Below are 144179 nucleotides of genomic sequence, written 5' to 3'. Positions count from 1 at the left end.
TTCCATTAAACAAAAACAAAGGAAGGACAGGGAATGAATGAGGCTCTGATTTGGTTTCATGTGATAAGTCACATGAGATATTTTGTAAAATATTTAAGTTGCAGAGAAGTCATGGAAAGAAGCTCAGCATCACATGATTAGCTGCTTCCAAGTCCCAACCTATTACAAAACAAAGAACAAGTCGGTTAAATCTCTGAAAGAGAACATGTTATTGTAGAATTTCCTGCTTACTATCAGTTAACTAACTTATGAGATCGAGTTTTGGTCAAAGTTTGATTTCATGAGTGGAATATGTCCTCGAGTTGTAACGAGCTTTCCGGATTGAAATTACACTTGAGTTCATAGAAAGAGATGGAATTTTACTTCACTTCAGTTTCAGGTAGCCTAGTTTAGTCTCGGATTAAAAACAATATATAATTAGCTTCTTTGCTAAAAAAGAGATGGTAAATTATATTTTGCAACCCTCAAAGTATAGGGTGTTTTCATGATCTTAATTTCTAATGAGTCAATTGCACGATCAACTTGACTAGTGATGTGGTCGGACACCTTTTTGTTGACGCATCAATTATGAGGCCTACTTTTCTATTGAAATGAATAAGTCAGTGATGCGGTCAATATTTCTTCCACATTTCACTTTTCTGGTGTGAGATTTCAAATAGTTTTGATTTAAGCCACATTTTTTTTAATGGTCATGACATTAAAGTTTTGACTATTTAGTCTCTTATAAAAATGAAAACATATCCGGCACTTCTAATATGATTATTTTCTCATGTCTGTTCTATAGAAATGTGAAACAAAAAAAGAACCAGGTCAGGAAACTTGGAGTCGCTTTTGTCCACTTCTTCAATGTACCTATCAAAAGAATGGAAGGCATGTTTGACGCATTTAGACCTTTTTTTTTTTTACTTTGTCAAGGGAAACCCAAATGCTTCATAGGCTCAAGATAAACCCATTTGACGCATGTAAAATGCTCTAATTGTGCATTGCAGCACAGTGCCTGACCACTTTGACAACTTCGGGGTTCGAACCTAGGTTGGGGAGCACACCCAACTAGACAAGAACCACTAGGCCACTTGCAGTGGTTTGCATTTAGACCTCTTTTGGTTTGTCGAAAAGAAAAACCCATGGGATGAGAAATTAAATTTCCCATGAACTTTCTATTTAAGTGTTTGGTAATATAAGGAAAGTTATCAAGAAAATTGTTGAAAATTTGTAATTAATGCAATAAGATAATGAAATGTGAGTAATAAATGTAAGAAAAGAAAAGTGAAAATGAATCTCTTGGGGTATGGAAGAAACCACTTTTCGCCTTATTTCTTCTCTATTCAGACAAATATTTCGCATCCCTATCCCCCCATTTCGTGAAGCAAACGAGTCCAAAAATGTTACTTTTTTCACATTGAGGGTTTGAGCATGAAATTGAGATCTTTTGAGTAACGAGGTGCAAGGTGTAATGTGAAGGAATCATGAAGGGTGCAAATGTAATTAGGCCAAAAAAGTTACCATCCATTTCTAACTAAAGTAATTTGATTAAGTAATCACTAGTCAGTAATCTATATATATCACACACTTGTTAACCAAACTAACCAAAGCATGCACTGTGAGTCTGCAACTTTCATCGATTCTCCTAAACTCCTAAATCTAACACTAATTTGGGAGGAGAAGAAAGAAAATTGTATTTACAGAGGAACCCTGTTGGAAATAGTATTGATTTGTTTTAGGAAATTGCCAGTTTCCAATTTTAGCCATTGATGGTGAAATGAGAGTTCCTAACATTTCAGTCATTTTGTAAATAATTGATGTTGCTTCAATTGTACTTTTATCTTCAAGATTATGAAATGAATCTGTCTGGTAAAAAAGTAGAGCATTTTCGGGATAATTGATGTTTTCTTTGATGTCTCTGTTTTTCAATTTAGTACTGTTATTTGCTTCAAGGCGCTCCATTGTGAAAACACGAGTTTCTTGTTTTGTTGGATGCATATATGAACTGTTATTTGCTTCAAGGCACTCCCGAACAATTCTTGGATCCACCCCGGGTGAACCTGCTTGTTCACCCCTCTCCCAACCTACCAATCAGAAATAGCCATATATATTTTGAGTAAAGAAATAAAACTCTAGCTTAACTATTTATAAAAGAAATAATAAAAAATAAAAACAGAATTCCAACTCAATTAAGGAACGGACGTTAGCTAACGCCGTTCCCAAATCCATATCGTGCTCTTGGCCAGGACGAAGAACAGAGGAAGTTTTGAAACCTAGCGACCAAAAGTCAATCCATACTGCCTGAAGCTGCAACTATGGATACCATCTCTGATAAGGATTGAGGTAATTTTCATTTGGGGTTTCTGTTTCTTTTCTTTAGCCTTTGGATACCATCTTTGACAAGAACGAAGAACAGATTGCACTAATTGGACTAAGGTAATTTTTATTTGGGGTTTCTGTTTCTTTTCTTTAGCCTTTGAATTTGGTTTACGTTTTATATGTTTAATCAGTTTTGATTTTTCTTGTTCTTATGTTCGGTCGATCATCTCCTTCTTCTTTTTTGTTGGTCAGTCGATTATCATATATCGTATTCTATTAGCTTGATCAATTATGACTCTTCTTGTTCTAATGTTCGACAATTCCATCTCAGTTTATTATACATATAGTACATGATAGTTTACTCTAGAACCTATTAGCTTCGACAGCTGACAATTTCATCTTCTTCTTTTTTATTTTTTTGGTCAGTTGTTTGTATGATCAATTTCATCTTCTTTTTTATTTTTTTGGTCTGTTGTTTGTATGATCATATGTTCCAATGTTTAGATTACTATCTATTAGCTTGATTAGTTATGATTTTTGTGTTTCTTTTAAATGATCTTTTAATTTTGATGCTCTCTAGAGTTGGAAACTTGGAATTTAAATGCTCTCAGTAAAGAAAGAAGTTTGATCATGATTTTATTAACCATGACTGCTGGAGCAATGAGTCGCTTTGCATACACAAAACCCAAAAACTAAGCAACAATTGTTTGTTCATTAGCATATTATCAGTACTTTTAAATCGGGTTTGAAATATGGCAACTGCTGTATGCTTTGGGAAAGCTTAGAGCATAGAAAGCTGCATGGACATTAGCCAAAGAAACTGGGTTAAAGCTTACTAGAATCTGCCCAGGTCTCATTACTAGCCTTGAATTTTGCTCTAGAAACCCAACAGCAACAATAGCATATCTTAAAGGTAATCATTATTCTGAGCCCTTATATCGGCCATTTTTTCACTGATGGATGACAGTAGACTACAATTTTTTCATTATTCACCAACACCCTTTTGTTTTCATAGACTTGAACCAAATTCGAATCACTTTCTTGTGAATGTATTATTATGCAGGAGCCCAAGAGATGTACCAAAGTGGCGTGCTAGCAACCATGGATGTGATGAGACTGGCAGAAGCACGTGTGTGCAAATTGTCGAATAAGAAGCTTACGATTTATTAAGTTTTAAAATTTTGTTCGGGTTTAGTAAGATTGAGTTTATAAGCACACTGGAAGGTTTTGGAAGCATTAGAAATAAATTTCAGTATGTCTGCTTGGATACACCATTGTTTGTTCTGCAGATGCACTGATCTTCTGGTTAGCATCATCAAATGAAATTGTAAGGAAATCAACCATAGCTAAGAGTATATTTGCAAGCTAATCAGTAGTAAACAATGATGACCGATATGCTTAAGGAAGAAAATTATGGAAAAGCTAGATATCTGGAAAAGCTAGATATCTGGAAAAGCTTCTGAACATTTAGGCCAAGATAATTCTTTGAAGCTTAAATAAGCCATCAATATTATCATTTCATATCCAATGAAAGAGTGTCATGGTCTGAAACTTCTTATCAAACTACAAAACTGTAAACTGTCCCAGTGTCTATGCAATATAAATGGCACTAACACAATTCAACAAATAAAAAAAGTAATTTTCTGCATATCTTCAACTTCCCAGCTGCTTTTTGCCTTCTTCATTACTTTCTGAAGAATTAGCATGATTCATTGAAATTTCCTACAAAATATAGTTCAAAATATCTAAGTGATTGAAATAGATTAAAAATAATTAATACTAACTAAATTAGGCAATTTACCTGGAGCATTTGAGTGAAAGAAAAGCCATCTTGCAAAGTTACACTTGTACCATAAATTGATACTTGGGTACCAGCGCTAAGATTGGATTCCTATGAAAAAATATATCATAAAATATTATTCCATTAGTATATCCCACTTTAACAAGATGGGAAAAAAAATGAAATCCAAAAAGAGCGAACTGCCAATATTAGTTGTGATTAGAAATAATTTCTTACTTGAGTTGCAAAATCAAGCATTGGAACTTCATATTCATTGACTTCTTGTTGCTCGCAATTGTCACTAAGAGGAATAGAATCTTGTATTATCCCAATAATAATGAGTTACAATTGATTGAATCTGAAAACTGAAAAAAAAAAAAAAAACAAAACAAAACAAAAACAAAAACAAAAGAAAAAGAAACAAATCTAGTTAATAGATAAATTTGCTTAGTTTGTTTGTCAAATTGTTAAATAAATACCTGGAAGGATAGTTGTTTCTTTGCGGCTTTACTTGCTACAGATGTTGACGATTTAAATGTGGCTTTACAATTTTTCCCTTCAAGAACACCTTTAAATCTACTATGACGACCGCGTGGTCGTCCAACAGTAGCTTTTCTTTTAACTCCACGTGCATTTGATACTTCACCTTCCAAAGCTCCAACATCTGAAGTTTGAATCACCCATGCATCTTCTTTCAAAAGTTTCTTCTTCTTTTCTTCCAAATTTTTAAGCAACTCGATGGCATATTCATCTGCATACGTTGTTAATTCCTCATGTTCTGCGGCAAAGGATGCAATCTCACGATGATTACGACACAAATGGCTGTACCACTTTCCAATCGACTGCTTGAGATTTTCATTAGTCTTTGGTCCATGATAACAAGTGATGCTTCTTGCCTTAGCTTCTTTACTCCATCGATTTAATATGCAAGTAGGAGGGATTCTTCTCACGTTCTTCCTATCCAACACTTTTAATGCATGACGGCATAAAATCCCAACAAAATTAAACTTCATGCAACTACAAGTTATTGTTTGCTCTGAAGCATCAAATTTTACCAAATGCTCTCGAGCAACACCACGATAAGATACTTTGTATTCATATTTCATCTCAGACTTGCTAACTTTATTAGCAACATAATCACCAATACTTGTGTATTGTTGCTGGAAGAGTCTAAAAGCTTATGGGGTATACACCTCCTCTGCATGTTGCAACATCTCTACGTTAGCAGATAACACAGGAGAGGTTTGCATCATCTTGAAGTCAGCAATTAATTCTTCATATCGTCGATCAGCCAAAACTCTCTCATAGTGTTCAAAGAAGCACAACAGGTCATAACTAGGCTTCAAGTATTTTTTCAAAATATTATTCATACTTTCACTACGTTGTGTACTCATCATATCTGCAGTAAAAGTATGCCGTCCATATACCAATGCCCATTTTTTTCTCAAATCAAACAAATTCTTTAACCATTTATCCTCCTTCAAATTGTGTTTCTCGAGCATATTACTCCATGCCAATAACCAATTATCTTCATCCTCATAGTCATATATACACTTTCCAAAATCATGAGCAAACTGTTCTGATCCGTGAAACACACGACTTAACCTCTTTGCAGCATTTTGGTAAATATGCCAAACACAGTCTATGATAAGTTACAGGAAATACTTCTGCTATTGCACTAGCCATTGCTGCAGATTGGTCTGTAAGTATGGTTTTTGGTTGCTTTCCAGACATCGCTCCAAGAAAAGTCTCAAAAAGCCACTTAAAGGACTCAATGGTTTCATCATATAATAAAGCTGCACCAAATACCACTGTTTGCTTATGATGATTGACCCCAACAAATGGAGCAAATGGTCTACCATATTCATTAGTCTGATAAGTTGTGTCAAAACAAACGACGTCCCCAAAAAGACCATAATCACTTACTGAACGCTCATCTGCCCAAAAAATATTTGTGATCATATCATCCTCATCAAGTTGCATTGAATAAAAAGAAGATGAATTATCCTCTTTCTTTTTTTTGGAAGTATTGCAATATAGCTCCAGCATCTCCTTTTTCCATCTTCACCCTTCGCTTTCGATGTATGTAATTCCGATAGTCCTTTTCCATAAAACCAAGATTCACTCGTCCCCCAACTTCTCTACTCATTAATTCAACTGTTGCTTTTGCTGAAATTCCTGACATCTCAGCATCATCAGCATGTTCTTTTTTAGCTTTAGAGAAACTTCGATTAATCTTTAACATATGCTTCATAGGTGTTTTAATCAACTCATGATTGTGATTTGTCTCAAACGACACAATCTTGAATTTTCCGTTGCTTTGACGATAGCAACTCATATAGGCTTTACAACCGACCCTTGTAACTGGTAATGAATAAGATGTTTCCCTCTTTGTTCTGGTCTTTCGGTAACCTTCTTTTGAGCAACAATAAAGCAACCTTACAACCAAACCCTTGTTGTTTCTCTTCTTTCGTTGTTTTCTCACATTGAAACCAGATTTTCCTCCATATTTAGCATAAGCTTTATACGCGCTCTCATCAGAACTAAACTCCATTCAGATATATAGTTCTTCTTTCTTCTCTTTGTCTTCATTTGAACTTAAAGAAGAATCATTACATTGAAAAGTCTCCTCAGTTTGCACAAAAACTTCATCCTCACTTACTAAATCATCTTCTTCCTCACTTACTAAATCATCTTGTTCCTCACCTTGCAAATCAATTCCATTCTCACACAGCAAACTAAACTCGTCATAACCTTGCAAACCGAATTCATCCTCATCTGGAAAAGCAACTTCTCTACCACTTAACAGCTCATTATTTATACATACTATATTCTTTGTAACCTATTAATACATATTAATTCTTAATTTTTATTTCTTACCTACAACTATTAACAAACTGAACTAAATTTTATTTGTTACCTACATATTAAACTGAACTGCTGCCTTCACTTAAATTTTGACCACGATATCAACTATTAACTAAGAAGAAAAATTGATCAAGCTATATTCCAATTGACCAGGAAAAATAAGTTACTGCAACAGAGACTTGAATTAAGTAATTTTTTTTTAAGAGAAGAAGGCAGCAGTTCGGGCAAGTAATAAACAAGTGAAGTATATATTTACAGAAGAAAGATTGGTGAGTAGTCATGTATCCATAGTGCAAACAAGATTGGTCTTGAATGCTGCAGTGACAATCAAGCAACTACCAGAAGTGAAATTTATATCTAAGAAATAAGAGGCAGAGCATGAAGCCAGCCTAGCATAAGGTTTGTTATTTCATCTACAATCTACGATCTAGTTTCAACAACCTGAGGAAGTGTATGTTTTGTTTGATTGGTCTAGAAATAAAGTTCATTTGATGGTCAAGCATGAGCAGAAAACCGGACAAATAGTGATTTAAATACTTCAGAATCAGTAGATGATATGTGGAACATTGATTAATTCTTTAATGATTCGAATCACCCCATGACTAGTAAAACATGTAGTTCTATTTGTTTTCAATTTGGATTACTGGTCACAACTGTCTACTCATTTGGGGCTAATTTGATTGGTCCATATAAAATGTGTACGTCTTTTATTTCTTCTATTAATGAAAACATTGTGTTCTGGACTAATTAATGTGTCTTAAGATTGGTGAGTAGTCATGTATTCAAGACCAATCTTGTTTGCTTATATCAATTGCTTCAAAATATCTTACAGAAGAAAGAAAGAGATTCATGGTTAAGTCCCAATTATATATATTTAGTAAAAATCAGGTAACAGAGACCTAAGCAAAAGTGGTTCCAAATTTTCACAATAGGAATGAGATTCCAGAAATCATGATCACACTTCTTTCTTACTTTACTGAGAGCATTTAAATTCCAAGCTTCCAACTCTAGACAACATCAAAATCAAAATATTGTTTAAAAGAAACACAAGAATCATAACTGATCAATGATATAAATTACTATACAAGTATAACCAAAGAGTTAAAGCTATAGCATTGTTCTGCCACTACGTTGTGTACTCAATGGTTTCAATCATATAGTTGTATATGTATAATCAATATAACCATATTCAATTGACTAATAAAAAAACAAAAAACAAAAAAAGAAGAAGGAGATGACTTAATCGAAACCATGTGCTGATATAAACAAAATATGAAAGCTTGATCATGAATTCCTTCAACCGTATGACTTGATCGAAACCATAGATATGCTGATATAAATATTACCTCCTGTCCGAGCGCAATCAGTTCTTCATCCTTGTCAGAGATGGTATCCATAGTTGCAGCTTCAGGCAGTATGGATTGACTTTTGGTCGCTAGCTAGGTTTCAAAACTTCCTCGGTTCTTCGTCCTGGCCCAGAGCACGATATGGATTTGGGAACGGCGTAAGCTAACATCCGTTTCTTAATTGAGTTGGAATTCTGTTTTTATTTTTTATTATTTCTTTTATAAATAGTTAAGCTAGAGTTTTATTTCTTTACTCAAAATATATGTGGCTATTTCTGATTGGTAGGTTGGGAGAGGGGTGAACAAGCAGGTTCACCCGGGGGTGGATCCAAGAATTGTTCTCCCTTTATATGTTTTGATGGTAGGGAGATTCATTAACCGAACCCATTGAAGATTTCAAGAGATCTAGGGGTGGCAGATTTAGAAATGAGAATATACTATATTTAGCTTTAAGTTTGTTATGGTAAACACTAAACAGTAATGATGTTTGTAGACTAAGTTTCCTAAGGATTGTTCAACTCATGAGTAATCTCGTGTACTAGATGTTCCTATGTGTGGTTAGCAATTCTAACACTTTAGTAACATATCACACGAGTCTTCAAATGGAACAACAAACAGGAGCATTGAACCCAGGACACATAATTGATTAAAAGCCTTGTACATATTTTAAGTGGACTAAATCTTTCCTGATATGCTATATGCATCTCTAATTGGGAAGCCTTTACTTGATGTAGAATTAAACAAAACTGTGTCAGATGGAAGAATTGATTGAGTCCGGGTCACAGACTTCTACTTTGTAGTAGTTTCCCTCCTCCTCTAGGGTGTGATTGACTTCTGCCTGCATTTGCGAGTCTTTGTGATAGTCGACTTCTGTTAATATCTCAATTATGATTCAGTATAACATGTAACTGCTTTAGATCTTTAAATGCTACCCCAGTAGTAACTGCATTTGAGCAATGCACACATAGGTAATCAAAAAGGGGAAAATAAAATAGGGGTCGTGACCACTTACCCAATTTTAGCCCAAAATTGCCCACTTACTCCACCAAGAGTTTTTTGACCTCATTTACTCAATCTAACCTATAGTGACAGTTTTGCCCCCTATTAAACTCTATCCTCTCAGACTCTCTCTCACACACTCTCTCTCTCTGCCGCGCCCCACCTCCGGCTTCGCTCTCTCTCTCTCTCTCTCTCTCTCTCTCTCTCTCTCTCTCTCTCTCTCTCTCTCTCTCTCTCTCTCTCTCTCTCTCTCTCTCTCTCTCTGTGCCATGGTTGCTCTGGCAGCTTCGGGCCACCACCTCCATCAAGTCTCCACCACCATCAGAGAAGATAGGAGCACTGCATTCGGATTCGACCTCAACCTCCGAGCGCCGCCGTCACCCGAACCATACTCTCTCTCCCCCAGAATCTCTCTCTCTCTGCCATGGCTGCTCCGGCGCTCCACCTTCGGATTCGGGCCAACAACTCAATCGATCCGGCGGATTCTAGGCCATCTAGTCTTTGTTTCTCTATCCGGATCTTGGCCGGGTCTTAACTGGGGAACCCACGGGGACGAAGACGTACAATGGTTGAGGTTGAGGTCGGTGGTCCGGTTCCATCAACCTTGTTTCGCCAACTCTTCCCATCTCGACGAAGACGATGACGATCCGACCAATCCTGCACCGGCCTCACACTCGGTGGGTGCCCAGAGCAATTTCTGGGGGGGGGGGGCAGTAATATAGTTACTGGGGGGCAATAATATGATTACTGGGGAGCAATAATATGATCAATTGTGCCTGTAGTGTATTCATTTTGGTTTTGGGAGTTTATACAATTCACTGGAGGGCAATAATATAGTTACTGGGGGCAATAATATGATTACTGGGGGGCAGTAATATGATTACTGGGGGCAATAATAGCCGGATTCCGGATTCCGGTCATCGGTCGCCGGATTTCGGTTACCGGTTCCCGGAATCAGGTCAACAGTCGCCGAAATCCGGTCACCGGTCGCCGGAATTTGTCACCGGTCGCCGGAGACCGCACCGGCCACTGGTCACCGGAGCACAGCAAGGTGGAGGATGACTTCTCTCTCTAAGTGAGAAAGAAGGAGAGGGCAAAAAAGTCTCAAAAAAAAAAAATTAATTGGGTAAAGGGGAAATAATCCCTTAGAGTGTTTTGGGTAAATGGGGTTAAAAAACAGTTGGTGGAGCAAGTGGGCAATTTTTAGCCTAAAATCGGGTAAATGATCATTTCCCCAATAAAATAAAATAAAGGCCCCATGTTACAGTCAGATTTGCTATCTTCCTCATAGGAATATGTAGTTTTCAACTATGATGCACTGACACGGGTACGGGGTACGGGGTGCGATACGATACGATACGTGGATACGTTTTTTTTTCAAAAAAACAGGATACGATACGTTTTGGACACATTTATAAAATAATATGTAAAATATATATATATATATATATATATATATATATAGTGTTAATAAATATATTTGATGAATATTGCATATAAAATGATGGAATTGCAATGAAACAAGCAATTGAAAGACATAATATTCAAACAATCAAACAAAACATAAGTCAAAGGATCAAATTACTTAACAAATAGTTCAAGCAACATAAATTAAAACTAAGTTCAAGCACAAACAAGCTTCCAAAACTTGCACAACATAAATAGATGGTTGCTGCCAAGACTTAATTAAACATTCATGTAACTGATTCCAAAACGTAATTCATACTCCAAAACATTCATGTAACAGACTTAATTAAACATTCATATAATTGATTCCAAAACATTCATGTAACAGACTTAATTAAACGATAATTCATACTCCAAAACGTAATTGATTCCAAACCTACTGGCCTACTCACTGTAATTGATATAAGATGATCCAAAAATCTGAACATACCTTTAATAATAGCCCACAGAAGTGACAGAACAACCTTCAACTCTTCAAGCTTCAAGCCTTCAAGCCTTCAAGCCTTCAACCCACACTCCCACAGAGCTTCAACCTTCAAGGCTTTCAATTCAGAACATACCCATCAAGCAACAAACAGAGATGCGAAGATTGTCTTCAGAGAACTCGACCTTCAAGGCCTCAACCTTCAAGCCTTCAACCCACAGATGTTAAAGCTTCAAGCTTTCGAACTGAACATACCCACTAGCTTCAAGCTTTCGATCTGAACATACCCACTAGCTGCGAAGTGCGAACTCGGGAAGAAGCCGACTGCGAACAGAAAGTCAGAAAGGGACGCCGCGAAGAAGCGAAGAGATATCTGATGCGAAGAGAGATATCTGATCGAAGCCGAGTGCGTGTGTATTAGGTTGAAAGTGAAAGGAAATTATCCAAAATACCCCCAAAACGTATCCAATTTTTGTCAAACCGTATCCAAGACGTATCAAAAAGGTCAACTGGTGCTACATAGTCAATGATACGTTTTGAAGGTCCTAGATACGTACCCAGTGCGTATCGTACCCGTATCCATATCCGATACGGATACGATACACCATAGTCAGATTTTTGAAGTATCCATGCTTCATAGGTTTTCAAGTATTGAATATGCTCATAGCATTTTTTCCAGAAACCTCCCTCTGCAAACTTCAGTCACAACTCTAAATTCTTGCATCTTGTCCTCACAGAAGTTTACTAAATAAGGATGAGAATTTGAATAGCCAATCTAGTTTCTATCAACCTGTGACCAGACCCAGGGCTGCTCATCTTCGTTCACGACAAAGCTTGCAAAATAATCACTTTCTATTTGAAGAAGAGTATACACATGTTTAATGGTCCAGCTATTCAACATAAAATTGTGCTGGTCAAGCTTCAATGGTGAATCAATTTCATGATGAAATGGAACAGAAAATCAGTACATAGATTAGGCCTTCAAACTTTGTTAACAAGGAGAGACACAATAAATACAAATCTTTTACTTCACCCGTTCACTGTCACTTTAGGAATTTGCATTTTCCCACATTAATTTTGTTATTGTCATTATATTAAATAACTCTTATGCATTGTTCAAAAACAAAAAAACTCTTATGCAAGCTGCATAACGCCTGAAAAGCTTAGTTCACTTGGTAAAGATTTCCTTAGAGTTTGTAAAGGTATGATTTTAACTTTATGTTCATTTAGGCCTCATAACGGAATAGTGAGGAGAAGCAGATGAAAGGAAATAACTTCTTACGTACTGGTTCTCCTGGGTAACTAATTTCTTGTCCTTTCTCATCCCTTTCCATCTGCTGAGATTTTGTAATTGCCAATTAGTTATATAGTTTGGGGAAATGGATACCATTTCTCATCTGCCATTTGAGGTGTCCAGTGAATCCATCAACAACTATGATTTTCTTTGCTTGATTCATACATCTACATGACTTTATGCATTTGTTTTTAATGAGAATGAAGAAGCTCTGAATCGGTTTATTTGGATACTCATAAGTTGACATTGTAAGTAAAGTTTTCATATGCTTATTGCTATTGGATTACAGGATCTTGAACATGAGGTCTTGTAAATTCAACTAACTGACTTTTCTGCAGGACTTGAGAAAGTGCAACTGCTGCAATTACTGCTGATATTGTTGCTTCTTGTACATCTTCTCAACAAGGTAAACTAATACGTTTGTTTAAATTAGAATCCTTCTAAAGAAAGAGTTTGGAAGGTATGCTTTCTTCTTTTATGTAAAACTACAATCATACAATGTCATGTGGATTTAAAGAAAGGTGATGGCCACAATGGTCATCAATTCCTATGATTGGTTTAACAGGTAAAATGTTCTGGTGCTCTTATATGGCTCAATTTATATTTTGATGATTATTTGTTGAAACATTTGAAAAATCCAGTACTAAAGGCATACACTTCAACCAAAAAACTGAAAGAAAATGAAAAATAGAGAGTCACACTGTTGAATAGTTGAGTACATCACATATAAAGAGTCATCTGATGCTAATCCATGGGTAAGGCCTATGGCTATTGCTCAACTACATATTTAGAAAAGTTCAAACGAGCATAACCAATGCTGTCAAACTAACCGATTAAAAAATATTGTAATCTGCATGTTGGTTGCTTTCAGACAAATTCGGTAATGATAATTTTCTCCCAAAATCACTGAAGGTAGATTGGCGAAAAACTTAACAAAAGTAATAGAGTACGAAAGGAATGCTTCTGGCTAGCCACTAATTAAGACATGCCATTTGGGAAGTGGGAAGTTTTCTTTCTATATCTTGCAAAGATGAATGATGTCAGGGTTTTTGCTTTGGTATAAGGAGAAAAAGTATGGTTTCATTGACCCTCTAGCATGGACTTTGAATATTAATTTAAGAAAATATAAGCATTACTAATTGTCTGGCCTTTATTTTGTGTGAGTAATCTTTACTTTTTGGCGCTAATGACCAATTTATGCATGATGCATCTAAATTGGTTGATTTTAAAGTATAACTATCTTAAACTCCTGGATGATTTTTCCTTTGTTTTCTGCAGACATTTGTACAGAAAAAGTTTGTTCAGGGTATCATTATTAAATAAGTTACCTAATAATATATTCAATGATGTTCACCTAGTCATTAACTGACCAATAGCTCAACCACCGTCGGATGTAAATTTCCACCGTTAGATTTACATCCAACAATGGTTGAGCATAATTTCCTTGGTCACTAACTGACCAGGTGAACACAATTGATAATCTATTATATAGAAATTGCCCTTGCAACTATATCTGCTTGGATACCCTATGCTTAAATGGAAATGCAGTTATGAAAATTTAGTGATAGATAATTCTTACTTTTGACAGATGAAAGGCACCATATGTACCTACTGAGGTAATTTTATGTCAAACCCTCCACCTTATGTAAATAATTATTTCAAAATAAATCTAAAACCAATCCCCACCCCTCTGTGTTGCTCTGTGTCCATGGTATAAACTTTTTTTTCGTAACCTTTAGTTTGTTTTCTTATTTTTATTTTTTTCAAAATCTGTGGGAATTGTTGCATCCTTTAGTGTGATTTTCGATGCTTTTCAGATTGAAACTATAACTCAAATCAAATCAAGAGGTGTAACCACATACTAAGCCTGTAGGGGTTTTTAAGGGAAAAATACATTTGCCTATGAGGTGTTGGAGTGGTAAAATTGCAATGTTTGGCCACTAAATACACTACATGTTCGCTTTTGTTTGATGATTATCATTCTTCTTCTTAAGAAACCCAAGAGTAAAGATTTTCATTCTGTAAAATTCATCTTCAATCTCCTAACAAAACCCCCATCTTCAATTTTCTGTCATAATCTTCTTTATTTTTCATCTGTTCTTGGTACTTTTTGAGACCAAAAATGAGAATCAGAAAGCATTGGAAGCCTCCCTCTCCTCCGCCTAGCTCAATGGGTTCATCAAATAATCTCCTGCCACATGAAGAAGTGCCAGAGGTTTCATCAGCAGTTGTTCATACATGCGCTACCTGGAGTACCATTTTTTGGGCGTGCCAATTATCAGATGCACCAGATGAACAGTCTGATAACAGAGGAACTTTAAGGTAATTATTACTGTAATCCCAAGTCTTCTTAACATTATCTATTTATATTATTTGAGGAGGGCCCTATCCTCATCATTTGTAGGGCTCAACCTTGATAGAGAGATGTAGTATCATCATTGTCATTGTGTCCATCTGATTTATTTAAGCAGTCATCTCTTCTTAGCCTTTGCATACATAAAGTAAATAAGTTTCCCCATTTTGCATGTAACATGCACGTAAAATAAAATTATCCGCATATTGCACGAGCATGGGGTACCTTATTCTGGATGACGTCAAGATTAAAATTGGTGCTTGTAAATTCAAATCGGCATCAATTAAATGACTGGTGACATGTGAAGTTTATTTCATGCTTGTTAAATCAATTGCCTTGTTGATGCTCGTACAGGAGAAGAAAAAAAATAAGAGTAGCTGAATTTGCCCAACGGATTATGGCTTCATTATCTCGTAATCAAGGTAACAGAAAGTTAATTAATTTTCTATCAGGCACTCAACTACGAATATACTTCTGAAGCCTTTATGATAGATATTGTTGAACAAATTTCTCAAACTGGAAAAATTATTTTAGATAGTGACTTTGCTAGTAAATACTGCTCTCTGGTAATAGGAACCATATGCCTCACATGTTTTAAAATCATTTTCCACTCGGAAGCACTCCGCCCTCTCCCCCGGGTCTTGCGTTTTTGTGTAATTTCTTTTTGATCTTGATATAAAAAATAAAAAAAAAACCAAGCAAAGCATTTGTCATTTATTGGTTTCCTATTCTTAGTTTCCATTTTGTATTGAAGGTTTATATATTACCATGAAAAAACAGATGAAACGCCTGCACTGACGCAAAGGAAGGTGTGCAACTTCTTTATCAAAAAGAGTTGCAGGATGGAAAGACCTAAATGCACCAGTAATCGGATAACACAGGTTGAGGGACAGGCAAGAGGTCTGCATCCCTCGGGTACGGTGTTCACTCAGGGCGTGCAGAACAAAGAAAAGCTATCTAGTTTCAAATTTGAAGGAGAACCTGCACAGAAGAAATCGAAGGTGTGCAACTCTAGCAACAACAAAGAAATGCCATTTACTTCCGAATTTGATGTGGAAGACAATGAGGAAAGGAAGAAGAGAAGGAGAAAGTCTTACTAAGCCAACTATATGGTAATAACTAAGAGCATACAGCAACTTTAAGCAACTTCATTTGGACTGAAACAAAGGTTGCTTCTCTAACTTTTATGTGTTTCTGATTCATAGTGCAATTTAGAGGTGGCAAACGGGCCGGCCCGGCCCGTTTTTAGCGGGCCTAGTCGTGCTTCGTGCCGTGCTTGGGCCGGCCTATTTATTATCGTGCCGGGCTCGTGCCGGCCCATTTACTTAAACATTAAGCCCGGTCCGGCCCATGGCCCGAGCCCATATCGTACCGGGCCGTGCTCGTGCCGGATCAATAAACGGGCCGTGCTCGTGCCTACCCACTATAAAGCACGATTTTAAAATCTTAATTTGAATAAATAAAAATTAATTTTATTTAACTATTTAGAAAATTAAAATAAATTAAGTTCTACAATATTTTTCTTAATCTTAGCTTTTTAAGATTTGTTTTCTAATATTTTTTTTATATTCCACTACAAGAAAGAAAGAAAGAAAAAAATAACTCAAAATATATTGCTTGTAGTATATTATTGTGAGATTAATCTTTATTAATATAATGATAAAGATTTAGTATCATATTATTCTTTTCTTCATTCTATAGTTGTATAATTATGAGATTAGAAAAAATACTTTATGTCAAAACAAGGATATAATGTTTTATTTCACTATTTTGACAATATAAAGAAATAGCATTAGTGGAATTGTCATGAGATTTTAAATAAAGAGGTCTAATATTAAAATCTTATCATTGTGGTTTTTAAATATTTTTAAAAACAAAATGAAATTTTGTGTTTGTAACGGGCCGGCCCACAATATATCGGGCTCGGGCCGTGCCGGGCCCATTACAGGCTCAGGCCGGACCGGGCCAATGGACCAATATTCCTAGGCCCAACCCGGCCCGTTTTTCTAATGTGCTCGGGTTGTGCCGGGCCACTAACGGGCCGTGGCGGGCCTCTTTTAAACGTGCCGGGCCCGTGCCGTGCTCGTGCTTAGCGGCCCGTTTGCCACCTCTAGTGCAGTTGTTCTGTCTTGAGATAATGAGGAATTCTGGGTTGTGTATTATAAAGTTTCATAAATCTAGTGGCAGGATATCTACTAGTTATATGATACAAAGAGAATGGTATCATTTTATGAACAGCGGCTTGGTATTAATGGATATTTCTATTTTGGGTAATTATCATGCATGCTCGGTACATTTCTGATTTTATCACTGTTAAAGTAACAGACGGAGACAGGTGATAATTGTTAGAACAGAAGGTTTGATGTCTCCAAAAGGGAGAGTTCTGGAATATGCAGGCTGTAACTTACAGCCATCGTGAAGGGCGACGTGGCGCAAGGAGAACCACTGAATGAGTCAAAGTGTGGCTGAAGGTCATTTCGCAGTTAACGGCGCCGTTAGGGTAAAACACGTTTTACAGCCTCCTCACTGGCGCATCAGCAACCACAACATTATCCCATATCCTTTCCCCTCCAATTCTCCAAACCCCCACTTTACTCATACCCAAAGTCACTTTTGTTCTTGCTCTCCTCTCACCACTCAGACTTCACAACCAAACCATTCGTTTTCTGCTCTTTAACCAAAATCCAATCTTTGAACACAAACCGATTCGTGGGTTTTCCGGAAAAGCAATTGGGTTTTTGTTTGAAAGGAAGTTGAGGATCGTTGAAAGGAAGTTAAGGGTTTTGTGAATGCAAAAGAGGATGGCATTGATGAAGCTGAGAAGCCATGCATGCTGAACCCATTGGAACCGTTAAAAGCCTTCCAAAAACCGAGAGCACAGCTGCCAAAGCCCAATTCTCTCTCTCCTCTCTGTGTGTTTTGCTTCCTTTCTCCAAAGGTCTTCGCTTTCTTATGGTTTTGGGATTTTGCTGCGCTCCCAATTTCTCAAGGTATTGAATCAGTCTTTTGCTTTGGGTTTACGTCGATTCCGTGGAGTTTTTGTATCTGGGTATTGCATATTGTAATCTGTTATGGGGGTTCTGAGTGCGTTATTGGTTCTGGGTTTGAATGATGGAGTCGCATTTTTGCTTTTGTTGATCTGTGTGAGTTCTGTATTGGTATGCATTTTGTTTTTGGGGTCTGCGTTTGATTTCTTAAATGATCTTTGGGTTTGATTTCTACTGCTTCGGAATTCTGCTTACTCTTGGGCTTTGATTCCAATAAGAGTTTGCTTTGGTTTGTTTTGAATTCGCATTGTTCAATGTTTTGGGTTAAAATTCGTTTTCTATTTGGTCAGATTGGTTTTTGGAAATGTTGAGTTTCTGGGTTTTGGAATGTGGCTGGATTAGTAAATTGAGCTGTGAAAGATTTGTCTTTTACTGGTGGTGTTTTTACATTTATGCTTGGTTAGGTGAAAAATGTGAGAACGTGGATGAGTTACTGTAAAGTTTGTGGGTTTTAGGTAGTGCTAGTGTTTGGCTTAGTTAATTGAATTGGGTGATAGTTGCTTTGGGCCAGATTATTGGCTTAGTTCATGGCTTTGTTTGTATCTGGATTACTGCACTGTGAAATCCTGTTGCCTGTGAAGCTTCTTCTGTTTTGTTTTGTCTCACTCTTGCATATTTTCTTTCTATTAAGTTTGAAGGATCAATGCTGGACCCATTCCTGTGCTCTGTTACTTGTTATTGATGTCAAGTTGAATCTGTCTGGAGTGGTGGTCATTTGAGATGCTTATCTTGCTGTCCGGAATTCTACAAAATCCGGCTCTTGAAACTTCAGTTCTGTTTGTATGGTAAGTATTGTCTTTCTAAATTTTGGTTCTTCAGTACAGAACACAGAGAATGTGCTTGTATAGCTACATGTGCTGCGATGTTTCTTGCATTCACAGAGAAAACTATAGTAACCACAACCCTCTTTGCTTGTCGAAATGTATTTGGTTATGTTTTTAGCAATGAGCAAGAAGTTGTCGATGTCAGGCACATAAGGTGAGGGCTAGGATACCATTGAACTGTGAAACTAAATACTCTTCTTCTTCTTCTTTTTTCCTGATGTCAGGCACATAAGGCGAGGGCTAGGATATATGAGGGAAGCTCTCTCGAAGCTAATGGATTGCTGAACTAAGCAGAGATTAACAAGTAGTAGTGAAGGAGTTGCTGTATGCCTTTGTGCATTGCTTTTGGCAACTAAAGCATATCATAAAGCTCATAAGAGCCCGTTTGAATGTGAATGACATATTAGTCATCAACGTAGCGTGCTGAGAGTATTGCTGCACAAAATGTTGATCAAAATGTACACAGCTACTCTGACAAGTTTCTAGGCAAGAAAGAGCTCATCTCCTTGTAAAGCAGCAATTTTATCCTAATAAAATGTTAGAATTTTGTTCAAGAGGAGTTTTCAAGTTGGAACTATTTTGCTTGAAGAATATCCAATGGCTGCACCAGAGGTAGTTTGATTAGGAGTCACTTTGATCTGTGCCAAGGCTTTCTTGCTTTTTGTATTGATGTTGTTAGTTCTGCACATTTGTTTTTAATTGTTTGGTTTAAGATATGTACAATTTAAGTTCAATAAGATTCAAGGAGAGTACCAAATAGAACATTGCAGTGGGTAGAACTTTTAATTTGCTTCACATGTGAATGGTTATTCGGGTATTTTGTTAAAAGGCAGTTTTGTTTTCTCCCTCTATATTATATATTTGAAGGGGCAATTTGTTGGCATATGTTTTCAGAACAAATCAAGTGGTAGATTTCGAGAGTAGTAGTAGTGAGCAGTTTGTAAAGATGATGTCGTTTAGGGTTTAGAGTAATTAGTATCTGGGATTTGTAGTCATTGCATGCAGGGGGAATTATCAGGATCTTAAAAGGAAATTATTTGAGTAACCCAACATGAAGGATTACAATAGCTGAAGTCATGGCCTATATGTTGCCAATCATTCTGGAATAAATATGATTTATCATCTTTCTTTACAACTTTGATTCTGGTTGTTCATGATATATGGATAGGAATGTTTTCAACTTTGGTTGAATATATGGAGTGCAGATGTTGATAGAAATAATAGTAGGTTAATAAAGTGGTATCACTTCCACAAGCGGTCAATATTGATTTCACTATCACTTCCACATATCATGCTCTTCAGTTGCACGATATCTGCATCATCCAAGCAACCAGCTAGTTCTACTTCACAAGTCTCATCCCTTACATTCATTACCCGCTTAAAATCTTCATGCTGATCATCAAGTGCCTCCCATGAATCTTCATGCCTACATCAAAATTGTCGACCAACATTTGGCAAAGGTGGAGGTTCAATTTGCTGCACCAGAAAAATATTACCAAATCCCATATCGCTGATTGCTAAAACCTTTTCATTTGACAGCTTTCCAACAGTCCATTTGAACTCTTTTGCCCGGCCGGCCATTGAAATGATAATGGGAACTTCACCAGAACTGTTATGAAGCTTCCATTCTTCCCTTCTTCTTGGCAATCACCTCTTATGGTAATTTCAGTGTCACCGGTCTTTTCCTGAAACATAATTGTAATTGTCATTGTCAACTTCCCACTTTGTCAGCCTTATTCTATTATCATTCCATGAATTGTTTTTAATGATATTAAAAAAATGACTTGAACGCTGTACCTCATTAACTGCCGCTGTAACTCAGATTCTTATTTCCCCGCTCCTGCATTCCTTCACTTGTGCATAATTGTACTAAAAATTTTTTTTAGGGCTTCAGCCAAAGAGACACATGAATACGTAGCCCATCCCATTTTCGGATCCTAGATCCATTACTAGCGAGTAGCGACGTGCAATTGATATATTGAAACTTCATGTAACATGATATCATTTTAATCATTGGTGCAGTTCATGTCTTAATTTCATGGAAACTTGGGACCCATATATTTCTCCCAAAAAAAAAAAAAATATTTTGCATGATCATATTTCTACTCAAAATTGTGGATATAGCATATGATTTTTTTGACCAAAATCACATATTCTGATGTTCGTACCAAAACTTTTTCACCCTCAAATAATGATTTTTAAACATTTCTCCAATTGATAGAACTCAAAAATCACAACGCAATTTATTTATATGTTTTTCAAAAGTCAATCAAAAAACAATAAAATTCATAAAGAAAGATTTGTTCGAGGTTTCGATGTTCCGTTAATTGAACACATGCATTCTGAAAATCATACTTTACGAATGATGAGGTTATGATATTTGAGAATTTGAAGAAAAAATATTGTTAACAATGTTTAACAGTTTTGGCATGCCAGCATTACATGGATGCCCCCACAGACACCTCCCAACATGTCAAATTAGAGGTGGCAAACGGGCCGCTTTGGCATGAGCACGGAACGAGCCTGGCCAGTTTAATAGCGGCCCAGCATGCTCCAACCACGATTAATGGTGGTTAGGGCCGACACGGCCTATTGTTGTGGGCCAAGCTGAGCCGAGGTATATTGACCCATGGGTCGGTCTGTCCCAATCCTGTTATGTGCTCGGTACGACCTGAACATGACTTATTACGCCCTTGCCCTTTACAAACATGAAATTTATGTTATTCTAAAATATTTTAAAATCTTTCTATAATGAGATTTGAATACAAGAACTTTTGTTTTCAAGTTCACTTATGATGTATCATTAATGTTTTCAAAATATAAAATAAAATATTTCTATCCTTGTTTTAACATAATTCTTTTCCTTTATTTCAAAAAAAAAAAACATAATTCTTTTCCTAAATATTTAAATATATATTTTTAAATGCTATTTAAATCAAAATAACACAACTATATGAACTGAGGAAGAAAAAAAAAATTATACTAAGGGCTCTTGATGCAACACCCAAGCATATAAAAGCAAACTGAATTATGTAAAATATTTAAAAGCAAAAAACCTATGAGATTTTTTCTTTGCTTTTCTACAAGCATATAAACAGCAGTTAGCTAGGAAATTGATCTTAGAAAAATACTCCAAAATTATGAAGAGTATTTCTAAGTTTTGGATAAGTAATTAGATAAAATAAGCTTTCAATTACAAACAAAATAATAAAACACTTACCATAAAAGTTTAAAATCGAGCGTAATTTCAACACGGCCCAAGCATGGCCCATTAAATGGCTAGGCATGAGCATGGCTAGACATGATATGAGCTTAGTAATGGGCTGGGTTGGGCTTAACGTTTGAGTAAATGCGTTAGCTCAAGTACGAGCACAATAATAAAATGGTCGGCCCGAACATGGCACGAAGCGGGAATGGGCCCACAGTTAAAACGGGCCGAGCCGATCGAGCTGGGCAGACCCATTGGACACCTCTATGTCTAGGGGTGGGTTCGGTTTGTTTCGGTTCGGTTTTCACCCTAAACCGAGAATCGAACTGAATTTGAAGCTCTGTTTGGTTCGGTTCGGTTTTCTGCACACGATGAATGGTTCTCTCTTTATGATTAAGAAATTTTTGAAACAAAAGTGAAGGGTAATGATATGAGAGATGTGTGATTGAAGGAAGAAGGTAGAGAAAATGAACCTGATGCAGTCGACATGTTGCGGTAGCGATCCGGCTCCAAGCAAAATGCAGATCCAAAACGGTGGCAGAGGGGACCACCGAGACCTTGGCCTGACGGTTTTGGACGGTGAGGTTAACCCAGTCCTTGGCGATCTCGAATTCTCGATGACGAAGAGAAAACTGAGAGGCCAGGGAAGAAAGAGAGGGCGAGAGGAAGAGAGGCGAAACTCGAAAGAGAAACTGAAATGAGAAAGGGTTGTGGAAGTGGGAACCCCTTTACGGTTTTTGACTTAAAGTCAAAACGCAGTCAAAAAGATGTCGTTTTGACAGGTTTGGTTTTTTTTGGTTCGGTTCGGTTTTTTGACATAGTAAAACCGATAACAGAACCGAACCGAACCAGTTCGGTTCAGTTCAGTTTATTTATTTATTTCGGTGCATTTTTTTTTTTCGCTTGGTATTTTTTGGCTTCGGTTCGGCTTTCAACTTAGTTTTTTTCGGTTTTCGGTTTTGCTAAACCACCCCTATCTATGTCAAACCATGCAAACCTCTATTTCTATTTAAACCGTTATGTTTTTTATTCTCATCATTGATAAAAAATGATATTTAAATTTAGATTAAAGAAGATGTGCAAAACACATTAAAACCTAGAGTCTCTCTCGATCAATTGATCCAGTTTTTTTTTTCCGACTAGATTAATTGATCTGGTTAAGATAATGTATTTTTGCCCATACATTTGCTCCATATACATGTCTTGATTTTATTGAACCGGAATACCATTTGCCAATACCTCACAGATGTTTTGATCCTATTGGTAGTTGGGAACCACAAAATCTCCCTCTCTTCTATTTTCGACAGAATCACAAATATCTGGCGGGTTTTTCTTTTCCATCTGATGGACCAGTGATGTTAGTATCAATTTCCAAATTTCTTGAACCTAGTATTAAGGTTCGGCAGTTGAAGGCTACCGTAACCCTAACTCGAGTCCAGCCCTACCGTAATCATCAAGTTTGCTGCATGAACCAATCCAATTAGATAGGTAATCATTGCAACCCTATCCACAATAAAGAACTGCCATAGTTCCAAGTTTAGTGAGGAAGACAATGAGGAAAGGAAGAAGAGAAGAAGTTTGGTCTTTGTAAGCCAACTATAGATGGTGATCAACAAAAGATTACAGCAACTTTGAGCAACTTCATTTGGACTAAAAGTCTGAGACAAAGGTTGCTTCTCTATTTTTTATGTGTTTCTGTTCCTGTTTCGTAGTAGTGTATTTGTTGTTTTTGATATACTAAGGAATTATGGATTGTGGATTATAAATTGTTTGATAAATTAACCTATGATTCATAGAGAATGGTATCATTCTTTGAACAAGTGCTCTTTTGGTATTAATTGATATTACTGTTTTGGATAATTGTCAAGCTCAATACTTTCTCTGATTTCATCCCTCTTGAGAAATTAGTGGACCAATAATACCAGGATACGGGATATCCGGCTACCACATTGCATTATTGAGGTTGGAAAAATATCCCTTTGTTTGGGAGAGATTTGACTTTTCAACGCGTCCATCTTCCATTCCAACTCTTAATCACTGGTACGTAGTCTTTCTTTTCTAGTTGGTTCCACTATCACTCGGATTTGACAGCACCTCCTTTATTGATTCATATTGAGTACGTATATATTCACACACCTTCGGGCTGCACTGGTCCTCTTCTTTGTTTTCATTAGGGCTGGGAAAAAAACCAATAAACCGAGGAACCGGGCCGAACCGACCCGATTTTAACCGATTCGGTTCGGTTTTGTCTCTTAATTCACTATTTATTTTCGGTTCGGTTCTAATATAGTACATTTCGGTTCGGTTTCGGTTCCTCAATTTTATTTCTTGTTTTAGCCGAACCGAGAGAGTGCAGGATATATTTACACTTTTCTCTACTTTTTATATTATTTTTTCTCTAACAAAATACATACCCTACTGGCCTACTCCCATCTCTCTCTCTCTCTCTCTCTCTCTCTCTCTCTCTCTCTCTCTCTCTCTCTCTCTCTCTCTCTCTCTCTCTCTCTCTCTCTCTCTCTCGGCCCACTACCTCCCTTTCTCTATTCTCTTTTTGACTTTTTCTCTATTCCCTCTCTCTAGTCTCTATTATGTTCCTTACCTATCAGTAGCACGTGATGTTCACTCCAATTCCCTAGGTTTCTCCAATAGAAAATTGCCAAGAAAATAAAAAAGTCTCCTTAATCTACTCCCCACTAATTCTTTTTTTCTTTTTAGTCATACCTACCCCATCTCTTCGCTCTCATAGCCGCAGCCATATTCTTCTTCAGTTCTTCTCCTCCTCTTCTTCTCCTCCTCCAGTTCTGCTGTGTTCTTCAATGGAGAAATTGAGAAAATTGCATAACATAATGTGGCTAGGAAGCTGAGAAACTGGATAGGTTTGTTGCTGTTTTGCTGTGTGTACAAGAACCGGTTACAAGCCGTAACCGAACCGTTCCAAGTCGGTTTGGGCAAAAAACGCAGCAACACCGAACCGGAAAAACATCATCGGGTCCGGCAAAAAAATCGAAAAATAGAACCGATCCCAGCCCTAGTTTTCATAGTTTATGACTCTTTATTTTGCCTCTTGTCTTTCTTTATGAGATTTGTGGTACATATAACTTGACGGTACTTTTTAACATTTTACAACTACTTGAGTCATGGAATCCTGGTTCTACCCACACATTTTGGCTAGGAACTTGCATAGGTGCCTCCTAGGAGGAAATAAAAGAGAAAGGTCCACCTACATAGAATCGTAAGACGGGTCAGGCACGAAAATTTTGAGAATGACATGAAAATAGGTCAATTGAAATATTAACAACACAAGAACATTGGTACATGTACCATTGTTTGTTTTTAAGGTTGTGTCATGTTGAATAACCTTTTCTTCTCTAATTACTTTTGAGTGAAGATGCAACTTTGAATAAAATGCTTCTCGAATTTTTCTTCAAGAGAAGGGGGAAAATTGTATGATGAAATCTATGGAGGTGAGCGTTGTTAAAGTAAAATGGAATTGTAGAGAGAATTGTGTGTTCTATTCATCTCATCATGAGGTTTATATAGGGTTACATCATGTATACAAAAAGTAATACATAATAGCTATACCAATCATTGATACAATCACCAGTCTGTCAATCGCCAATTACAAGTATGTCAATCGCTAATCAATAGTGATCGCATACATCAAGCAATACCTATTGCATGAATAGCCATTATCATTTACAACACTCCCCCTTGGATATTCCATGTTAATAGTGTTGCCTTTGCTATGTGCTTCTAAGTTGCCTCGTCAAAAACATTGCCAAGTAATAAAAACCATGTGGGAAAAAACAACTTTGGTCGAGGAGAAAAAGAGCACAACGTGCGTGAATGTGGAGCAGTCGTATCACAACAGAGATAGGTAAAGCCTTCTTATCAGCATCATAAGTAGATAGTATGTCTACGAGAGGGAAGGCACACATTATGTCGACATCCTTCAACACTCCCCCTTGTGCCGCTCAAACTTGGTGATGACGCTTTGATCGTTGCCTCACTAAAAACCTTGTCAGGTAACAAAAACCCTGTGGGACAAAAATAACCCTGGTCGAATGGCAAAAAGTGCACAACACGTCATTCATTCTTCGAGATCGAACATGTAGACATCATACCTCCCCCTGATGTCAAGGTCTCCCCCTGATTTCTACAATTATGGGAGTTCGGATAACTTTCTTAATCTGATACTCTTCACATGTTTCTCGAAGGTGGATTTAGGTAACGACTTGGTAAACAAGTCCGTTACATTATCCTCTGAACGGATTTGATTCACTTCAATATTTAGAAGTGTTTGTTGTTGCTGATTGTAAAAGAACTTAGGCGATATATGCTTGGTGTTGTCGCCCTTGATGAAACCTAACTTCATTTGCTCAATACAAGCTGCATTATCTTCATAAATGCATGTAGGTTCATCTGTGGTAGACTTCAAACCACAAGTTCCTCGAATGTGTCTAACTACAGACCTTAGCCATATGCATTCTCGCACGGCTTCATGTAGAGCGATAATCTCTGCATGATTTGAGGAAGTAGCAATAAGGGTCTGCTTTGTAGACCTCCAAGATATCGCAGTGTTTCCCATGGTAAAGACATAACCCGTTTGGGAGCGACCTTTGTGAGGGTCAGAGAGATACCCTGCATCAGCAAAACCCATCAAGACATCGTTGTCATTTTGATGGAAGGGAGGAGGATGACGCCAGCTACCCTTGGCGGTGGCAGCTTTACCGATCACGGCGTCTTGGACGGCGCCTTTTGGGCTAATGAGATCCGTTCTCATTCTTCCGTCATCATTTTCTCTCTGTAGGGATAGAACAAGCCCATATCAATCTTACCTTGTAAGTATCGAAAGATTGTCTTTATACTAATCCAATGGCGTTGCGTTGGCGCGGGGCTATATCTAGCCAACAAGTTCATAACAATTGAGGTGTCCGGTCTTGTATTGTGATAAGTACAATAATGCGCATATTGTACTCAAGTAAGCACTTTTGCTATTAACATGTTTTCGTCATCATCCCTGGGACGAAACGGATCCCTCTTAGGGCCAAGACTACGGACGACCATGGGAGTGCATCTTTGACTTTATCAAAATGCCTAAGTATCTATTGACACGGTATACAAGTTCTGAATCTAGACAAAACCGTGTTCTCCCAAGGTCCTTCCTCTCAAACTCGGATTTCAGGTGTTCATCGGTTTCCCTTAACTCTCAAGGGTTCCAATTATGTTTATCAACATAAACCGCGACAATTGCAAATCCGGAACTTGTCATGGAAACGCGTGGGCATAGTTCATCATATCCCTTCCCAATCAAGTAGTCATTTTAGTGAGCATTTCAACCTCGTTGCCAACGCGCTCTGTGGTCTAGAGCCACTTGACTTGGGTAAATGAAGTTCACAAGAACCTTCATTATATTCCGTATCTAGATCCCCATAAAGATACGTAGTGACCACATTCGTAAGCTGCATGTTCAGTTATTTGGAAACTACCAAACTGACAAGGTAGTGGAGTGCAATGACATCCATTACGAGAGAATATATCTTCTCGTAGTCGATTCCAGGGCGTTGTGAGAAACCTTGAGCCATAAGGTGAGATAACCATCTCTTTTTCTCATCATGCTATCTAACAAAGACCTATTAATGTCAATAGGTTTTATGTTAGGAGGTGTTGGCATCTCAGGCCTGAAATCCTTCCTCTTCGTTAGTGAATCTAATTCAACCTGGATCATATCTTTCCATTTAGGCCAATTTTCTCTACTTTGGCATTCTTCAACGGAGCAAGGTTCGATGTCATTGGTCTCAATAATTCCACGTCTTCATGTACACTAGTGTAATTCGTAAAGATCTCTATATTCTCAGGAATTGGTTCTAACATTGAGGCATCCCCCAACGATAATCACAATCCAGAATATTCTCATGAGACGGATTTTGAGTATCAATGATCAATGGATCAAGTTGTGCCAAACTCGCTCTCTTCTTAGGGCGAGAATCCATCAAACCTATGGGTCTCCTACGCTCTCTAGCGGAACCCATGGCCTATGACGCCATTATACCACCTTGTGGCGTCACCATACCACCATCCATGGTAGTGGTGCCGTACCCATCTCCTCTGGGAGGCACCATGTCCTCTTGTGGGGACATCAATCCTTGCAGACATGTTTGCAACAGGTATATGTGATCTCGTCACTTTTAGGGGATCAAGATGAGACATAGTGGGGACAGACCACGAAAATTCCTGTCATTCCTGTTGAACATTGACGTTCTAATCTCCCCCTAACGACGGGAAGACTGTCTCATCAAAGTGACAATTCGCAAATCCAGCGAAAAAGAGATCGTCTGTCAAGGGTTCTACATAGCAGACTTATAGTTGGAGGCCTATGTCCAACACAAATATATATATGCATTCGTTGCAATGACTCATGTTGATGCGCTGTGGCGGCGCAATTGGCACATAAACCGCACACTCAAATATGCATAAGTACGAGATATTAGACTCGAACCCAGTCACTAGCTGTAATGCAAATAAAAGTTGAGTGGCTGCTATGAGTCGTAGACGAATTAGCATAGCTGCATGCGATATTGCATAACCCAAGTGGAAATATTGGTGCGCATTACCAAAGTCCGGGATACCATCGTAGTCTTTTAATGGTGGCTTTTCCGCCAGACCAATTGGGTGTGTACATGGGAATATGATACTTGATATCAATACCCAATGATATGCAATAGTCATCGAAAATTTTCGATGTAAACTCTCTAGCATTATCAAGTCAAATTGACTGAATGTGATGATCTGGGTAGTGAGCCCGTAGCCATATGTTCTGGGCTAGGAGTTCATCATAAGCAGCATTATGAGTGGATGATAGTGCGACACGTGACTAGCATGTCCGCACATTAACCAACACCATAAAACATCTAAACAGTCCGCAAGTTGGTTGAATCGATCCACAAAATCTCCTTGGATTCTATGTAAGAATGGAATTATTTCCTCAATCTCCTTTGCATAGGATGGTCTCAATCCTAACGAACAGGCTTTACAGAAAGAAACATGGGCCTTATAATCAACTAATGAAAGTTTTGGTTAAGCCACAATGTCACAATGGACTTGAGAAGTAGAGAGAGAAGTTGAATTAGGGTTTATGGCGTCAATGCCATGTATTTGCCGCAGGGGGTAGGCAGCGTCGGCCATGTGTGGCCGGTCTTGCACAATCATGGCGCCATGAGGCGCATGTGCAGCTCCTCGATCCAATTCTTGGTTCTTACTTTTCTTCGTTCTGAAAATGGATGTCTGTGTGAAGTCTTTAATACACGGATCATTATGTCATGACCTGGGTATCCCAAATGGTCATGCCAAAGCCTATATGTGTCAGAATCCCATAAATCATCTCTCATGACATGGTTGGATGCAATGACTCGAATAGTGGTTGCATACAACCTACTAGAGCGACACATAAGTTTCTCTAATACTCGTTTATGTCCGTAGTCATTAGAGGTGATGCAAATGAACTCTTGTCCATTCTCACAATGTGTTTCCACATGAAAATCGACACTTTATTAATAGCCAATGATTACATCAAAGTTTCCAAAGTCTAATCCATAATAAAAATCAAACTTAGACAAATCGTAGTTATTCAATCCGTTTGGTAACTCCAATCAAATATGACCATGGAAGTAGAGAGAGAGAGATGTTGGTGGAGCAAGGCTCTCTTAAGTACCACATCTCAATTACTTTCCTAGACATCATACTTCATTGGATGCGCCACTTGAGAAAGAGTTAATACAAAAATTGTCATTTATTGATTAAGGCATAATTGCCATTACATAATTCTTGGAAAAATAAAAGACTATTCGAAATAAAAATCTGCGGCATTTTGTCTTCATCGCCAGATTTAAAGTCTTTTTGAACTCGATGTCTTGATCACCATGATGCGGTTACCTTCTTAGGTACATTGCAAATTCAGGTCCATTGATTAGACGTTCCATATCAGAAATAGACACCATGAAGAGGATTCTCCCTTGATTGAGGCGCATTGGTACAATGTGCATGGTCCCTAGGACCGGAGGCGTTGGAAAATTATGACCATGGCCAACTTCGGCGACTACCTTCATGAGCATTTCGATCATATGGATCATGATGTCTATGGCAACTTTCTCTAGCCATAGGACGATGCTCTGGATAGCTATCTCGAAGCCTATCAATTTCTCTTCTCACAAGCTCGTTGCCTTGCTTTTCAGCAATTTTCCATAGCTTCAATAAGCTGTTGAAAGCTTGTGATCCGTCTTGCATTTATATGAGTCCGAAATAAATCACAGGAACTCATAGCTTCCGAATAAAATTGTATGACTGTATCAAAGTCAGAGAAGCGAAGATTATTCCATTCTGCTTCTAAATTCGGAGGGATGGAGTCACGAACGTTGACATAACGTTCACGAAACGCTTGCCATAGCTTTATAGCGCTATCCTCATTCATGAACTCAAACCTGAGGTCCCTATCCATGTGACGCATCATTAGGGCAAGTACCCTAGAATTGTCGATCTCAGTTTGAGGGTCTGGAGCAGTTCCTTTATGACAAAGCTCTTGGATTGTATGCAATAAGTCACGGGCAATAAGGTGGAGCTCAACATCCTGAGCCCACATTAGGTATCTTTTGCCTGCATAATCCAATGGAACAAAATCGAGTATGTTCGAGTTTGACATCCTGAAAAAGGGTGAAACAAGAACGAATTAGTTTCAGAGCTAAACTTCCACGAAAACTAATAATAATAAGATTTCCGAGCTATGCTACCAAGAAATCGATTTCCAAGAATATTTGGATTAGACCGAAACATTGATGTTTAATATGGTCAAAAATTGATGCTTGCGAACGCTCTTAGTCCGAAGATTATGAACACTCTTAGTTCATTGATTACGAATGCTCTTAGTTCGTTTAGCGTGAATCCCCACAATTCCGCATATTAAATAATCGAACCCATGTTCTTATTATACAAATCCTGCAGCAAATAAAGGAATTTAAAAGACAAGAAAGCAGGAACTTTAATCACAAAAACTTACTTATTGATTCGGGGTTTGAGTCACGTGCGTGTTGATGCAGGCATGATGGAGCGAAGCTAACGAGGAGATGAAGCGAGGCTTGCAGCGGTGGTAACGCTTCAATCCTAAGCTAGGATTGCAGTGGCTGTTCGATCCTGAGGTAGGATTGTAGTGGCTGTTCGATCCTGAGCTAGGATTGCAGTGACTGTTCGATCCTCAGCTAGGATTGCAGTCGATTTGCAATCCTGGTCATGGCACAGGGCTGGAACGCAGGGCTGCAGTGAGTTACGGGGCAGCAGGGGCTGCAGGCCTGCCGGCGCGTTGCTTGGCGGCCTGGCAGGCGCACAGGCGCGCTGCAGGGCAGCAGCGCGCAGGTGTGAGAGCAGGGGCAGGCTGGCGGGCTGGTGTGCCGGTTGCGGTGGGCTGCAGGGCTTGTGGCAGGATTGGTGAGTAGGGTTTTTATGGTTTTTTTCTTTTTTTCGTTTAGGCCAGGGTTAGGGCTCGTGCTGATAACGTGTTAAAGTAAAATGGAATTGTAGAGAGAATTGTGTGTTCTTTTCATCTCACCATGAGGTTTATATAGGGTTACATCATGTATACAAAAGGCAATACATAATAGCTATACCAATCACTCATACAATCACGAGTCTGTCAATCGCCAATTACAAGTATGTCAATCGCTAATCAATAGTGATCGCATACATCAAGCAATACCTATTGCATGAATAGCCATTATCATTTACAACAAGCATTTCATTATCTCTTGAATTTTCGTCAAGGGTACGTGAAGGGACAATGTGTTTGAAGTTTGAAGGCAGCCAAGAACGTGCCTATAGTGACCTCCCCATAGTGACAACTCCAGGTTCTGCTACTCGTTTTTTGTCAAAGTCTCAAAACAAGCCAAGATTAATGCCTAGAATGGGCCACACGCCTCTAATTCCTGAACTTTCAAGGAAGCAAATGGCCGTGGTCCACACTTCATTAAGAAATATAGCTACTTGGATGCGTGGTACATATGTATTTCCAAGTAGTAATTGCTCAACAACATTTTTTTTCTTGGCTCAACCACATTTGTTGCAGCAAATGCAAATGGCTTTTACTGTACGGCTGATTCTGCTTATTTCCTCATTGTTTCTGCTTATTTCCTCATTGTTTCTGTTTAATCATTAGTTCTTGACTAATAGTGGCAAAGTTCATGCAACAGGCGTGAAATTTGTTCCATTTGTTCCATTAATAAAATGGTAAACTTGACCTTGGCCGGTCAGATTACGCCTTTGAGTCGTTCTCGTCAACTCTGATATTCTAAGAATAAAGTTAACCCTTTCCCCATGGTCATGTCTTAGACTCTTAGTCTACTTGAAATCTTAAATTTAACTATATTGCTTTTGAAGAGCTGATTTAGAGTTTCGTTGAAAATCCTCCCATGCCACCTGTTATACAATATTATAAGGTCAGTTTATTCTCTTCTGTCTATACAGTCTCAGAACCTAGTCTATCTGGACTCCTACTTTTCCACCATTCCTTAACCACATTGGTGGTTGCAAGTTGCAACTGCCAATGGCTTTTACTGTACGTTTGTTTTTGCTTTCTTCATTGCTTCTGCTACCAACTTATGTGCTTGCACAAACTAATGGTAGCATAGCTGTGGGTGCTTCTCTCTCCACAGCAGGTAACTCCTCATGGCTTTCTCCCTCGGGTGATTTTGCCTTTGGGTTTCGGCAACTTGAAAACAATGATCTTTTCTTGCTTTCTATATGGTTTGCCAAGATACCAGACAAAACCATAGTTTGGTATGCAAATGGGGATAAGCCTGCACCTAATGGTTCAGTTGTGAATTTGACTGCTAACAGTGGGCTAGTTCTTACAAGTCCTCAGGGTGAGCAGTTATGGAAATCCAATCAAACCATTGCTGGCGTTGTTGCTCACGGGGTTATGATCGATACAGGTAACTTTGTTCTGGAAAACGAGAAGTCCGCAAAATTATGGGAGACGTTCAAGAATCCTACTGATACCATGTTGCCTGGGCAAATACTGGAAAGAGGAGGGAAGCTTTCTTCTCGAAATTCAGAGACCGACTATACGAGAGGTCACTTCCGGCTAGATTTTCAAAATAATGGAAATCTTGTGCTTCGTGGGCAAAGACCTTTTTATTCAACTGCAACTACCAATGGGAGTGTTCCAGGTAGTGCAGGTCTGCAGTTGGTTTTCAATGACTCAGGTAACTTCTATATTCTGCGAGTGAATGGTGGACATTATAATTTCACAGCGGAGGAACATGCAGCAAAGGACTACTATCTCCGGACAACTCTCTGCTTTGATGGGGTTTTGGCTCAATATTTCCTCCCAAAGACTTCTGTTGGCAATATAAGCTGGGTTCCTCTTTGGTCAGAGCCATCAAATATTTGCCAAAAAATCAATGCTGATTCAGGTCCTAGTGTTTGTGGGTACAACAGTATCTGCACTTACAAAGCAGACAAGATGCCCACCTGTGAATGCCCGACCGGATACTATTTACTTGATCCAAATGATCCATACGGGAGCTGCTATCCAACTTTCAAACAAGGCTGTGAAAATGAGCCTAGTTATGCACAAGATCTGTACGATGTTCAGGTGCTAGAAAATACTGATTGGCTTACCTCCAGTTTTATGCAGTTCAATGATACTACTGCTGACACATGCAGTCAATCTTGCTTGCAAGATTGTTCATGTGCTGTTGCTGTTTACAGCAATCAAACCTGTCAGAAAAAGAAGTTTCCACTCTCATATGGGAGAGAAGACAACAACTTGAATGCAACAACCTTCATCAAATTGATGACCGTTAAGAAGAAGAAGAGCGGAACCACTTTGGTACATGGGGGATCAGTTCTTCTGGGCATCTCTGTCGTTGTTATTTTTATGTCAGGTACTGCAGTATGCCTGGGACTTTTCTTCAGTTTCCGGAAGAAACATGCAAGGTTTCCGCAAAATGATTTGGACACAAATTTGCACTCTTTTAGTCACAAAGAGCTTGAAGAAGCAACAAATGGATTCAACGAAGAATTAGGGAGGGGTTCTTTTGGAGTTGTTTACAAAGGGATAATAAAAATTGGTTCGGGTGTCCAAGTGGCAGTGAAGAAGCTCAACTGTTGGATACAAGATGGTGAGAAGGAATTCAAGACAGAACTGAACATAATTGGTCGGACACATCACAAGAATTTGGTTCACCTGGTTGGATATTGTGATGAGGGACAAGAGCGGTTACTAGTATATGAGTTCTTGAGCAATGGCACATTAGCAAACTTTCTTTTTACTGATACAAAACCCAGTTGGAGGCAAAGGATTGATATTGCTTATGGAGTTGCGAAAGGACTTCTGTACTTACATGAAGAGTGCAGAACCCAGATCATCCATTGTGACATTAAGCCTCAGAACATTCTTCTAGATGATTACTACAATGCTCAGATAGCTGACTTTGGATTGGCAAAGCTTTTAATGATGAATCAGAGCCAGACTCAAACTGCCATAAGAGGAACAAAAGGGTATGTTGCACCTGAGTGGTTCCGGAACATGGCAATCAGTACCAAAGTCGATGTGTATAGCTTTGGTGTGGTGCTGCTAGAGGTCATTTGCTGCAGGAGTAGCGTTGATAGGGAAAATGTTTCCGAAGAGAGAGCCATTTTAACAGATTGGGTCTATGACTGCTACCACGATGGAGTCTTGGATGCGATTGTTGACAACGAAATGGAGGCCTTGCATGAGAAAACAAAGCTGGAACGGTTTGTCATGGTTGCTCTTTGGTGTATTCAAGAAGACCCTTCTCTTCGACCCACTATGAGGAAGGTTGTGCAGATGCTTGAAGGAGTAGTGGATGTACATGTTCCACCATGTCCATCACCTTTCAGCAGAGCAGGCTGAAACCGACTTTATTTAGCATTGTGATCACTTCAAGAAGTAACTTTGTAGCTTTCCATTTTTGTTAGTGTCTATGGATAATTGAATATGTATTAGTAATAACTAATAAGTCTGTTAGACGCGCATAATCTTGTTAGAAGCTGTAAGTTTTTTTTTTTTTTGAAAGAAGAAGCTGTAAGTTATGAACTTATGATCTCGTTGGGAATGATCAAAGTCTTTTCGGAACTTAAGTTCCATTATTAGTTGAAACTCTTAGTAATGAACCGTGGGGCTAAATTAATGAACCACATAATATCCCAATGAACCTTGATAGCATATTGGGCTAGCTACACTAGCTTTGGTTCTTCATCCAATCATCCTCTAGTAATCCTCGAGCCTGAGTAGGGTTAATACAAGCCACATGTATGATAACCGTTATGAACATCAGCAATACATTCTTATATCTAATATGATCCATTGTATTCATCGAAGTACATTAAAGTCATCGAAAGTACATTAAAATCAGAGATCACCAAGACTTATTTTACAGCTTCTTGTTTCTACCATTTTTAATAGCTTCGTGTTACTAATGAAAAGTTGATGCTGCAGCGGCAGTTATTGTGTTCAAATTCTAAAGGGCTGTCTCTTATTTGTGTTAATCTGCAAAATGATACAATACGGCAAAAATGGCAGGCTGTTTTGTTACTTGATTATTTCACATGACTAATGGTGTGCAGAAGAAGCTAATTACATAAAAAACAGAGAAATATTCATTCATAATTCCATATTCATCTCAATTCAATAAAAAAACAGAGAAATATTCATTCATAATTCCATATTCATCTCAATTCAATAAACCAGTATCGGTTGCTTTCTTTCAGAACCTTCTTCGATGGCCTTGCTTAGCTCAAGCACTAAGCAACTCCTTTTAGGGGGAAGTGAGTTCTACATCATACATATACATATATCTAAAGCTCCCAGGTTGCCTCCTATAAAGAGGAGGTGCAATTGGCCTTTTGCACCTTATGTAGAACTCATTGTCCCCTACGAGCACCACCACCTTCAATAATATGATTCTGATGAATACCGAGCATTTTCATACCTTTTTCATCTTATGTACAACTCACTGCATGGCTGCACGCTACGACCATCACCACCTTTGACAACTCCTATAACAACCCTCCAAAGACGTGACTCCTCCATTTCTAACATGTTCATTAGTATGCTATGGACCCTGTGATCAAATGCCTAGGCCTCATTCCGTAGTGACTGATGATATTCTTTGACAAGGGACCTAGGTGAGTTTTGACAGGGTGGAGCTGGAAATGGAATAATGGATGCTATACATTGATAACCAAGAAAGATAGTCCAGGTTCATTGCATTGATCAATGCTTCAATTATGAATCAATGGCAGATCCTAAATCAAAGAGTATTGACTATCTTTCTTGGTTATCAATGGCATATACAATAAACTGATAACAATCAGGAAGTCAATACTCTTTGATTTAGGATCTGCCATTGATTCACAGAGTAATTGAAGCATTGATCAATGCAATGAACCTGGACTATCTTTCTTGGTTATCAATGATATCATTTACTTCAAGCTTTTGAACCATGGCTTTTGAACAACAATATTTTATATGCTTTCTGCTTGTCCTACTACAGCTTCCCTTTTTCACCATTGCTCAAAGTTACAAAAACATATCTTTTAGCTCATCCCTTACTGCACAGGAGGACAGTGACCCTCATTGGGCCTCCCCGTCTGGGGAGTTCGCGTTCGGCTTCAGAAAAATTGGCAATGCTGGCTTCTTACTAGCCATCTGGTTTGAAAATATACAAGAAAAGACTATAGTCTGGTCAGCCAATCGCAATAATCCAGTGCAAGAAGGATCGAGCGTTGAATTCTCTGCAGAAGGCAAGCTTACTCTCACTGATATTGGAACAGGCAAACCAACAAACATTGCTGATGGTCAGTCTACATATACTGGAGTCGCCTATGCTGCCATGCTGGACAAGGGAATTTTCGTTCTGGCAACCCGAAATTCAACCTATTTGTGGCAGAGTTTTGATCATCCAACCGATACCATCCTTCCCACACAGACCCTGAATCTAAACAGCAGTCTCTTTGCGCAACTTACAGCAACAAATTACTCAGAAGGAATATTCAAGTTTGTTCTAGATTCTGACGGAAATCTTATGCTTTATACAGTGAATTATCCATTGAAGAGTAATAATTTTATCTACTGGCCAATTCAAACTGGCGGTGGATTTCAGGTCCTCTTCAATCAATCCGGCTCTATTTACCTCACAACACGGAACGGAAGCATACTTGGTTAGGTCTCTGTAGAAAAAGTTCAGACACAAGACAACTACCAGAGAGCAACTCTTGACTATGATGGAGTTTTGAGGCACTATATCCACCAGAAAAGCACTGATTCTTGGTCCACTTTTACCTTCACACCTCCAAATATTTGCACAGCAATTGTGGAATATACAGGTGGTGGTGCATGTGGGTTTAACAGTTTATGTATACATGATGAGGATGCAGCTCATACTAAATGCTTATGCCCTCTGAGTTACATCCCCGTTGACCGAGATGATGAGAGGAAGGGTTGCAAGCAAAACTTTGTTCCCCAAAGTTGTGATAAAGCCTCATCAGAAACAGACCTCTTTGAATTTCAAGAGCTTCCTTTCACTGATTGGCCTGGTGGAGATTATGAGCATTTCCAGCCAGTTAATAAGGAACAGTGCAAGCAAAGTTGCTTAGCCGATTGTTTCTGTGCCATTGCCATTTTCAATGAAGGAAGTGGTGATTGTTGGAAGAAGCGAATACCTCTTTCAAATGGGAAGATCAACGACGATGTTAAGGGGTTAGCTCTGGTGAAAATAAGGAAAGACACTTCTACATCAGCCAAAGAAAAAGGTAGTCTAGTTCGGCTCATCATTGGAGTAGTGATCATCCTAGTATTAAACAACTTGGTTGTTTCTATAATAACCTATCTGTTGTAGGAGAATAGAATTGTGTTTATTATTGATAATAGGAGCCCTTTATATAGGGAGTTCACAGAGTACACAAAAGGTAACAGAATCGGAATACAATTAGTATACCTAGGGTACTTTCCTATTACAACTCTAAACCCTAGTTTGAAGAGGCACACGTTATGTCGATATCCTTCAACACTCCCCCTTGTGCCGCTCAAACTTGGTGATGACGCTTTAATTGTTGCCTCGTTAAAAACCTTGCCAGGTAACAAAAACCCTGTGGGACAAAAATAACCCTGGTCGAAGGACAAAAAGAGCACAACACGTCCTTCACTCTTCGAGATCGAACATGTAGACATCATGCCTCCCCTGATGTCAATATCTCCCCCTGATTGCTACAATCATGGGAGTTCGGATAACTTTCTCAATCCGATGCTCTTCACATGTTTCTCGAAGGTGGATTTTGGTAACGACTTAGTAAATAAGTCCGCTACATTATCCTCTGATCGGATTTGGTTCATTTCAATATTTAGAAATGCTTGTTGTCATTTCGATGGAGGGGAGGAGGAGCACGGAAGGTGGAATTTTGCCTTGTGGAGTCTGATCCTACACTTCCGTTGTCTCTTTTCTCTCTAGGGATAGAACAAGCCCATATCAATCGTACCTCTCAAATATCGAAAGATTGTCTTCATACCATTCTAATGGAGTTGCGTTGGCGCGGGGCTATATCTAGCCAACAAGTTCATAATAATTGAGATGTCCGGTCTTGTATTGTGCTAAGTACAATAATGCGCCTATTGTACATAAGTAAGCACTTTTGCTATTAACACGTCTTCGTCATCATCCCTGGGACGAAATGGATCCCTTTTAGGGCTAAGACTACGGACGACCATGGTGCATCTTTGACCTTATCAAAAATGTCTATTGACACGGTATACAAGTTCTGAATCTAGACAAAATCGTGTTCTCCCAAGGTCCTTCCACTCAAACTCGGATTTCAAGTGTTCAGCGGTTTCCCTTAACTCTCAAGGGTTCCAATTATGTTTATCACCATAAATCGCGACAATTGCAAATCCGGAACTTGTCATGGAAACGCGTGGGCATAGTTCATCATATCCCTTCCCAATCAAGTAGTCATTTTAGTGAGCATTTCAACCTCGTTGCAAATACGCTCTGTGGTCTAGAGCCACTTGACTTGGGTAAATGAAGTCCACAAGAACCTTCATTATGGTCCGTATCTAGACCCCCATAAAGATACGTAGTGACCACATTCGTAAGCTGCATGTTCAGTTATTTGGAAACTACCAAACTGACAAGGTAGTGGAGTGCAATGACATCCATTACGAGAGAATATGTCTTCTCGTAGTCGATTCCAGGGCGTTGTGAGAAACCTTGCGCCATAAGGTGAGATTACCATCTCTTTTTCTCATCACGCTATCTAACGAAGACCTGTTAACGTCAATAGGTTTTATGTTAGGAGGTGTTGGCATCTCAGGCCCGAAATCCTTCCTCTTCGTTAGTGAATCCAATTCAACCTGGATCGCATCTTTCCATTTAGGCCAATTTTCTCTACGTTGGCATTCTTCAACGGAGTAAGGTTCGATGTCATTGGTCTCAATAATTCCACGTCCTCATGTACACTAGTGTAGTTCGTAGAGATCTCTATATTCTTAGGAATTGGTTCTAACATTGAGGCGTCCCCCAACGATGTCTCTTGGACATAACCACAATCCAAAATATTCTCATGAGACGGATTATGAGTATCAATGATCAATTGATCAAGTTGTGCCAAACTCGCTCTCTTCTTAGGGCGAGAATCCATCGAACCTATGGGTCTCCTACTCTCTCTAGCGGAACCCATGGCCTATGACGCCATTATGCCACCTTTGTGGCGTCACCATTCTACCATCCATGGTAGTGGTGCAGTACCCATCTTCTCTGGGTGGCACCATGTCCTCTTGTGGGGACATCAATCCTTGCAGGCATGTTTGCAGCAGGTATATGTGATCTCGTCACTTTTAGGGGATCAAGATGAGACATAGTGGGGACAGACCACGACAATTCCTGTCGTTCCTGTTGAACATTGACGTTCTAATCTCCCCCTAACGACGGGAAGACTGTCTCATCAAAGTGACAATTCGCAAATCCAGCGAAATAGAGATCGCCTGTCAAGGGTTCTACATAGCGGACTTATAGTTGGAGACTCATGTCCAACAAATATATATATGCATTCGTTGCAATGACTCATGTTGATGCGCTGTGGCGACGCAATTGGCACATGAACCGCACACTCAAATATGCATAAATACGAGATATTAAACTCGAACCCAGTCACTAGCTGTAACGCAAATAAAAGTTGAGTGGCTGCTATGAGTCGTAGACGAATTAGCATAGCTGCATGCGTTATTGCATAACCCAAGCGGAAATATTGGTGCGCATTATCAATGTCTGGGCTACCATCGTAGTAGTTTAATGGTGGCTTTTCCGCGAGACCAATTGAGTGTGTACATGGGGATATAATACTTGATATCAATACCCAATGATATGCAATAGTCATCGAAAACTGTCGATGTAAACTCTCTAGCATTATCAAGTCAAATTGACTGAATGAGATGATCTGGGTAGTGAGCCCGTAGCCATATGTTATGTGCTAGGAGTGTAGTATAAGCAGCATTACGAGTGGATAATGGCACAACACGTGACCAGCGTGTTTGCGTATCAACCAACACCATAAAACATCTATATGGTCCGCAAGTTGATTGATCAAATCCATAGAATTCCCTTAGATTCTTTGTGAGAATGGAATTATTTCCTCAATCTCCTTTGCATAGGATGGTCTCAATCCTAAATAACAGGCTTTACAGAACGAAACATGGGCTTTATAATCAACCAATAAAGGTTTTGGTGAAGCCATAGTGTCACAATAGACTTGAGAAGTAGATAGAGGAGTTTATGGCGTCCATGCCATGTATTTTCCACAGGGGGTAGGCGGCACTGGCCATGTATGGCCTATCTTTGCACAATCATGGCGCCATGAGGCGCATGTGCAGCTCCTCGAACCAATTCTTGGTTCTTACTTTTCTTCGTTCTGAAAATGGATGTCCGTGTAAAGTCTTTAGTACACAGATCATCATGTCAAAGCCTATATGTGTCAAAATCCCATAAGTCGTCTCTCATGACATAGTTGGATTCAATAACTCAAATAGTGGTTGCATACAACCCACTAGAGCGACACGTAAGTTTCTCTAATACTCGTTTATGTCCGTAGTCATTAGAGGTGATGCAAAAGAACTCTGTCCATTCTCATAATGTGTTTCCACATGAAAACCATTGGCTCTTATATAATAAAGTTCGAATTAAGGTATGTCCAAGACATTAAGTGAAAGAATTGACACTTTATTAATAGCCAATGATTACATCAAAGTTTCCAAAGTCTAATCCAAAATAAAATCAAAGTAAGACACATTGTAGTCACTCTATCCGTTTGGTAACTCCAATCAAATATGACCAAGAAAGTAGAGAGAGATGTTGGTGGAGCGAGGCTCTCTTAAGTACCAATAATCTCAATGACTTTCCTAGACATCACATTTTATTGGGTCTGCCACATAAGAAAGAGTTAATACAATTGTCATTTATTGACTAAGGCAAATTGCCATTACAAAAGTTCTTGGAAAAATAAAAAGGACTAATCTAATCAAAGTCTGTTGCATCCATGTGCACTTCATCTTCAGCTTTGAAGTCCTCTATGGTGAGATTGACATCTCCACCATCTTCTTCTTCTTCTGCAAGGTACACTTCTTGCTCTCTCAGGTCCCTATATGCCCTGTATCTTTCAGCTAGTTCCTCACTTGCCTTGCATTGCTTGAACCAATGCTCAATTGATCCACATCGATGACACTCATCATTGCGGTTGCCTCCCTTTAATTGAGGTGCACGTTGTGCACGTTGTGGGCGTTCTCTAGGAGGGTTGGTGCCACCACCACGACCAGGGATACCACGACCACCTCTCCCACGTGTGGCATTACCACCACGTGTATCCGCACCAAACTTGCGGTTTCCTTCCTTGTTAGGGCGGTTATATGGACTCATACGTCCCTCATATCCCTTATTAGGGTTCCGCTCCTTGCGCCCTCCTCTGGGTGCATTATAATTCGCCTCATGAACGTTCTTAGTTCCAATGGGCCTTGAATTATAATTCCTCACGAGTATGTTATCATGTTTCTCAGCTACAGATATAATATTGATAAGCTGATGAAACCTCGTGATCCGTCCAGCATTGACTTCAGTACGGTATTGCTTTGATACCACAATGGCTGAAACGGGGAAGGTGGATAGAGTTTTCTCAATTAGCTCTTGCTCTGTGACAGGTTGTCCACAAAACCTCAACATGGACTGTATGCGAAGAGCTTCTGAATTATATTCAGCAACAGACTTGAAGTCAGCAAAGCGCAGATTATTCCATTGAACCTTCAAGTCAGGGAGGAGGGAATCTTGGACATTGCCAAAGCGCTCTTCTAGCGCTACCCATAGCTCTCTTGCATCCTTGATCGACATATACTCTAATCTGAGTGCCTTGTCTATATGGCGTCGCATCAAGATAACTGCTTGAGCATGCTTTGTAGATGTTCGGTTAAACTCAATATCCGGGTTAGGTGCCTGGATCATGGGTAATATTCCCTTTGAAGTGAGATGGTTCTCAACATCGGTTACCCAACTGTGGTAATCCGAGCCTGTTGAGTCAAGCATGGGAAAGTCGAGTCTAGGTTCATTCGACATCCTGAAAATAAGAAGAGAAGATATATCAGTTTCGGAGCTAAACTTCCACGAAAACTAAAATAATAAGATTTCCGAGCTATGCTACCAAGAAATCAATTTCCAAGAATCTCTTTTGGATTAGACCAACAATGATGTTTTAGTATGGTCACAATTTGATGCTTACGGACGCTCTTAGTCCAAGCATTGTGAACGCTCTTAGTTCACACGAACACTCTTAGTTCGTTTAATTATGAACACTCTTAGTTCATACGAACACTCTTAGTTCGTTAAGCGTGAATCCCCACAATTCCGCTTTGTTAAATATCAAACTCATTTGGCAACATATATTCCAATATTTGCATAAAATAAATGGAATTTAAATACAAGAAAGCAGGAACTTTAATTATAAAAACTTACGTGATTATTCTTGGTTTGAAGACACGCGCGTATTGATGCAGGCGTGTAGTTGGAATCTGGTCGGAAATTGGCAGTTGGTGGCTGCCCTTCTCCCTTCTCCTTTTTTTTCTTCTTCCCCTTTTTTTTTCTTCTTTTTTTTTCTTCCTTCTTTTTTTTTTTTCTTCCTTCCTTCTTTTTTCTTTCCGGGCCCAAGCCCGCTCCTCCCCCTTTCCTTTCCCTTTTTTTTTTCTTCTTTTTTTTCTTTGGCCGGGTCCCTCTTTTTTTTGGTTTCTTCGTCTCTTTTCCTCTTCTGGTCTTCCTTTGTTCTTCCTCCTCTGTTCTGTAGATAGAAGGTGCTGGTGCTGGAGTCGACGCTGCAAATTGGAGGTATGGGATGCTGGGCAGCGGCGGGGGCGTGCTGCAGTGGGCTGCAGGCTTGTGTGCAGCGCGGAGGTGCAGGGTGAGCGGCAGGAGACGGTGGCTGGAGCTGCAAGGCGGGTTGGAGGGAGGCGAGGCCGAGTGTGCTCGGGCTGGTGCAGGTGGGTGCAACTGGTTCGGCAGGAGGCTGGGCTGCAGTTCGGAGGCCGGTGAGGCTGAGGTTCGGCCTCTCCCCTTTTTTTTTGTTGTTTTGTTTTGGGTTGGCTTTGTTTTGGGTTGGCGGCAGAGAGAAAAGTTTTTTTCTTTTTCTGAAGCTAGGGTTAGAACTCGTGCTGATAACATGTTGTAGGAGAATAGAATTGTGTTTATTATTGATAATAGGAGCCCTTTATATAGGGAGTTTACAGAGTACACAAAAGGTAACAGAATCGGAATACAATTAGTATACCTAGGGTACTTTCCTATTACAACTCTAAACCCTAGTTTGAAGAGGCACACATTATGTCGATATCCTTCAACACTATCTGGTTACTTCTCATGCAAAAGTGAATCCACTTAATCCTGTGGTTCAAGGCATGAATCTGAAATGTTTCACTTTCATGGAGCTAAAAGAAGCCACCAACGGATTCGAGGAAGAGCTAGGTCGTGGTGCTTTTGCAACTGTTTTCAAAGGAGTTTTAGCATCTGATAACGGGAAGTTCATTGCTGTCAAAAGATTGAACACTGTGGTCAAAGAAAATGATTTGGAATTCAAAGCTGAAGTGAGCGCAATTGGCGGAACAAATCACAGAAATTTAGTCCAACTACTCGGATTTTGTAATGAGGGGCAACACCAGCTTCTTGTGTATGAGTACATGAGCAATGGCTCTCTAGCAACCTTCCTCTCAGTGATGCCAGGATCGCTGGGTTTGCCGGTGACCCGCGATCCCGATCGCCCAACCCGCAACGCGGTACGATCGCGATCCAAATCGGTAACTCCAGCGATCCCATTGTCTCAGCGCATCAATTCTGCTCAATCTGCTGTTCTGGGTTTCACTCACCGAAACGATCCACGAAGCCTAGAGTCCATCGAGGCTTTGGACCGCCGGTTTCAGACCACGGAGGCCATGAGGGCGGCGTACTGCACCGTCGCGACGGAGTGCACGGTCAAGTCTTCAAGAATCAAGACCGGTGATCAAGACTTCGTCAGTTCATCGGTGTTCTTGATCAGACGATCTAGATTCTAGATCTATGAGATCTATGAAAGCATCGAATCCCCAACAGACTTCAGAGATCTATTCACTGAAAAGAATCCCCAACAGATTTCAAAGGAAACCATAGAATTATGGAAGCATCAAATTGTTACCAGACCTTCATCGGTGGTGTTCTTGATCAGAGTGTCAAGCCTCCATTCTGCAATACTGCAGCTCCGATGACGCTGGGATTTTTTTATTTTTTTTTTAGTTTATCCTCTTTTCGTTTTTGTGAAAAAATTTCTTAAGATAATTACTATTCTGAATTTCTGATAAAAAAAAGAAGAATATAATATCTAAAAGATTTTCTATCCTAATTCCTAATTACCTGATTTACCTCTAATATCTAATTTTACTTGTTTACCCTTTCAGATTAATGTAGTTTTCATAGTACATCTATAAGGGTTATTTACATCAAAAACATATGCTATTAGGATTAGGATTAGGAATCCTAATTTCTAATCATTATTTTTCTTTTTTAGATTGAAAAACTCAATTAATTTTCAAGCAGTAATGACAATTTATTTTTATATTATAATTCTTGTTGAGATTTTTATTTATAATATGATTATCTATTTATTAATTATTTTCATAATATATATGTAATTTATTTTTAATTAAAATTTTAATTAATATATCCCCGCGTACCGCGTACCATGGAGACTAGCGTACCGCGTACCCGTACCGCAACGATCCGCGATCCTGGTAACTCTGCTTCCTCTTCGGAGAGTCAAGACCAAACTGGAATACAAGAAAAAAAATTGCCTTAGGAACTGCAGGAGGGCTCTTGTATTTGCATGAGGAGTGCAGCAGCCAAATCATACATTGTGACATTAAGCCTCAAAACATTCTTCTGGACTATTCTTTCACAGCAAGAATAGCCGACTTTGGAGTAGCCAAGCTTTTGAAATCTGACCAAACTCGAACAACTACTAGAATCAGAGGCACAAAAGGTTATGTCGCTCCTGAATGGTTCAAAAGTTTGCCTGTCACAGTGAAGGTTGATGTTTATAGCTACGGCATGGTGTTGTTGGAGATTGTTTGCTGCAGGAAAAACTACGAACCAGAAGCACCAGCTGAAGATCAAATGATATTAGCCGATTGGGCATATGATTGCTATAAGAAAAAGAAAGTGCATCTGCTGTGGCAGAATGTAGGCGATGATCAGGAAATGGATGGCATCGAAAAGTTGGAGAAGTATTTGATGATTGCATTTTGGTGCATTCAAGAGGATCCATCAGCAAGACCTACCATAAAGAAAGTGACACGGATGCTCGAAGGGACTGTTGAAGTCTCAGTGCCTCCAAATCTGTCCTCATTATATGTTCAATACTTCAATATAAGTGATCACATTGATCCATTGATTTCTGGATAGCAGAACATTCAGTGTGTTCAATCATCATAGAGTCAACAACATATACATGGTCGTAAAGATAGTACTGGATGTAACAATTTTGTACCCTATAAACAAAGTTAATATTTGAATGCCTAAAGCAATATACTAGCAGGTATTGGCACCAGGGACGATGACGTTTGCTAGTATACGAATACTTGAGCAATGGCTCATTGGCTAGTTCTCCTTTTGCTGATACAAATCATACAATAACTAGTTGGAAGCAAAGAATTGAAATTGCAAATGGAGTTGCCAAAGGACTTCTATACTTGCACGAAGAATGCTGCACTCAAATCATTGGATGTGACATAAAACCTCAGGACATACTTCTTGAAAATAGAGACCATCCGCCAATGAGTCAGGGTCCAGATCCGCGGAAGCCCAACCACAAAGTTGACAAGCTACCATAAGAAAGCAGAGGCCCAACTTCACAGACCTAGTAAAGTAAACCACTGTCATTAGTTGCCGGTTTGTTTAGAGTTCAGAGTGCAGAGAAACCCAAAGTTACGTTCTTTATTTGACCGGAGAAACCAGAATGGGAAAGAGGACTGTTCTCTTCCATTACTCTTTCGCACCGTTGCAATGGACTCCGGTTATTCTTTATTCTTTATTTCATTGTCTTTATTTATATTCTTGCTATCTTGTATTAACGTACCAAAGAATCAAAGATAACAACTCTAGAGCTTCATGCTTATTGGGTATTTGATTTTCTTGGTATTATTAATGGGTTTTGTGGTGATATTTGAAGAAATGTAAGATAGTTATGAGCTGGGTTGATGTGGGTTTAGGATGAGTTCTGGTTTTGGGTTAGTTTCTATACTGATCAAGTTAGTGTGTTAAAGCTGAAATTATCAGCTTGAATTCCTTGTGTGTAGCTGAGAATGAGAATGAACAAAAGAGATAGAAGATTGTTGATTATCATTATAAAATTGTGGACAAGGGTATGAGAGCTCTTATCATATTATAAGTCTGTTGGAATTTTGGTATTATGAGTCTTATTTTATGTAGTATGAAAGGATCTTCATTAGTCGATTACATATGTCTCGAGACAAATGATAATTAGCTGGTACCTGATCCTTCACAGTAGACACTAGCTATAAATTAGACTTTGTCTTTGATAGGATCTCTTTGGTCATCCCATAATGCAAGTAATTTCCTCCATTTTTAATGAGTTTCTATATCAACTTGACTAATTTTAGAATGGTGATTTCATCTTGCCATCTTCGGGTGTTTTAAATTTCTAGGGTCCCAGTTCATACTGGAAAATTCTCAGTCTTTCTTTGTTGTGTTAGGGTGCATGAAACTACAATCATGCGGTACATACTTGCGTGTTTAAGAAGCCAGGTTCACGCAACAGGCGTGAAACTTGTTCCATTATGAGTCTAGAAGCATTCATAGAATGGTAAACATGACCTTGGCTGGCCAGATTACGCTTTTGAGTCATTCTCGTCAACTCTGATATTCTAAGAGTATATTTAGGCGAGTTTATTCTTTCCCCATGATCATGTCTTCGTCTACTTGAAATCTTAAATATAATTACATCACTTTTGAAGAGTTGATGTAGAGTTTCGTTGCAAATCTTCCACAGGTCACCGGTTGTACAATATTATAAGGTCAGTTTTTCCTCTTCTGTCTATATGGACTCATAACTTGGTCCGTCTGGGCTCCTACTTTTCCACCATTCTTATTTTGTTTCTTGTTTAAATGGGGTAATTGCTTAACCACATTGGTGGTCGCAAATGGCAATGGCTTTTACTGTACGTTTGTTTCTACTTTCTTCATTGCTTCTGCTACCAACTTATGTGCTCGCACAAACTAATGGGAGCATAGCTGTGGGTGCTTCTCTCTCCACAGCAGGAAACTCCTCATGGCTTTCTGCCTTTGGGTTCCAGCAACATGAAAACAATAATCTTTTCTTGCTGTCTATATGGTTCGCCAAGATACCAGACAGAACCATAGTTTGGTATGCAAATGGGGATAAGCCTGCACGGTCTGCACCTAATGGTTTAGTTGTGACTTTGACTGCCAGCAGTGGGCTAGTTCTTACAAGTCGTCAGGGTGAGCAGTTATGGAAATCCAATCAAACCGTTGCTGGCGTTGTTGCTCATGGGGTTATGAATGATACAGGTAACTTTGTTCTGGAAGACAAAAAGTCAGCAAAGTTATGGGAGACGTTCAAGAATCCTACTGATACCATGTTGCCTGGGCAAATAATGGAAAGAGGAGGGAAAATTTCTTCTCGAAATTCAGAGACTGACTATTCGAGAAGATGCTTCCAGCTAGATTTTCATGATGATGGGAATCTTGTGTTTAGTGAGCAAAGACCTTTTTATTCAACCGCGATTACCACAGGAAGTGTTCCAGGTCATGACGGTCTACAGTTGGTTTTCAATGTCTCAGGTAACTTCTATATTCTGCGGGTGAATGGTGGACATTATCCTTTCACAGCAGAGGAACTTGCAGCAAGGGACTACTATCTCCAGTCAACTCTCAGCTTTGATGGCGTTTTGGCTTAATATTTCCTCCCAAAGACTTTCAGTGGCAATATAAGCTGGGTTCCTCTTTGGTCAGCACCACCAAATATTTGCCAAGAAATTAATGCTGATTCAGGTCCTAGTATTTGTGGATACAAAAGTATCTGCACTCTTGCAGCAGACAAGAGGCCCACCTGTTTATGCCCTCCAGGATAGTCTTATCTGACCCATCCAGGAGCTGTTATCCAGATTTCAAACACAGCTCTGTAAAAATGAGCTTAGTTATGCAGAAGATTTGTATGACGTTCAGGTGCTAGCAAACACTGATTGGCTCACCTCCAGCTATATGCAGTTAAATGATTCCACTGCTGACACATGCAGTCAATGTTGCTTGCAAGATGGTTCGTGTGCTGCTGCTATTTACAGCAATCAAACCTGTCAGAAAAAGAAGTTTCCGCTCTCATATGGGAGAGAAGATAACACGTTGAATGCGACAACTTTCATCAAATTGACGACAGTTGAGAAGAAGAAGAACGGGAACACTTCGGTACATGTGGGATCAGTTCTTCTGGGCACCTCTGTCTGTTAGTTTTATGTTAGGTACTGCAGTTCTGGGACTTTTCTTTGGTTTCCGGAAGAAACATGCAAGGTTTCCACAAAATGATTTGGACACAAATTTGTGTTCTTTTAGTCACAAAGAGCTTGAAGAAGCAACAAATGGATTCAACGAAGAATTAGGGAAGGGTTGTTTTGGTATTGTTTACAAAGGGATAATACAAATTGGTTCGGGTGTCCAAGTGGCAGTGAAGAAGCTCAACTGTGTGATACAAGATGGTGAGAGGGAATTCAAGACGGAACTGAACATAATTGGTCGGACACATCACAAGAATTTGGTTCATCTGGTTGGATATTGTGATGAGGGACAACAGCGATCACTAGTATATGAATTCTTGAGCAATGGAACATTAGCAAGCTTCCTTTTTGGTGATGAGAAACCCAGTTGGAGGCAGCGAATGGAAATTGCTTATGGTGTTGCCAAAGGGCTTCTGTATTTGCATGAAGAGTGTACCGCGCAAACCATCCATTGTGATATAAAGCTTCAGAACATCCTTCTTGATGATAATTACAATGCTCAGATCTCTGATTTCGGCTTGGTGAAGCTTTTGATGATGAATCAGAGCCAGACGCATACTGCCATCAGGGGAACAAAAGGGTATGTTTCACCTGAGTGGTTTAGGAACATGGCAATCACTACCAAAGTTGATGTGTATAGCTTTGGAGTTGTGCTGCTAGAGATCATTTGCTGCAGGAGAAGTGTCGCTATGGAAAATAACTGTGAAGAGAAAGCAATTTTGACTGATTGGGTTTATGATTGCTACAGAGAGGGAGTGTTAGAGACTGTTCTAGATCACAAAGTCGACGCCTTGGAAGGTGAAATGAAGCTGGAAGAGGCTGTCATGATTTCTCTTTGGTGTATTCAAGAAGACCCATCTCTTCGACCCAAGATGAGGAAGGTTGTGCAGATGCTTGAAGGATTAGTGGTAGTACATGCTCCACCATGCCCATCCCCATACAACAGAGTGGCGTGAAACTTGTTGGGTTTGTGTCGTCAAAGATTTACAGCCAAGCTTTCATGTTTATTTACTGTGTGTTTAATTTGTAGCTTTGTTCTGTGATCACTTGGAATTTGTTTGTTCTTCATCATAGGAGATCATTATGATTTCATTAGGAATAATAAGGTGTGTTTGTAAAACATATACCTGCAGGTTTTCATTAGAAATTAGCTTCAAGCATGTACCTTCAGTTTCACGTTGAGGTTGCTATTTTGATGTGTGAGCTAGTTCACTGTTTCAATTGTTACATTTTCCTTGTAGTGTGTAAAGTTTTGCTTTCAATGAAAGCACTTGTGGAATGACCGAATCAAGTAACAAAACAGCCGGCCATTTTTGCTGTATTGTATCATTTTGCAGATTAACACAAATAAGAGACAGCCCTTTAAGAATTTGAACACTGTTGAAGGAATATCGATTTAGTGTGCCTTATCAAACTAGGAGTAGCAATAGGAGAGAAGGTTCTAGATTTCCCAATCCTACACGGATTGGTATTCCTTGTAACATTAGAACTAGCACTTTGTAATCCCTATATATAGGGCTCCTATTCTCAATAATAAGAACACATCTCTCTCATCAATCTCTCTCAAATACATTATACTTAAACACGTTATCAGCACGATCGAAAAACTTTCTTCATCAAAGTTGTTCGTCTCTGTCTCTTCCATCTAACCTCCGAATTTCAACCTTATCGGAGTCATATTGAGATCTGTACACCAATCGAGGTACAAGCTGTTCAGAACAGAATCTACTCGGATTGCTTCGCTCCATCACGCCTGCATCGACACGCGCGTGATCCAAATACAAGTAAGTATTCAAAAGCGTAAGTTTTGAAGTTCCTATAATTTCAGAATTTATATTTCTTCTTCTTTTCTCGGGGACTTGAAAACCTCCCTTCTTCTACATCCCACCTTTCTTATAACGTGGGTTCGATTTTTGAGAAAAGCGGAATCGTGGGGATTCACGCAATTAACGAACTAAGAGCGTTCGTAAGACTTCGGACTAAGAGCGTCCGTAAGCATCGATTTAATGAACTAAGAGCGTTCGTAAGCTACGGACTAAGAGCGTTCGTGAGCATAGATTTTGACCATTTAAACATCATTGTTTCGGTCTAATCCAATTATTCTTGGAAATCGATTTCTTGGTAGCATAGCTCGGAAATCTTATTTAGTTTTCGTGGAAGCATTGACTCCGAAACTAACTTGTTTTTGTTTCATCTTTCAGGATGTCAAACACAAACAAACTCGATTTTGTTCCATTGGATTATGCAGGCAAAAGGTACTTAATTTGGGTCACTGATGTCGAGATCCACCTCATTGCCCGTGATTTATTGCATACAATCCAAGAGCTTTGTCTTATAGAAACAGCTCCAGACCCTCAAACTGAGAAAGATAATTCCAAGGCACTTGCCTTTATGAAACGTCACATGGATAGTGACCTCCAGTTTGAGTTCATAAATGAGGATAGCGCCATAAAGCTTTGGCATGCGCTTCGCGAACGATATGGCAATGTTCGTGACTCCATTCTTCCGAATACAGAAGCAGAATGGAACGATCTTCGCTTCTATGAATTTGACACTGTCATGCAATTTTATTCGGAAGCTCTCAACATCAAAGCAATGATGCGTCTCTGTGGAAAAACAATCACAGAAGACCAATTGATTGAGAAAACCCTCAATACCTTCCCCGTCTATGCTATGAGGTCCTCTGACTTATTCCGGACTCATGTAAATGCAAGGCGAATCACAAGTTTTCAACAGCTTATTGAAGCTATGGTCACTACTGAAAGACATGGCAATGAACTTGTGAAAAGAAGATTTGATAGGCTTCAAGATAGCTATCAAGAGCATCGTCCTATGGCTAGAGAAAGTCGCCATCGACGTCATGATCCATACGATCGAAATGCTCAAGAAGGTAATCGCTCAAGGCGACAATCCCACGACCGTAGGAGGCGTGATTTTGAGGGAAATAGGGTTGGAAACCATGGAGCCAACGTTGGCCATGGGCACCACTTTCCAACGCCACCAGTCCTAAGGACTATGCATATTGCGCCAATGCGCCTCAATCAAGGGAGAATCCTCTTTATGGTGTCTATTTCTGATATGGAACGTCTGATCAATGGACCTGAATTTGCAATGTACCTACGAAGGTAGTCGCATCATGGTGATCAAGACTTCGAGTTCACAAAGACTTTAAATCTGGCGATGAAGACAAAATACCGCAGATTTTTATTTATAGTCTTTTATTTTTCCAAGAATTATGTCATGGCAATTATGCCTTATATCAATAAAATGACTTATTGTATTAACTCTTTCCCTCTAAGCGTACTCAAGAGTACTTGTGATGTCTAGGCAAGGTTTGATCTGAGAGAACGGTTTTAAAAGTGAGCAACGCTCCACCAAAATCTCGCCTTACCTTACCTGGTCACAACTAAATTGAAATTGCCGAACGGATAGAGTGACTACGATTTGTCTACGATTTGATTTTTATATTGGATTAGATTATGGTCACGAAACTTTGGTGTCATCATTGGATATTATTAATAAAGTATCGATTTATTTTATCTCATGTCGTAGACATGTTTTTCGAACTTTATTATTTCAAAGATATAAGAGCCAATGGTTTTCATGTGGAAATACATTGTGAGAATGGACAAGAGTTCCTTTGCATCACCTCTAATGACTACGGACATAAACGAGTATTAGAGAAACTTATGTGTCGCTCTAGTGGGTTGTATGCAACCACTATTCGAGTAATTGAATCCAACCATGTCATGAGAGATGATTTATGGGATTCCGACACGTATAGGCTTTGGCACGACCGTTTGGGACACCCAGGTCGTGACATGATGATCCGTATATTAAAGACTTCACACGGACATCCTTTTTTCAGAACGAAAGGAAGTAAAACTCGAAATTTGGATCAAGGAGGAGCACCTGCGCCTCACGGCGCCTTCCCCCCTCAAGTCCGGCCATCCCCGGTCGGCGCCGCCATCCCCCTGCGGCCCAAGGGTGGCTTTGACGCCACCCCTGCTTCCTTGACTCCCATTTTTACTTCTAAGGTCCATTGTGACTTCATGGCTCAACCAAAATCCTCATTGGTTGTTTCCAAAGCCCATCATTCGTTCTGCAAAGCCTGCTCTTTAGCAAAGTTAGGATCGAGACCATCCTATGCAAAGGACACCAAAGAAAATATACCATTCTTGCAAAGAATCCAAGGTGATATTTGTGGACCCATTCAACCACCATGCGGACCATTTAGATATTTTATGGTGTTGGTTGATGCATCGACACGCTGGTCACATGTCATGCTATTGTCCACAAGGAACGCTGCATTTGCTAAACTCCTAGCACAAATAATTAAGTTACGGGCTCACCACCCTGATCATCCCATTAAGTCTATAAGATTAGACAATGCTGGGGAGTTTACATCAAAGACTTTTGATGATTATTGCATGTCCATTGGGATTGATGTTGAACATCCTGTTCCTCATGTTCATACCCAAAATGGTCTCGCAGAAGCCACCATTAAACGACTACAAATGGTTGCTCGAGCATTGGTGATGCGCACCAATCTCCCTATTTCTGCTTAGGGCTATGCAATATTGCATGCAGCTGTGCTTATTCGTCTGAGGCCCACTGCCACTCAACCCTTCTCTGCGTCCCAGATGGTTACTGGGTATGAGCCTGATGTCTCACACTTACGCATATTTGGGTGTGCAGTCTATGTGCCTATTGCGCCGCCACAGCGCACCAAAATGGGTCCTCAAAGACGATTAGGCCTTTATGTTGGATATGATTCTCCAACGATTATCCGCTACATAGAACCCTTGACAGGCGATCTCTTTACTGCTAGATTTGCGGATTGTCACTTCGATGAGACAGTCTTCCCGTCGTTAGGGGGAGATAAGAACATCAATGTTCAACAGGAACGACAGGAATTGTCGTGGTCTGTCCCCACTCTGTCTCATCTTGATCCCCGAACCGCACAGTCAGAAATTGAAGTGCGAAGAATTCTCGATCTTCAGAACGTAGCAGATTCGATGCCTGATGCGTTTTCTGATATCGCTAAAGTGACGAGATCACACATACCTGCTGCAAACGTGCCTGCAAGGATTGATGTCCCTAAAAGTAGAGGACATGACGCCAACTCAAGAATGCATGAGCATGGCGCCAACGTCCCATCTCTCAATGATGGTGACGTTGTGGCTAGGCCCACGGCTCCCGCCAAGAAGCGCGGGAGGCCCATAGGTTCGATGGATTCTCGCCCAAGAAAGAAAGCGAGTTCGGCACAAAATAATCCATTAATCATTGATGTAAATAATCCATCTCATGAGAATATTCCGGATTATGGTTATGTCCAAGAGACATCATTGGGGGACGCTCCAATGTCAGAACCAACTCCAGAGAATAGAGAGATCTCCATAAATTACACTAGTGTACATGAGATGATGGATAGAAATTCTATGGCGATTGATGATGCATTTGCATATCATATTGCAAAAGGAATTATAGAATATGATGATATCGAACCTCGCTCTGTTGAAGAATGTCAACAAAGAGCGGATTGGCCTAAATGGAAAGATGCAATCCAGGTTGAATTGGATTCACTAACAAAGAGACAGGTATTTGGGCCTGTAACGCAGACACCCCCAAGTGTAAAGCCTGTTGGCCATAAATGGGTCTTTGTTAGAAAGCGTAATGAGAAAAATGAGGTTGTTAGATACAAAGCCCGCCTTGTGGCGCAAGGTTTCTCACAACGCCCTGGAATTGACTACGAGGAGACATATTCTCCCGTAATGGACGTCATAACGTTCCGCTACCTTGTCAGTTTGGTAGTTTCCGAAAAACTTGACATGCAGCTTATGGATGTGGTTACAGCATATCTCTATGGGGATCTAGATTCAGAGATATATATGAAGGTTCCAGATGGACTTCAATTACCCAAATCAAGTGGCTCTAAACCACGGAGCGCGTTTTCAATAAGATTAAAACGCTCACTATATGGATTAAAACAATCCGGACGGATGGTATAACCGTCTAAGTGACTACTTGATTGGGAAGGGATATATTAACAATGAAATATGCCCATGCGTGTTCATTAAAAGAACAAGTTCCGGATTTGCAATCGTAGCAGTTTATGTCGATGACATGAACCTAATTGGAACTCTAGATGAGTTGAAGGTAACTGCTAAATACTTGAAATCCGAATTTGAGATGAAAGATCTTGGGAAAACACGGTTTTGTCTCGGTTGAGAACTCGAGCACCGTAGTGATGGAATCTTGATCCATCAGTCTGCATATACTCAGAAAATCCTAAGGCGCTTTAATGAAGATAAAGCAAAGCCTACGAGTACTCCCATGATCGGCCGTAGTCTTGAGCCCGGAAAAGATCCGTTTCGTCCAAGGGATGAGGACGAAGAACCATTAGAGGCCGAGGTGCCCTATTTGAGTGCAATAGGCGCATTATTGTACTTAGCTCAATGCACAAGACCGGATATCTCATTCGCAGTGAACTTGTTAGCTCGACATAGCTCTGCGCCAACACGCCGCCATTGGATTGGTATAAAGACAATCTTTCGATACCTAAGAGGTACGATTGATATGGGCCTATTCTATCCCTACAGAGAGAAAAGGAATGACGGAAAATTGGGATTGGACCCCAAGAGGCAAAACGCCCCCGTCCATGGAATGGCCGCCGGCCATGTTGCCGCCGCCGGCGCCGCCACCGCTCATGGTGGCCGGCATTCTCCTATCTCCCTCCATCAAAACGACAATGATGTCTTGATGGGTTTTGCTGATGCAGGGTACCTCTCTGACCCTCACAAAGGTCGCTCCCAAACTAGTTATGTCTTTACCATGGGAAGCACTGCGATATCTTGGAGGTCTACAAAACAGACCCTTGTTGCTACTTCCTCAAATCATGCAGAGATTATTGCTCTACATGAAGCTGTACGTGAATGTATATGGCTAAGGTCCGTAATTCGACACATTCAAGGAAGTTGTGGTTTGAAGTCTACCACAAATGAACCTACATGCATTTATGAGGATAATGCAGCTTGTATTGAACAAATGAAGTTAGGTTTCATCAAGGGCGACAACACCAAGCATATATCGCCTAAGTTCTTTTATAATCAGCAACAACAATCACTCCTAAAGTTTGAAGTGAATCAAATCCGATCAGAGGATAATGTAGCGGACTTATTCACTAAGTCGTTACCTAAATCCACCTTCGAGAAACATGTGAAGAGCATCGGATTGAGAAAGTTATCCGAACTCCCACGATTATAGCAATCAGGGGGAGATATCGACATCAGGGGGAGTTATGATGTCTACATGTTCGATCTCGAAGAGTGAAGGACGTGTTGTGCTCTTTTTGTCCTTCGACCAGGGTTATTTTTATCCCACAGGGTTTTTGTTACCTGGCAAGGTTTTTAACGAGGCAACGGATGAAGCGTCACCACCAAGTTTGAAGCGGCACAAGGGGGAGTGTTGAAGGAATATCGATTTAGTGTGCCTTATCAAACTAGGAGTAGCAATAGGAGAGAAGGTTCTAGATTTCCCAATCCTACACGGATTGGTATTCCTTGTAACATTAGAACTAGCACTTTGTAATCCCTATATATAGGGCTCCTATTCTCAATAATAAGAACACATCTCTCTCATCAATCTCTCTCAAATACATTATACTTAAACAAACACAATAACTGCCGCTGCAGCATCAACTTTTCATTAGTAACACGAAGATATTAAAAATTGTAGAAACAAGAAGCTTTAAAATAAGTCATAGTGATCTCTGATTTTAATGCACTTTCGATGACTTTAATGTACATCGATGAATTCAATGGATCATAGTAGGCATAAGAATGTATTGTGGATGTTCATAACTTCATATCATTTACTTCAAGCTTTTGAACCATGGCTTTTGAACAGCAATATTCTATATGCTTTCTGCTTGTCCTTCTACCGCTTCCCTTTTTCACCATTGCTCAAAGTTACAAAAACATATCTCTTAGCTCATCCATTACTGCACAGGAGGACAGTGACCCTCACTGGGCCTCCCCGTCTGGGGAGTTCGCGTTCGGCTTCAGAAAAATTGGCAATGCCGGCTTCTTACTAGCCATCTGGTTTGAAAATATACAAGAAAAGACTATAGTCTGGTCAGCCAATCGCAATAATCCAGTGCAACAAGGATCGAGCGTTGAATTCTCTGCAGAAGGCGAGCTTAGTCTCACTGATATTGGAACAGGCAAACGAACAAACATTGCTGATGGTCAGTCTAGGGATACTGGAGTTGCCTATGCTGCCATGCTGGACACTGGAAATTTCGTTCTGGCAACCCGAAATTCAACCTATTTGTGGCAGAGTTTTGATCATCCAACTGATACCATCCTTCCCACACAGACCCTGAATCTAAACAGCAGTCTCTTTGCCCAACTTACAGCAACAAATTACTCCGAAGGAAGATTCAAGTTTGTTCTAGATTCCGGTGGAAATCTTACGCTTTATACAATGAATTATGCATTCAAGAGTACTAACTTTCCTTACTTGAAAGTTCAAACTGGCAGTGGCTTTCAGGTCATCTTCAACCAATCTGGATCTATATACCTCATAGCACAGAACGGAAGCATGCTTGGTGATCCGGTCTTAGAAGATCTAGTTTCCACTCAAGACGTCTACCAGAGAGCAACTCTTGACTATGATGGAGTTTTGAGGCACTATAAGCACCCGAAGAACACCGACTCTGCTTGGTCCTCTTATAGCTACATACCTCCAAATATATGCACAGCAATTCAGGAATATACAGGGGGTGGTGCATGTGGGTTTAACAGCTTATGTAAACAGGAGGATTCAGCTCATACTAATTGCTCATGTCCTCCGAGTTACATCCACGTTGACCAAGATGATGAGAGGAAAGGGTGCAAGCAAAACTTTGTTCCCCAAAGTTGTGATAAAGCCTCATCAGAAACAGACCTCTTTGAATTAAAAGAGCTAAAATTAACCGATTGGCCTGGTGGAGATTATGAGTATTTCCAGAACGTTAGTAAGGAACAGTGCAAGCAAAGCTGCTTAGCCGATTGTTTCTGTGCCATTGCCTATTTCAATGAAATAAATAGTGCTTGTTGGAAGAAGGGAATCCCTCTTGTGAACGGGAGGATCGACGAAGATGTTAAAGGGTTAGCTCAGGTGAAAATAAGGAAAGGACAGGCAAAAGAAAAAGGTAGTCTAACTCTGCTCATCATTGGAGGAGTGATCATTATAATATCAACCAGCTTGGTTGTCTTTATAATAACCCATCTGGTTAGTTCTCATGCAAAGGTCAGTCGACTTAATCCTGGGGTTCAAGGCATGAATCTGAAATGTTTCACTTTCATGGAGCTAAAAGAAGCCACCAACGGATTCAAGGAGGAGCTAGGTCGTGGTGCTTTTGCAACAGTTTTCAAAGGAGTTTTAGCATCTGATACTGGGAAGTACATTGCTGTCAAAAGATTGAACGCTGTGGTCAAAGAACATGATTTGGAATTCAAAGCTGAAGTGAGCGCAATTGGCGGAACAAATCACAGAAATTTAGTCCAACTACTCGGATTTTGTAATGAGGGGCAACACCAGCTTCTTGTGTATGAGTACATGAGCAATGGCTCTCTAGCAACCTTCCTCTTCGGAGAGCCAAGACCAAACTGGAATACAAGAAAAAAAATTGCCTTAGGAACCGCAAGAGGGCTCTTGTATTTGCATGAGGAGTGCAGCAACCAAATCATACATTGTGACATTAAGCCTCAAAACATTCTTCTAGACGATTCTTTCACAGCAAGAATAGCAGACTTTGGGGTATGCAAGCTTCTGAAATCTGACCAAACTCGAACAGCTACTAGAATCAGAGGCACAAAAGGTTATGTTGCTCCTGAATGGTTCAAAAGTATGCCTGTCACAGTGAAGGTTGATGTTTACAGCTATGGCATGGTGTTGTTGGAGATTGTTTGCTGCAGGAAAAACTACGAACCAGAAGCACCAGCTGAAGATGAAATTATATTAGCCGATTGGGCATACGATTGCTATAAGCAAAAGAAACTGCATCTGTTGTGGCAGAATGTAGGCGACGATCAGGAAATGGATGGCATCGAAAAGTTGGAAAAGTATTTGATGATTGCATTTTGGTGCATTCAAGAGGATCCATCAGTAAGACCTACCATAAAGAAAGTGACACAGATGCTCGAAGGGACTGTTGAGGTCACAGTGCCTCCAAATCTGTCCTCATTATATGTTCAATATAAGTGATCACATTTATCCATTGATTTCTGGATTGCAGAACTTTCTGTGTGTTCAATCATCAAAGAGTCAACAATTTTGTGCATTGAAAGAAAAGCTAAGTTCATTGTACAGACTAAGCTTGTGAAAATTGTAGCAGCAAAATAAGTAGATATGTTGAACAACCACTGGGCAAATAATTAAATATACCAGCAATTATACTTGACTATAATCTCTAAATCATTAATTCCATTCATTCCGCGGATCTGTAAGGAAATTACGGTCATTTTGATGCTAAAAAAAAAAGCTCTTATGAACACGGTCAGGGATCCTCTCGAATGCACCAAAATGCTACTGATGGACCATAAAATGATCAAGGAGTTACTTCAAAGAAAGTGACCATAAAGAAAGTTACCTGCCATAAGACCTCTTGAATGCATCAACGAGTTACTTTTACGCCACAAAAGTAACCCAACTACCATAAAATGAACCATACTACAGGGGCTGGATGACAGGACCCACCCCGAATTCCACCCTGGAATCCGAAGTGGTCCTGCGGGACCCACCTTTAAAGGAGATTTACCAAAAATTTCGGCGTAACCTCCCACAAAAATGGATAACCCAAAATCCTGCAGAAAACAAAATTCACTTCTAGTAATCCAGCCACAACTCCTGGAGTCACCCTGCTCCCAAATTCTACCAATCCCATCTCAAAAGCTAACAGCATCAAACATAATCTCCAAAAGGTATAAGTTACTACAATCACCAAAGTTAGGTCATAGACCTCCAATATAATTCGTACAAGTTTGGGTCACATATCCCTTAGTAATCAGAGCATTCTAGGAATATAAGTTTAACACAGAGTACAGTAGGCTAAATAAATAACCTACAAAATATGATGACGGAAGCGGATGCGGTCACTATGGCTCACTTCAGGACGCCGAGCAGCAACACTAAAAACTGGGCATTTGAAACCGAAGGGCCCAGGGGAAAAGTATTGAAAACACGTTAGCGTGAGTGGACAAAAATAAACAATTTAAAACCAAATGTATTTTATACTTTCCCACATTTATTTCTTTACAAATCCCGATGCATGCAAGGATTAACGAAAGTAAAACAAAAGGAGTTCCACTCATGAAAGCCGACTAGCCCCGCTAGTCATAATCGAATAAAAGAAAAGGTGGAAACTCCGATACTCAACGAAAAAGAACCAGCCCCGCTGGCTAAAATAAATCGGACTAGCCCCTCTAGTCGAAAATAATATAAAGAGTAGGGGAAGACGATAGCCATACAAGTGAGCCTCCCAGGCTTGGGTGATAGCCTCCCAGGCTAAAATACTCCCATAACTCCCGTAATATACCCTTACGCCACTAAGTGTAGCGATAGGATACCGGGCTACAGAATTACTGTCACATAGACAGTAACCTGCGCCACAAAGGCGGAGGGCTACGGTGATCCCATCACCGCGCCACAAAGGCGGAAAATCAATGCTAGCAATGATAAGTCACCCAAGTATGGCAACAGAAAATCCGAAAACCGTATAAATCCATAAAACTTCCCCAATTCTCGTAAATGAATTCCCAATGACGTGTCCCACACGCCAAGATAATCTCATCTTCAAAATAAAAGGAATATAAATAAATATAAAGATTAATTTCCTTGAATCTCATAAAAATCTCAATTTACTGAATATAAATAAAATATAAATAGTATAAATCCGGGAATCCCGTCGGAGATAAATAAATAAAGGAAAATAAGCATAATCCAATGACGTGACCCCGCACGCCATAAAACCTTCAAATAAATCAATTAACCAAAACTGTTTCCGAAAATAACCATATGCTCGAAAAAGTAAATTGATAAATAAATTATAACTTCGGAACCGATTAAATAAATGCATGCATCATTCTTTTGCAAATAAAAGTCCACTCACAATATATGCTCAATCCTGACGTCGCTCGGTATTTTCCTCGTATGGAGACTCCTCTCGTCCTGTACGAATAACAATCATAAATATATAATTCACAGGACGGAACTTTAACTTTACGATACTTATAATTGGAAATTCAAAACATCCCTCTTCCTAAAATCCGACTCCTCAACACTCTACAACATCCACCCTTAACACTCCATCAATATTCATTCATCGATAAATAAATTCTAGATTGAATTCGAAAGAATTCCGGCGATCAAAACCACGTAATCATTAATTAATCAATTTAAACTCAATTCCTAATTCCTCCGATTTCCACCAAACTTCAAGTATTACATTCTACAATCATTATGGGGTATGTGGGATTAAAACGACAATTAAAACACAGCTCTACGCGCCACCACGCGCTACCTACAGTGGCCCACGCGCCGGCGGCGACCTTCTCCGATGACCACCAAATTCCGGCAACAACATCATTTCAACAGACCCAATCAACTTCTCAACTACAACATTGATCAATTTTACCTCTAAGTGGCCGAATCGAACCGGTGAAAATTTTCCAGAAAAGCTCAAGAACCCTAGAATCGGGTTCGATCGATTCCACCTCTACACAGCAAATTGAGAAGCAAGACCTTAGGCAAAATGATCTCCTGCAAAAACCGAACCTTCGATGTGAATATGGTGGCCGGAGGTGGCCGGAATGGCCGGAAATCGGCAAAATCCCCAAAACTGCAACCTTACCTTCCCGGCGTGAAATCGAGCTTTTCCGGCCAAAACTCCCCAAACCCAGGTCACTGGTATCACAAGCGGGTTGAGGCGCCCCTGTGGTGACCGGTTGCACGCCGGATGGTGGCCGGAATCGCCGGAATTGATGGAAGAGGGAGAAGGGCCGAACCGGAGGAAGAGAGATCGGGGGAGAGGAGAGAGAAAGAGTTGGGGTGGTTTCCGGAAATGGAAACCCACCCGGGTAACTTTCCACTTATATCAAAAAGTTACCATGAACAGTAACTTTACAATTTCGGCCATAACTCTCGCATACGAAGTCCGAATTTTACGAACCACATATGCTCGCGCTCGGTTTAACGTCCCCTACAACTTTCGTGAAGAACATTTTCTCAAATTTTGACCCGAATAAAAAGTCAATTTTTAGGGCCACTAAATCATTCATAACGGTTAAAAAGAAAGTATCCAACAATTATATCCCAAATAAAGAGTAAATCGAAATTTCTAGGTTCGGGATGTAACACTGGATGCAACACAACTCGGGGATCTAAAATCTAAGCAGAGTCATAAGCAAATCTAGGGCAAGGGAGCACCTAATGGATTCCAAACAAAAAGTTACAACCACCCCAACCTGAAAATCTTTGGAGTGCTGAGCCACCTTGACTTCTAGTTCAGTAATGTTCTTGTAGAAGAACACTACCGTATTGGAACACCTATCATTTTCTTTTTCCCCCCGAAAGAGAACATTACAGGAACAACTATCATTTCACACAAAAAAAATCACCTTGACTTTTAGTCCAGTAATGTTCTTGTACGCATTCTGGGATAAAAGAAAAAAAAAAAAAGCATCTCCTCCCCTACCAGCAGGTTCAGATTTAGAAGGGCTTTTGTAGTTACTCCATAAAACTAAACCTCAATAAACAAAGTCGTAAAGATAGTCCTGAATGTAACAATTTTGTGCACTGTAAACAAAGTTTCTCCCACTGCAGTATATTTCTAGTAAACATAAAAGTCTAGCAATCTAAAATATGTACATATTGAGTAAATATCAACTCGTCACAGAGTTGTGAACTCATTTTGTCTAGTTTTGTAGGAAGAATTTGTAACTAATTAGGGCATTTGTAAGTAAAAATTTCTCCACAGAGTTGTCTTAATTTATTTGCTTTAATAAAGAAATAAAGTTACATTAAATCCACTCCTAAACTCTCAAATTAAAAGTGCCGCCCGCATCAGACCATAATAATCAAGCTAACACGTTAGTCCAACCTCGTACCTTTCCCCGACTGAAATGGCACCTGACCTGGCCCCACACTTTGGCTCACACTATTCAGTTGACTTTGGGTCACAGTGTAAATTTGAAAATCATAGGGGAGTAAATCATCAAAATCAAAAATAACTTGACCAAATTTATAAAAATCAGAAAAGGGCTCAATAGAAATTTTACTACTGTCAATTTTTTTTTTTGAAAGGGATTTTACTACTGTCATTAGTCTGCTGAAGTTTTGTTAAATTTGTTCAGAGAAACCAGAAGGCCAGTTTTCTTGTTTGTTGTCTTCAAATCAAGAAACCAGAAAGGACTCTCCTTTCCATCACCACCCTACGTCACCATTGCAATGGACTCCGGTGAGCTACCAATTTTTACTGCTATTGTGAGTGTTAAAGTATTCCTTACTGTTTTGACTTCACCTGTTCTTGACTGTCAACTTCAGTTTCTTGCTTTTGATTTGAATCCGATAGGGTTAAATAACTTGGGAAATAATAGAAAGGTAAAAACTTTGGAGCTTTTTGTTTATTGGGTACTGAATTTTGCTTGCTGTGAGTGGTTTATTTTGTTGGAATTAACAGAATGTTCAATTTGAGTAATTTTATTCTGAAATAAGAGGAATTGATGGGGTTATTTGTGCCTTGGACTCTGTTTCTGGAGTTGGGAGTGAGAAAATGTGAAGGTGAAACGCTTGTTATAACCTTTGAATTTTGTGAAACTTCTCACCTAAAAAGAGTGCATACCCTCTAATGTTTCCCAGCAAGTATTCCATCCTCAAATGCGGAATCAACCAACCCACCAGTAATTTCTCCATTTGCAGGTCCAGGCCCCCCGAGATGCTTCTCAGTCAATTAGTTATGAAATACCATTAACTTTAGTGTGTTATCCATACTTCCATACAACTCAACAGTTATTGGGTTGGTACCTTTGACATCCACTAATTGATAGATCCATCATATTACTCAGAAGGAATATTCAAGTTTATTCTAGAGTCTGATGGAAATGATTGGCTCACCTCCAGCTATATGCAGTTAAGTGATTCTACTGCCGATACATGCAGTCAATCTTGCTTGCAAGATTGTTCATGTGCTGTTGCTATTTACAGCTATCAAACCTGTCAGAAAAAGAAGTTTCCGCTCTCATATGGGACAGAAGATAACAACCTGAATGCGACAATGTTCATCAAATTGACGACAGTTAAGAAGAAGAAGAACAGGACCACTTCGGTACATGTGGGATCAGTTCCTTTGGGCACCTCTGTCTTTGTTAGTTTTATGTTAGGTACTGCAGTTTGTCTGGGACTTTTCTTTGGTTTCCAGAAGAAACATGCAAGGTTTCCGCAAATTGATTTGGACACAAATTTTCATTCTTTTAGTCACAAAGCGCTTGAAGAAGCAACAAATGGAATCAACGAAGAAATAGGGAAGGGTTCTTTTGGAATTGTTTACAAAGGATAATACAAATTGGTTCGGGTGTCCAGGTGGCTGTGAAGAACTTCAACTGCGTGATACAAGATGGTGAGAAGGAATTCAAGACGGAACTGAACATTATTGGTCAGACACATCACAAGAATCTGGTTCACCTAGTTGGATATTGTGATGAGGGACAACAGCGATCACTAGTATATGAATTCTTGAGCAATGGAACACTAGCAAGCTTCCTTTTTGGTGATGAGAAACCCAGTTGGAGGCAGCGAATGGAAATTGCTTGTGGTGTTGCCAAAGGGCTTCTGTATTTGCATGAAGAGTGTACCACGCAAATCATCCTTTGTGATATAAAGCCTCAGAACATTCTTCTTGATGATAATTACATTGCTTGGATCTCTGATTTTGGCTTGGCGAAACTATTGATGACGAATCAGAGCAAGACGCATACTGCCATTAGAGGAACAAAAGGGTATGTTGCACCTGAGTGGTTTAGGAACACGGCGATCGCTACCAAAGTTGATGTGTCTAGCTTTGGAGTTGTGCTGCCAGAGATCATTTGCTGCAGGAGAAGTGTTGATATGGAAAATAACTGTGAAGAGAAAGCAATTTCGACTGATTGGGTTTATGATTGCTACCGGGAGCGTTAGAGTCTGTTCTGGATCACGAAGTCGACGCCTTGGAAGGTGAAATGAAGCTGGAGGAGACTGTCATGATTGCTCTTTGGTGTATTCAAGAAGACCCATCTCTTCGACCCACGATGAGGAAGGTTGTACAGATACTTGAAGGATTAGTGGAAGTACATGTTCGACCATGCCCATCCCCATATAACAGTGGCGTGAAACTTGTTTGGTTTGTGTTGCAGTCAAAGATTTACAGCCAGTACTAGCTAGCTTTTCATGTTTATTTACTGTGTGTTTTCTTTCATGTGTGTTTAATTTGTAGCTTTGTTCTGTGATCACTTGGATTTTGTGTGTCCTTCATCATAAGAGATCATTATGATTTCATTAGGAATAATAAGGTGTGGTTGTAAAACATATACCTGCAGGTTTTCATTAGAAATTAGCTTCAGCTTCAAGCATATACCTTCAGTTTCACGTTGAGGTTGCCATTTTGATGTGTGGGCTAGTTCACTGTTTCAATTGTTACGTTTTCCTTTTAATGTGTAAAGTTTTGCTTTCAATGAAAGCGCTTGTGGAATGACCGAGCAGAGTATATTTTCTAAGACAGATAAACTAAATACTAAATACCATTAGTCATATGAAATAATTAAGTAACAAAACAGCCGGCCATTTTTGCCATATAGTATCATTTTGCAGGTTAACACAAATAACAGACAGCCCTTAAGAATTTGAACAAAGCAATCGAAACATTGCTCTTTCAGTTGCTCATATTGTCTGGGACACTCGAGCACAATAACTGCCGCTGCACCATCAACTTTTCATTAGTAACACGAAGATATGAAAAATTACAGAAACAAGCAGCTGTAAAATAAGTCTTGGTGTCTCTGATTTTAATGCACTTTCGATGACTTTAATGCACTTTCGATGAATTCAATGGATCATAGTAGGCATAAGAATGTATTGTGGATCTTCATAACTTCATATCATGGCTTTTGAACTACAATATTCTATATGCTTTCTGCTTGTCCTTCTACAGCTTCCCTTTTTCACCATTGCTCAAAGTTACAAAACTATATCTTTGGGCTCATCCCTTATTGCGTTCGGCTTCAGAAAAATTGGCAATGCTGGCTTCTTACTAGCCATCTGTTTTGCCAATATACATGAAAAGACTATAGTATGGTCAGCCAATCGCAATAATCCAGTGCAACAAGGATCAAAAGTTGAATTCTCTTTTGACGGCAAGTTTACTCTAACTGATATTAGAACAGACAAACGAACAAACATTGCTGATGGTCAGTCTACGGATACTACTGGAGTTGCCTATGCAGCCATGCTGGACACAGGAAATTTCGTTCTGGCAGCCCAAAATTCAACCTATTTGTGGCAGAGTTTTGATCATCCAACCGATACCATCCTTCCCACACAGACCCTTAATCTAAACAGCAGTCTCTTTGCCCAACTTAGAAGGAAGATTCAAGTTTACTCTAGAGTACGGTGGAAGTCTTACGCTTTATACAGTGAATTATCCATTGAAGAGTCCTAATTTTCTCTACTGGTCAATTGAAACTGGTAGTGGCTTTCAGGTCATCTTCAACCAATCTGGCTCTATTTACCTCACACCACAGAACGGAAGCACACTTCATGTGGTCTTAGAAGATCCAGTTTCCACTCAAGACGTCTACCAGAGAGCAACTCTTGACTATGATGGAGTTTTGAGGCACTATATGCACCAGAAAAGCACCGACTCTTTGAGTGCTTGGTCCACTTTTACCGTCATACCTCCAAATATTTGCACAGCAATTCTGGAATATACAGGTGGGGGTGCATGTGGGTTTAACAGCTTATGTAGACATGATGAGGATGCAGCTCATACTAATTGCTCGTGCCCTCCGAGTTACATCCTCATTGACCAAGATGATGAAAGGAAAGGGTGCACGCAAAACTTTGTTCCCCAAAGTTGTGATAAAGCCTCATCAGAAATAGACCTCTTTGAAGTTCAAGAGCTTCAATTCACTGATTGGCCTGGTGGAGATTATGAGCATTTCCAGCCAGTTAATAAGGAACGGTGCAAGCAAAGTTGCTTAGCCGATTGTTTATGTGCCATTGCCATTTTCAATGAAGGAAGTGGTGATTGTTGGAAGAAGCGAATCCCTCTTTCGAACGGGAGGATCAACGACGATGTTAAATGGTTATCTCTGGTGAAAATAAGGAAAGGCTCAACAAAAGAGAAAGATAGTCTAACTCTGCTCATCATTGGAGCAGTGATCATTTTAATATCAACCAACTTGGTTGTTTTTAAAATAACCCATCTGGTTGGTTCTCGTGCAAAGGTGAATCGACTTTATCCTGTGGTTCAAGGCATGAATCTGAAATGTTTCACTTACATGGAGCTAAAAGAAGCCACCAACGGATTCGAGGAAGAGCTAGGTCGTGGTGCTCTTGCAACCGTTTTCAAAGGAGTTTTAGCATCTCATACTGGGAAGTTCATTGCTGTCAAGAGATTGAACACTGTGGTCAAAGAAAATGATTTGGAATTCAAAGCTGAAGTTAGCGCAATTGGTGGAACAAATCACAGAAATTTAGTCCAACTACTCGGATTTTGTAAAGAGGGGCAACACCAGCTTCTTGTGTATGAGTACATGAGCAATGGCTCTCTAGCAGCCTTCCTCTTCGGAGAGTCAAGACCAAACTGGAATAAAAGGAAAAAAATTGCCTTGGGAACTGCAAGAGGGCTCTTGTATTTGCATGAGGAGTGAAGCAGCCAAATCATACATTGTGACATTAAGCCTCAAAACATTCTTCTCGACGATTCTTTCACAGCAAGAATAGCTGATTTTGGAGTATCCAAGCTTTTGAAATCTGACCAAACTCGAACAACTACTAGAATCAGAGGCACAAAAGGTTATGTCGCTCCTGAATGGTTCAAAAGTTTGCCCGTCACAGTGAAGGTTGATGTCTATAGCTACGGCATTGTGTTGTTAGAGATTGTTTGCTGCAGGAAAAACTATGAAGCACAAGCACCAGCTGAAGATCAAATGATATTAGCCGACTGGGCATACAATTGCTATGAGCAAAAGAAACTGCATCTGTTGTTGCAGAAAGTCAGTGACGATCAGGCAATGGATGGCATCAAGGAGTTGGAGAAGTACTTGATGATTGCATTTTGGTGCATTCAAGAGGATCCATCAATAAGACCTACCATAAAGAAAGTGATACAGATGCTTGAAGGCACTGTTGAAGTCTCAGTGCCTCCAATGAATCCCTCCTCATTATATGTTCAATCTAAGTGATTGTATTTGTTCATTAATTTCTGGATACCATAGCTTTCTATGTATTCGATCTCAAGGATCAACAATTTTATTGCATTAAAAGAAAAGCAAAGTTCATTGTGAAAATTATAGCAGCTGTTGAAGGAAGTCGATATCATGTGTGACTCTTCAAATTAGGGTTTAGTCTTAGAGTTGTAATAGGAGAAGGTTCTAGATTTCCTAATTATGTTCGGATTCTATTACCTTTTGTGTACTCTGTAAATCCCTATATATATAGGGCTCCTATTATCAATAATACTACTACAATTCTCCCATCAATTCTCTCTGCAAATCATATTTTCCTTAAACACGTTATCAGCACGAGCCATAACCCTGTAACAAATAACCAAACCAAAACCCTCAAACAAGTCGAAACCCGCAAACCCTAGTTGGCTCCACCTCCCAACTAATAGCCCTTGACCCAAGGAGTCCAGAACTGGCGACAACACAACCAAAACTGGCCAGAAACTTACTGAAGCGGTTAACCACCTTCCGGACACCCAATTGACACCAAATTTTGTTAGCAGCACTGGCCTGTCCTAGGATTTAGGAACCGGAAGCGGAACACCAAGAACCAGTCTAGAAGCCCCTGAACCGGCCGTCAAACTAGTTGTCCTCCTGCAGAAAAACTGGCAGAAACGACTTTTTGCCCAGTTTTTCCTGTTTTCGGTCAATACCAACTGCCGCAAGCTCCTAGCCCTAGCTAGCCATACCGTACGCTTCCCCTGCAACCATTGAGCACCCGTGTGCCGCCTACTACCCCTGCAGCATCGTCGCACGCCTGCTGCCCCTGCAGCACAGCAGCACGCTCGTTCCTGTGCAGATCAGCCTGTTTTCACGCCCCGAAAAGTCTTGATCGGGACCTCAAATCAAAATCCTTCCTTCATCAAAGTTGTTCGTCTCTGTCTCTTCTATCTGAGCTCCCCAAATTTCAGCCCTATTGGAGTCGTTTTGAGACCTATACACCATTCGAAGTGGGAGCTGTTCAGAAGAGAATCTGCTCCGAATTTCAACAAGTAAGTTTTAAAGATTGAAGTTCCTGCTTTCTTGTCTTTTAAATTTCTTTATTTGCTGCAGGATTTGCCATATACGAACATGGGTTCGATTGTTTAATAAGCGGAATTATGGGGATTCACGCTGAACGAACTAAGAGCGTTCATAATCAATGAACTAAGAGTGTTCATAATATTCGAACTAAGAGCGTTCGTAATCAATGAACTAAGAGTGTTCATAATATTCGGACTAAGAGCGTCCGCAAGCATCAAATTATGACCATATTAAACATCAATGTTTCGGTCTAATCCAAATATTCTTGGAAATCGATTTCTTGGTAGCATAGCTCGGAAATCTTATTATTATTCGTTTTCGTGGAAGTTTAGCTCCAAAACTAATTCGTTCTTATTTCGATCACCCTTTTTCAGGATGTCAAACTCGAACATACTCGATTTTTTTCCATTGGATTATGCAGGCAAAAGATACCTAATGTGGGCTCAGGATGTTGAGCTCCACCTTATTGCCCGTGACTTATTGCATACAATCCAAGAGCTTTGTCATAAAGGAACTGCTCCAGACCTTCAAACTGAGATCGACAATTCTAGGGTACTTGGCCTAATGATGCGTCACATGGATAGGGACCTCAGGTTTGAGTTCATGAATGAGGATAGCGCTATAAAGCTATGGCAAGCGCTTCGTGAACGTTATGGCAACGTTCGTGACTCCATCCCTCCGAGTTTAGAAGTAGAATGGAATGATCTTCGCTTCTCTGACTTTGATACAGTCATACAATTTTATTCGGAAGCTCTTTGCATCATAGGAATGATGCGCTTCTGTGGCAAGACGATCACAGAAGAACAATTGATTGAGAAAACCTTCAATACCTTCCCTGTCTATGCTATGAGGTCCTGTGATTTATTTCGGACTCATATAGATGCAAGACGAATCACAAGCTTTCAACATCTTATTGAAGCTATGGAAATTGCTGAAAGGCAAGGCAACGGGCTTGTGAGAAGAGAAATTGATAGGCTTCGAGATAGCTATCCAGAGCATCGTCTCATTGCTAGAAAAAGTCGCCATAGACGTCATGATCCATATGATCGAAATGCTCATGAAGGTAGTCGCCAAAGGTGACAATCACGCCACCGTAGGAGCCGTGACTTTGAGGGACGAAGGGTTGGAAACCATAGAGCCAACGTTGGCCATGGTCATAATTTTCCAACGCCTCCGGTCCTAGGGATCATGCACATTGCGCCAATGCGCCTCAATCAAGGGAGAATCCTCTTCATGGTGTCTATTTTTGATATGGAACGTCTGATCAATAGACCTGAGTTTGCAATGTACCTAAGAAGGTAGCCGCCTCATGGCGATCATGACATCGAGTTCAAGAAGACATTAAATCTGGCGATGAAGAAAAAAATGCCACAGATTTTTATTATAGTCTTTTATTTCCAAGAATTATGTAATGGCAATAATGACATTTTGTATTAACTCTTTCTTTCTAGGATCACCTAATTAAGTATGATGAGTGATACTTAAGAGAGTCTCACTTCACCGACATCTCTTCCTACTTTCCTGATTATATTTGATTGGAGTAACCGAACAGATTGAGAGACTACAATCTGTCTCAGTTTGATTTCATTTTGGATTAGACTTTGGTTAAAGAAACTTTGATGTAATCATTAGCTATTAATAAAGTGTCGATTCTTTTACTTAATGTCCTGGACATACCTTAATTCGAACTTTATTATTTGAAAGATATAAGAGTCAATGGTTTTCATGTGGAAACATATTGTGAGAATGGACAAGAGTTCCTTTGCATTACCTCTAATGACTACGGAAATAAACGAGTATTAGAGAAACTTATGTGTCACTCTAGTGGGTTGTATGCAACCACTATTCGAGTTATTGAATCCAATCATGTCATGAGAGACGACTTATGGGATTTTGACACATATAGGCTTTGGCACAACCGTTTGGGACACCTATGTCATGATATGATGATCCGTGATACTAAAGACTTCACACGGACATCTCTTCTTCAAAACGAAGAGAAGTAAGAATCAAAAGTCGATTCAAAGAGAGAATTGCACCTCCGCCGCACCCACCATGCACCACCGGCCGGCCAGCGCCTGCGCCATGATCCCCCTACGGCAAAATCATGGTTTTGACGCCATGTATGGAGACTTGGCTCCTCTCTCTACTTCTCAAAGTAAATTGTGACATTGTGGCTCAACCAAAACCTTCATTGGTTGATTATAAGGCCAATCTTTCATTCTGTAAAGCCTGTTTTTTTTAAGGATCACGACCATCCTATGCAAAGGACACTAAACTAAAGAAATAATTTCATTCTTACAAAGACTCCAAAGGGATTCTGTTGATCGACTCAACCAACTTACGGACTGCTTAGATGTTTTATGTTTTTGGTTGATATGCGGACACGCTGGTCACGTGTCGCACTATCGTCCACTCGTAATGCTGATTAAGATGAACTCCTAACCCAAATCATATGTGACAGGACCCGCCCCGGATTTCACCCTGAAATCCGAAGTGGCCCTGCGGGGCCCACCTTAGAAAAAATTCTATCAAAAATTTGGCGGAACTTCCCCTAAAATGGGCTACCCAAAACCTGTAGAAAGCATTTACACTTCTAAATCAAATCATCCTCATACTTCTGGAGCCACCCTGCTCCCCAACTCAACATCAATCTCCAATTCACAAAACACAAACCTCAACTTGAAAAACATATATCCCATAGGTAATCAGGGCAATTCTAATAGAAAGGTAAATAAGGACAACCTAACTCAAAGGCAAACGCGGAAGCCATGCTGTTGACTATGCCTCAACTCCGTGTACGCTCGACCTCACTAATTCGCCTGCAAACTGGGCATTTGAAACTGAAGGGCCCAGGGGAAAGTATTGAAAACACGTTAGTGTGAGTGGACAAAAATAAGCAATTTTAAACAAAAGAGATTTTATACTTTCCCACATTTAATTTATTAAAAAATCTCCCGATGCATGCACTGATTTAGGAAAACGAAACAAAAGGAGTTCCGCTCAAGAAAACCGACTAGCCCTGCTAGTCCCAAACAACTGAAAGGAAGGATGGAAACTCCGATACTCAACAGAATAAGACCAGCCCCGCTGGTTAAACGGAAATCAGACTAGGCCCCGCTAGTCAAGTAATGATAGGATATGGGGAAGAAATATCACCATACGGGTAATGGAGCCTCCCAGGCTCTACCTACCCTCGACTGCCACTCACACATAGATTGTGCGAGGAGGAGAACTAATAACCTCAACTTCCACTCACACATAGATTGTGTGAGGAGGAGAATATGACCTCGACTGCCACCCACGTGAGGAGGAGAATAAATCACCTCGACTGCCACTCACATACACAAAGTAAGTGAGGAGGAGAATAAGCTACCTCAACTGCCACTCACAAACACAAAGTCTGTGAGGAGGAGACCAAATCACATGACCCGCGTATGGTGAGGAAAAATCATTGAAAATCAGTAAATCCATGTAGCTTCCCCACATTTCTCACGAGATAGAAACCATGTATTCAACGACGTGACCCCGCACGCCAAGATTACTCTCAATCTCAAAATAAATAAGTGAGAAATAGAAATAAATCGACGGCGTGTCCCACACGCCCAAAATATCCTCAAATCCGTAAAGGAAACCGGAAATTAGTATAAGCAAATTCCATTTCCAAAAATCTCTCAAAATCTCCAAGAAACCAACCAAATCCAAAATCCTTAATTAGGCATTCCCGATGCCAAAACCGAAAGTCAATAAATAAATGAGAAAATCCAACTCCATCGAAACTCATCTCGAGAATCTTCCAGGAACTTAAATCGACAATTAGAAATATACTTAATTCCGGAAAATTACCTCGGAAATAAGCAATTTGTCAAATAATATTATAAATCATAATCAACCTTTGAAACTCATTATCGAGAGCCAATCCACGAGATAAACTAGGGCTGGGATTTTAGCCCGGAAGCCCGAAACCAGACCCGGAACCGGCCCGGGACCGGCCCGAACGGTCCGGGCTTTAATATCTGTTTTACTAGTTTTGTAAGGCCCGGCCCGAAATAAATATAATACGGTCCGGGCCCGGGCCCAAGAAATCAAAAAAAAAAAGCCCGAAGGCCCGAAAATTGGTTAGATTGACACATGTTTGCAGATTATTGGCAGTGATATTTAGTCTTACAATATGTGTGCACAGGTGATTCCTAACCCAACTAATCTTCACTAACCCTAACCTCTCAGCCTCACTCTCTCAGCGACGCCTTTCTTGACTCTCTTCGACTCACACTATCTCTCTCGGCCAGTGCCACCATTTTTGTTGAACGGCCAACCCACCCTGTCGCTGCTTCTACCGCCGACCCAACCTCGCCGTTTCTATCTCTCTGATCCACTGTACGTAAAACCTTCTCTTCATTGTTGGGATTGAATTCGAAACCACCTCTTCCAATATCCTAAATTGTGAAATTGATGCGATCTCCTTTCAATCTTTCATGGCCGTGACTCCGTGAGCAGATTAGTATGTGAGGAAGGTCTGCGAGGAACGTCTGCTATCAATTTTTTCTACGGGGATTCAGGGAAGGTCAAGGTCTGCACTGTTTGCTATCACCTGGAGAACAACACCACCACTGTGGTACGCATAGCTCCAATCTCTCCCTCTTTCTATAAATCTTGCTCTCTTTTTTTTTTTGGTAATTGTTTTAGGGTAACTGATCTTGGTGATGTGGGTCTGTGATGATCTTTCTTGTTGTGGGTCTGTGATGATCTTTCTTGTTGTGGGTCTGTGATAAATTTGTTTGTTGCATGATACAGGATTTAGAATATTTGAAAAAAAATTGTTTAACTTTCTGGTTCTGCTATTCTCTGCAATTTTTCTCAAGAAGTGAATGCAGATAGTGCAATTTTGTATAATTGACCCAAAATTTTGGTGTTTTGTTTTTATTTTTTGTTGTTTCCAAGTTGTTGAATACTTGAATTTATGCTTTAGTTTAGTGTTGATATTGTTTTCGATTTTTTTTTTCCTCCTCAGCTTCAGTCAATCACGCATAGTCTCATACTTTGAATATGGCCACTGATGATTTGACGATGGCGAAAGAAATTGTTCCAGCTTCTGAAGAAGAACGAAAAGAAGAAAAGCAGCCTCCAACATCACAGAAGATCAAGAGAAAGAGGACAGAGAAGAAAAAAGTGAAGCCATTGAAGCCAAGTTCAAGGAGTTGGGTTTGGGAACACTTTGAAAAATTTGACAAGCCGATTTACAATACCGTTGATGGAAAGCAGGTAAAAGTTGGCCATGAAGTACAAGCTAAGTGTGTTTATTGCTTTACTGAACTTGCTGGTGATTCTAGTTTTAATGGCACTAGTACACTTAGTCGTCACATTGAGAAAGTATGCAAGAAGTATCCTCCTAGGATGGAATTAGACCAGTGTGTTTTAACTAGTGATCAAACAACAAATGCATCTTTAGCTATGAGGAAATGGTCTTCTGATGCTTGTTTAACAGCTTGTTGTAAGATGATTGTCATGGATGAACTTCCATTTTCTCAAGTTGAGAAAGCTGGATTTAAGCATTTCTGTTCAGTAGCTGTACCTCAGTGGACAATTCCTTGTAGGAAATCAATTGTCACTAGGTTTTTTGAAATGTATGAATCACAAAAAGAAAAATTGAGATTAGAATTAGCCAATCATAGAGTCTCACTCACAACCGATACGTGGACATCGGTTCAAAATGTGAATTACATGGTTGTGACGGCACACTTTATTGATAGTGGTTGGAGAATGCACAAAAGAATTCTAAACTTTTGTGTCATTCCCAACCACCAAGGCACAAGCATAGGAAAACTTTTAGAAGCATGTTTGATTCAGTGGAAGATTGATAAGGTTTTAACTGTGAGTGTGGACAATGCATCGGCTAATAAGGTGGCGATAGATTATTTGAGGAAGAAGATGGCCAATTGGGCTATTCCCCCTATTTTGGGAGGCAAGCATCTGCATGTTAGATGCCTTGCTCATGTTTTAAACCTGATTGTGAGATCAGGTTTGTCCATTTTAGATAGATCAGTGGCTGCAATAAGAAATGCTGTGAAGTATGTGCGGAGTTCTCCGTCGAGGTTGGATGATTTTAAGATGTGTGTAGAAAAAGAAGTACCGGAAAGCAGGAAAATATCTGTCCTTGATGTTCCAACTAGATGGAACAGCACCTTTTTAATGTTAAATACAGCCCTGGAGTTAAGGAAGGGTTTTGAGAGGATGGCAGAAGAAGAGGAGCAAAAATTCTATAGTTATTTCGATGAGGATGATGATATTGCTGAAGACAATGAAGAAGTTAGTGAAGATGTAAAGAACAAGAAGCGTAGGAAGAGGATTGGGCCACCTAATGACACTGATTGGGAGAGGGCAGCAGTCTTTGTGCAGTTTCTGAAGGTATTCTACGATGCAACCCTCAAGATCAGCGCATCAACAAAGCCTACTTCTCATATGGCATTTCATGAGATTGTGACTATAGAGGGAGAGATAGATTCTCTTTTTGTAAGGCCTGAAATGGCTGAGGGTAGCGAAGCAGAGAAAGTTTTGGTTAGTATGGCTGTGAAAATGAAGTCCAAGTTTAAGAAGTACTTTGGTGCCCTTGAAGATTTAAATCAGTTCCTTCTAGTGGCTTTAGTTCTGGACCCTCGATACAAACTTAGAAACTTTGAACATGTGTTAGTGAGGTATCTAGATTATGATACAAGCTCTATGAAGGAGAAGAGCAGGCAACTCAAGGAGCTTTTGGTCAGCTTGACGGATTTGTATGCGAGCTCCTCTACTTCCCAGAAAAATCGCAACAAAGAAGCTGTTCCAAGTAGTTGCTGCAGCTCCTCAACATCAAGACCAATGACGGGAAAGATGGCTGCAATGCTTGATGATTGGGAGAGGGAGCTTCAAGACAGTTGTGAAGTGGTTGTTGAGAGTGAGGTGGATAGATACCTCTTAGATCCTATTGAGTTGCCTCCAAGGAATGCTGAATTCAATATATTGTTGTGGTGGAAGCTCAATGGTGGGAAATATCCAAACCTGCAAGCTCTTGCAAGGGATGTTCTTGCAATTCAAGTATCGACGGTGGCATCGGAAAGCTGTTTTAGCACAGGAAAAAGGGTTATTGATCCCTACCGGAGTTCATTGACTCCAAAGTCTGTTGAAGCATTGATATGCTTGCAGAATTGGATCAAGGAGGAAGATGCATCTTCAATTGAATATTATCCGTCAATCGAAGAAATGGAATTCTATGAGGAAGCTGAGAAAGGTATTGATGTAATGGTGTGCATATTTTTTTTATTTCTTTTCTTTGTTTTCTGTGTTTTCAATGTTTGTATTTTGCCATTAACTTTGTACATTTTTTCCACAGACTTTGCAGACAAACAAAGTGGACAGAAGGCTGCAAAAGCTTCCAAAAAAAATGCAAGGAAACTGTTGTCGCAGAACCTGGTTAGTGTTGATTGTTTTGAAACTGTTGGTCATGTTTTTGAATGGTTGGTCACATTTTTGAATTGCTGCTGGTCATGTTTTTGAATTGCAGGGAACAAGCCTTCTGTCCAAGCTCAATGAACTCACTGTTGGAAGACACTGGATGAACTCAATTAAGGAGCTGCAGCCTAGCATATTCTACAATGTTTGGAACTTGTTTTTTACTTTATTTGGGAGTTGGGACAATTTGATTATGAAGTTGTTTATTTGAAACTTGGAAGATTTTAATCAGTTGGACATTGAATTGTTGGAATGTGGAAAACTGGAAGTTTGGTACTTATTCTTATTCATTTTGTTTCACTTGAATTGTTGTAATGTGGATAACTGGAAGTTTGGAACTTGTTCATGTTCATTTTGTTTCACTTGATCAGTTAGCTGTTATTTTTTTTTTCTTCCCCCTTAGCAGGTTTTTGGGCCCGAAAGCCCGGAAAACCCGGCCCGTTAAAATCGGTCCGGGCCCATCTCGGTCCCAAAAATAAAAACTCAGTAATTGAGCCCGGCCCGAAAAAATTTGGTCATAACCCGGGCCCATCTAAATTTAAACGGGCTCGGCCCGATCCCAGCCCTAAGATAAACCGAGATCGAATTTCCGAAAATCAAATCATTTGCTCAATAAGTAATATGATTAAAACTAGAGCATTATTTAAGAAAATAAATGCATGCATCAATATTTAAAAATAAAAGTCCACTCACAGTACTATTCCGACGATCACGCATTCGTGTTCCATCATCGAGCAATAGCTCGGTACGTCGTCATGTACACAATTATATTCTGTGAATAATTCTTCAATAATTTAATACGATTCCTAAAATCAATTCCTCATAATTACATCTCCCATTCTCCTCGGATTTAGCCCAAATTATACCACTAATACCAATTCGTTAATTTAAAGGTTTCAAGGCAGAACCGAGAGATATCTGACGGTCGGATTCTCGTAATTCGATAATCGAAACCCTAAACTTCAAAATTCATACTTAATTCCAAGTTTCTCCAAAAATTACCAAACTTCACAAACACTGCTCACTCGTCGATTTCAGACTATATAACAATTATGGAGGAAATCTGACAATCGGATTCACGATTAACATTAACCGAAATCCAAATCTTTAGAAATTTATAATCGATTAAAAACTTCTCCAATTCCAACCAAATTCACATAATCAACCTCTACAAAAATTATAGGATTTAACTTGCTAAAAAATAGAATTTAAATTCTATTTAAACCTCACCACTATTCACGCACCGCACTGTTCACGTGCGGTACTGTTCACTGGGCGGTCAACTTCTCCGATGGTCACCAAATTTTGGCAGCAGCTTCATCTCAATCCCCCTAGCATTTTTCTCAACTACACCAAGTTCAGAAAACAACTAGAACTACCTCAACAATTAAGAAAACAGTAAACCTCCAATTTGTGAATAGTGCTGGATTTTCAATCTCTAAAATCCTCCAATATATATGCAAAATTATACTCAAAAGAAAGATCATGAGGTAAAGAACAACTTTATACCTTGAGGTTTCTCCAAAATGTTGACGGTTTGAACGGATCTCCCTTTCTTTCTTTCCTTCTTTCTTTCTCTTTCTCTCTCTCTTCCTCTCTTTTTCTTTCTGGTTTCTGTCGTAAAAGATGGGGGAGAATGGCTGGAAATGGGGCTGATCAGCCCCTTATAATTAAGGTGTGCTGAAATAACCAAAATACCCCTCACACGAAAATACTCATAACTTTGACATACGAACTCCGATTTTTACGTACCACATATGCACGTGCTCGGTTTAACGTCTCCTAGAACTTTCATGAAGAAAATTTTCTCAAATTTTGATCTGAACAAAAAGTCATCTTTTAGGGCCCCCTAAAAGTACCGAAACGACAATAAAAGTGAAGGTAAAGGTCGTTTACCGTCCAAATGACTAGTAAACTGGTAAATTGAGGTACGGGACATTACAATATGGCTACGGGCTCACTAACCGGATCATCCCGTTTAGTCAATTCGACTTGAAAATGCTAGAGAGTTTACATCGAAAATTTTCGATGACTATTACATATCATTGGGTATTGATATCAAGTATCATATTCCCATGTACACACCCAATTGGTCTTGCGGAAAAGCCACCATAAAACCACTACGATGGTAGCCCAGACATTGGTAATGCGCACTAATATTTCTGCTTGGGTTATGCAATATCGCATGCAGCTATGCTAATTCATCTATGACTCATAGCAGTCACTCAACTTTTATTTGCGTTACAGCTAGTGACTGGGTTCGAGTCTAATATCATACTTATGCATATTTGAGTGTGCGGTTCATGTGCCAATTGCGCCACCACAGCGCATCAACATGAGTCATTGCAACAAATGCATATATATATATATATATATATATATATATTTGTGTTGGACATGAGTCTCAAACTATAAGTTCGCTATGTAGAACCCTTGACAGACGATCTCTTTTTTCGCTGGATTTGAGGATTATCACTTTGATGAGACAGTCTTCCCGTCGTTAGGGGGAGATTAGAACATCAACGTTCAACAGGAACAACATGAATTGTCGTGGTCTGTCCCCACTATGTCTCATCTTGATCCCCTAAAAGTGACGAGATCACATATACCTGCTGCAAACATATCTACAAGGATTGATGTCCCCACAGGAGGACATGGTGCCACCCAGAGGAGATGGGTACAACACCACTACCATGGATGGTGGTATGGTGATGCCACAAGGTGGCATAATGGCGTCATAGGCCATGGGTTCCTCTAGAGAGCGTAGGAGACCCATAGGTTCGATGGATTCTTGCCCTAGGAAGAGAGCGAGTTTGGCACAACTTGATCCATTAATCATTTATACTCAAAATCTACCACATGAGAATATTCTGGATTGTGGTTATGTCCAAGAGACATCGTTGGGGGACGCCTCAATGTTAGAACCAATTCTTGAGAATATAGAGATCTCTACGAACTACACTAGTGTACATGAGGACGTGGAATTATTGAGACCAATGACATCGAACCTTACTCCGTTGAAGAATGCCAACGTAGAGAAAATTGGCCTAAATGGAAAGATGTGATCCAGGTTGAATTGGATTCAGTAACTAAGAGGAAGGATTTCAGGCCTGAGATGCCAACACCTCCTAACATAAAACCTGTTGACATTAATAGGTCTTCGTTATATAGCGTGATGAGAAAAAGAGATGATAATCTCGCCTGATGGCGCAAGGCTTCTCACAAAACGCCCTGGAATCGACTACGAGAAGACATGTTCTCTCGTAATGGATGTCCTTGCACTCCACTACCTTGTTAGTTTGGTAGTTTCCAAATAACTGAACATGCAGCTTACGAATGTGGTCACTACGTATCTCTATAGGGATCTAGATACGGAATATAATGAAGGTTCTTGTGGACTTCATTTACCCAAATTAAGTGGCTCTTGACCACAGAGCGCGTTTGCAATGAGGGTGAAACGCTCACTAAAGTGACTACTTGATTTGGAAAGGATATGATGAACTATGCCCCTGTGTTTTCATGACAAGTTCTAGATTTGCAATTGTCACGGTTTATGTTGATAAACATAATTGGAGCCCTTGAGAGTTAAGGGAAACCGCTGAACACCTAAAATCCGAGTTTGAGATGAAGGACCTTGGGAGAACACGATATTGTCTAGATTTAGAACTTGTATACCATGTCAATAAATGATTTGCATTTTGATAAAGTCAAAGATGCACTCCCATGGTCGTCCGTAGTCTTGACCCTAACAGGGCTACGTTTCATCCCAGGGATGATGACGAAGACGTGTTAATTGGCAGAAGTGTCTTGCCTAAGTGCAATAGGCACATTAGTATACTTAACACAATACAAGACCGGACACCTCATTTGTTATGAACTTGTTGGCTAGATGTAGCCTTGCGCCAATGCAACGCCATTAGACTGGTATAAAGACAATCTTTCGTTACTTAAAATGTATGATAGATATGAGTTTGTTCTATCCCTGCAGAGAGAAAAGAATGACGGAAAAATGAGAACGGATCTCATTAGCCCAAGTGGCATCGTCAAGACGTCGTGATCGGCAAAGCCGTCAGCCACCCATCCTCCTCCCTTACATCAAAACGATGATGATGTTTTGATGGATTTTGCTGATGTAGGGTATCTCTCTGACCCTCACAAAGGTCGCTCCCAAACGGGTTATGTCTTTACCATGAGAAGCACTGCGATATCTTGGAGGTCTACAAAGCAGACCCTTGTTGCTACTTCCTCAAATCATGCAAAGATTATTGCTCTACATGAAGCCGTGCGAGAATGCATATGGCTAAGGTCTGTAATTAGACATATTCGAGGAACTTGTGGTTTGAAGTCTACCACAGATGAACCTAAATGCATTTATGAAGATAATGCAGCTTGTTTTGAGCAAATGAAAATAGGTTTCATCAAGGGCAACAACACAAAGCATATATCGCCTAAGTTCTTTTACAATCAGCAACAACAAGCACTTCTAAATATTGAAGTGAATCAAATCCGATCTGAGGATAATGTAGCGGACTTATTTACTAAGTCGTTACCTAAATCCACATTCGGGAAACATGTGAAGAGCAAATGATTGAGAAAGTTATCCGAACTCCCATGATTGTAGCAATCAGGGGATATATTGACATCAGGGGGAGGTATGATGTCTACATGTTCGATCTCAAGGAGTGAAGGACGTGTTGTGCTCTTTTTGTCCTTCGACCAGGGTTATTTTTATCCCACAGGGTTTTTGTTACCTGGTAAGGTTTTTAGTGAGGCAACGATCAAAGCGTCATCACCAAGTTTGAGCGGCACAATGGGGAGTGTTAAAAAAGTCAACATCATTTGTACCTCTTCAAACTAGGGTTTAGTCTTAGAGTTGTAATAGGAAAATGTTCTAGATTTCCTAATTATGTTCGGATTCTATTACCTTTTGTGTACTCTGTAAATCCCTATATATAGGGCTCCTATTATTAATAATACTACTACAATTCTCCCATCAATTCTCTCTGCAAATCATATTTTCCTTAAACAGCAGCAAAATAAGTAGATATGTTGAACAATCACTGGGCAAATATACCAGCAACTATACTTAAAAATAATCTCTAAATCATTAATTCCATTCAATCCGCGGATCTGTAAAGAAATCAAGATCATTTTGATGCTTAGACAAAAATCTCTTATGAACACAGTCAGGGATCTACTGATGGATCCTCTTGAATGCACCAAAATGCTACTGATAGACCATAAAATGATCAAGGAGTTACTCCAAAGAAAGTGACCATAAAGAAAGTGACCTACCATAAAACCTCTTGAATGCATCAACGAGTTACTTTTATGCCACAAAAATATCTAACTACCATAAAATGAACCATACTACAGGGAAATGGATGCCACACAACTCGGGGATCTATAATCTAAGCAGAGTCATAAGCAAGTCTGGGGTGAGGGAGCCCCTAATGGATTCCAAACAAAAAGTTACAACCACCCCAACCTGAAAATCTTAAGAGTGCTGAGCCACCTTGACTTCTAGTTCAAATTAGTTCTTGTAGAAGAACACTACATTATTGAAACGGGGAAATGATCATTTATCCAATTTCAGCTTAAAAATTGTTCACTTCCTCCACTAGCAGTTTTTTAACCCCGTTTACCCAAAACACTCTAAGAGATTATTTCCCTAATACCCAATTAATTCTTCTTTAAAAAAAAAAAATTTGGGACTTTTTTGCCCTCTCCTTCTTTCTCACTTAGATGGAGAAGTCATCCTCCACCTTGCCGGACTCAGGTGACCAATGGCCAGCCGCCGACTCCTGTGATGGGAATCCGATGACCGGAATCCAGTGACCGTTCACCGGAATCCCGAATCGGGCTACCGGACTAGTGACCGGATTCTGACGTCTGATTTTATTGCCCCTAATAATGTCCAATGATCATATTATTGCCCCCCAATAAACATATTATTGCCCCCCAGTAACAAGTTTATTAGGGACCAATAATTAATAAAAAATGAAGATGTTTATAATTTTGAAAGTTTTTGTAGGTTTATCCAAATAAATAATCTTATTATTGCCCCAATAACCATATTATTGACCCCTAATAATCGTATTATTGACCCGCAATAGACATGTATAACTCCTCAATAAAACCTTTTTTTTTTCATTCTCCTTTCTTCTTTCCTTCCTGACATGTATAACTTCAGCCGGCTTGAGCACGCCATCCTCCCAGACTGGTAGTGGAGAATGTAATTTAGAGTTGGGACTCAGTCCAAAAAAAAAAAAAAATTGAAACCGGGCTACAGACCACGGTAACGGCGGCGCGAAGGCCGAGAGTGGTTAGAAAACAACGTCGTCCAGCACCTTTGCAAACGTGCCACCTAACTCTGAAGCACTTCCTTCACAGAAGCTTGAAATGGGTGTCGTCGTCATCCTCCGACGCCTTGCTCAGCTTGCCTCTGCAATTGCGAGTTCGTCTCCATCTCCTCGCGCCTCTCGCTTTCGTCCTCGAGGCACGAGCACGACGACCTGTCCCGGATCTCCTCGTCGTCCTCAACATCTCCTCCGTCTTCTCCTTCTCAAGCCTCAGAGCCAAAGGAAGATCAAGGCCGCTAAATCCATCGTTGATCAGAATAAACTCGTCCCCGACCATGACCTGGTAGTGACAACGTTTGCCGACTGTGGAGAAGGCGGCGGAGGAGCGAGTTCGATCTCCAGGAGGTGCTGACGTTGTCGTTTTTGTTGATTTCCGGGAGGACCCATTCCTTCTTGCTCCACGGCGATGGCGGTAGAGCCTGTAGCGACGGGGATGGAGGCTGGTCGGGGAGAGAGAGAGAGAGAGAGAGAGAGAGAGTCCGGATGAGTTTCAATTTGATTAATGAGGGTAAAATTGTCAGTAGATGTTAGACTGGGTAAATGAGGTTAAAAAACTCTTAGTAGAGTAAGTGGGCAATTTTTCTGCTGAAATTAGGTAAGTGGTCACGACCCCTATTGAAACACCAATCATTCCCCCCCCCCCCCCCCCCCCAAAGAGAACATTACAGGAACAACTATCATTTCACATAAAAAAGACCACCTTGACTTTTAGTCCAGTAATGTTCTTGTACCCATTCTGGGATAAAAAGAGCATCTCCTTCCCTACCAGCAGGTTCGGATTTAGTTACTCCTAGGAAACAGAGTCATAAAGATAGTCCTGGATGTAACAATTTTGTGCATTGTAAACAAAGTTCCTCCCACTGCAGCATATTTCTAGTAAACATAAAAGTTTAGCAATCTAAAATATGTACATATTGAGTAAATATTAACTCGACACAGAGTTGTAAACTCATTTTGTCTATTATTGTAGCAAGAATTTATAACTAATTTGGGCATTTGCAAGTAAAATTTTGTTGAACGGAGTTGTCTTAGTTTACTCACTTCAATAGAGACCTAAAGTTGTATTAACGTAACCTAAACTCTCGAATTAAAAGAATTAAAAGAGCAGCCCACACCACACCGTAATAACTTAACACTAGTCCAACCTTGTACTGGCCCCACGTTTTGGCTCACACTAGTTTGCTGAAATTGGGTCACAGTGTAAATTTGAAAATCATAGGGGAGTAAATCATCAAGACTAAAAATAACTTGACTAGATTCTTAAATATCAGAAAAGGGCTTGATAGAAATTTTACTGCTGTCATTAGTTTGTTGACTTTGTTTACTTGTTGAGGTTTTGTTCAGAGAAACCAGAAGCCCAGTTTCTTGTTGTTGTCTTCAAATCGATGGGAGAAACCAGAAAGGACTCTCCTTTCCATCACCACCCTACGTCACCATTACAATGGACTCCGGTGAGCTACCAATTTTTACTGCTATTATTATTGTTAAAGTATTCCTTACTGTTTTTTATTTCACCTGTTCTTGACTGTCAGCTTCAGTTTCTTGCTTTTGATTCGAAACCGATAGGGTTAAATAACTTAGGAAACAATAGAAAGGTAAAACTTTAGAGCTTTTTGTGTATTGGGTACTGAAATTTTTCTTCTTATGAATGGTTTATTTTGTTGCAATCAACAGAATTTTCAATTTGAGTAATTTGATTCTGAAATGAGAGGAATTGGTGGGTTTGTTTGTGCCTTGGACTCTGTTTCTGGAGTTGGGACTGTGAAAATGTGAAGGTGAAATGCTTGTTATAACCTTTGAATTTTGTGAAACTTCACACCTGAAAAGAGTGCATACCCATTTAATGTTCTCCCAGCAAGTATTCCCATCCACATGGCTATGTCGAATGTGGACTCAACCAACTCACCAGTAGTTTCTCCATTTGCAGGTCCATACCCCCCCAGGATGCTCCTCAATCGATTATTTATGAAATGACTTTAGTGTGTTATCCATATTTCCATACAACTCAACATTTATTGGGTTGGTACATTTGACATCCACTAATTGATAGATCCATTATATTCCATTGAATCATTGAGCTTGAGCTTGTGGTTTCGGTGAATCGCCTTCACTCTCCGGAGGGAATTGCATAGTCAAGAGGAACTAAGTGCTGGTGATCAGAGTGTGGGGACAGTTATTGGGTTTATGGGCCTATGGCATCTTGACCTAAAAACATTGATTAAGTGAAGAAGGACTAGGGACCTCTACTACCCCATTAAGGATCATAGCATTTGACATTGCATTTAGCCTTGTATTCTTTTTTGAGAAACTATATGTTAATCACTTAGAGCTTATGGTAACATTAAGCAACTTAATTTGGACCAAAAAAAAGTTTGTTTCTCCATTTTTTATGTGTTTCTGTTTTGTAGTGTACGTAGTTGTTGTTTCTGAGATAATAAGGAATCATGCTTGATGGATTATGAAGTTTAATAAACCTAGGGGAAGGATATGCTACTAGTTATATGATAGACAGAGAATGCTACACAACTGCTCTTTTGGTATCAGTGTGATAAAGTCCAAATACTTTTCTGACTTTATCACACTGTTTAGAAATTAGTTGGAGCAATAATACCCATGATAGGTGATATCCAGCTACGACATTGCATTTTATAAGGTTGGAAAAGTATCCTATTGTTTGGGAGACGACATTTTTGATTTTCAGAAGTGCGAGTCTTCCATACCAAGTCAATCTCTTGTAGTCTTTCTTGCTTGCATTTTTTATTTGATTATTACAGTTGATCCTACTATGAGAACAATAAGTTCAGATTTGAGTCATTTAACAGCACCTTCTTTTTTATCATTTCTATTCACACACCTTTTGGCTGTCCATGTCCTCTTCTCTGTATTTTTTCTTTGCCACTATTAATTAATTTGCTTCTTGTCTTTCTTTGTGGTACCTGTTTTCTTTGGTTTGAAATTATTGGTAGTTTGGTCCGTTAAGTTATGAATAATATCCTGCGAGTCTTATTTGTGAGTCTGTTATATCCTAAAGAAAAAAGAAAGGTTGATCGTCGACATACATAATATCTTAAGACAGGTCAGCATGAAAATTCTGAAAATAAATGAAAAATGATCGATTTAAATACTTACAAGTTACAATATGAGCATATTGGTACCCTCGTTTGTTTAAAGGTCATACCCCATAATCAGGTCAGTTGACCCCAATAACTCTTTCTTCTATCCCATTATTTTTGAGTGAAGATGCAACTTTAACCATAATGTTTCTCGAGTTTTTCTTCAAGAGAAGGGGGCAAGATGTTTGATGCAATCCCTCAGAGGGTGTTCCATTGTCTCTTCAATTTTCATCAAGGGTGGAGGTGCAATGTCCTTGAAGTTTGAGAGGCATTTCAAAAGTCCACGACAGGCAAGAAGATGCCTGTAGAGACGTCACTACTGATAGTGACGTATCCATAGTGACAAACTCTTGGAGGTTCGTTTTTGTCAAAGTAAATAAATGTCAGGACAAGTCAAGAGCTCTGCTAGGAACTCCCTTTACGCATCTACTTCTGTAAATTGCTACCTGGGTGATACATCTGTATTCCAAGTTCTAATTGCTCAACCATATTGGTGCAGCAAATGGAAGTGGCTTTTACTGTACGACTGCTTTTGCTGCTTATTTCTTCATTGTTTCTGGCCTCAATTTCTGTGTTTGACCAGACTGATGATAAAATAGCAGTGGGTGATTCTCTCTCTGCAACTGCAGGTAACAACTCCTCATGGCTTTCCCCTTCTGGTGATTTTGCCTTTGGATTTCGCCAACTTGAAAACAGTGAATTTTTCTTGCTTTCTATTTGGTTTGCCAAGATACCAGACAGAACCATAGTTTGGTATGCAAATGGAGATAGGCCTGCACCTAAGGGATCAATTGTGAACTTGACTTCCAGCAGTGGATTAGTGCTTACAACTCCTCAGGGTGAACAGCTATGGAGATCTGATCTAACCATTGCTGGTGTTGTTGCTCATGGGTTTATGAATGATAAGGGTAACTTTGTTCTGGAAGATGAGAAGTCAGAAAAGTTATGGGAGACATTCAAGAATCCTACTGATACCATGTTGCCTGGGCAAATAATAGAAAGAGGAGGTAGACTTTCTTCTCGACAATCAGAGACTAACTATGCAAGAGGACGCTTCCAGATAGATTTTCAAGAAGATGGGAATCTTGTGTTTAGTGCCAAAAAACCTTTTTATTCTACTGCAACTACCATGGGGACTGTTCCAGGTAGTGAAGGTAAACAATTGGTTTTCAATGACTCCGGCAACTTCTATATTCTGCGAGTGAATGGTGGAAGATTCACTTTCACAGCAGAGGAACGCCTAGCAAGGGACTACTATCTCAGGTCAACTCTCAACTTTGATGGGGTTTTGGCTCAATATTTTATCCCCAAGTCTTTTGTTGACACTGTAAGCTGGAAACCTCTTTGGTCAGAACCAGATAACATTTGCCAGAAAGTTGATTCAGGTTCTGGTGTATGTGGGTACAACAGCATCTGTACTCTGAAAACAGATCAGAGGCCAACCTGTAAATGCCCAAGGGGATACTCTTTGCTTGATCCAAATGATCCATACGGGAGCTGCAATCCAAATTTCAGACGTGGCTGTGAAGATGAGCCTAGTTTTTCAAAAGATCTCTTTGATGTTCAGGTGCTACCAAATACTGACTGGCTTACCCCCGGTTATGAGCTGTTAAATGCTTCTACTGCAGACGAATGCAGTCAATATTGCAAGCAAGATTGTTTGTGTGATGTTGCTATCTACCACAATGAAACCTGTTGGAAAAAGAAATTACCTCTCTCATATGGGAGAGAAGACAGTAGTCTGAATGCAAAGACCTTCATCAAATTCAGGAAGGATAATTCAACTCTACCGGTTGCACCTTGTCGACCCACATACAATGGTGCAGCCTGAAACCTGTTTGGTTTTTGTTGCAGGCAAAGATTGACAGACAGTGTTAGCATTTTGTGTTTCTTATTGTGTTGTTTTTTTTTTTCTGTAATTTTGTTCTGTGATCACTTGGATTTTGTTTGCCTTTGATCATAAGAGATCGTTATGATTTCGTTAGAAATAATGAGGTGTGATTAGAAAACATAAAACTGTTGACCTCATCAATCCTTTATGAGTGAAAAAATAATAAGTTCCTTTTCTTCTTGTCCCCAAGCGGACAAGATACTTGCGCTATAATTTTGTAATGTCGCATGTAGACACAATAGCAATGCCCTATCATTACTGGAGGCCAACAGAGGTCAAGAGCTTCAATGCACACTTACCTCATCTAATGCTTTGACATTTTAAGGAGCATTGATGCTCTTGAACATTGAAGAAATTTGTCATGATACACGCTCCCCCTGATGAGGGGTTCTACTAGTCTTTTGGCGTGATACTCTTTTTCCCATGTTCGAACTTTAGAAAATTGAAATCTACATAATTGTTTTAGGATATGAGATAATTGAGAGAGATTGATGAGAGAATTGTATGTATATTACTATTGATAATAGATTAATAGGAGCCCTATATATAAGAATTACAAATTACATATTCTAATGATACAAGGAAAACTATTTCGAATAAAACTAGGAATTCTAGAACCTTCTCTCGTATTACAATCATAGAACTAATCCTAGTTTGATAAGGCACACAAATATCAATATCCTTCAATACTCTCTTGTGCCACTCAAACTTGGTGGTGACGCTTCATCCATTGCCTCATTAAAAACCTTGCTCGAGTGAACAACCCTGTGAGACAAAAACAAGCTCGCAGAGGAGAAAAAAAGTACAACACATCATTCACTCTTTGAGTTTGAACATGTAGACATCGTGCCTCCCCCCTAATGTTGACATCTCCCCCTGATTGCTACAATCATGGGAGTTCAAATAACTTTCTCAATCCAATACTCTTTACATGTTTCTCGAAAGTGGATTTAGGAAACGACTTAGTAAATAAGTCCTCTACATTATCCTCTAATCGGATTTGAGTCACTTCAATCTTTAGAAGTGTATGTTATTGTTGATAATGAAAGAACTTAAGCCATATATGCTTGGTGTTGTCACCTTTGATGAAACCTAACTTCATTTGTTTGATACAATCTGCATTATCCTTATATATGCATGTAGGTTCATCTGTGGTAAACTTCAAACCACAAATTCCTCAAATATGTCTAATTACAGACCTTAGCCATATGCATTCACACATAGCTACATGTAGAGCAATAACCTCTGCATGATTCGAGGAAGTAGCGACAAATGTCTGCTTTGTAGACCTCCAAGATATCGTGGTGCTTCCCATGGTAAAGACATAACCTGTTTGGAAGCTACATTTGTGAGGGTCAGAGAGATACCCTGCATCAGCAAAACCCATCAAAACATCACCATCATTTTGACGGAGGGGAGGAGGGTGACCCCAACCACTCTTGGTGGTGCCGGCGCCAGCCATCTCGCCGGTCATGGCCGTGGGGATGGCAGCAGTATGCCTAATGGGGTTCGATCCCATTCTTTCGTCATTCCTTTTCTTTCTATAGGGATAAAACAAGCCCATATCTATCGTACTCTTTAATATCAAAATATTGTCTTTACACCATTTCAATGGCATCGCGTTGGCGCAGGGCTGCATCTTAGCCAATAAGTTCATAACAAATGAGGTGTCCGGTGTTGTATTGTGTTAAGTACAATAATGCGCCTATTGCACTTAGGTAAGATACTTCTGCCAATTAACACATCTTCGTCGTCATCCCTGAGACGAAACGTATCCCTTTTAGGGCAAGACTATGGACTGCAATGAGAGTGCATCTTGACTTTATCAAAATGCCAAAGCATTCATTGACACGGTATACAAGTTATAAATCTAGACAAAACCATGTTCTCCCAAGACCCTTCGTCTCAAACTCGGATTTCAGGTGTTCAATGGTTTCCCTTAACTCTCAAATGTTCAAATTATGTTCATCAACATAAACCGCGGCAATTGCAAATCCGAAACTTATCATGGAAACGCGTGGGCATAGTTCATCATATTCCTTCCCAATCAAGTAGTCACTTTAGTGAGCGTTTCAACCTCATTACAAACGCTCTCCGTGGTCTAGAGCCACTTGATTTAGGCAAATGAAGTCCATAAGAACCTTCATTATATTCCGTATTTAGATCCCCATAAAGATACGTAATGATCACATTCGTAAGCTACATGTTTAGTTATTTGGAAACTACCAAACTGACAAGGTAGTGGAGTGCAATGACATCCATTACGAGAGAATATGTCTTCTCGTAATCGATTCCAGGGCCTTTTGTGAGAAGCCTTGCTCCATAAGGCGAGATTACCATATCTTTTTATCATCACGCTATCTAACAAAGGCTATTAATGTCAACAGGTTTTATGTTAGGAGGTGCTGACATCTCCAGTTCGAAATCCTTCCTCTTCGTTTGTGAATCCAATTTAACCTGGATTGCATCTTTCCATTTAGGCCAATTTTCTCTATGTTGGCATTTTTCAACAGAGTAAGGTCTGATCATGTCATTGATCTCAATAATCCCATGTCCTCATGTACACTAGTGTAGTTTGTAGATATCTCTATACTCTTAGGAATTGGTTCTAACATTGAGGCGTCCCTCAATGATGTCTCTTGGACATAACCACAATCCAAAATATTCTCATGAGACAGATTTTGAATATCAATGATCAATGGATCAAGTTGTGCCAAACTCACTCTCTTCCTAAGGCGAAAACCCATCGAACCTATGGGTCTCCTAGGCTTTCTAGCGGAACCCATGGCCTATAACACCATTATAACACCTTGTGGCTTCACCATACCCAATGTTCTAAAAAACGCTAGGCGCTAGTCGGGCGGTGATCCGGGGACTAGCGCCTAGGGGCCTAGGCCGGAGCCTAGGTGGGGACTAGGCGGTTTTTAATTATTTTAATTTTAAAACTATTTTATAGTGATTTACCAAAGTTTTGAGATTTTGGAAATTAATTAAGGAAATAGAAAATGGGTGGAGCGATCCTAACCATCCACCGTCTCCACCTCTTGATCCTAGCCATCCATTATCAATTGGACACATCTATATAACTTGGTGAACAGTGGGAGAATACACGAAATTTTGAGAGAGAGGGAGAGAGAGAGCTCGGTGCTCTTTGACCCGAGACATAGAGCGACCCGGCAGGCGACCCGACCTGAAATTACACTTCCGGCCACCACACGACGGTGCGCGGGCACCCAAGTATTCGTCTCTGCGTCACCTACCTCCCTGCATCCTTAGATAGTCCATGCATCGACGGTGAACGGAGAAGCAAAGAATGGAAGCTCCGAGACTTCTCCGGTGAGCTCTGCAATCCCCTTTTGTTCCGGTCACCTTTTAGACTACCTGTGGTATGGAATCTCCTCCCCTCGCCTTCCTCTACATGTCTGCGTAATTAGTTTTCAGTTTGGATTGGGTTTTGATGGTTTGCGGTTTTGGGTAGCTATGGCTCTGCCGTGTTCATCTTTACCGGCAACCTTTCCGGCTTCGTTCCGGCTTGGTTACACGCTCTTGATAAAGAAGTCGATCATGTTGCCAAGATTACCAGCTTGGGGCGTTACATACGGCGGCGATTTCGATGAGGAGGAGGAGAAGCGGCAGGAGTGAGAGGTTGGTGGAGAGAGATGTGGTTATGATTTGCATCAGTCCGCCAAGTTGCAGACCGCCCAGGGCCAAGTTGGGGCTGCCCAGCCCGCCTAGGAGCCTCCCAGCCCGTCTAGGCGACCGATTTTCTCCCTCACGCCTAGCTCGATCGACTAGGCCATAATAGGAACGGCCTACAGCCGCCTAGGCCGATTTTTAGAACCCTGACCATACCACCATCCATGTTGGTGGTACCGTACCCATCTCCTCTAGGTGGCACCGTGTGTTCTTGTGGGGACATCAATCCTTGCAGGCATGTTTACAGCAGGTATATGCGATCTCGTCACTTTTAGGGGATCAAGATGAGACATAGTGGGACAAATATGAAAATTCCTGTCGTTCTTGTTGAACGTTGACGTTCTAATCTCCCCCTAACGATGGGAAGACTGTCTCATCAAAGTGACAATCCGCAAATCTAGCGGTAAAGAGATCGCCTGTCAGGTGCTCTACATAGCGGACTTATAGTTGGAGATTTATATCCAACAAAAATATGCATCCTTTGCAATGACCCATTTTGATGCACTGTGGCAGCGCGATTGGCACATAAACCACACACTCAAATATGCATAAATACGAGATATTAGACTCGCACCTAATCACTAGCTGTAACGCAAATAAAGGTTGAGTGGCTGTAGGTCATAAACGAATTAGCATAGCTGCATGCGATATTGTATAACCCTAAGCGGAAATATTAGCGCGCATTATCAATGTCCAGGCTATCATTGTAGTCGTTTAATAGTGGCTTTTCCGCGAGACCATTGGGATGTGCACATGGGAATATGTTGCCTAATATCAATTCCCAATGATATGCAATAGTCATTGAAAATTTTCAATGTAAACTCCAGTATTATCAAGTCAAATTGACTGAATGGGGTGATCCAGGTAGTGAGCCCGTAGCTATATGATCTGGGCCAGAAGTTTAGCATCAGCAGCATTACGAGTGGACGATAACGCGACACGTGACCAGTGTGTCTGCACATCAACCAACACCATAAAACATCTAAGCAGTCCGCAAGTTGGTTGAATCGATCCACAGAATCCACTTGGATTTTATGTAAGAATGGAATGATTTCTTTAGTGTCCTTTGCATAGGATGGTCTTGATCCTAAAAAATAGGCTTTACAGAACGAAAGATTGGCCTTATAATCAACCAATGAAGGTTTTGGTTGAGCCACAATGTCACAATTGACTTTGAGAAGTAGAGAGAGGAGCCAAGTCTCCATACATGGCGTCAAAGCCATGAGTTTGCCGCGGGGGAATCACAGCGCTGGCGTTGGCCGCCAGGGTGCATGGTGGCGGCGGCCTAAGGCGCGGTGGCAATGCAATGCTCTCTTTGGATTGACTTTTGATTCTTAGTTCTCTTTGTTCTGAAGAAGGGATGTCCGTGTGAAGTCTTTAGTAATACGGATCATCATGACCTGGGTGTCCCAAACGGTCATGCCAAAACCTATATGTGTCGGTGTCCCAAAGGTCATCTCTTATGAGGTCATTGGACTTATTTACTTAAATAGTGGCTACATATAACCTACTAGAGCGACACACAAGCTTCTCTAATACTCGTTTTCATCCATAGTCATTAGAAGTAATGTAAAGGAACTTATGTCCATTCTTACTATGTGTCTCCATATAAAAACCATTGGCTCTTATATCTTTAAAATAATAAAGTTTGAATTATAGAATCGACACTTTATTAATAATAATAGCCAATGATTACATCAAAGTTTCTGGACCAAAATCTAATCCAAAGTAAAAATCAAATTTAGAGAAATTGTAATTACTCAATTCTTTCGGTAACTCCAATTAAACTTGACCAGGAAAGTAAGAAGAGATGTTAGTGGAGCAAAACTCACTTACCACTAATCTCAACTAGTTTACTAGACATCATACTTAATTGGGTGAGCCTAGTGAAAAAGAGTTAAGACAATTGTCATATATTGATTCAAGGCATAATGGCCATTACATAATTCTTGGAAAATAAAAGATTATACAAAAAATCTACGGCATTTTATCTTCATCACTAGATTTAAAGTCTCCTTTAACTAGATGTCATGATCACCGTTGATCAAATACTCCATAAAATACCATGAAGAGGATGCTCTCTTGATTGAGGTGTATTGACACAATACATATGGTCCCTAGGACCAATGGCGCTGGAATAGCATCACCATGGCCAAAAGTGGCGCCATGGTGTCCAACCTTTATACCCTTAACGTAATGACTCATTTGGTCATGTATTTGCCAATTCTGGCTATTACCTTCTTGAGTAGGTTGATCCTATGGATCATATTGTCCATGGCGACTTCTTCTAGCCATTGAACGGTGCTTATGGTAGCCATCTTGAGGCCTACCAAATTCTATATTCACAAATTCATGGTTATGCCTTTCAACACAAACCATAGCTCCAATTAGCTGATGGAGATTTGTGATCCGTCCTTCATTGATTAAGATTTGAAAGAATTTAGAGAATCTTAATTCAGTCATGGGGAAGAGAGTTACGGTTTTCTCAATCAATTGTGCTTCCGAACAATATTCTATAACTATTTCAAAGTTAGAGAAGCAGAGATTTATTCCATCATGCTTCTAAGTTAGGAAGATCGTGAATGTTAACTAAAATGTTCATGAAGCACTACCCAAAGATTTCTAGCGCTATCCTTATTCATGTACTCAAACTATTGTGTCATCTCTATGTGGCGCTTCATGAGGGTAAGTGCTCTGGAATTATCTATCTCAGTTTGAGTGTTTTGAGCGGTTCCTTTAGATCAAGGCTCTTAGATTATAGACAATAAATCAAGGGCAATTTGGTGGAGCTCAACTCAACATTATGAGCCCATATGAAATATCCCATGCCCATAGAACTCAATAGAGTAAAATTGAGCTCGTTCAAGTTTGACATCCTAAAAAGGAAAGCAAAAGATTAGTTTCGGAGTCAATGCTTCCACGAAAACTAATATAAGATTTCTAAGCCTTAATGCTACCAAGAAATCAATTTCCAAAAATATTTGGATTAGACAGAAACAATGATGTTTGAATGGTCAAATTTTGACCCTCAGGGATACTCTTAGTCCGTAGCTTATGAACGCTCTTAGTCCGTAATATTTTGATGCTTCACGAACGTTCTTAGTTCGTGGTTTACGAACGCTCTTAGTTTGTGGTTTACGAACGCTCTTAGTTCGTGGTTTACGAACGCTCTTAGTTCGTATAGCGTGAATCCCTACGATTTCGCTTTTATAGAATCGAACCCACGTTACAGAAAGGTGGGATGTAGAAGAAGGGAGGTTGCAAGTCCCCGAAGAAAAAGAAGAAGAAATTAGAGACAGAAAGAAGGAACTTCAATCTTAAATACGTACTTGGATTTCTTTTTCTTGGTCTTGATCTTGAACTCAAAGATGATGGCACACGGGTGTGTAGGAGGAGGAGGAGGACTTGTGGCGATGGAGGTGGTGCACAGCTAAGGATGGTGTGTACAGGTTTTGGGGTTCTAGGGTTTGATGTTGCGCAGCAGGATGTTTTGCAGAAAGATTTTGGCTTCTAATTTCAAGGTTAGGGTTCGAGCTGATAACGTGTTTTAGGATATGAGATAATTGAGAGAGATTGATGAGAGAATTGTATGTATATCACTATTGATAATAGGAGCCCTATACATAGGAATTACAAAGTACATATTCTAATGATACAAGAAAAACTATTCCGAATATGACTAGGAATTCTAGAACTTTCTCTCCTATTACAATCATAAAACTAATCCTAGTTTGACAAGGCACACAAATATCAATACCCTTCAATAATAATCTATTTTCTCTACCATCATTTGTTAAACTATTGCTAACTTTGTTTTGTTAAACTACGAAACTATCTTGTACACTCGATTACATGATTAATTTACATCATTTTTGTAGCTAAACATATCTATAAATTGTTGCCAACTTTGTTTTGTTAATAAACTACAAAACTTTTACACTTGATTACATGATTTACATCTATTTTGTAGCTAAACATATCCATAAATGATTTTTTTTTTTTAAAGCTAGAAAAAAGGTCATTTCTAATGCCTCCTTTCTATGTAAAACTATGTGCAAGTGTACAACTCCAGCATCTTGGTCCTTGGAGATACAAACCTACATATATCCAATGCCTCCTTATCATTGGTTACAGGCAGATAGCCACTCCCAGCTTCACTATCTGGAATCCTAAACCAAAATTGCATTGGAGGTTGTTGATATCCAACGTCATAGGCCCAATATACTAAACTTGTCATAGAGACCTTGTTTGGGTCTACTTCATCAACAAACAAGACATACGTCATAGGCCCAATATACTAAACTTGTCATAGAGACCTTGTTTGGGTCTACTTCATCAACAAACAAGCCATCCCCCCCTTTATACTGCCTATTTAAGCACCTCTCACTATGAAACCTAGCTCCATGACAGATCTTCATAGTGAACACAATTGTATATGCAGCAAAAAAATCATCAACCATATTAATCAACATCATCAATTTTAAACCCCAATTTTCCAGAGCCATTACAACACATTATACACTGAATTGTTACAGTACAAGTACCACAGAGAGAAGGACAAAAACATTTTACCGCATTTATGACTGTCACCAACCCAACAATAAAAACCCTAAACCCGAAACAACCCATTCATTCAAGTCCAAAAACCCAAAAAATGCTGGGATTTTAAATTCCTCACCAACCTAGCCCCAATGCTTAACCCCAATTCATTTATTCATTATCAACCACTTTAATCCCGACAATAAACAGACACATAAATAGAAAATTGTAGATGATGACAAGAAAATAAAAAGCATACAACCCTAACTCTAGACAAAACCCTTGAAAGTCAAAAACAAGTGATACTTTCTTGGCCAAATTTCAATCTATATTATTCCAAACTAGTAAAGGGAAAGAGGAAAGATAACGTTTTAAAAAGGTGTACCATTTTACCTAAATAAACCGACCGCTCCCCTGCCACACGAACATACCTCCACATTTGGGCCATAGTTTGGAATCTTATAGAGAATCAAATCGTCTCTCTGATATATCAGTAATTAGAGATTCTTTGAGTAAAGATTGAAATTAGTTAGTGTTTCTATATTATATATCTTTACTGCATACTAAAGATGAGTTCACTGTTGTAGACTGTTCACTCGGGTTTGATATGACAATTTTGCCCTCTCCCTTTTCTTGAAGTTACATCTCTGCCATTCATTCTAGATTAAAAGCCATCGACTGCAGCTCAAGATATTTTCTCACCCTCGCTCTTACTAACGAATAATTACTAGGCACCACAAATTATTGGTGTGTAATGGAAATAGTAAACCACTGTTATAAATTATTGGGGGAGGCAGCCACTAAACAACCCATGTGAAGAAGTGGAGAAGGCATTGTAGCCCCTGCTGCAACAAGTTAAAAAGATTTAAAACAAACAAGTGACTTCATTGGAAAAAAAAATGAAAAAGAAAAGAGAACTTCAGATTATCAACCAAATAAATAGATAGTGAGCCAACATAACAGAAAACAGTATATCAATTACATCACAACTAAAGAGTCGGTTGGTGTTGATACTCAGTACATAGTGGTTGACTGCTATTATTAGTCAAGTCGTTCAAGTCCATGTAACAATTTGATGATTTTAAGAATCCAATTGTTTTCCTTTAAAAATAAAAAAGTGGTTTTTGTTTTAGGGAATCAGAAATTGAGAGATAATCACTGTGTATTCTCATTGATAATAGGGGTCTCTTTATATAGAGGATTACAATGCATAGAGTTAGAATCATACAAAATCATACAAGAAAATATAATCTCTAGATTCTTCTAATTAAACCCTATTACCACTAGGTCAAGTAACCTAGAGTTTGGGCCAAACACAAATAGGGATATCCTTAAACACTCCCCCTTGTGTTGTCCAAACACGGTGCTTCTCTCGTTGCCTCGTTAAAAACCTTGTTGAGTAACAAAAACCCAGTGGGACAAAAATAACCTCGGTCGAAGGGGAAAAAAAACACAACACACCCTTCACGTTTCGAGGTGAACATGTAGACATCTCCCCCTGATGTCTGCGCCTCCCCCTGATGACTACGATCATGGGAGTTCAGATAATTTCTGCAAGTCAATTCTTGCCACATGTTTCTCGAACGTGGATTTGGGCAATGACTTAGTAAACAAGTCTGCCTCACTGTCCTCATATCGAATTTAGTTCACTTTGATCTCGAGGAGAGTTTGTTGTTGCTGATTATGCTTGGTGTTATCGCTTTTGATGTAGCCTTGCCTCATTTGTTCAAAACAAGCAGCATTATCCTAAATTCTCGTAGGCTCATCTGTGGTAGACTTCAAACCACAATTGTTCGAACATGCGTAATTATGAATAAAAACCGTAAAGAGCAGAGTATGAGAGCCACGAATTCACTTTTAGGCAGCCTTAGATGCATGCACTTCTTCAAGAAAAGTCACGGCAGAAGCTTGATGAGATGGATGGTGATGTGCACGGTTTTCCTTCTTGAAGACTTGGGAATTTTTGAGACTTTGTGTGCTAGGGTTTGGGAGCAGAAGATGGCGCTGTAGGATGGTTATTTTCAACGTGTTCAGAGCCTCTATATATATAGAATACACAGCCCAACTTTCCTTTTCCAATTCTGCTTTGAAAGCCTCTCCTAGTTGCTTGAGGATTACTCTACTTTGGTGCATAATTAAATGATTTTCAAGCCTTAATAATCTTCCCAAAATATTGAGGAATCATTCTAGGACTCTCCTTCATATTTGCAGCAGAAATAACCTTCCAAAAATGCCCTGGAAATCCGTCCAAAGAAGAATTCTGCAAAACCGTCCTGTTTTGACTAGGATTCAATTTCTGACTCTGAAGCTTCCTTCTTGGACAAGGAACGACTTCGTCTTGACAAGTTTCTGGATGGTTCTTGATTCCCATGTTCTCTATGACATCATATCATCTAGAATGATCAATAACCTTCTGGAAAAACTCCAAGAAAATCGCCGGAAAAGATCTCCCAAAAAGCTTCGTGAAAAGCTGACAGTTTCTGCCTTATCGGGAAGCATATTTCGACTTTGATTTCCTACTGCCTCGTTGATTCTTTTGACCTGTTCTTTAGCTTTAGTTGAAGCATAACATCATGTCTTCAAGGATCGCTGGCCCTTTCCGAAAAGGTGCATCTGGAAGGGTGCAATAATTGCTCCTCAAAACCGTTCCCAGAAAGCTGATTCTGAAACTGCAGTTTTCTGCTTTGCAGCAACTGTATTGCCCAATGAATTCCGTGGGCTTCCCTTGTAATTTCTGGCCAAAAGGTTGATCAAAATTGGTCCTCTGAATCAGTACTTCATGATCTATGGCTCCATTGCTCCCCTTCAGCTCCTATTTCTCTTGAATCACTCCATGAACTACCTAAAAAGAAAATGAAGTTAAAAATGACTTTTTAAAGGAAATAGCTAAGAAAAGTGTATAGGATTGCACTTTATATTTATCGCATTTATGCTCCTATCAGAATCCAATCCATATTCATTCACGAACCACTTCATGAAGAGCAATGATCTCTGCATTGTTCGAAGATATAGCGATTGGAGTCTATTCTGTAGACCTCCAAGATGTCACGGTCTTTTCCCATGGTGAACACTTGACCGGATTGGGAATGACCTTTGTGTGGGTCAGAGAGATACCCAACATCAGCAAAACCTTCCAAAACACATGTCGTTTTGGGATGGGGATAGTGGACGCAGGCTAGTGTTGGCGGCGTACCTGGTGTGTGATGGGTCTGAATCCATCATCTCTTTGTATGGATAAAACAAGCCCATATCAATCATATATCTCAAATATCGAAAGATATTTTTACACCAATCCAATGGCGTCGTGTTGGCGCAGAGCTATATCTAGCTAACAAGTTCACAACATATGAGATGTCTGGTCTTGTGTATTGAGATAAGTACAATAATGCGCCTATTGTACTAAGTAAGGCACTTGTGCCTCTAGCACATCTTCGTCATCATCTTTTCGACGAAGAGGATCCTTTTCAGGATCAAGACTATGGACAATCATGGGGGTGCTTAAAGGCTTGACCTTGTCAAAATGCCTAAGCATCTATCAACACGATGCTCAAGTTCTAAACCGAGACATAATCGTGTTCTCCCAAAATCCTTCATCTCAAACTTCGGATTTCAAGTGTTTAGCGGTTTCCCTTAACTCTTTAAGGGCTTCTAACATGAACCGCGATAGAATCCGAAACTTGTTATGGAAACGCGTGGGCATATCCCCTCCCAATCAAGTAGTCATTTTAGTGAGCGTTTCAACCTCTTTGTAAACGCGCTCCATGGTCTAGGGCCATTTGACTTGGGTAAATGAAGTTCACCATGAACCTTCATGTATATTCTGTATCTAGATCCCTATAGAGATACGTAGTGACCACATTTGTAAGCTGCATGTTTAGTTATTCGGAAACTACCAAACTGATAGGGTAGTGGAGTACAATGACATCCAATATGAGAGAATCTGTCTCATCGTAGTCGATTTCAGGGCGGTTTATGAGAAGCCTTGCGCCATAAGGCAAGATTACCATCTCTTTTTCTCACTACGCTTTCTAACGAAGACCCATTAGTCAATAGGTTTTATGTTAGGAGGTGTTGGCATCTCTAGCTCGAAAACCTTCCTCTTCGTTAGAGAATCCATCTTAACCTGGATCGCATTTTTTCCATTTAGGCCAAATTTCTCTACGTTGACATTCATTAATCAACAGAGGGTGGTTCGATATCATTAGACTCAACAAACTCATGTGCAACTACATCATCAATTATGATGGAGTTTCTATCCCACGTCTCATGTACCCTAGTGTAAGTTTCATAGAGCTCTATATTCTCAGGAATAGGTTCTGACGTTGAGGCGTCCCCCAACGATAACCATAACTCGGAAGATACTCATGAGACGGATTTTGAGTCTTGATGATCAAAGGATTGGAATGTGCCAAAGTATCCTTCGAACCCACGGGCCCCCCACGCATCCTAGCTGGGGCGCCCATGGCCTGTAATGCCAGAGTGCCACTCTCTTTGGCGTTAGCGCCATGCCTACCTACCTATAGGGTGGCTCTACGTCCTCTCGTAGGGACGTCATTCCTTGCAGGCATGTTTGCAGCATATTTGTGTGATCTCGTCACTATAATAGGGATCGAGATGAGACATAGTAGGGACAGGCCACGACAATTTCTGTCATTCCTGCTAAACATCCGTGTTCTTATCTCCCCCTAACGACAGGAAGACTGTCTCATCAAAGTAACAACCCGCAAATCTAGCGGTAATGAGATCGCCTTGCAAGGGCATTAAGTGGCGGACGATTGTTGGAGTCTCAAATCCAACTAAGTGGCCCATTCGTCTATAAGGACCTATCATAGTGCGCTGTGGCGGCGCAATGGGCACATAAATGGCTCACTCAAATGTGCGTAAGTACAAAATATGTGTACCCAATCACTAGCTTTAACGCAGAGGTACATTGAGTGGCGGTAGGTCATAGACGAATTAGCATAACTGCATGCGATATTGCATCACCTCAAGCGGATGTAAGAAGATTGGTGCGCATTACCAATGTTCGGACTACCATCGTAGAAGTTTCCACGAGACCAATTGGGTGTGTTCATGGGAATATAATGTCCAACATTAGTCCTAATACAATAACCATCGAAAGTCTTCGATGTAAACACTCTAGCACAGTCAAATCCAATTGACTGAATAGGATGATCTGGGGAGTGAGCCCGTTGTCATATGATATGTGCTAGGACTGTAGCATAAGCAACATTTCAAGTGGACAATGGCACAACACGTGACCAGCGTGTGTGCGTGTCAACCAACATCATGAGATATTTAAACGTCTGCAAGTTGGTTGAACTAGTCCACAGAATCCCTAAGGATTCTATGTAAGAACATAATGAGTATTTTCATAACCTTTGCATAGGACAGTCTCAGTCCTAAGTTCCCTAAGGAACAGGCTTTGTAACGAGCGCGAGGCTTTAGAAGCAACCAATGAGGATTTTGGTTGGGCATGAGCGTCTAAAACGCTATTTGAAGCAAGTTAGTGATTGCAGCATCACCTGGGGCGCCATCACCATGATGGACGCCATGGAACGCCATCCATGGCATCATGGATAGGGACTAAGCCAGCCCTAGGCTGGTGGTGGACGGAGGCTGGTGCCCTAGGCAGCAGCATCGGTCACACTTAGTCCAGGAATCAACTTTTGATTCATGCTTCATTTCACTCGAGAGAAAAGATGTCCATGTGAAGTCTTTAGTAGACGGATCATCATATCATGACCAGGATGACCTATCCTATCGTGACAAAGCCAATATGTGTCTAAATCCAAGAGATCTTCTCTCATAACTTTTATTGGATTAATAGCTCGAATAGTGACATAGAGTCCACTAGATAGGCACATAAACTTCTCTAAGATGCGTCTTTGTTCGCAATCATTAGAGGTATTGCAAAGGAACTCATTTCCGTTCTCTACATGCATTTTCGCATGGAATTCGTTGGCTATTCATAGGGTACGATTTTCCCTAAGAGCGTAGAGAGTTTCTGTGACAATAGTAATCAAGGTGCCATTTGGCAAGTGGAACTTGGGCTATTCCATGTCCTTGAATTAATACTGATGACCCAGCCATCGTAGTCACAAAGTTATATGCTCAAAATCAAAATAGAGTCATAATGAAAAGAACTCGAAATTTTATTCATAAGCCAACAGAGTACATCATTGTCTCTTAACCACACTACTACAAAAAGGTCATCAGACGACGGTGGATTTGTGTTGTGTGATGACCAAGCTCACCGTGGTCTAAGTGAGTGTTGTGTGATTGAAAAATCAGACAATGGTGATTTCACTGTTGTGTGATAATAGTTTGCTCAACAGAAATACCTATTTCCGTTGTGTGAGTTCTGCGCAGCATGTGCCTGGCATGGCATGCGCGGCAATGCCTCGGCACATTCAGACAACAAAAGATGAAATTTTGTCGTTGTCTAAGATTCATAACACACAACAAGTATGACTTATTCTTTGTTGTCTGAGATTCATAACACGCAACGGATATAACTCATTCTTTGTTGTCTGAGATTCATAACACATAACGGATATAACTCATTATTTGTTGTCTGAGACTACTAATAGACAATGGATATAACTTAATATTTGTTTTCTGAGGTAAGTAACACACAACTGAAGTAAAATTATCTCCCTTATCTGTTGGTTACTCAGACAACAGAGATGATTTTATTTCCGTTGTGTGTTATGAATCTCAGACAACAGAAGTTTGTTTTCTTTTGTTGTTGGTTGTTAGTTCACACAACAAATTCTTTTTATCATCCGTTGTGTGAGCAACATTAGGTTTGTTGTCTGAGCTTGGTTCTCACAACATTGTTTTGAGCTGTTGTTTGTTCATTTTGTATTCCATACCTGGAATATCTTTTCATAAATAATGCTCCATATTACCACATAAACCCACACTAATCCATATCATATAAGTTTTTTAAACTTCCAAACATTCAAGTTATTAGATAATGTACCAAACAAGCCTTCCTAGCTACTACCTACACATGAATCAAACTTGGTAGCTCATATGCTGAAAGGAGGTAATCCATAGCACTTGCTTCTCGAGCTCTAAGATCCCAGTCTAAAACTCATTTACGTTGCTTCTCGAGCTTTGGATCATTACCGCAGAGTAGGCATCCTTGTTATGGCTCTAATGTCTTCCTTCCCAGTCCTCACTGTCATAATTGAAGACTGTTGAAAACCAGAAAAACGTTAATTAGAGTAAATAAGAACAACATCCTTAATCTGGGCAATTGTATGATCATTAGGCCCTGCACCATTAAAAGTGAAAATAAGAATTAAACTACCACATGACTTGGCAATGGCACTAAAATTATGTGTATCATGTACGCATTACCATGACAGGGATGCAAGATATATATTGAGACATGGATAGAGAACAAAATTGTATATAGAACTTTGCAATTTGCATGGAGCTATTGACTGAATACCTTTGATTAAGATTGTGCAAGAATGAGGGTTGTTCACATTTTTGACAAATGTGTACTTCTCTTCACCAAGGACGTGCTCATATACAAGTCCAGCCCAGCCAAGGCAATCAGGAGTTAAATCATCTACAGAGTTCACTGCCTCCCCTCCACAAGCCAAAACCAACCATTCCATGTTTCTCCTCTTTGCTCTTCTCAGAGCAATAATTAATCTACAAAATCAGGGGTTAGAAAAAGGTTGAACAAAAGAATTACACTGTACAAAAGTATAGCTAGTTCATAACAAAACACCAATACAGCTATGCTGTATTCGTAACTTGACAAAACTAATATGACCAGACTTTAATTATAAACAGTATTCTGATGGGTATTCCTAAAACTAGCTAACATTTTAGGTTTTCATCTTGTCATATATTGTGATTAAGATTCACAGTGACATTCAGAAAATTCTTAAAATGCTTTTTTTTTGGGGGGGGTGTATTGACTCTCTCATACAAGTGCACAGATTTTACTAGAGCAATAGAGAATAATCAAGTTGTTTGTAATATGCTTCCTGCAGACGCATAACATTTAAGGCGAGATGTAGAACCATAAAGTAGCAGATTTCCAGATTAATCTTTCTTTTTTAAATGTATTTATGGAAATACTTTTGGAGGCCTCTCTCAGATCTTTACCAAAGTGAAGCATTTTTTAGTCAAACAAACAACCAATTCAGAAATTTGACAGAAGGTAATAAATAAATGATTCATGCTTACCCCTGCCCTTGCCAGAAGGTCCAGAGATGGGGGATCAATTCCCTTCTGATTGATAACGACAAAATTATTGTCATTACCAGAACAAACCTGCAAGTCACAAAGTATAGGAATCATTTCAGCATGTGCAGGAATGCTAGTGTGCTGCATCAACAATTTAAATGCAGTATCAATTAAAACATTCTACCTTATTTTTCAGCTCAATAATCTTTCTAACTCTCTCGTCAACCTGACTACTTTAAGCTAAAACCATTGCTTCTCTCTGCTCCGCATTTGAATTGAAAAATCCAGAGTTCACTTCACTGAGAAGAAAACCATCAATTCCATAATGATCAGAATGCATGACTATGAGAACAGAAGATGATATCTGCACAAAGGACTGCTATCTTGTTCACAAGCTTTAAGAATAAAAAGTGAAAGCCATATTGCAAGCACAATGCAAAACAAAATACTCTTAAGACAATGGTTTTTGCTCACAAATAACTTGTTTGTGAAGAAAGTATAAAGAGCTCCATATATAAATACTGATTCCACAATTTTAGAAACATTTGGATAAATTATTAACACCAAAATTTACACAGGTTTCTTTACAACCCAATTTCTACATATTTACCTTTTCTCGTACTCCAGAGATACATTGGCTGTCAAGATGTAACAATTCTCTGCTCGTCGCTTCATATCAGGATGCCTAGAACCATGATCAAGGACAAGACCCTCAACCTAGAATAAGACATAGATTAACTGAGAAACTGTAGAATGACGACAGAAACTTCTATCCCATATACAAAGCACTGACAAAGCATACATCAAGCCCAGCAATCAAAAACAAAAGTTGATCTAGCCTGCAGTAATATGATTTTCAATTCCATCATTGAATCTTGGAATGAAGAAACAAAAATAATAAAAAGAATTGGAACTACATCCAATGATATTCATCAAGTGATCAAGATCAAAAGAGAATCTTAAAGGTTGAGTAGTATATAAGATATTAACATACCAAACGTGTATCTACATCAAATTTATGGCGCATGTGCATAATCTCCACCATAAACAGATCAATTGCCTCCTCAGGTATGCGGATGCAAAGAACCTGTCAATAATGAAACTGTAGTTTGTAACAAATGAAGATGCAAGAGGTCTACAATAAATACTAGATTCTGTAAGCCACTTAACTTGAAAATTAGAATTAGTATCTTATGAAGATGCACGAGGTCTACAATGAAGATGCACAAGTCTTTGAATTGATGATTCCATTCTAAAACCCCAAACACAGCTCAAGGGGAATTGAATCGAACACCTGGTTTGCAATAAACACCCACTCCCCCAAAAAATAATGCATCGATCTCAAAATTCATGTTGAAAAAGAAAATGACTCTAGAGTGGAGAGTAACAATCATTCAGACAAACTCTTAACACAGACTCTAGCTAAACAACCAACAAAGATAGCAATAGCAACATCACTGGCCTCACAGAAATTTCAAATAAGCAAATTTCGATTATGATAAAATAAGATAGAGGCGTACCTTTGAATTTGTATGGTGCTTCGGATCCTGCAAGAGCTGAATCGATCGTCCTTGATAAGATCTCAACTCTTCAGGCGTAGATGAAGCTCTAAGAGAGAGATAAAGCAGAAATAAATTCAATCGAAAATGAAAAAAAAGTTGAATACAGAATCAAATTCAGCAGAAGAAAAGATGAGAAAACCTATATCGAAACACACCTCTAGACTTTCGAATTTGCTTGTGAGCCGGTTCGGCAATGGCTAGAGAGATGCTTTCCGGTTGCAGATGCAGAATCGAACATGAATAAGGAGGATTTGGAGTGCGAATCTGACCTCCGCGGACTAGGGATTAAGCTCTTTGTGCTGAAGTAACCTCTTGCGGTGATCGGTGATGGTGGTGCGACGTCGTACGGCGTCCTCCGTCTCAGTCGACGTCATCGCGGCGGTGCTGGGGGAGGAGAAATGAGTCTATGCATGACTGAAGTAGAATCCCATGACTAGAGAATCAATAATGAATGAATTATATACATTCATTCTGGGGGAGGAGATTTTGGGGATTTCTTGCTTGACGGCTGAAACGATGAAGGCCATGGTATTATGCGATGGATTGAGATGAAGGCCATGGTTATAGACTTGCAGATCGAGATTGAGAGAGCTTTCACGAGAGATAGGGGTTTCGCACAGAGATAGAGAGAGAGGATGGTGAGAGAGATCCAAATAGGCCGTTTTAGGGTTTGTAAGAGAGGACTGACTGGGAGTTTCATTTCGTTTTGTCGAGAGAGTTTCAAGAGTGTGGGAGGCATAATTAAACTTTAAATAAATTCTAAAGTGACTCACACAACACAAACCTAACAAACTGTTGTAAGAGTGCACTACAAAAATCAAAATGCCAAACACATGGAGGGAAATATACCGCGCCCATAGCATTTTGGCTTAAAATGTTGCCGCCTATATTCCAACTTCACACAACAGAAAAGTATAACTTCTGTTGTCTAATTTCTACAACTTGCACTACGTTTACCTTGTGGAAGACATTCAAGCAAGCTTCCTCAAAATTTGGCATCCAGTTTTCAATCACACAATGGAAACCTCAAGCACCGTTGTATCAAGTAGCCCAAATTTCAGATTTCAAGAGGCAACCAAGACTCAAGAGTGGAGGGAAATCTGCCGCTCAATTTTTAAGGCTCAGACGACGGACCATGCTTAATTCCGTTGTGTAATGTAGTTCCAATAAAAAAATTATCATTTTGTTGGCATTCACACAACAGAATATAATCAGCACCGTTGTATAATAAAACTGACTTCAACACACAACAGATGATTTGTGTTCCGTTGTGTGATTAGTGTTGTGTGATTAACGTTTTGTAGTAGTGCCATTAGGAGAATCTAATCCAAATGCTAGCTAATGCAAAACAATGGTAGTTGTCTAACTTCTTTTGGTAATTCCAAAATAAATGTGACTAGGTGAGTAGAGAGATGTCGGTGGAGCAAGGCTCGCTTAAGTACCACTAATCTCAGAACCTTCCTAGACATCACACTTACTTTGGGTGAGCCTACTTTAAAGAAAGACTAAACCATTGGCATTTACTACAAAGTTTATGGCAATTGCCTATTACACCTCTTGGAAAAATAAAAACTTAAACAGAATTGGCGATCTATTGATCCTAGCCAGATTTGTAGTCTTCAACCCTTCACTTTAGATCATCTTCTTGATCTTCTTGTTCCACATAGTGAGCTTCTCTTGCTTCACAATATGCTTTGTAAGCGGTGATAAGTTCTTCACGAGCTCTACAAATGTGTGCCCAATGATCAGACACTCCACATCGAGAACATACATCTCTTTGCTCGAACTCCATTGATTGAGGCGCTTTAAAAGCATCATTTAGATGGCTCTTAGTGTTGGTGGCGCCACCAACATAGCCAGAGGCGTTGCCTCCCTCTCTCTTTCCACGTTTACCTCTTCGGTTCTGTGTTCGCCTATTTTGGCGGTTACCTTCCCAAGTAGAGCGATTATATGGATCAGAATGTCCAGAAGTATACCTAAGATTAGGGTTTCACTCTTGGCGCCCTCTCTTAGAGGTGCGACTATAATTGGATTCCGGAATATGCTCTGTTTCCACGGATCTCGAATTATAGTTCTTCACAAGGATATTGTCATGTTTTTCAGCGACATTCATAGCTCCAATGAGCTCATGAAACCTTGTGATCCGTCTTGCATTAACATCGATTCAATAGTTCTTAGCAACCATCAATGCAGAGACAGGGAAGGTAGAGAGAGTCTTCTCAATCAACATCGCATCTGTGATCTCTTTACCACAGAATTCCATTAAGGATTTAATGCAAAGTGCTTCCGAGTTATAGTCAAGAACTGACTTGAAATCACAAAAGCGGAGGCTATGCCATCTCACTTCTAGGTCAGGAAGCAAGGAGTCACGGACGTTGCCAAATCTTTCTTCGAGTGGTACCCACAGCCTTCTGGGGTCTTCTTCATTTATACACTCGTACTGGAGCGAATCATACATATGACGAGTCATTAGGATAATGGCTTTCGCCTTATTTTCCTCCAAGGACGCTCTATTTGCTTCCAAAGCCTGAGCTTGCTCAACAGTTAGCACGTCCTGGCTAGGCTTGAGAATTGTATCCAAGATTCCATCGGCCTTGAGATGCTGGTGGATATCACGAACCCACCTGTGATATTCAGATCCAATTGTTCCCAATGGAGCAAAGTCCAATTTGTTTAGGCTACTCATCCTGAAAGAGAACAAGAAATTATGGTTAGTTTCGGAGCGAAATAGGCTACCACGAAAACATATGAAATTTCTGAGCGTAATCACTTCCAAGAAATTAGGAATTTCCAAGCGTAGTTGCTTCCAAGAAATTCGATTCCAAGAGATATTGGATTAGATCGAAACAATGATGTAAGTGGTCAATCATAAATTCTCTACAAACTCTAAGTTTGGAGATCTCAACAAGCTCTAAGCTTGGAGTGAGCACGAACCCCCACAGTTCGGCTTAATTTGATCTAATGAAGAGAGGGGGGGGGGTAGAAGAAGGGAGGTTGCAAGTCCCCGAAAAAGAAGAGAAATTGAATTAAAAAAACTCTAAAAAAACGGGAACGTTTAGTAAAAAATACCTTGAAATAGGCCGCCGGAAAATTTGACCTGAAAAAGTCGCCGGAAAATAGTTGATCGGGATTTGACTGGCGTTGACCGATTGGATGACGTGGCGCTGATGCTGACGTGGCAGTGGGTCCTTCTACTGACGTGGCAATGCTGATGTGGCAGTGGGTCCCTGTGCTGACGTGGCAGTGGGTCCTCCTGCTGACGTGGCAGTGGGCCTCCACCATAGGCTTGGGCTTCTGCTTCTTGGGCTTCTGGGCTTCCTTTCCCCCTTTTTTTTTTCTTTTCTTTTGTTTTTTTTCTCTTTTCTGCCGGTTTTCTGTAGGAGATTTAGTCGGCCGGTTCACTCACTTTTAGGCTGGTTTTCTCACTTTTTCTTCCGGTTCCAGAATCATTTGCTTGAAAGGCTTCTGCTACCACAATTTGGTGGAAATTGGAGGTCCGGAAGATGGTGAACCGGTGGAATATTTGCTGCTAGTTGGATAGAGCTTCCGGTGGCCGGTTCAGTGGTTTTCCGGTCGGTTCTTGAGGTGGGGCTGCCGGTTCTGGACTCCTGGGATCGAGTTCTTCAAGGTGTGAGGTAGAGACAGAAAAGGCTTCAAGGTTTTGTATTCGGATTCAAGGTTTTTAGCTTCTTGAATCAGGGTTTGGCTATTTGTTTCAGGGTTAGGGCTTCGTGCTGATAACGTGTTTTAGGAAATTAGAAATTGAGAGATAATCGCTGTGTATTCTCATTGATAATAGGGGCCTCTTTATATAGAGGATTACAATGCATAGAGTTAGAATCATACAAGGAAAGATAATCTCTAGATTCTTCTAATTAAACCCTATTACCACTAGGTCAAGTAACCTAGAGTTTGGGCCAAACACAAATATAGATATCCTTAAATAGTTTTGTTTTTGTTTTTGTTTTTGGAGGCCAAAGGCCACCAATCAGGACAATTACATTACATAAACTTTCCCAAGTTAGGACTGTCACTCAAATCAGCTAACGTAGCTTGAGACCTTAGAGTAATATATGGAGGAGGTTGTTCCATATATTGCACACCAAGATCACCATCAAGGCAGCATTTAAATAAGATATCAGCTCACATTACACTATATGAATGAGGCCTGCCGATGAAGACGAGCTGATAAATCATCAACACCCTGCTGCATCAGATGAACAAAGACTTCAGAGTCACACTCGATAGCTAAGCACTCAATTTTGAGCTTCATGGCCATTTTAAAACCAAGTAGGAGCCACAAGCTTTGGCATCAAGCTAGAGATATCTTAGCACTAGCAAGATTAAGTTTGTACTAACTGGGACAAGGTTTTGACCATTTTACAGGGACATATTGACTCTGCCTTCTCAATAGCATCGATCAGAGCCCCAAGTATTATTCCAATCAACAACATTTTCACTAGCAGGCTGCATGGGAAACTAATAAAAGTTCTCATTAAAAATGGTCCTATTTCTCCACTTCCACAAATACCAGCAAGTGAAGAAAAATATAGCGCACCACAGTACACCTCCCTGATAACTATCAATCTATCATTACAAAAGGCATCGGCACACAGCCATCCATTCCAATCCAACCAGAACAGACAACCTACTTCCAAACCATAGTGGCATAAGAGCAATCTCTCAGCAGGTGAAGTAAAGATTGTGTTGTCCACGTATAGGAAAAGTAGAGATTTTGGTACTCTAGTGTGTGTGTGTAGAGAGAGAGAGAGAGAGAGAGAAGGGCTATTTTGTGCTTTCAAACTTCTCACATTCACATCTCGTCTCGTCCTATGTTTGAATTTATTTTTATGGATGACACAATTTCTTACGGTAAGATTGTCCGCCCCTCTTAGGTTAATTGCCAACAGAAACCAATGATCATCAATGTCATCGTGTAATGGGATGAATATCTACAGCATAATAATAGTTAGCCGTGGAACCAACGTACTTTGAATAATGATGGAACAAATTATATAAATCGGTTATTGCCTGAGAGCAGCGTTGGAACCTCCAGTGAAACTGCTTAAGACCACACATATAAATGGTTGAATCAAGCAAGTCAACATAACCTTGTGCTTCCTCATGTGACCTAGCACGTTCTTGTCATACAAGGCAATATGCTCCTCCATACATTAAAATGCAACTTTTCAACATTTAAAAATATATATACACGCTACAGTAGACCATGAAATTACATACAGCAAAATAAGTTGGAAGAAACCATATGTCAAGGTCCGTATCGTTCAAATACGCAGCAGATATGTTTATGACCTGTGTTATACAAGTGTTAAAAAGAATTTCGGTGAAAACCATAAAACGCAGACGTAATACATGTCACTCAATGGAAAATTAGTGAAATACCTTGCTCGATAGAGGGATTCCAAGTGAAAGAAATTGAAATTCTATTCGGGTCAATCCGTAATCCCCATATTTGGCAACTTCTTGACTGCGTCGGTATGTATAGCATTATTACATGGTGAAAAACAAAAAAACAAAAAAAAAAAAAATTTCTGGAAAACGTTTTTGACCAGCAACAGCAAGAACCTCATGTGGAACCTAATTGGTTGCTGTTTAACAAAATTTCCTGAATTTAAGCTTTAATCTCATTAATCATAGACACACAACAGAGATGGGATTATTATATGGTGAACTGGATGATGGTGATGTCCAAATTTACTCCTCCAGTTACAGCTAATTTCATGCTTATTTACTTTCAATCAGCTAGATTTTACAATCAAATGAGATGATGGTGTTCATAAAGTAGAAATTATGGCATGTTCGCCACTTTAGTCTTTTAAGGTGATGATCAACCATTTTATAAGTACATGGATGGTCTCCATTTATGAGAATCTTAGCTCATAAAAAAAAACTATTCAAGATTACATTAAATAATTAAGTTTAATAAAGATTATGATAAGTGAATACATTCTTTGTTGCTTAAGAAGCTAGATCATATCAGTGAAATGCTTGCATAATTAAACATTCCCAAGATTCAACACAAGACCTAGACTATAGGATGGTGAGCATTACTTGCAGGTTCATCATGTAAGCACCTCCATTGTCAGTTGCTTTATGCATATCATCTTCATCACAACAGCTGAAGCAGCTCACTTCCCCTGCCATAAGATTGTCCATCAATCATCCAGTTCTCAGTTTTGAGTGAACAAGCAAGTATACCAAACAAATCACACACACGAATTTCCAAACAGCATCAATTCACAACTAAAGGAACACAACCAGACTAATTGAGCAATCCAGTCATTTTAATTCAAGTCTAGATATTTGTCCACCAACTATCTTAGATCAAGTTTAACACTTAAAAACAGATTAAGCATGCAAATAAATAAATAAAGCTCCACCTTTGGAGCATTTATTCAAACAGGTAATGGGCACACTAATGTTTGATGCCTAAAAGATCGAAAAAATCAAATTTTCCAACCTATTGCTTATTGCATACTCCCACAAATGCAGTAATCGAGCCGTAAGCAGCAACTGAGATCCATAAACAACCGATGATTCCCAACTGCGATAGATTTGATCTACTCGGCTGGGAGATCGATCGACGGACTTCCACTTGAGATTTAATCTTCTCAGAGACCCAAAAAAGAGTTTCAGCTCCGACTCTAGAGTTCACCGCAATTTTTGATCTCCTCCGCACCGCAATTTCCAACCTGCAGTTTTACTGTTTTTTGGGTGAGGCGTTAGACAAACGCCGCGTGTAATGCACGCGCTTTTAGATGCCCAGTTGGACACCAACCCGGGGTGGAGAGTCCTGCCAAAGAGACAATGATGTGCCGTGGGAAAAGAAAGTGGAAAAGAAAAGGGTGGTGCTGCCGTGGGGTCCACCTGCGAAAATAATAGTAGGGAAGCTGCCATAGGACCAGTGTCTAGGTCCAGTAATGGACCGGTGGGGCGGAGGAGGCTGGAATACGCAGGCTGTAACTTACGATCACTGGCAGAGGTTAACGTGGTGCGAGGAGAGTAAAAATGTAGGGGTTCAATGTAATTTCACAGTTGACGGTGCCGTTAGAGTAAAAATGTTTTACAGCCCTCCTCGTCAGCCACCACAATCGAACTGGAGTTCATGTTCATCCCATCCTTTCCTCTCCAAACCCCTCCTCAGACCCAATATCACTTCTCTCTCTCTCTCCCTCCTGTCACCACTGGACATCATAACCAAACCACTCCCTTTCGCTGTCTAACCAAATTCCAATCTTTGAAAGACTATGCACAGAATAAGCGACTCCTGTTGGATACAGCACTACGTATCACAAAACCAACACCAACAGCAACACCCAAACAAGGAATTGGATGAAGACATTAGGGCATAGCGAAATGGAAACACAAAATCGAAGATCAGAATTGAAAAAAGAAGGCAAGAAGCCGCAGAAACAGGCCATCGCCTGAGCAGAAGCGCGAAGGGCGAAGTTTATCTCCACCGGCTCTTACGAGATCGAGGAGAGAGGAAACCCAGAGCGAGAGGAAGGGGAATAAATGGTTGTTGCTTTTAACGGAGCCCCATGTTTCATTATAGCCTTTGCAGAAGTGATATCAAGATTCAAGAGTCAAGGTCGCTGTTTCATTATAGCCGTTGCAGAAACCGTACCAATATCGGTGGTGTAGGGGTTGAGAAGATGCTCTCCGGTTTGCGTCTCATCCCGTCCCATCGAAGAGAACAAGAGTTTATTAAATTTTAGTACCTGGGCAATTTTGGTTCCGATAAATGCTTGTGCTCGAACAAAGGTGTGTCATTGCACACTTGATTGTCAAAGATCAAACTTTTATGATTGAATTAAAATGCCACCGTCAACCCTTCTTCTTTGATCTTTCTATGTCACCACCTCTTCACAGCTTTTAACTTTATTGTCTTTTGTTGGCCACACTTTGATACCAAGCAGATATTAATAATTAAGTTTCCTTCAATCTACGACACTAGCGCCGCGTTCACTTTTTCTTTGTGCTTTGTCAACTCCTTAAGGATTTTAATTTTGATGAACCCTTTTGTGCAGGTATAAGGCAAGGACAGCAGCTGCAGTCAAAGTTCTAGAGTTTCAATTCGAGAGTGAGCCTCTGTCTATTTAAACTCAAATATGTAATAGTGCCCTGCGGAGGTACTTTCTTTTTCCTCAATATTTACTATTTCCAAAACTGGGTTTTTTCTTATAGATGAATGAACATGGTTTTTTTGTTTTATCTCTCTGATTGATAGTATTTGATGTATTTGCTTTCTGGGGATGTTTCCTTCTGCCTTTACTTTGGTACCCAGTTGCGATTTTCATCCCAACTTAACTTTTGTTTTTGGTTTCAACTAAATTTCTGCTTTATGTATTTGTTTTTGTTTTCGGTTTCACTTTGGTTCCATAAATGGTGGTCTTTCCCATAATTGCAGGTTACTTTAGATTAAAGCATTGTTTCCTTTATCATAATGTTATGATAGTTTTGTCTTGTTTGTATTTATGTGTTCTGTAACTGCAGTTTAACTAATGTTATGGCTCATGGGAGCTGGCACTCCTGGCAGGAGTAGAATCAGCATAGAGAAAGAACAAGTATTCTAGTATCTAGTCCTCCGGTGGTTGACTTCTTTTGTTTTACACAGGTCATATTGTGCCTTTTTTAATTTTCTCTACCTTTTCAATTGGGTTAACAAATTCTAAACTGTGACCCTTGATTCCTAGACCCTAAATATTTTCTGTTACAGACTGCATCAGGAGATGTGATACTTTTCATTTATATGCAGTAGTTTTCAAGTGGAACTGGAACAGATGTTTGGGGATTGTATGGAACATGGCACAAAATGAAAGGAATGTGATCTGAGGCTTTGTTAAAGAAAGTGGGATTGTACTAGGTATCTCTTGCTCTATCATACAGATATAATTTATTACTATCGTGACTCATGTTCATGGATTCATACATTTTTTTCCTTCACTTTTTCAAAGATTCATTTCTTTATAATTAGGATATGCTCTTCTTTACTTATTAAAATAGCTCTCCTAGTTGTTAGTTGTAGCTATTCATCGATTTTCTTTTTAGTGCATCTTTTCTGTGAAGTAAATTGGGAATTGTTGGATCTTGGCATAGTTGAGTAAATTATATCATACAGATATAATTTATTACTATCATGACTCCTGTTCATGGATTCATACATTTTTTTTCTTCACTTTTTCAAAGATTCATTTCTTTATAAGTAGGATATGCTCTTCTTTACATATTAAAATAGCTCTCCTAGTTGTTAGTTGTAGCTATTCAGCGATTTTCTTTTTAGTGCATCTAAATTGGGAATTGTTGGATCTTGGCATAGTTGACTGAATTGAGATGAAAGAATTCTCAGTGAAAGCTTGTTCCTTTTATTGAAGAGTTACAGACAAATTCAGGGTTGTGTTCTCATTAATTTCAAAAATCAAACATGGGTAATTTCCTGCACTGATGTATATTGTTGAGAGTAGAGGCTGTTCACTAATGAGCAGCGCATAAGATGGTCATTTCTTGTCTAGTGCATAGTATTGCATGGAATACCTCTTTCTCTTATTCAATGGATGTCTATTTCTGACACATAAAATAGCATCTGTTTGCTGAAACTCACACTGAATCATGAATGCTTGACAATTAAATGCAGATATATTCAATGTAGGAAACATTAACATGTAAACTTGTGTTTAATTCAATGTTTGCACTGATGGCATGCAAGAAAGTTAGCTACTCGAGGTTTAATAATTTCCTCTGAGTTGCGATGAACCACCTCTTTTACTTGCCTCATTCCATAGAGATTTGCATTTATAGTTTTATGTACTTCACTTGCAAAGTCTTGCTTTTGCAATTTAACAATTTTGGTCAGAATCTATAATGCAAATAGCTGTGTTAGTATTGCAAACATATAAACAATGAAATGTGCCTATTTTTTTCAGGTGATGTGTCTGCACATTGTGAAAATCATGACAGGAATATGACCTTAAAATGCAGTCAATGCACCTATAGGTGCAGCCTATGATCAGTTTGTTCTGGTTCTATAATTACAAGAGATCCACAGACGGGGAAGTTTTTAGAAATGAGATGGGGGAATTAATGGGTGCTTTCTTAACACCATATAAGGATTTTTTTTCTCCTTTGACAATGGAGTTTGATGGCCTGAAAAGTAGGTATCTGATTAGCCTTTGAAGTTGGAATTCTCCATCTTGAAGTTGAGCTTGATAGTAGAGTGGCTGGTAGCTTGGTAGTCTCTAATGAGATGTGCTGACAGAGTGGGATGATAATAGTGTCGTTCTAATTTTATCAGACATCCCCAAGACTCCAGAGGGATCTAAAAGTGCTGTTGAAGAATTGTGGTGCAACCAAGGTCTGCTTCTAACTGAGGGAATGCAACAAAGTGGTTCATGTGTTGGCTAGATTCATACTGAAGGAATGTATTAGTATCTTTTGTATTGAAATTGGGCCGGGCTCATGTGATTGATAAATATCAATGCTAATATTTGTAAGTTTGTAACCTTTCCTATGATTAATGAATGATTACCTATTCGTTTGAAAAAAAAAAAAGTGTAAGATTTAAGAGCACGATAGCTGTTTTATAACCACAGGAATTGCTAAATTTTCTTTTCACAAATGTCAAAGCATATGATTAAATTGCTAGTCATGGCCAGCACCTTTTTGCAGCAAAAATGCGGAAGATAATGTTCCTCTGATACTAGATAGTGCTTCTCAACACCCAGCTAGTTACCAAAAAGCAATATTGTCCCATCTTTCAATTATAGACTACATACAATTTTTTCACGTATAAAAACATATCGAGCCTATTGACATTGGCCTCTGTTTTTCTTGCAGAAGTCAGAGGGGATAAAGCAAGTTTCAAGCATCAATTGATGACTGCAAAATATGAATTGACATCAGTAGCCATCTTCTCTGCCTCTTACCCGGCTTTTACTGCAAAGAAATCATAAAAATAAAAAAATGAAGAAAATGTACCTAAATGCAGCTATCACTTCACAAAGCAAGAAGCAAAGAAATTATTCCAAATTGAGCAATTTTTGGCCACTCAAATGAACACACAGATACACAAAGATAGCTTCCCAGTAAATGATTACTCCAAAATCCCTTGTGTTTACATTTTCACAAACAATCAAACTCATAAGAATCTACATTAAATCTACATTGCCATGACAAATTGATTTAGGATCGATAATGCTAGAAGCAAATATACATGTTTCTAACAAAGACCAAACTTTGCTAAGCTGGGAAACACATCCCTATATAGAGGAAACTATTGATTAATTTGTGATTATGCTGAGAGATATCATAAATTGTTAAAGGTTAGTTTATGGTTAGGGAACTATCCATTTCAAGCATGTTGAGAATTTCACAAGAGCAAATTCATCAATGAACAAAATATTAACAGGAGATTTTTTTTTTTTTTTGGAAGATTTAACAGAAGAGATAGAGATTACAAAATCATATGGAAAACAAAGCTGAGGTCATTTGTATAAAATTACACCTCTCCATGTCCCACTGTACTCTGAAGAGGAAAACTGAAAAGCAAAAATCAATCTTCTTTCGATCCTCTTTAAAAAAGGAAAAAGAAAAAAAAAGCTTGGTTTTAAAAAAAAAGTGGAGGGAACAACTTTAACTCTTCAAACATCAAATAAAATGTCAAATGAACTATTTTCAATTGTTGTATTTTTTTTTTTTTTTAATTCATCTTGATGTCAATGTACTTCACGTTTTATGTTTACTGAGAACTATGTAAATTCTAATAAGAACCTAGTTTCCTGGAAGAACAGGATGGAATTTTTCACAAGCTTTCTTGATATCCCCAACCTTTGTTGACTTGGATGATCTTCCCTACACTATGATCTTCCTGAGATAATCTGATCAAGTGATCAGTGCCAACAGAAACACCATTAGTTGAGGAGCACTCAAATAGATCTTCCAAGCATCATTAGAGTCATCATGTTAAGCCAACAGTGAATTTATTCTACACTTAAAAGTGAACAGCAATTTCAAGGGCATTTCTCTTCGGTAAGGAGATAGTAGCTAGTATTAAAGCCCTTTAATTAAGTTGGCTATTACTAAACTTTACTAAAAACAAATGTCATCTGGTAATCAAGAACTATTAAAACCATTCAATGATCATTCCAAAGAATTTTCCTGACCCCAACTTCCAACTTGGTTTCCTAAAGGGGCTTACCAAATTAGTTGTTCTACATTACCTTATTGTTCAGCAACAAGTTCATATTATGACCTCTCCTAACTTGTACTCCGTGCTTTTCTTCACCCTTATTAACTTAATAATTTTTCGTACAAGAATAAGGTGCAGACTCCAACTAACGTTATAGATGAACAGTGATGTCATGTTGATCTTTTGCTCATTCAAGTTGATCCTCAGGCTCTACTGCCCAAAATATTTTTAGAGACATAATCAACATTCTAAACATGCCTGCTGCCTACTTGTTCCACCCAATAAGTTACACATTAGCCTATCCTTAATGACAACAGTCCCACTTCAGATTAGAGCATAATCTCCAAAAAGATGAGCAATGTGCTATATGTCCAGTGGTTCAAACATGGAAGCCTTAATGTAAAAAGTACCTCTCTCTGTTATGATTACTGATTTCCTGCATAGATTTTTGCTATCCAGGTTTCACGACTACCAAGGCTCCAACATTGTGTTGGGTCATCTGCAAAGGAAACGATCAATCAGTATGACCAATGACATAAATACACCATGCCACAGCTCATCAAATCATTGCAAAAGTTTGAATTTTCACAAAGTGTCTCCAATCATATCCTCCAAAGACGATTTCACCTCCCACTGGTGATTTTGGATCATGATTGAGCCAAATAGAGAAAATCGGCTGGCTCATACGACCTTGTTGCACCATGTTATACCTGTACCCAAAAAACTAAAAAGGCATAAATCCAATATATGCCTTTGATTTTCTTTTTCCTTGACTAATATAGGGTGAGTTAAAGCAAAACCATTTAAGATGCTTTTTAGTTTTTCTTCCTCTTCTATTCACCTCTATCTCTCTCTTTTTGTTCTAAAAACACTCTACTAAAGAGCTAGCTCTTATCTGTGGTTTACGTCCTCGGTGCGAGTCATCTGCGGAGTGATTTACAGGAAATTTTAAGCCAAATAAAATATATTGTTACATTCAGGACATGCATTGTTGCTGATTCAGATATACTTTGTAAGTGAACATAATTAATTAATGCAGAGGCATAATCAAATATGATCTAGAGAAGCTTACCTTGCCAGTCTCAGGAGCAAATTTTAACCGAGATTTTTGCCAATCAGATAAATCTTCACCATCACCATCTCCAGATTCACTATCTGGGGCTGTGGGCTTCACAGACAGGGTCTTCTTAAACTTCTCAAGTCTTGCTATTGTCTACAAATCCAGAGAAACAGGGTCATAAATAACTACATAACAGAAAATATCATAGATATTATAAAAATAGAAACAAATGATGCCCATGCAGAGTTCCAAATTTCAAACAACAGGGATTGTTAACATCATCCCCTAAGGTTAATTACAGAAGATTAACAAATTAGTACTGCCAAACTACAAGTTTTAACAATACTATGAAATTGCCACACTACCAAGCCCCAATTCAACACAAGCCCAAAGACTCAATCTTTCATTTTGCTTACTTTTCCAATCATCACCAATTTCTAATAAAATACAAAAATAAATATATACACACACACACAAAGATAGTGAAGCATTTTACCCAGAAACAAAGGCCACCTCAAAGGAGGGTCAGGAGCTTCTTAGGTCAGGTACCTAAACCGCTCCGGGATAGTACTCTCCCCTCTGCTCTGCTCCTCAGCTTCGTCAACGCCATCCTCTCTTGCATTCACAAAACCCTTAACTTCTTTCAACGACCCTTAACTTCCTTTCAAACAAAAACCCAATTGCTTTCCTGGAAAACCCACTAAAATTATGAGCTTGGTTTGAGTTCAAAGATTGGATTTTGGTTAAAGAGAATGGTTTGGTTATGAAGTGGAGTGGTGAGGTCTGAGTTGATGCGGTTTGGAGAGGAAAGGATGGGATACTGTTGTGGTGACTGATGTGTTGTGCGGAAGCGGCAAATGAGTCCCACACACACAAATCCAATAATGCCGATACTCCCCCCACTTTAGCCACCCGGTGCAGAACGGGTATGGGGTTTTATACAAAAGGCCTCGGCATTAGTGTGTGTGGTACCATTCCTTATAAACCAAGGATGACTCTTCACCTTTCTGATGTGGGATTCCAAATGGCTCTAATCTAAGCCACACTTTTCCAACAATCTCCACCTTGGCGTGATTCGAGCCATCTTCAATTGTCTCATGATCCGAATTCCAATAGCTCCACCTTGACCACAAGCAACCAATTTCAAATCTTCTGATCCCAATCCATATGGGAGCTCCTCCAAATTGCAACTCGACCATATGAGACACCAAGTCCCAAGCGTAACCTGGGCTCTGATACCACTTGTTATGCGGAAGCGGCAAATGATTCCCACACACACGGATCCAATAATGCCGATACTCCCCCCACTTTAGCCACCCGGTGGAGAACGGGTATAGGGTTTTAATACAAAAGGCCTCGGCATTAGTGTGTGTGGTACCATTCCTTATAACCTAAGGATGACTCTTCACCTTTCTGATGTGGGATTCCAAATGGCCCTAATCTAAGCCACACTTTTCCAACAATCTCCACCTTGGCGTGATTCGAGCCATCTTCAATTGTCTCATGATCCGAATTCCAATAGCTCCACCTTGACCACAAGCATCCAATTTCAAATCTTGTGATCCCAATCCAAATGGGAGCTCCTCCAAATTGCAACTCGACCGTATGAGACACCAAGTCCCAAGCGTAACCTGGGCTCTGATACCACTTGTTGTGCGGAAGCGGCAAATGAGTCCCACACACACAAATCCAATAATGCCGATACTCCCCCCACTTTAGCCACCCGGTGCAGAACGGGTATGCGGTTTTATACAAAAGGCCTCGACATTAGTGTGTGTGGTACCATTCCTTATAAACCAAGGATGACTCTTCACCTTTCTGATGTGGGATTCCAAATGGCTCTAATCTAAGCCACACTTTTCCAACATGATGCGCCATCGAGGACGCTGTAAAACATGTTTTACCCTAACGGCACCGTCAACTGCGAAATTACTTTGAGCCCCTACTTTGACTAAATAAGTGGCTCCCCTCGCACCACGTCACCCTTGTCAATGGCTGTAAGTTACCGCCTGCGTATTCCTGAACTCTCCCCGGTGGGGCTCCTCACCTTCGAGAACAGTAAAAAGGCCACCAACTGACATCATAATCTGTCAAATAGGACAAATGCAGCATATCAAGTCATCAGTGAGCATTTCCAAACATGAGAATTCATTTACTGCATTGTTGATTTATGTTGATGACATATTGATTATTGGGAATGATTTGATGACAATTGCTGCACTTAAAGTTTTCGTACATAGTCAATTTCGTCTCAAAGATCTTAGAGACTTAAAGTATTTCCTTGGTATTGAAGTTTTGACTTCCAAACATGGGATCTTTATATGTCAACGTAAATATGCTATAGAGATTATTGAAGACGCTGGGTTACTAGGAGCTTCACTTGTGGATACTCCCATGAAAAAAGGTTTAAAATTGTCTGATCGTAGTGATTAATTTGCTCAAAGATCCTGGAAAGTACAGAAGGTTAATTGGTAGGCTTATATATCTCATTGTCTCACGCCCTGACATTACTTATGCAGTCCATGTCCTTAGCTGATTCATAAGCCAACCAAGGAAAATGCATTGGGAAGCAGCATTAAAGAGTGGTACGTTATCTAAAAGGTGCTCCTCGACAAGGTCTGTTTTTCTCTTCCATCAATGATTTGAAGTTGAGAGCTTATTGTGACTCTGATTGGGTGGGATGCCCTATCACTAGAAGATCTACCACCGGATACTCTGTCTTTCTTGGACCTTCTTTAATTTCTTAGAGGTCAAAATGTCAAAAGACAGTATCTTTGTCTTCAGCAAAGGCGGAATATCGTGCTATGATAGGAACATGTTGCGAGTTGACTTGGTTGCATTATCTGCTTAGAGATCTCAGCCTGTCTCTTTGTGAACCAGCCTTACTGTTTTGTGATAACAAGGCTACACTACACATTGCGGCCAACCCCGTATTTCATGACAGGACCCGACCCAGATTTCACCTTGAAATCCGAGGTGGCCCTGCGGGGCCCACCTTAGAAGAAATTCTTCCAAAAATTTGTCAGAATTTCCCCTAAAATGGGCTACCCAAAACCTGTAGAAAACATTTACACTTCTCAATCAATTCATCCTTATGCTCCTGGAGCCACCCTGCTCCCCAAATCAACATCAATCTCCAATTCACAAAACACACATCTCAACTCGGATAGCATAAATCTCATAGGTAATCAGAGCAATTCTAACAGAAAGATATCAGAGGAAAACCTAATTCAAAGACAGATGTGGAAGCCATGCTGTTGACTATGCCTCAACTCTGTGTACTCCCGACCTCAACCAATTCGCCTGCAAACTGGGCATTTGAAACCGAAGGGCCCAGGGGAAAGTACATAAAAACGTTAGCATGAGTGGACAAAAATAAACAATTTTAAACCAAATGGATTTTATACTTTCCCACATTTATTTCTTTAAAAATTCCGGATGCATGCAAGGATTAACGAAAATAAAACAAGAGGAGTTCCACTCATAAAAAACCGACTAGCCCCGCTAGTCACATACGATTTAAAAGAAAACGTTGGAACTCTGATACTCAAGGAAAATAAGACCAGCCCCGCTGGTTAAACGAAAATCGAGCTAGCCCCGCTAGCTTAAGTAGTAAAGTGAGTAGGGGAAGGCGATAGCCATACGAGTGAGCCTCCCAGGCTCGGGTGATAGCCTCCCAGGCTAAAATACTCCCATAACTCTATACCCTTACGCCAATAAGTGTAGCGATAGGATATCAGGCTACAGAATTACTGTCACAGAGACAGTAACCTGCGCCACAAAGGTGGAAGGGCTACGGTGATCCCATCACCGCGCCACAAAGGCGGAAATCAATGCTAGCAATGATAAGTCACCCAAAGTATGGCAAAGGAAATCCGAAAACCAAGTAAATCCATAAGTACGTAAAGCTTCCCCATCTCTTGCAAATGAATTCCCATGACGTGTCCCACACGCCAAGATCATCTCAAATTTAAAGTAAATAGGCAGAAATAATATTATTCGTAAACCGAAACAAAATCCATTTCCAAAATCATCAACAAGGCATTCTCAATGCCAAAACCGAAGTCGATATAAAAAGAGGAAATACAACTCCATCGAAATCCCATTTTGAAACTCCTTTAAAAGTCTCAAATCGAAATAAATATAATATAAATAGTATAAATCCGGAAATCACATCGGAAATGAATAAATAAGGTAAGGAAAGCATAATCTAATGACGTGACCCCGCACGCCATAAAATCTTCAAATAATCAATAACCAAAACCATTTCTGAAAATAACCATACGCTCGGGAAAGTAATACGATAAATAAATTATAACCTCGGAATCAATTAAATAAATGCATGCATCATTCTTTGAAAAATAAAAGTCCACTCACAGTACTATTCCGACGATCACATATACGAGTTCCTTTATCGATCCAGAGCTTGGTACGACATCCTATACACGATTATATTCCGTGAATAATTATTCAACAATTTAACATGATTCCTAAACTCAATTCCTCATAATTTACATCTCCCATTCTCCTCGGATTCAGCCCAACTTATACCACTAATACCAGTTCGTTAATTTAAAGGTTCTAAGGCAGAACCGAGAGATATCTGACGGTCGGATTCTCGTAATTAGATAATCAAAACCCTAAACTTCAAAAATTCATAATTAATTCCAAGCTTCTCCAAAATTCACCAAATTTCATATACAAGCTCTACAATATTTATAGGATTTAATGGGCTAAAAACCGGAATTAAAACACAGCCCAACACACCTCCACGCGCCACCCACCACCTCCGATGGCCACCAAAAATTGACAGTAGCTGCAAAACAACAAACCCAACAAATTTCTCAACTGCAACAAGTCCCAATTTTACCTTGAAAGGCTCCAATTTGGCCGGTGAAATTTTTCCAGAAAACTCCAAGAACCCTAGAAATTGCAATTCGTTAATTCGACCTCTACACTGCAAATTGAAAGGAAAGACCTTAGGAGAAATGATCTATGTCAAAAACCGAACCTTCGACGCCGGTTTGGTGGCCGGAGACAGCCGAAATCGCCGGAAATCGACAAAACTCCCAAACTGCTATAGTGAACTTCACGGCTCAATTCCGAGCTCCATCGGCCGAACCACCGCAAAACACCACCATAGGCGTGACAAGGATGAAGAGGCGAGCTTGCCGGTGCCTGGATTCCGTCGTGGGGTGGATGGAGGAGGAAGAAATCGGAGGAAGAAGCAATCAGGTCGAAGAGGGAAAGAATCGGGGGAGAGGAGAGAGAAAAGCCTGGTAGGTTTCCAAAAATGGAAACTTACCACAGTAACTTGGCTATTTATAGAAACTTACCACATGAACAGTAACTTTAGTATTACGCTTATAACTTTCGCATACGGACTCCAATTTTTACGTACCACATATCCACACGCTCGGTTTAACGTCCTCTACAACTTCCATGAAGAACATTTTCTCAAATTTTGACCGGAACAAAAAGTCAACTTTTAGGGCCAATAAAAGTACTTAAACAACAGTAAAAGTGGAAGTAAAGGCCGTTTACCGTCCAAATGACTAGTAAACGGGTAAGTGAAGATACGGGATGTTACATTCTCCTCTCCTTATAAAAATTTCGCCCTCGAAATTTTATGCCGGTTAGAACAGAAAAGGCACATCATTTAATTCCAAAAATACCATAATCTCGAAACTTATCACTCTTCCCTTAATTTAAGCTTTCCTTTTAGTAACTTCAAATCAGTAATCAACAAAACTCTGATGATCTCCACTAGCCCTACATAGAATATTTCCAACCAACTGTATGACAAAACCTCACAACAACATCATTACAGATACAACATTGTAGAAATTTCCCAAACTCTATATATACCAGATTCATTAATGAACTACGATGTCTCAAACACTAGCTAATACTCCAAATCTGGTTCAAGAATTAATCAACTAGAAAAGAATTTCAATACTTGAAATGAACAATTCGCAAACTGAAACCTTGTCAGTCACAATAATTCAATCGATTCCATAGTAACCCCGCTGAACTTAACCATCCCACAAGAAAAGTTTACCTCCATTCGTGATTGAAAAACCATATGTTCAAAGAGACGTGTAAATGGTTCGAATATGTGAGCAGAAACACGTGATAGAATTTCGAGAATAAAGACTTATGGTTAAACCGAAGTCGGTGACTGGAACGAATCACAATTTGAGTGCCGCATAGCGGAAAATTGACTCGCTCGTCAAGGAGAACGAGATATTGATGCAACAACATAAAACACAAGCAAGGACAATTTCTTTCATAATCCCCAAAGACTTATCGAAGGAGGACCCCATTCGATGCTGCCCGAAGCTCAAAACTTGTCGACTCTTCCTTTGGTTAAGTTTTCTTTTACCACCTCAGATCAACTACTTTTACAACCAATAGAGTCTCCGACAAACCCAACAATTGTGTGATAATTAATATGTTAAATTAGTAGCATGCAATTAATATCTCAATTGATTTGTGATTTTTATTTATCTAAATTTGTGAGATTATTTCAATTTGCTCAATTCAATATTATTGTGTTACTTGTCTAAATTTTCGCACTAGAATATATGTGTAGAAAATGCAGGTACCTAATGAACTAGAAGTTCTAAATGAACCCGTAGTTCATATATAAATCGAACTTGTAGTTTCGATAATGCCATTTAAGAAACTTGAAGTTTCCTTTCATAAATTCACCACACATGATAAAACCAGTAGATTTTACATGTCTAATCCGATTTTTCATACCATGTTATAGAACCTAAAGTTCTCATTACTTGCTTATGGACGATATTACCCAAAGCACTAATATTATTTGTTCCATTCCTATAAGAAATGTCAAATCTCAACATGTTTGACTTTGTTGCTTTGGAGGTTTCCGGAAGAAACTATCTAAAGTGGACTCAAGATGTGAAAATTCATCTGACTATAAAGAATATGAGATCAACAATCGATACTCATGACAATGTCGTCACTAAGGTTTTTAAGGCGAGTGCCATAATGTTCATAAAGAAACATATGAAGAAAGCACTCCAAGTTGAGTATCCGATGAAGAGGATCCACAGACTCTTTGGGTCGCTCTGGAAGAGTACTTTAACCACCAAATGACCATTTTCTTGCCTGAAGCAAGACATGATTAGCAAGATATTGAACAAGCCCATCTGCCCAAAAGAATACAAGGAGAGTCACTTTATTAATTCTCAGAATTGATCACTATCTTGTTGCTCACTGAAATGAACAACAATCTCCTGTTGAGGAATGATCAAGCCAAGCCCATTGGTACCTGAGCAGCACTTTTGCTTGAAGGAATTGATGTTGCTCATCGCAAACCTAATCTCGAAAGGAGAGAATTGTGATTGTGGAAGGGACAAAGAGTCTGATCTTTTTAGACAAGTAAAGAGAGGTGGGCCCATAAATGGCCTATATAACCGGCCCAAAACATGGCCCCATGTTATAGTTCCCCTGCCTAACAAGCCAAAGTGGAAAGGAACACTTGTTCGGCCCGCCGCCACCAAAATCAACATGATCTTTATTATCGATGTGAAGGAATTAACTGCTGGTCTCACACCTGCTGTGTGATAGCCGAAGCAGTAGATGAGTATTACGCCAGTTGCGGAACTTGAAATACCAACTTTATTGAAGGGTAATTTTCTATCGATTCCACACTAGAGATCATGGATTTTCAGGCAGTTACTGAACATACCGAGGATTAGAACTCGAAGACATGGGTATAATTGGTCCCTTGCGTCATATCTATTTCATCTTAATGAATGAAACATCTTCGGATTATTTTTGGTGATTTATGTTTTCAATCATTTTGGATTATGAAAATGTGGTTATGTTCGAATGTATTTAATTCAATAAACTTGTTTATACATGTGATCCATTGAATTAAATAAATGAATAGGCATATTTTGTGGGGAAGTTTGTTGTCTGGTTAAAAGTGCTATTACGCACACCATACTCCCAGATCGGAGATATTTTTCAAACTTATTGTCTATTCATACCTCTGTGACAACCGTATCAGGCCAATCCAACCTGATAGAGGGTTATGGCAAAACCCACAGTATGTTGTCCAATGGTACTGAACCTACCATTAGTGAGGCCTTATAATCTCCACGTTCCAGAAGAACGTTATTGAGTGTTAAGAATATTCGAACCAACAGTGACCACGTTGAAACCACTGAGAAAAATGAGTGGAATATCTTTGCATAACCTCTGAGTGTGCGGCCAGAAGCGTACAGTAGAGAAATTGAAATCTGTTAGCTAGAAGCTAACTAATTCAAGCAACTACTTGCTATGGCATGACCTTTTGAGACACCCAGGTCAAAGTATGATGCACTGTATCCTCAACTCATCGCAGGTGCATCCCCTTTTGAATAAGGGTCCTGTATATAATGACACACTATGCCATACTCGTTAAGAATATTTAATACTAGACCATCATATGCAAAGACTAGTACATACACCACCATTTTTTTGCACAAAATGCAAGGGAAATTTGTGGACATATCCAACCACCATGTGGACCAGTTAAATATTAATGGTTTTGGTTGTTGTATCGACAAAGTGATCACATGTTACACTACTGTCCATAAGAAAATACAGCTTTTGCTAAACTCTAGTCCAGATCATGAAATTGAGGGCTCACCACTAGGATTATCCCATAAAGTACATAAGACTTGATAATACCGGAGAGTTTATATCGAAGTCTTTCGATGATTATTGCATATCCTTTGGGATTGATGCTGAACATTTAGTTCCCTATGTTCACACCCAAGATGGTCTCGCAGATAGAATCTTGGTAATGCGTACCAAGCTTCTAATTTCTGCATGGAGCTATGCAATCTTGCATGCAGCTACGTTGGTCCCGTTGAGGCCTACTGCTACCAACCTTACTCTGCATTACAGCTGGTGACTGGGTACGAACCTAATGTTTCGCACTCACACGCATTTGGGTATGCAGTCCTCGTGCCAATTGCGCCGTCACAACGTACAAACTTGGTCCTCAACAAAGGATGGGCATACATGTCGATTATGAATCCCATCCATTATGTGCTCTTTCGAGCCCTTGACAGGCGATCTCTTTACCACTAGATTTGCGGATTCTCACTTTGATGAGACAGTCTTCCCGCCGTTAGGGGGAGATAAGAACGTTACTGTTCCTGATGAACGACGTGAATTGACGTGGAATGTCCCCACTATGTCTCATCTTGATCCCCGAACCGCACAATGTGATAATGAAGTGCGGAGAATTCTAGATCTACAGAGTGTAGACCAAAATATGCTAGACGCTTTCTCTGATCTAGCTAAAGTGACGAGATCATATATACCTACTGTAAATGTGCCTGCAAGGATAGACGTCCCTGTAGGATGTGTCGTCCCAGATGGACGAGGTACGACCATGGCGGCTAACCAGTCATATGTCCCTGCCCTGAAGTGAGGTAGACTATTAGGTTCGAAGGATTCTTTTCCCTAGAAGAGGGTAAACTTGGCACAAACGAATCCTCTTGACATCGCAATCTCAAAACCGATCCATCTCATGAGATAAATCTGGATTATAGGTCTGTCCTAGAAGAGACGATGTTGGGGGACGCTCCAACATTTGAACCCACTCCCGAGAATAGAGAAATCTCGGTAAATTTAGTGAGATTTGGAATCGGGTTGAGATTACCATCGATGATATATTAGTATTTGCGGTGGCCACCGAAACTATAATATGCGATGACCTCGAACCTTGCTTTGTTGATCAGATTCAATGAAGAGACGACTGGCCGAAAAGGAAATAAGCAATCCAGGTCAAATTAGATTCCTTGACAAAGAGAAAGGTGTTTGGACCTGTTGTTCCTACACTTTCCCATGTTAAACCCGTAGAATTTAAATGGGTATTTGTAAGGAAGCGTAATGAGAAAAACGAGATTGTGATACACAAGGCTCGTCTAGTGACGCAAGAATTTTCTCAACGCCCTGTGATTGATTACGAGGAGGCGTATTCTCCCGTAATGGACGTCATAACGTTCCGTTACCTTATCAGTTTGGTAGTTTCCGAAAAACTGAATATGCAGCTTATGAATGTGGTCGTAACTTATCTCTATGGGGATCACGATACAGAGATATACATAAAAGTACTTGAAGGACTTAATATACCCGATGCAAATAGTTCTAGACCACGGAACACGCTCTTCATTAGTTTTGAGGCGTTCACTTTATGGATTGAAACAATCCAGACGGAGGTGGTATAACCGTCTAAGTGAATATTTAATCGGGATGGGATATGTAAATAATAAACTATGCCCATGCGTGTTTATTAAGGAAACAAGTTCCTAGTTTGGAATTGTGGCAGTCTATGTCAATGACATGAATATGATTGTACTCTTGAAGAGATCAAGGAAACCGCAAAGCACCTGAAGTTGGAATTTGAGGTGAAAGGCCTTGAGAGAACAAACTATTGTCTCGACCTGAAGCCCGAGCACAGTGCAGATGAAATTTTGGTCCATCAACCAAATTACATCCAAAAGATGTTAAGATGCTTTAATGAGGATAAAAGCAAGCACACCCATGGTCGTCTGAAGTCTAGAGAGAATCGAATCGTCCTGCAGATGATAACGAAGAGATATTGGTGCCAGAAGTCCCATATCTAAGTGCAATAGGCGCATTATTGTACTTGGCTTAATGCCCTAGACAGGACATCTCATTCGATGTGAACTTGTTAGCTAGATATAGCTCTGCGCCAACACGCTGCCACTGGAATGGCATAAAATACATTTTTCGCTACTTTAGAGGTACGGCGGATATGGGCTTATTCTATCCCTATGAATCAAGGAATGGACCAAACCCCCTTGATCCTCAGAATGATGTTCGCCTTGTTGGATTTGCTGATATAGACTATCTATCAGACCCGCACAAGGCACGTTCCCAAACTGGTTATGTCTTTACCATTGGGAATACTGCAATTTCTTGGAGGTCTACGAAATATACACTTGTTGCTACCTTTTAGAATCATGCTGAGATACTAGCTCTTCACGAAACAGTATGTGAATGTACATGGCTAAAAGCCGTTATAAAGCATGTTCGAAGCACATGTGGACTGCATTCTACCACTGATGAACCAACCATTATCTACGAGGATAATGCTGCTTACATAGAGCAGATAAAGACAAGTTTCATCAAATGAGACAACACCAAACATATTGTACAGAAGTCCTCCTTCAATTAGCAACAACAGGAGCATCAGAAGATTGAAGTTAAGCAGATTTGATTTGAAGACAATCGTGCAGACCTTTTCACCAAGTCACTACCACAGTCTACATTCCAGAAGCATGTCTAAGGTATTGGTCTACGTAAACTATTTGAATTACCTAACATGTAATTTTCAGGGGGAGTCGAAATCAGGGGGAGTATCCTGAAGCATACTCGTTTGACCATTGTGTACTCTTTTTGTCCTTCGTCCAGGGTTATTTTGTCCCACTAGGTTTTGTTACCTGGCAAGGTTTTGACGAGGCACATCTTTAGCATGGTCACCCCACTTACTGCATCCAGAAGATGCTTTGATTCGACATATATATGCATTTGCTCATCTTTTTCCTTCGACCACAGGTTTCTCCCACTGGGTTTACCGGGCAAGGTTTTGGTGTAGCAATTCTAATGCATCACTCTCGTAGACATACTACCTACTTATGGTGCTGATAAGAAGACTCCACCTATTTCTGAAGCTGTGATACTGCTACTCCACACTCAAGCGCGTTGTGCTCTTTTTCTCCTTCGACCAAGGTTGTTTTTTCCCACAGGGTTTTTATTACTTGGCAAGGTTTTTGACGAGGCAACTTAGAAGCGCATAGCAGGGGCAACACTATTGACATGGAATATCCAAGGGGGAGTGTTGTAAATATTAATGTGGCTATTCATGTAATAGTGATTAGTGTTGCATGATATACGCCAATTAAGATTGATTGGTGATTAACAGACTATAATTAGCGATTGATTGATTGCAATCAGATGAGTGATTGATGTAATCGTTAAATAGTTACCTTTTGTAAACCTGAGGTACTCCTATATAAACCTCATTGTGAGATGAATAGAATCACTCCATTTCTCATACTTTATTCTTGGTGTCTAAACTCTCCCTCTCTCAAATTTTTTTACTATCGTTTTACAACACACATTATTTTTTAGTGAAGATGCAACATTCACAGTGATGTTTTTCAAATTTTCTGTCAAGAAAAAAGGGCAAGATGTTTGATGAAATCTCTCAAGGAGAGCACATTTCATTATTTCTTGAATCTTCCTCAAGGGTGGAGGGGAGATGTGTTTGAAGTCCGAGGGGTCTTTCATCAATTCAGAAAAGGTGGAGGACAGCTAAGCACATGCTTATACTGACGTCCCCATAGTGTCGAACTCCTGGCGGTTCTGCCACTCGTCTTTGTTGAAGTAAATATGTGTCAAAGTCAAGAGTCAGCCTAGAAATCTTACTATCTGTATGTGACCCAAGTTTTCCATCATTCTAATTTTGTTTCTTGTTTAAACTGCAATTGCTGAACCACTTTGGTGCTAGCAAATGGCAATGGCTTTTACTGGATGGTTGCTTTTGCTTTCCTTACTGTTTCTCCAACCAGTTTCTGTGTTGTCCCAAACTAATGGTAGCATAGTAGTCGGTGATTCTCTCTCTGCAGCAGGCAACTCCTCATGGATTTCTCCATCTGGTGAATTTGCTTTTGGATTTCAGCAAGTTGAAAACAGTGATAGTTTCCTGCTTTCTATATGGTTTGCCAAGATACCAGACAGAACCATAGTTTGGTACGCAAATGGAGATACGCCTGCACCTAAGGAATCAATTGTGAACTTGACTTCCAGCAGTGGATTAGTGCTGACAACTCCTCAGGGTGAACAGCTATGGAAATCTGATCTAACCATTGCTGGCTTTGTTGCTCATGGGGTTATGAATGATGCCGGTAACTTTGTGCTGGAAAATGAGAAGTCAGAAAAGTTATGGGAGACGTTCAAGAATCCTACTGATACCATGTTGCCTGGGCAAATATTAGAAAAAGGAGGGATGTTTAAGTATAATGTATTTGAGAGAGATTGATGAGAGAGATGTGTTCTTATTATTGAGAATAGGAGCCCTATATATAGGGATTACAAAGTGCTAGTTCTAATGTTACAAGGAATACCAATCCGTGTAGGATTGGGAAATCTAGAACCTTCTCTCCTATTGCTACTCCTAGTTTGATAAGGCACACTAAATCGATATTCCTTCAACACTCCCCCTTGTGCCGCTTCAAACTTGGTGGTGACGCTTCATCCGTTGCCTCGTTAAAAACCTTGCCAGGTAACAAAAACCCTGTGGGATAAAAATAACCCTGGTCGAAGGACAAAAAGAGCACAACACGTCCTTCACTCTTCGAGATCGAACATGTAGACATCATAACTCCCCTGATGTCGATATCTCCCCCTGATTGCTATAATCGTGGGAGTTCGGATAACTTTCTCAATCCGATGCTCTTCACATGTTTCTCGAAGGTGGATTTAGGTAACGACTTAGTGAATAAGTCCGCTACATTATCCTCTGATCGGATTTGATTCACTTCAATCTTTAGAAGTGATTGTTGTTGCTGATTATAAAAGAACTTAGGCGATATATGCTTGGTGTTGTCGCCCTTGATGAAACCTAACTTCATTTGTTCAATACAAGCTGCATTATCCTCATAAATGCATGTAGGTTCATTTGTGGTAGACTTCAAACCACAACTTCCTTGAATGTGTCGAATTACAGACCTTAGCCATACACATTCACGTACAGCTTCATGTAGAGCAATAATCTCTGCATGATTTGAGGAAGTAGCAACAAGGGTCTGTTTTGTAGACCTCCAAGATATCGCAGTGCTTCCCATGGTAAAGACATAACCAGTTTGGGAGCGACCTTTGTGAGGGTCAGAGAGGTACCCTGCATCAGCAAAACCCATCAAGACATCATTGTCGTTTTGATGGAGGGAGATAGGAGAACGCCGGCCACCATGAGCGGTGGCGGCGCCGGCGGCGGCAACATGGCCGGCGGCCATTCCATGGACGGGGGCGTTTTGCCTTTTGGGGTCCAATCCCAATTTTCCGTCATTCCTTTTCTCTCTGTAGGGATAGAATAGGCCCATATCAATCGTACCTCTTAGGTATCGAAAGATTGTCTTTATACCAATCCAATGGCGGCGTGTTGGCGCAGAGCTATGTCGAGCTAACAAGTTCACTGCGAATGAGATATCCGGTCTTGTGCATTGAGCTAAGTACAATAATGCGCCTATTGCACTCAAATAGGGCACCTCGGCCTCTAATGGTTCTTCGTCCTCATCCCTTGGACGAAACGGATCTTTTCCGGGCTCAAGACTACGGCCCATCATGGGAGTACTCGTAGGCTTTGCTTTATCTTCATTAAAGCGCCTGAGTATATGCAGACTGATGGATCAAGATTCCATCACTACGGTGCTCGAGTTCTAAACCGAGACAAAACCGTGTTTTCCCAAGATCTTTCATCTCAAATTCGGATTTCAAGTATTTAGCAGTTTCCTTCAACTCATCTAGAGTTCCAATTAGGTTCATGTCATCGACATAAACTGCTACGATTGCAAATCCGGAACTTGTTCTTTTAATGAACACGCATGGGCATATTTCATTGTTAATATATCCCTTCCCAATCAAGTAGTCACTTAGACGGTTATACCACATCCGTCCGGATTGTTTTAATCCATATAGTGAGCGTTTTAATCTTATTGAAAACGCGCTCCGTGGTTTAGAGCCACTTGATTTGGGTAATTGAAGTCCATCTGGAACCTTCATATATATCTCTGAATCTAGATCCCCATAGAGATATGCTGTAACCACATCCATAAGCTGCATGTCAAGTTTTTCGGAAACTACCAAACTGACAAGGTAGCGGAACGTTATAACGTCCATTACGGGAGAATATGTCTCCTCGTAGTCAATTCCAGGGCGTTGTGAGAAACCTTGCGCCACAAGAATAGCTTTGTATCTAACAACCTCATTTTTCTCATTACGCTTTCTAACAAAGACCCATTTATGGCCAACAGGCTTTACATTTGGGGGTGTCTGCGTTACAGGCCCAAATACCTGTCTCTTTGTTAGTGAATCTAATTCAGCCTGGATCGCATCTTTCCATTTAGGCCAATCTGCTCTTCGTTGACATTCTTCAACAGAGCGAGGTTCGATATCATCATATTCTATGATTCCTTTTGCAATATGATATGCAAATGCATCATCAATCGCCATAGAATTTCTATCCATCATCTCATGTACACTAGTGTAATTTATGGAGATCTCTCTATTCTCTGGAGTTGGTTCTGACATTGGAGCGTCCCCCAATGATGTCTCTTGGACATAACCATAATCCTGAATATTCTCATGAGATGGATTATTTACATTGATGATTAATGGATTATTTTGTGCCGAACTCGCTTTCTTTCTTGGGCGAGAATCCATCGAACCTATGGGCCTCCCGCGCTTCTTGGCGGGAGCCGTGGGCCTAGCCACAACGTCACCATCATTGAGAGATGGGACGTTGGCGCCATGCTCATGCATTCTTGAGTTGGCGTCATGTCCTCTACTTTTAGGGACATCAATCCTTGCAGGCACATTTGTAGCAGGTATGTGTGATCTCGTCACTTTAGCGATATCAGAAAACGCATCAGGCATCGAATCTGCTACGTTCTGAAGATCGAGAATTCTCCGCACTTCAATTTCTGACTGTGCGGTTCGGGGATCAAGATGAGACAGAGTGGGGACAGACCACGACAATTCCTGTCGTTCCTGTTGAACATTGATGTTCTTATCTCCCCCTAACGACGGGAAGACTGTCTCATCGAAGTGACAATCCGCAAATCTAGCGGTAAAGAGATCGCCTGTCAAGGGTTCTATGGAGCGGATAATCGTTGGAGAATCATATCCAACATAAAGGCCTAATCGTCTTTGAGGACCCATTTTGGTGCGCTGTGGCGGCGCAATAGGCACATAGACTGCACACCCAAATATGCGTAAGTGTGAGACATCAGGCTCATACCCAGTAACCATCTGGGACGCAGAGAAGGGTTGAGTGGCAGTGGGCCTCAGACGAATAAGCACAGCTGCATGCAATATTGCATAGCCCCAAGCAGAAATAGGGAGATTGGTGCGCATCACCAATGCTCGAGCAACCATTTGTAGTCGTTTAATGGTGGCTTCTGCGAGACCATTTTGGGTATGAACATGAGGAACAGGATGTTCAACATCAATCCCAATGGACATGCAATAATCATCAAAAGTCTTTGATGTAAACTCCCCAGCATTGTCTAATCTTATAGACTTAATGGGATGATCAGGGTGGTGAGCCCGTAACTTAATTATTTGTGCTAGGAGTTTAGCAAATGCAGCGTTCCTTGTGGACAATAGCATGACATGTGACCAGCGTGTCGATGCATCAACCAACACCATAAAATATCTAAATGGTCCGCATGGTGGTTTGAATAGGTCCACAAATATCACCTTGGATTCTTTGCAAGAATGGTATATTTTCTTTGGTGTCCTTTGCATAGGATGGTCTCGATCCTAACTTTGCTAAAGAGCAGGCTTTGCAGAACGAATGATGGGCTCCAGAAATAACCAATGAGGATTTTGGTTGAGCCATGAAGTCACAATGGACTTTAGAAGTCGAAATTTGAGTCAGAGGAGCAGAGGTGGCGTCAAAGCCACCCTTGAGCCGCAGGGGGATGGCGGCGCCGGCTAGTGGTGGCCGGACTTGAAGGGGGAAGGCACCGTGAGGCGCAGGTGCTCCTCCTTGATCCAAATTTCGAGTTTTACTTCCTTTTGTTCTGAAAAAGGGATGTCCGTGTGAAGTCTTTAATATACGGATCATCATGTCACGACCTGGGTGTCCCAAACGGTCGTGCCAAAGCCTATACGTGTCGGAATCCCATAAATCATCTCTCATGACATGGTTGGATTCAATGACTCGAATAGTGGTTGCATACAACCCACTAGAGCGACACATAAGTTTCTCTAATACTCGTTTATGTCCGTAGTCATTAGAGGTGATGCAAAGGAACTCTTGTCCATTCTCACAATGTGTTTCCACATGAAAACCATTGGCTCTTATATCTTTAAAATAATAAAGTTCGAAAAACATGTCTACGACATGAGATAAAATAAATCGATACTTTATTAATAATATCCAATGATGACACCAAAGTTTCGTGACCATAATCTAATCCAATATAAAAATCAAATTGATTTAAGGCATAATTGCCATGACATAATTCTTGGAAAAATAAAAGACTATAAATAAAAATCTGCGGTATTTTGTCTTCATCGCCAGATTTAAAGTCTTTGTGAACTCGAAGTCTTGATCACCATGATGCGACTACCTTCGTAGGTACATTGCAAATTCAGGTCCATTGATCAGACGTTCCATATCAGAAATAGACACCATAAAGAGGATTCTCCCTTGATTGAGGCGCATTGGCGCAATATGCATAGTCCCTAGGACTGGTGGCGTTGGAAAGTGGTGCCCATGGCCAACGTTGGTTCCATGGTTTCCAACCCTATTTCCCTCAAAATCACGCCTCCTACGGTCGTGGGATTGTCGCCTTGAGCGATTACCTTCTTGAGCATTTCGATCGTATGGATCATGACGTCGATGGCGACTTTCTCTAGCCATAGGACGATGCTCTTGATAGCTATCTTGAAGCCTATCAATTTCTCTTTTCACAAGTTCATTGCCATGTCTTTCAGCAGTGGCCATAGCTGCAATAAGATGTTGGAAACTTGTGATCCGTCTTGCATTTACATGAGTCCGGAATAAGTCAGAGGACCTCATAGCATAGACAGGGAAGGTATTGAGGGTTTTCTCAATCAATTGGTCTTCTGTGATTGTTTTTCCACAGAGACGCATCATTGCTCTGATGCTGAGAGCTTCCGAATAAAATTGCATGACAGTGTCAAATTCAGAAAAGCGAAGATGTTTCCATTCTGCTTCTATATTCGGAAGTATGGAGTCACGAACATTGCCATATCGTTCGCGAAGCGCATGCCAAAGCTTTATGGCGCTATCCTCATTTATGAACTCAAACTGTAGGTCACTATCCATGTGACGTTTCATGAAGGCAAGTGCCTTGGAATTATCTTTCTCAGTTTGAGGGTCTGGAGCTGTTTCTATAGGACAAAGCTCTTGGATTGTATGCAATAAATCACGGGCAATGAGGTGGATCTCGACATCAGTGACCCAAATTAAGTACCTTTTGCCTGCAAAATCCAATGGAACAAAATCGAGTTTGTTTGTGTTTGACATCCAGAAAGATGAAACAAAAACAAGTTAGTTTCGGAGTCAATGCTTCCACGAAAACTAAATAAGATTTCCGAGCTATGCTACCAAGAAATCGATTTCCAAGAATAATTGGATTAGACCGAAACAATGATGTTTATATGGTCGTTAATCGATGCTTACGGACGCTCTTAGTCCGAAGTCTTACGAACGCTCTTAGTTCGTTAATTGCGTGAATCCCCACGATTCCGCTTTTCAAGAATCGAACCCACGTTATAAGAAAGGTGGGATGTAGAAGAAGGGAGGTTTTCAAGTCCCCGAGAAAAGAAGAAATATTTAAATTTCGAATTATAGGAACTTCAAAACTTACTCTTTTGAATACTTACTTGGTGAAAATTCGGAGCAGATTCTGTTCTGAACAGCTTGTACCTCGATTGGTGTACAGATCTCAATATGACTCCGATAAGGCTGAAATTCGGAGGTTAGATGGAAGAGACAGAGACGAACAACTTTGATGAAGAAAGTTTTTCGATCTGAGCTTCCGAACTAGACGTTTCGAGGCTTGCAAGAAGACGGATGTGCACAGGAACGGGAAAAAGATGCAGTGGGTGTGCGTTGGCTTGTTTGCGCAGCAGGTATGCTTCGGTGGCAGCAGGCTGGAACGCAGGGCTGCAGGGAGGGGGCAGCAGGGGCTGCTGTGCAAGGTTGCAAGCACACGGGTGCTCGGGCTGCAGCGAAGGCTCGGCTAGCTCGGGCTAGGGGCTGCTTTGTGAATGAGTTTTGGTTTTCTGTTTTGTGGTTAGAGTCGTGCTGATAACGTGTTTAAGTATAATGTATTTGAGAGAGATTGATGAGAGAGATGTGTTCTTATTATTGAGAATAGGAGCCCTATATATAGGGATTACAAAGTGCTAGTTCTAATGTTACAAGGAATACCAATCCGTGTAGGATTGGGAAATCTAGAACCTTCTCTCCTATTGCTACTCCTAGTTTGATAAGGCACACTAAATCGATATTCCTTCAACAAGGGAGACTTTCTTCTCGACAATCAGAGACTAACTATGCGAGAGGACGCTTTCAGATAGATTTTCAAGACGATGGGAATCTTGTGTTTAGTGCCGAAAAACCTTTTTATTCTACTGAAACTACCAAGGGGACTGTTCCAGATAGTGAAGGTAAACATCTGGTTTTCAATGAGTCAGGCAACTTCTATATTCCGCGAGTGAATGGTAGATATTATAAGTTCACAGAGGAGGAACGCCCAGCATGGGACTACTATCTCCGGTCAACTCTCAACTTTGATGGGGTTTTGGCTCAATATTTCCTCCCAAAGCCTTATGTTGGCAATGTAAGCTGGAAACCTCTTTGGTCAGAGCCACCTAATATTTGCCAAAAAGTTCGTTCAGGACCCAGTGTCTGTGGGGACAACAGTATCTGCACTTTGAAAGCAGATAAGAGGCCAACCTGTGAATGCCCAAGAGGATACTCTTTACTTGATCCAAACGACCCGTACGGGACCTGCAATCCAGATTTCAGACAAGACTGTGACAATGAGCTTAGTTATTCAAAAGATCTGTTTGATGTTCAGGTGCTAACAAATACTGATTGGAATACCTCTGGTTATGAGCACTTGTATGCTTCTACTGCTGACACATGCAGTCAATCTTGCTTCCAAGATTGTTTGTGTGATGTTGCTAGTTATAGCAATGAAACCTGTTGGAAAAAGAAGTTACCTCTCAAATATGGGAGAGAAGACAGTAGTCTTAATGCAAAGACCTTCATCAAATTCAGGAAGGATAATTCAACTCCACAAGTTCCTAAGATGCCAGGTTCAGATAATAAGAAGAAGATCCGGACCACTTCGGTGCCTGTGGAATCAATTCTTCTGTTTACCTCCATCTCTCTTAATTTTATGTTTGGTGCTGCAGTTTGTTTCAGATTTTTCTTCCGTCTCCAGAAGAAACCTGCAAAGTTTACACATAGTGATTTGGAAACAAATTTGCGTTCGTTTAGTCACAAAGAGCTTGAAGAAGCTACAAATGGATTCAATGAAGAATTAGGAAAGGGTTCTTTTGGAGTTGTTTACAAAGGGATAATACAAGTTGGATCAGGTGTCGAGGTGGCAGTCAAGAAGCTCAAACGTGTGATAGAAGATGGTGACAAGGAATTCAAGACGGAACTTAACATAATTGGCAAGACACATCACAAGAATCTGGTTCACCTGGTTGGATATTGTGATGAGGGACAGCAGCGATTACTAGTGTATGAATTCTTGAGCAATGGCACGTTAGCAAGCTTCATTTTTGGTGATGAGAAACCCAGTTGGAGGCAACGAATGGAAATTGCCTATGGTGTTGCTAGAGGGCTTCTGTACTTGCATGAAGAGTGCACCACCCAAATCATCCATTGTGATATAAAGCCTCAGAACATACTTCTGGATGATCATTGCAATGCCCGGATCTCTGATTTTGGCTTGGCAAAACTTATGATGACGAATCAGAGCAAGACGCACACTACCATTAAAGGGACAAAAGGGTATGTTGCACCTGAGTGGTTTAGGAACATGGCAATCACTACCAAAGTTGATGTGTATAGCTTTGGCGTTGTACTGCTAGAGATCATTTGCTGCAGGAAAAGTGTTGATATGGAAAACAACTGTGAAGAGAAAGCAATTTTAACTGATTGGGTTTATGATTGCTATCAAGGAGGAGTATTAGAGTTGGTTCTAGATCACGAAGTCGATGCCTTGGATGGTAAAATAAAGCTGAAAGAGACTGTCAAGATTGCTCTTTGGTGTATTCAAGAAGATCCATCTCTTCGACCCGCAATGGGGAAGGTTGTGCAGATGCTTGAAGGAGTAGTGGAAATACATGTTCCACCATGTCCATCCCCATATAACAGAGCAACCTGAAACCTATTTGGTTTGCGTCGCTATCAAAAATTTACAGCAAGTACGAGCTAGAGCTTATTGTGCTTATTTATCTTGTTTTTGATTATGTAAGTTGTACTTTTCTTTGTCTTTAATTGATGATAATCATGAGACATCACTATGATTCATTAAGAATAATGTGTGTTTAGAAAACAGAGAAATGGAAATAACAATGATGGTAATATTTTTGTTTGGTGTATAATATCTCGCTTCCAATGAAAGACTTGAATAATGCTGTTGAACCCTGGAATTCGAACTACCATTGTTCTTTATGTTTTCTGCTTCTCCTTCTACAGCTGCCCTTTCCCACCATTGCTCAAATGAAGAATATATAACTGTCATATCCCAATGTCTTAGAAATATATAGTCACTCTGGCACTACTCAACTCTTAGATGAAAAGATTCAGGTACATGAGAACAAAAAAATACAAACATGCCTAAATGAAGTAAGAGTGAAAGGAATGGTTTCTACAGATACAAAAGCCTAAATTAAGAGATCAGCTTAATGACTGCAGATAACTGTACTCAGAAATCGCCACAACTTTATGCTCAAGTCGCTCTTTATAGAAGAAGACATAGACCAGTTTTCGGTCTAGTGCCATGCTATGTAAATATGTAGTTGCCAAAACTCCTATGCATCTCAAAACCAAATAGAAGGTATGCAGAAAGAGACAGAAAATACCAAAATTACATTCTTTTGAACAAAAGAAAAACAAATGAAAATACATCCTAATGTTCTAAATTTTTCCATGGCCGCCCCCTGCACTGGTACCTCAGACACAAATATTCTGATTAACTTCATGATGAATCTTTTAACAACGGCAACAAACCCGGATCTACTATATCCTTGGACAATAAGCAAACTATCAGTTCCGTAGTTAATGTATCTGCAGAGAAACGCAACTCTACCATTTCTTCAATAAATTTCATAGCCCATGATGTCTCATTGTTATTTAACAACCCTCGGATAATGATGTTATAGGTCCAACCATCTGGAGAACAGCCCTTCTCTCGCATCTCTCCCAGCAACTTTTCTGCTTCAATAAATAGGCCTCTGTTACAGAGTCCACATATCATTACATTAAATGTCCTCACATTTGGCTGAACTCCTTTTGATGATAAACCAGGGAAGACAGCTCTTGCAGATTCAATGTTTCCAGCTTTACACAAACCAGCAATAACAACAGTGTAAACTACAACGTCTAGTTCCAATTTGTTGGCTTCCATCTCATTAAGCAATTCTAATGCCGTAGAAACTTGTTGGCTACTGCATAGGGCATCAAGTAAAACAGAAAAAGTTTGAACATCTGGAAGTTGGCCACAACCTTGCATCTCAGAGAACAGCTCTTCTGCTTCTCGTATTCTCCCCGCTTTACAAAAACCGTCAATAAGAGTGTTAAAAGTAACGGTATTAGGAATAAGTTCCCTACAACGCATTTCCTTAAAAACTTTCTTGGCCTCACCAATCTTTTTCTTCTTGCAATATCCGTTTATCAATATGTTACAACTATAAACATTAACCATAGGTCCCTTCCTAACCATTAATTAGATCAAAAACATGTCTCGCCTCGTCCATTTCTCCTCGCAAACAGTAACCGTCCATAACCAAATTATATTGTAGATACCTCTACTACCAAGACTAGTTTGCTATCTCACCAAGCATAAGTAACACGCTCTTTGGGACACCCACAAGCTATGGTGAGGCCCAACCGCTACTTGCATCTTGTAGCCCTATGTTCAAGCTACGCTACGGTATCCGGAAGTCACAAATCCGTCGCCAGGAAGCCACCTTTCCGGCCTTGCCAAGTTGCCTCCACAATATGCTTTTCTAGACTAGAATAGTAACTTTGAGTCCCACATCTAAGAAAATGTAAAGGAGATGGCTTCCTTCACCTATAAAAGGAATGCCTCCTCCCACTTCAACATGATCCCATTACATCTTTTGTAATCCCCTTGGGCCGCAAGGCTCAACACACTAGTATAACATTCAAGTGGACGTAGTTTCCTGCTAAGGCGGGAGACGAACCACTATACATCTTGTATCACTCTCTCTTTCTCTCTCTAAAGCTAACTAGAGATCCCACGGATCACTAACGTTAACATTGGCGCTAGAAGGACTCAACCTTCCTTGCCTTGCATTCTCAATCAAGCCTTACATCCTCCGCTACCCATCTTAGCGGTAAAACAAAAAGAAAATTTTTGCATCAAGTGCAACTTGGGCTCATTGCTTAATTCCAAGTCAAAAATGAGGTCCCCCGCCAACTAAAGGCTGGTCAATGCCAACAACAAAAAAGTCAACGCTGGCCTTACTGACTAAAAAATGGTCAGCGACCATCACACCAAAAAAAAAAAAAATTTCAGTGGCAATTTTCTCTGGATACCCAGAAGACTTCTCTGGGCACCCATGGCCATTCTTCAAATGATCATCAGCGGCACTGCTGCAAATTAACCGCTGAACTTCACTACCGAGCTGCACCGCTGCCAAAGGTTACCGCTGGGATTCACCGCCAGACAGTACACTGCTAGCAAAACCATCCTCCACTAGCAGTCTTCGCTGCACCGCTAGAAGCCTCCGCTGCCATCCTCCGCTAGCAAGGCTCCGCTCTGCCGAACTTCTCCGCCGGAAAAACATCCGCTGGCCAAAGCTTCATCAGCTAAGCACATCACCTGCAAATCTACAATGGCAGCGGTCCCTGGCATCGATTAGCGGCACCACCAAACGGCAACGTCAACGACAAAAACCAAGCTTTACCATTAGCGGCAACAGTCGTCGGAACCAGCAGCGGTAGCCAGCCCTTCTAAACCTCAGCGGCTCCGATAAGCACCATCAGCGGCATCTTCTTCCGCTTGCCAAGGCTCCGCCCCACTGGCCCAAACCTCCACCACCGAGTATCTCCGCCAGCTACACCACCGCTGGACAACTCTCCACACCCATAAAACTTCTCTGGGCACCTATCACCATTCTTCAATCATCATCAGCGGCACAACTCCGCTAGCCAACCTCTGCTCCACTCCGACAACTGGCAGCAGCCTCCCTAGCACTACTTCTAATCCAAGAAAAATCCCCGTTGAACTATTCACCGCTGGTTAGGAGCTCCGTTCCGCTACCATTGCCGTTGGAAGTTCTCCGCCGAGCTGCACCGTTGGAAGTTCTCGGCCGAACTTCACCGTCGAACTCGGCTGCAAGTTCACCCCTGAACTTCACCGCCGCGAT

At 40.0% G+C, this 144179-nt stretch overlaps 8 protein-coding genes, 6 long non-coding RNA genes and 2 pseudogenes across 20 annotated transcripts; 11 read left to right on the top strand and 5 right to left on the bottom strand.

The window, feature by feature from the left end:
• The first annotated feature begins 14368 nt into the window (after nt 1-14368).
• Nucleotides 14369-16033, top strand: LOC112201499. The gene is made up of 3 exons (XM_024342382.2): nt 14369-14801; nt 15187-15254; nt 15613-16033. Exons 1-3 carry the CDS (start codon nt 14602-14604, stop codon nt 15930-15932), a joined length of 588 nt encoding a protein of 195 aa, XP_024198150.1. The 5' UTR covers nt 14369-14601; the 3' UTR covers nt 15933-16033.
• A 1348-nt stretch (nt 16034-17381) lies between these two features.
• Nucleotides 17382-19465, top strand: LOC112168252. The gene is made up of 3 exons (XR_002924166.2): nt 17382-17822; nt 18511-18664; nt 18928-19465. It is a non-coding gene; the product is annotated as an uncharacterized LOC112168252 (long non-coding RNA).
• A 461-nt stretch (nt 19466-19926) lies between these two features.
• Nucleotides 19927-20372, bottom strand: LOC112168253. Its single transcript, XR_002924167.2, has 2 exons — nt 20200-20372; nt 19927-20129 (listed from the first exon to the last, which is right to left on the bottom strand). It is a non-coding gene; the product is annotated as an uncharacterized LOC112168253 (long non-coding RNA).
• Nucleotides 20373-32220: 11848 nt separating this feature from the next.
• Nucleotides 32221-35047, top strand: LOC112202561 (G-type lectin S-receptor-like serine/threonine-protein kinase LECRK3). The gene has a single exon (XM_024343567.2). It carries the CDS (start codon nt 32497-32499, stop codon nt 34831-34833), a length of 2337 nt encoding a protein of 778 aa, XP_024199335.1. The 5' UTR covers nt 32221-32496; the 3' UTR covers nt 34834-35047.
• A 1377-nt stretch (nt 35048-36424) lies between these two features.
• On the top strand, nt 36425-45928 carry LOC112164330 (G-type lectin S-receptor-like serine/threonine-protein kinase LECRK3). Its single transcript, XM_024300541.1, has 5 exons — nt 36425-37084; nt 37148-37690; nt 43290-43482; nt 43868-44197; nt 45267-45928. Exons 1-5 carry the CDS (start codon nt 36425-36427, stop codon nt 45926-45928), a joined length of 2388 nt encoding a protein of 795 aa, XP_024156309.1.
• Nucleotides 45929-47414: 1486 nt separating this feature from the next.
• On the top strand, nt 47415-50243 carry LOC112164329 (annotated as a pseudogene).
• Nucleotides 50244-56946: 6703 nt separating this feature from the next.
• Nucleotides 56947-59304, top strand: LOC112164328 (G-type lectin S-receptor-like serine/threonine-protein kinase LECRK3). Its single transcript, XM_024300540.2, has one exon. The coding sequence runs from the start codon at nt 56947-56949 to the stop codon at nt 59302-59304; it is 2358 nt and encodes a 785-aa protein (XP_024156308.1).
• Nucleotides 59305-64584: 5280 nt separating this feature from the next.
• LOC112164326 (G-type lectin S-receptor-like serine/threonine-protein kinase LECRK4) lies at nt 64585-65740 on the top strand (the record flags this gene model as incomplete). Its single annotated transcript, XM_024300539.2, has 1 exon — nt 64585-65740. A coding segment is annotated over one exon (684 nt), but the record flags the coding sequence as incomplete, so codon positions are not given.
• On the top strand, nt 65310-69399 carry LOC112164325 (annotated as a pseudogene).
• Nucleotides 69400-84751: 15352 nt separating this feature from the next.
• Nucleotides 84752-88648, top strand: LOC112202703 (G-type lectin S-receptor-like serine/threonine-protein kinase RLK1). Of its 5 annotated transcripts, none has more exons than XM_024343711.2 (3): nt 84752-84894; nt 85371-86912; nt 87056-88648. In XM_024343711.2, the coding sequence occupies exon 3, from the start codon at nt 87059-87061 to the stop codon at nt 88385-88387; it is 1329 nt and encodes a 442-aa protein (XP_024199479.1). In that variant the 5' UTR covers nt 84752-84894; nt 85371-86912; nt 87056-87058; the 3' UTR covers nt 88388-88648. The 5 variants fall into 5 exon arrangements, with proteins under 5 accessions (XP_024199479.1, XP_040363376.1, XP_024199482.1 ...); XM_040507442.1 differs by adding an exon at nt 85118-85218 and having other exon boundaries at nt 85371-88648; XM_024343714.2 differs by lacking the exon at nt 85371-86912 and having other exon boundaries at nt 87186-88648.
• Nucleotides 88649-105140: 16492 nt separating this feature from the next.
• On the bottom strand, nt 105141-105987 carry LOC121049621. The gene is made up of 3 exons (XR_005800915.1): nt 105894-105987; nt 105510-105616; nt 105141-105198 (listed from the first exon to the last, which is right to left on the bottom strand). It is a non-coding gene; the product is annotated as an uncharacterized LOC121049621 (long non-coding RNA).
• Nucleotides 105988-111537: 5550 nt separating this feature from the next.
• On the bottom strand, nt 111538-113288 carry LOC112202704. The gene is made up of 3 exons (XR_002937529.2): nt 112943-113288; nt 111865-112619; nt 111538-111774 (listed from the first exon to the last, which is right to left on the bottom strand). It is a non-coding gene; the product is annotated as an uncharacterized LOC112202704 (long non-coding RNA).
• A 346-nt stretch (nt 113289-113634) lies between these two features.
• Nucleotides 113635-116996, top strand: LOC112202705. Of its 3 annotated transcripts, none has more exons than XR_005800914.1 (4): nt 113635-114246; nt 114513-114614; nt 115022-115348; nt 116406-116996. It is a non-coding gene; the product is annotated as an uncharacterized LOC112202705 (long non-coding RNA). The 3 variants fall into 3 exon arrangements; XR_002937531.2 differs by having other exon boundaries at nt 114979-115348; XR_002937530.2 differs by having other exon boundaries at nt 114513-115348.
• A 2548-nt stretch (nt 116997-119544) lies between these two features.
• LOC112202706 lies at nt 119545-120466 on the bottom strand. The gene is made up of 3 exons (XR_002937533.2): nt 120223-120466; nt 119739-119879; nt 119545-119590 (listed from the first exon to the last, which is right to left on the bottom strand). It is a non-coding gene; the product is annotated as an uncharacterized LOC112202706 (long non-coding RNA).
• Nucleotides 120467-131974: 11508 nt separating this feature from the next.
• LOC112164324 (G-type lectin S-receptor-like serine/threonine-protein kinase RLK1) lies at nt 131975-141098 on the top strand. The gene is made up of 2 exons (XM_024300538.2): nt 131975-132794; nt 139069-141098. The coding sequence occupies exons 1-2, from the start codon at nt 132298-132300 to the stop codon at nt 140945-140947; spliced, it is 2376 nt and encodes a 791-aa protein (XP_024156306.1). The 5' UTR covers nt 131975-132297; the 3' UTR covers nt 140948-141098.
• A 665-nt stretch (nt 141099-141763) lies between these two features.
• Nucleotides 141764-142507, bottom strand: LOC112164323 (pentatricopeptide repeat-containing protein At3g22470, mitochondrial). The gene has a single exon (XM_024300537.1). It carries the CDS (start codon nt 142505-142507, stop codon nt 141764-141766), a length of 744 nt encoding a protein of 247 aa, XP_024156305.1.
• Nucleotides 142508-144179: the final 1672 nt, after the last annotated feature.

The sequence above is a fragment of the Rosa chinensis genome, chromosome 5 (assembly GCF_002994745.2).
Source record: "Rosa chinensis cultivar Old Blush chromosome 5, RchiOBHm-V2, whole genome shotgun sequence".
NCBI lineage: Eukaryota > Viridiplantae > Streptophyta > Magnoliopsida > Rosales > Rosaceae > Rosa > Rosa chinensis.
Note: the sequence above shows the minus strand (reverse complement) of the source record. Positions and strands in the feature narration are given on the sequence as shown.

Excerpts from the sequence above, each read along its gene's own strand:
- LOC112201499 (XM_024342382.2), top strand. The coding sequence starts at position 14,602 with ATGAGAATCAGAAAGCATTGGAAGCCTCCCTCTCCTCCGCCTAGCTCA. Across the intron at positions 14,802-15,186 it reads GATAACAGAGGAACTTTAAG|GAGAAGAAAAAAAATAAGAG; the intron begins GTAATTATTACT and ends ATGCTCGTACAG. Across the intron at positions 15,255-15,612 it reads TTCATTATCTCGTAATCAAG|ATGAAACGCCTGCACTGACG; the intron begins GTAACAGAAAGT and ends ATGAAAAAACAG.
- LOC112202561 (XM_024343567.2), top strand. The coding sequence starts at position 32,497 with ATGGCTTTTACTGTACGTTTGTTTTTGCTTTCTTCATTGCTTCTGCTA.
- LOC112164330 (XM_024300541.1), top strand. The coding sequence starts at position 36,425 with ATGGCTTTTGAACAACAATATTTTATATGCTTTCTGCTTGTCCTACTA. Across the intron at positions 37,085-37,147 it reads AAACTGGCGGTGGATTTCAG|GTCTCTGTAGAAAAAGTTCA; the intron begins GTCCTCTTCAAT and ends ATACTTGGTTAG. Across the intron at positions 37,691-43,289 it reads ATGTTAAGGGGTTAGCTCTG|ATAGAAGGTGCTGGTGCTGG; the intron begins GTGAAAATAAGG and ends TCTGTTCTGTAG.
- LOC112164328 (XM_024300540.2), top strand. The coding sequence starts at position 56,947 with ATGGCTTTTGAACAGCAATATTCTATATGCTTTCTGCTTGTCCTTCTA.
- LOC112202703 (XM_040507443.1), top strand. The coding sequence starts at position 87,059 with ATGGAAGTGGCTTTTACTGTACGACTGCTTTTGCTGCTTATTTCTTCA.
- LOC112164324 (XM_024300538.2), top strand. The coding sequence starts at position 132,298 with ATGGCAATGGCTTTTACTGGATGGTTGCTTTTGCTTTCCTTACTGTTT. Across the intron at positions 132,795-139,068 it reads ATATTAGAAAAAGGAGGGAT|ACTTTCTTCTCGACAATCAG; the intron begins GTTTAAGTATAA and ends TCAACAAGGGAG.
- LOC112164323 (XM_024300537.1), bottom strand. The coding sequence starts at position 142,507 with ATGGTTAGGAAGGGACCTATGGTTAATGTTTATAGTTGTAACATATTG.